Source organism: Hippopotamus amphibius, chromosome 13 (assembly GCF_030028045.1).
Source record: "Hippopotamus amphibius kiboko isolate mHipAmp2 chromosome 13, mHipAmp2.hap2, whole genome shotgun sequence".
Taxonomy (NCBI): Eukaryota; Metazoa; Chordata; class Mammalia; order Artiodactyla; family Hippopotamidae; genus Hippopotamus; species Hippopotamus amphibius.
The window spans coordinates 35,723,599-35,838,762 of NC_080198.1; the positions used below are offsets into that span (position 1 = coordinate 35,723,599).

At 50.8% G+C, this 115,164-nt stretch overlaps 5 protein-coding genes, 1 long non-coding RNA gene and 1 pseudogene across 27 annotated transcripts; 2 read left to right on the plus strand and 5 right to left on the minus strand.

The window, feature by feature from the left end:
- Positions 1 to 7,054: 7,054 nt before the first annotated feature.
- On the minus strand, positions 7,055 to 12,433 carry GLYCTK (glycerate kinase). 10 transcript variants are annotated; one of them, XM_057706893.1, is made up of 6 exons: positions 12,384 to 12,428; positions 10,541 to 10,904; positions 9,733 to 10,148; positions 9,352 to 9,503; positions 8,571 to 8,746; positions 7,055 to 8,308 (listed from the first exon to the last, which is right to left on the minus strand). In XM_057706893.1, exons 3-6 carry the CDS (start codon positions 10,107 to 10,109, stop codon positions 7,442 to 7,444), a joined length of 1,572 nt encoding a protein of 523 aa, XP_057562876.1. In that variant the 5' UTR covers positions 10,110 to 10,148; positions 10,541 to 10,904; positions 12,384 to 12,428; the 3' UTR covers positions 7,055 to 7,441. The 10 variants fall into 10 exon arrangements, with proteins under 10 accessions (XP_057562876.1, XP_057562877.1, XP_057562871.1 ...); XM_057706894.1 differs by lacking the exon at positions 12,384 to 12,428 and adding an exon at positions 12,044 to 12,122; XM_057706888.1 differs by lacking the exon at positions 12,384 to 12,428 and adding an exon at positions 11,830 to 12,120 and having other exon boundaries at positions 10,741 to 10,904.
- Positions 12,434 to 13,771: 1,338 nt separating this feature from the next.
- On the minus strand, positions 13,772 to 39,215 carry LOC130834570 (uncharacterized). Its single transcript, XR_009048690.1, has 3 exons — positions 38,893 to 39,215; positions 36,324 to 36,491; positions 13,772 to 13,968 (listed from the first exon to the last, which is right to left on the minus strand). It is a non-coding gene; the product is annotated as an uncharacterized LOC130834570 (long non-coding RNA).
- Positions 39,216 to 39,226: 11 nt separating this feature from the next.
- WDR82 (WD repeat domain 82) lies at positions 39,227 to 71,658 on the plus strand. Of its 7 annotated transcripts, XR_009048689.1 has the most exons (10): positions 39,227 to 39,653; positions 43,750 to 43,847; positions 46,504 to 46,570; positions 50,755 to 50,854; positions 51,272 to 51,388; positions 51,633 to 51,788; positions 52,653 to 52,722; positions 58,285 to 58,431; positions 70,171 to 70,247; positions 71,442 to 71,658. XR_009048689.1 is itself a non-coding variant. In XM_057704768.1 (9 exons), exons 1-9 carry the CDS (start codon positions 39,493 to 39,495, stop codon positions 70,219 to 70,221), a joined length of 1,182 nt encoding a protein of 393 aa, XP_057560751.1. In that variant the 5' UTR covers positions 39,227 to 39,492; the 3' UTR covers positions 70,222 to 70,247. The 7 variants fall into 7 exon arrangements, 6 of the variants coding, with proteins under 6 accessions (XP_057560751.1, XP_057560754.1, XP_057560752.1 ...); XM_057704768.1 differs by lacking the exon at positions 71,442 to 71,658 and having other exon boundaries at positions 69,956 to 70,247; XM_057704771.1 differs by lacking the exons at positions 70,171 to 70,247; positions 71,442 to 71,658 and adding an exon at positions 58,604 to 59,452.
- On the minus strand, positions 48,997 to 49,480 carry LOC130834569 (deoxyuridine 5'-triphosphate nucleotidohydrolase, mitochondrial-like; annotated as a pseudogene).
- On the minus strand, positions 59,512 to 66,442 carry PPM1M (protein phosphatase, Mg2+/Mn2+ dependent 1M). 5 transcript variants are annotated; one of them, XM_057704766.1, is made up of 11 exons: positions 66,167 to 66,442; positions 65,066 to 65,108; positions 63,185 to 63,302; positions 62,808 to 63,062; positions 62,245 to 62,357; positions 61,792 to 61,876; positions 61,584 to 61,702; positions 61,356 to 61,419; positions 61,013 to 61,120; positions 60,753 to 60,901; positions 59,512 to 60,402 (listed from the first exon to the last, which is right to left on the minus strand). In XM_057704766.1, the coding sequence occupies exons 4-11, from the start codon at positions 62,940 to 62,942 to the stop codon at positions 60,258 to 60,260; spliced, it is 918 nt and encodes a 305-aa protein (XP_057560749.1). In that variant the 5' UTR covers positions 62,943 to 63,062; positions 63,185 to 63,302; positions 65,066 to 65,108; positions 66,167 to 66,442; the 3' UTR covers positions 59,512 to 60,257. The 5 variants fall into 5 exon arrangements, with proteins under 5 accessions (XP_057560749.1, XP_057560747.1, XP_057560746.1 ...); XM_057704764.1 differs by lacking the exon at positions 65,066 to 65,108; XM_057704763.1 differs by lacking the exons at positions 65,066 to 65,108; positions 66,167 to 66,442 and adding an exon at positions 63,974 to 64,296 and having other exon boundaries at positions 61,792 to 61,858.
- A 20-nt stretch (positions 71,659 to 71,678) lies between the features above and the next one.
- LOC130834565 (twinfilin-2) lies at positions 71,679 to 88,952 on the plus strand. Of its 3 annotated transcripts, none has more exons than XM_057704760.1 (9): positions 71,679 to 72,162; positions 75,608 to 75,685; positions 77,958 to 78,136; positions 78,548 to 78,643; positions 78,883 to 78,987; positions 79,136 to 79,261; positions 79,973 to 80,123; positions 80,261 to 80,382; positions 85,718 to 88,952. In XM_057704760.1, the coding sequence occupies exons 1-9, from the start codon at positions 72,138 to 72,140 to the stop codon at positions 88,805 to 88,807; spliced, it is 3,972 nt and encodes a 1,323-aa protein (XP_057560743.1). In that variant the 5' UTR covers positions 71,679 to 72,137; the 3' UTR covers positions 88,808 to 88,952. The 3 variants fall into 3 exon arrangements, with proteins under 3 accessions (XP_057560743.1, XP_057560742.1, XP_057560741.1); XM_057704759.1 differs by lacking the exon at positions 85,718 to 88,952 and adding an exon at positions 80,806 to 81,418 and having other exon boundaries at positions 71,703 to 72,162; XM_057704758.1 differs by lacking the exons at positions 71,679 to 72,162; positions 75,608 to 75,685; positions 77,958 to 78,136; ... (3 more) ...; positions 79,973 to 80,123; positions 80,261 to 80,382 and adding an exon at positions 80,969 to 84,818.
- A 5,052-nt stretch (positions 88,953 to 94,004) lies between these two features.
- On the minus strand, positions 94,005 to 107,527 carry ALAS1 (5'-aminolevulinate synthase 1). The gene is made up of 11 exons (XM_057704761.1): positions 107,374 to 107,527; positions 106,209 to 106,427; positions 102,830 to 103,057; positions 101,910 to 102,059; positions 101,273 to 101,495; positions 99,602 to 99,786; positions 98,886 to 99,065; positions 98,376 to 98,540; positions 96,380 to 96,648; positions 95,522 to 95,684; positions 94,005 to 94,321 (listed from the first exon to the last, which is right to left on the minus strand). The coding sequence occupies exons 1-11, from the start codon at positions 107,525 to 107,527 to the stop codon at positions 94,161 to 94,163; spliced, it is 2,097 nt and encodes a 698-aa protein (XP_057560744.1). The 3' UTR covers positions 94,005 to 94,160.
- Between the last annotated feature and the right edge of the window lie 7,637 nt (positions 107,528 to 115,164).

A 115,164-nucleotide genomic window follows, 5' to 3' on the forward strand; every position in this document is an offset into this window, starting at 1 on the left:
TCAACAACAGTTGATATGGCTAGAGAGTATATGGATGTCTTACACTATTCTTATTCTGACAATTCTTCTGTAAGTTTGCATTTATTTCGAGATAAATAGTAGAAGGAAGGAAGGGAGGAAGGGAAGAAGGAAGGTCCTTTCCTTTTATGGGATTCCAGGCTACTAGAGGAGGCAGCTGGACCAGTGGCAGCCAGGTTGACGTGGAGCTCCTTAGTGGGGCCAGGAGGGCTTCCCTGAGGAGGTGGAGGGAATGGACTGGGCAGAGCCTGAGGGCACCTAGCTCTTACTCTTCCATACAGGGTGGGATGGAGGCTGACTCTCTCCCCCTCTCCCTGTCACAGCTTTAGGCAAGCCCACAGCTCCCTCCCCTTTCCTGATCTCCGAAGCATTATTTGGTGCATTGGACTTTCTATAAGGAGATTCCAGGGGACAAGAAAGGGAACTTCCCTTGGTCAGAGGCTTAGGAGGGCCTCCTATGCCTCTGAGCATGGAGAGAGACTGAACCAGCCCGGGGTGCTGTGCCCGGGACTAGAGAGGCTGGGACAGCTCTGTCGGGGCCGCCCTACCTCCCCTGCCCCTCACAGCACTAACACAGACTTGTGCCCCAGTGGCCCAAGCTGACTTCCCTGGTGCCCTTGCCTGTCACAGCAGCACTTGGCAGCAGGAGGGAGCAGCAGGAAGTGGTTCATTATTCCACCCTTCATTAGGTCTGCATTAGGCAGCCCAGGAATTGTGGGACGTGCAGAAGGAGGCCTCTGCTTTGGATGGGCCTGTTAAGGGGCTGCAGCTCTGGACCCGCCCCCTGCAGCCTCCTTCCCAACTCACCCCTCCCTATCCCCTGCGCTTCCCCACTCCCTTCATTCTTCCCCATCGTGCCTACCATCCTCCCCACCTTCCTTGGGGCCCCAAATGCTCTTCCCTAAAAGGGGACTTCCCCTGCCCGGTTCTCAGTCCAGGCTTTGGACCCCCTCAACCATCCCCTCCCCCAAAGAGACACTGACATGGGCATCCCGACTGTGGTCAGTCACAGCAGAATGAAGGGGACCCCTGCTCACTCTCCCAGCCCATCCCCTCTCCCCTTGACCTCAGGCTGCCACCGCAGAGCCTGGACCGCCCCAGAGTGGACCTGCCCTCCATTCAGGAGACTCTGTCCAGGACGCTCCAGACTGCGGCACCCAGAGGTCAGCAGGGGCCGGTTCCTCCATTTGGCCACCTTTGTTCTTCTCCCGCCTTTGTCCCTGGCCCGTCCTCCCAGCCAGCCCACAGCCCAGCGCCTTACCCCTCGCCGGTCGTCGGCTCGCCTCTCCCTCCCATTCCCCTTCGTGGCCTTTTGCCCACTCAAGTAGCAGAGCCTGGCACGGGACGGGGTGGGGCCCCTCTGCCCACCCTGCCCAGCCCCCAGCCCGCCCGCCCCCCGCAGCCCTCCTCTCCTGCCGCTCCCCCTCCCGCCCACGCCCCCCTCACTTGCCCCGCGTCCCGCCCCTCTGACAACCTCCCCGCTCTGCGTCTGGCCCCCTCACCTCCTCCGCCCCCTCCCCGTTTCCCCTTCCCTCTTTCCTTGGCCCTTCAGTCCCTGGAAGTCAGGCCGCCTCCCCTCCCCTCTCCTCTCTCATCCTCTCCCTCTCTCTTCCCCCTCCAGCCTCCACTCCTTCGCCTGCTCACTCACCCTCTCCCTCTCCCGCTGCCCCCCTCTCTCTCCCCCAGCTCTTTGTTTCAGCTGAGAACCGGCTCCTCGGGACAGTTCCCACACCGCAGTGCCTCTGGTGAGAAGACAGCGCCGCCGAGGTGAGCTGGGGGACTGGGCGCCGGCAGGCGCGGGCAGCCGGAGCTCCGGGGGCGGGAGGGTGGGGAGACGGGCAACCCAGCCTGCCGCCTCTCGGCCCGGGCCAGTGGGAGCAGCGGGCGGGGTGCCAGCTTCGGGTTCCCCGGCGGTCAGCGGGAGCCGAGAACAGAGGGGCGGCCCACTGACCACGGAGGGCAGAGCTGGTCAGGGGCTGGCAGGCTCTGTCCCTGCCCTGGTGCCTGCTTTCTGTGGGTGGCCCCGGGCGGAGGGAGACCCTCATGGGGACCCGCCTGGGTGGCCAGGACAGCCATCCCTGATGGTCTGAATGTATGCCCAGTCCTAGAGCTCAGGGCTCAGGACCCTGCCTCTGGCTGGGCTGCGGCTGCAAGGTTGCCAGGCGGCGGCAGCGGAGCTGTCCACGGGGCTGTGACCCCTACAAGTGCCTGTTCCTGGCGGGGGGGGGGGGGGGGTTGCTGGTCAGGTGTGTGCTGGACTGCTCCCATTGCTCAGCTGGGGGGTGTGGGCAGAGAAGGAGAGCTCTGCCCCATGCTACAGGCTGGCTGCTTTCACCCCAAGCTACTGACCGCCAGACCCAGAGAGCCGCGGGGAGAAGGGGCACTTCTCCCTGCCCTGTGGGTCTCTAACCAGCTCCCCCAAGATGAGGTCCCCAGGACAGCTTTACCCAGAGTTGCAATCAGTAGGGATTCAGGTCCAAGCTCAGATGTTCCCGCAGTCAGCTCCCTGGGGTGAACTGAACAGGACAGGGAGGAATGCCTTGATGGGGGTGCAGCTGGGAGGGAACAGGTGAAAACAGAGCCCTGGCTCTTCTGTGAGGCTACAAGTGTGAGTACTGGAGATGACCCAGGGCTACACAGAGATCCAGAGACCCTGACGCCCGGCAGGTGGGTGGGAGTGGATGGAAAGGGCGGAAGCCAGTGCCATGGGCCCCACCCCCTTCTCGGTGGAGCTGAGGATAGAGAGACAGGGCTGGATGGGGACAGAGGGTGCCTCTCACACTTCCCCAGAGAGGCGAGCAGGGAGGTTCTGCAGGCTGCCAGAGGAGGGGCAGGAAGGGCCAGGAGTGTGAGGAAGCGGCGGGGCGATTCCCACTGGAGTGTGTCTTGGGGGCCAGCCTGGCTATCTGGCTAGGGCAGGGCCAGACCCTACAGCTCCTTGAACCCCCAGGAGCCAGCAGTGGACGAGATCACGGTGGGTGGGGGTCCTGTGAGACGGAGCTGCTATGGGCACTTTTCCCCCTAGGACTGGGCAGGTGGGGCACTTGCTTCTGGGGGCCAACTCTCCCTGGCCAGAGCCTCATCTGAGCTGGCAACAGCCCCTCCCAGACTGAGCAACGTGTAAAGAGAGGGGGCATCAGAGCTGGGGGCCCAGAGCCCCCCCCACCCAGCCTCTCCAGACCAGAGAAGCCTGAGCCAGGGACGTGGGCCAGCAAAGCCTCAAGACTGGCTTCCTGGTTGCCCAGGGAGGGGTTGACCGTCAGACATCCCTGTCTCAGGGAGAAAGGCCAGCCCTCTTGGCCTGGGCAGAGCTCACCTGAGCTCTGTGGCCCTATCTCTCAAGTGGCAGTCTGCTTGGGCCACTGGCTTCCCCACCACTCAGGGCGTGTCAGTGTCCCCCCCCCCCCACACACACACAACCCCTGTCTTCCCCTAGCACACCGGATTTCTCTAACCCAGCTAGGGACTCCTGGCCTGGGGTCAAGCCAGGTCTCCCCAACCCAGCCTGGGCCTCATCAGGTCCCTCACACATGATCCAGATCCAGAGGGATCAGGCTGCCCCCCCTGTTTTTCCGAGCCCCGAAGAGCTCTCTCCCAGGCCGAGTCAGCTTACTCTAGCTCCAAATGACCCCCTCCACCGGCTCCGCTATCTCCCAGGGCACTGTGCACTCCGGCAGCCATTGAAGACTCAAACATCACACGCTGCCAGTGCCAGAGGGCAGTGGTCACTCGCTCGGCCTATCAGTGAGTACCGAGGCCGCGCCAGCTCAGCCCTGACCCTGCCTGGAAGAGGGGGGCCTCCCTGAGTGAGAACTCCCTGAGCTTCTCCTTGGAAGAGGCCGATACCTCTCCCTTCTCTCCCTCCACCCCTGACCCCCTTCAACAGAGCTTTCCTACCTACATCCATCTGCTGCCAACACCTCCCCAGAGAGGTGAGCAGGATGAGGACGTTGTCCCCATTAAACAGAGGGGAAAACCAAGGCCTGAAGAAAGGAAGGTGGCATGGCCAGGATAAGGACCTAGGACCCGACTCCCACTCCAGTGCGCCTTCTGAGTCTTTTAACTGCCACCCTGGTGAGAGCCTACGGGGCGGGGGGGGTGCCTATACTCACCAAAGTCCACCCACTGCCCAGCCTCTCTGCCCCCCAAATCCTCCTGCCCTGATGACATTCCCAGCAACAGAGGGGCTAGGTTACTCCCAGGGGTGTTTGAGCCAAGGCTTCCAACCTTGGTTCTAAAGTGGGCATCCAAAGGGTCACCTGGGCTGGCTGAAGGCTGCCTGGATGAGGCTGCAGGGGGCGGGGGTTCCCGGGCCTGACGATGCACCTCTCTCCCACCTGCTGCACCTCCTCCCCCCATCCCCCACTCCCATGGTAAGGGCGGCCTCAGCACTGAAGTCCTCACAGAGCCTCCAGGTATCACTCCTTGCCAAAAATCCTTGTGGGGCCTGCCGCCAGTCAGTGTAAAGCGCAACCCTTTCAGCCAGGCACACGAGGCCCTTTGCCAACTGGCCTCTGCAAGGAGCCTTTATGGCCGCCTTGCTGAACCTGCATCACCATATCCCCAAAATTCTAACCACACCAAACTGTGTGTGCCCCCCACCCCACTCAGAGCATGGCTCAGAGGCCCACTCAGCGACTGTGGGTTGAACTGGACACACACATGCCTACACACCTCCGAGCACACACACAGATTGCACACAGATGCAGACACACACCTCTGTGTAGAAGCCCACCACCCAACCGCGTGTGGTTTTCACCGAATCACACACACACAATGGAGCTGTGAAATCTAAGCCAAGAGGGACTGACCAATCTCTTCTAAGGACCCCTAAAGAGACCAAGCATGGTCATGTCACTAACCCCAAGCCCTTGGCAGGGCAGCAGGGAAGCAGGAGTGGATCCCTGGCTCTGGCTGAGCCCTTGCCAGGCCCCAGGGTCTCTGAGCCCCAGAGGGTGGGCAGAGGATAGTCAAGCAGGTCCCAACCAGGTTCTCACTCTGGTTCTGTGGCAGACTTGCTGTGCAGCCCCAGATAAGTCACATTCCCTCTCTGCTTTGCCAGCTTTAAAATAAAGGGATTTGGATTAGTAGACACCTAAAGGCTGGCCAGGCCCACTGCCCAGCTGCTCTCAGTTCATGGTAAGTGCAGAGAATGGAAGGGCCTGTGAGGCCAGCAGCCAGAAAAAGCTTCTGGGGATGGAGATGAGGTGGGTACGAGGGCAGCAGGAACTTGAGCGGGGACAGACAGAAGCCAAGAGCCAGGGGATGGGAGCAGTTATTATGACCCATAATTCACATTTATGGAGCCAATAACAAGTCCTACAGAACTCTCACCATGTAGGCTTTACCTCGTATTTACATCTAAATTGCAGCCAAATATATCCTCTTCTCACCTGGGGGTTACCAGATGGGCAAATCTAACGGATTAGGCCCAATCCAGCCTCTGGCCTCCCAGCCCCCACAAACACAGGCCCAGGGCAGGGGCCAAGGTGGCACAGAGGGGAGCCTCTGGCAAGACCCCACCCACACTCAACCCCTCAGCAGGCGTGTGAGCGGCCATGCACAGCCCGTGCGATCCCCATGTACACACACAGATGCATCCCCTCCTGCCATGCCAACACCACACCCACGTGCTCACATGCCCCGCCTCCCCACCCCCACCACCCCCCCCACCCCACCCCCGCACACACACGCTGGGAACACGGCAGACAGGTCCTCCGCCACAGCCCCAGCCCTCTTAACCTGCTGTTGCCAGGAACTTGCCCGCCAGTGCTAATACTCATGCCCCGAGGGCAAGGACTGAAGCAGGGACAGGGCCTATCTAGAGGTTGCCAGAGGGGCACCAGGGCACAGGCACAGCCGTGTGGGGGCAGTATTCCCTAAGACTATGACCCCCCCCATCCTGGCTGGAAGAAACCCCCTGCCAGGACAGAAGGAAGAGGAGCCCCTGAAATCACAGAGGGGTGCAAATTCCCTTCTCCCCTAAACCTCCCTGGCCCCCAGCACCCGGCTCCCTTGCTTACCTCCCTTCCCACCCCCAGCCCACCAGGAACCATCTGCAAGCTGCACTGTCTAGAGCCCAAGTGGAGAAGGGGGGCTCTTCCCAGGAGCAGGGCAAGCCAGCCCTGGCCCAGAGCCCCTCATGCCCTCAGAGAGGAGGGCACGGCTGGGGTGGAGGAGGGGTCAGCAGGAGCAGCCCCAGGCCTCGCTGTTCTCTATGGCTTTTTATTCCTATGTGATTCTACTGCTCACTCATATAGGGATTGGAGCCGTGGCGCACGGCGGGGGCAGCCAGCAGAGGGCTCGGACACCGAACAAGGGGGCCCAAGGACAGCCAGGACAGCAGCCCCGCCCTCTCCCAGTGCAGGCTGCCTGCCTGGCCAAGGGAACCCCTCCTCTGTTGCTTCCCTCCCCACTGGCCTCTTCCCGGCCAGCTGTAGCAGAGGAAGGGGAGAGGGGCTGCTGGACCCCAGCACGGCAGGCTGGCACCGGGAACTGGACTGTGTCCCCAGAGGAACAGCTGGATCCGGAAGAGTGGGGTTCAGCCTGGGAAAGTGGGCTTGGCACAAGGAAACAAGACGCAGTGTCCTGTGTGGCTGGAGCGAACCCCTGGATAAACAGGGGGCGGCTCAACCGTAGAAGGTACGGTCTGGCTAAGGGCGGACCAAAGACATAAGGGAGGAAAGTCCTTGGTGGCAGCCAATAAGCATGTGCCCAGCAAGGCACATGGCAGACGGTGGAGAGACCTCGGCAGGATGCCACAGGGAAAGTGACAGTTGAACGGGTGGCCAGTCCCTCCTGGACCCCACGGACTAAAGTCTTTAGGCCTGTCCTCCCTGGGCTCTCTGTTCATCCACCCACATCGAGCATGTTGGGAGCCAGGCTCGACCCTGCCAGGCTCCTGTTTAAGTGAAGCAAGTGCCCTGCGGAGATGGGTATGGGGAATTCCTGCAGGGCCTGACACAGGGGCTACCGCCTGACACCACTCCCCTTCCCGGCAGCTCCCTGTTAGTCTTTGCTCTGAGGAAAGACGCACTGAGAACCCACAGCGTGGTCCTTTTTATTTTCCGTCCCTCTTGCTTCACCCCACAGAAGAAACAGGCTCAGCAGCTGAGCAGAGGGGCTACCTCAGGGAGAACACTGGGAACGGCAAATTGGCCCAGGGGCTCGTCCTGGTCCTCAGGGATACCTGCTGCCATGGCTGAAAGTAGGGGTGGAACAGAGCCCCCACCTGCCTGTCTGGTTGTGGAATTGGACACAGAGCAGAGGCCCTGGTTGGGAGGTGTGAGGGCCAACCAAGTAGTACAGGGTCAAGGAGTGGAGAGGCCCTAAAGCCTGGTGAGGCCCTGGGGACCAAACCTGGTCTCATCCAGGCCGCTGCCCTGCAGGCCTCCTCTAGGTTCCCAAAACATGACCTCCGTCATCACCGCAGCTGCAAGAACAGGAGGTGGGCATCCATGACATTGGTACCGGTCAGCCCCGTGTGCAGCAGGTGCGCCCCACCCTGGAAACGGCAGAAGAAGGCATGTGAGTCATTGTGGGCTAAGAAGGTGGCCACGTCCAGACCCTCGGCAGCAGCCTGGCTGGTGAGCTCAGGGCTGATCCAGGCCCCGGCTGCTTCTGTGGGCCCGTCCTGCCCATCAGTGCCACCACTCAAAAACAGCACATCAGCAGGCCCCAACTGCCACCGTCCCAGCTCTGCTCCGACACGCAGGGCCAGTTCCTGGTTCCGGCCACCTTTGCCTGAGCCCTGCAGGTGCACTGTAGGCTCGCCACCAGCCAGCAAGCAGACCGGGCCCCGAGCGCCCACCACGGCCTCCAGAGCCTCCTTCAGCTGCAGGTCCGGGAGCTGGAGCTCAGCCGCCAGTTCATAGAGTTGTGCATCCTCCTCCACAGGAGCGCCAGCCCCAGGGGAAGTGAGGCAGGCTCCAGCCACTCGGGCCAGCAGCCCATAGAACTGGGCCACACTTTTCACATCGCCCTGTATGGCTGTGCTCAGCACCACAGCCCTGTATCCCAGCACCTCGGCCCGCTTCTGAGCCTCAGCCAGAGCCAGTGCATTGGAGCCAATGATCACGTTGAAGACGTGACCACAGGTGTGTGGCCCGTGGGGGTCAGAGTCCGCCCGAGCCAGCACAGTCTTCACAGAACGTGGCAGGGCAGCACGAAGGCCATAGCGATTGAGGATGTGCAGGCAATCCTGCACGCTGTGGACGCTGGCCACAGTGGGGCCGCTGGCAATCACCTCCACAGGGTCCCCTACCACATCTGACAGAATCAGGCTCACCACCTGGAGAGGGGTCACAGAGGCAAGGCTCAGTCCCACCTGGTCCTTGTCCCAGGGCTCGTGAGGACAAACTGCCTCCATCTGTCCACACGTCCTCACACCACCCAGTGTCCTTCCTCGCCCACTTCGAACACCTCTCAAGGGGGTGTGCAAAACACCTAGCCCTGTGGACTCCTGGACCAGGCCTCTACCCTTCATCTCCCTGGCACGTGTGGGCCTGGCTCCACCAGCCCAGGGCTGCCTGGGGAAGAAGGGACCCACACACCTGAGCAGGGTAGGCAGCCTGAGCCAGCCCCCCACCCTTGAGCTGGGACAGGGCCTTCCGGATGGTGTTCAGCTCCTGGATGGTGGCTCCATGGGCTGCCAGCAGCTTGGTTAGTGTCTGCTTCTCCTCCAGTGTGACAGGTGGGATGGGGGCAGGCAGCAGGGCCGAGCCCCCACCTGCAGAGACAGTGAAGACGTTGGACAGAGGGGAGGGATGGCAAAGGGACGTCCCCACCTGGGGAGCAGGCAGGCAGTGCTCACTGCTAGGGACGTGGAAGCTAAAAAGAGGGATTAGGGTGCCCCCGTGTGGACACATAGTGAATGTGTGCACAGTCACCACAGCCCAGTTAAACCCTGCCTAGGGGTAGCCCAGGTCCCAACAGACTGAAAGAACTATTCCTTAACAGCTTGGAAAAGGAAGCCAATCTGGAAGAGACAGCAAAGGATGAGGAAGGGGACCCTGAGGGAGCTGGAAACCAGAGTTCTAGCCCCATGTGACAATGGTACAGACAGCAGGAACAAAGAGTTTCCTTTCAAGGCCTGAGTGAGGTGCTCCCTGTGTGCCCTCTCACCCTTATGTGCCAAGGTCAGCAGAGGGGAGGACCCCACAGCTCAGGGGAGGGCACCAAGGAGTCAGCCATCCAGGCTCTTTACTGCTCCCTTGCTCTGTGACCTTGACAGCTCACACCAATGGTTTCTTGCAGACCTGATATTTGGACCCCACCCCCCCCCCGCCCACACACACACACACACACAGTCCTGAGCCAATCTAGCACCCACACCTGAGATAAGCACGAGCAGCAGGTCATCAGCTGTGAGGCCTTCAGCCAGCTGCTGGATGGCCAGAGCAGCCCGCAGGGCATCCCGGTCCGGCAGGTTGTTCTCCGCACCCTCAAACACCTGGACACGGCTATGTGGCTTCAGCAACATCTCCCTGAGGGGGGAGAGAACAGAGAGCAAGAGATGGGGTGGGCTCCTCTTCCCACCCTGATTTCCCAGATGTACAGGTGAAGGGGACATGAACAAGGATACCCACTGACACCCACCCTGGAGCCAGGGTAACAGAAGAAAATGGAAGTTGGTGAAGGAGGGAGGCCCCAATCCAGCCTGAGTCAGGGCCCAGGTTCCCCTCCAGATGGGAGCAGCACCCCACGGTTCCTTACTGCTTGCCAGCCCGCTCCATGGCAGCGCGGATCCCCTTGGGAACGCTGATCACACCCTGCACAAGATGCTGGCCCAGCAGCTCCTCAGCTGCAGCTGCCATGCCCAGCACAGCCTTGCCAAAGCCCACCAGGTAGAGGTTTTGCCGCAGCTGAAAGCTCCGGTCCCGCACCTTCAGCTGCCCACTGTCAGGGTCTAAGGACAGTGCCCGCTGCAGCATGGGGCCTGGCAGCACGGCACCCACAGCGCTCTCAAACAGCTGCCGCGCCTGCTCTGCCAGGGCCATGCTACTGGCCAGCCGGGCCAATGGGCCCCGCCAGAGGAATGGGCCCAAGGGGGCTCGGGCCAAGCGACGCAGGACCTGAAGGGATGCAGCCATGCCCCACTGCTCTCAGCACCACCTGGCATCCATGGCTGCCTAGGGGGAAGAAAGCACTAGTTAGACGGTTGTAAGGCCAGAGACAGGAGGCTCCCCACAGCCACAGCTCTAGGGGCTCAGGGCCAGTGGACCCCACAGCTGCTGCTGCAAGAATGGGCCATCTGCCAGTCTAAGATTTCCTAAGGCCCACAGCTGCCTGATCTCATTCCAGTCTTCTGAGCCCAGGCCTGCCACCCAACCATGTCCACCTCTTCTGCAGGCCACACACCAGCCCTCTGGACACTCTGCCCAGAGTCCAGAGGTCCTGTTAGCTGAGCCCTCCTCCTAGATCACCCCCTTTGGCTGAGAGTTAATCATTCACAGAAGAAGAAATTACTATCAGTGGGCTCCCAACCCACCCCCTTTCCACCCCCTGCACTTCTGAGCCTCACCCAGGGCAACGCCCCTTTCTGGCATCCTTCCTTGCCTCTTTACCACTTTTGCTGGTATGAAGCTGCTGGCTGTCCCACCAGCTGACCTCGAGCCCAGTGACCTCCAGCCTGCTCTATTTCATTAGCTCATGGGTCTGGGCTAAGAAGCCTGGAAAGGCTAGGTCTGCATAGGGAGGCTGTAGGTTTGCCAGGACACTGACAGGCAGGTCCAGGCACATCCACAGGGCACACAGCTGGAAGAATCCCAGCACTCCGGGCCAGTCGAGCAACAGGTTCAAATCAGAAGTGGCAGCAATATCTGGCTTAGCAGAACCTTGAAGAAGTCCTTAGACACCACATGACCCCATGTACCATGCGGTCCAATCTACAAAACAGAAAAGGAAGCCCTTTCACCTACATGGCCAGACCCACTGCTGCCAAGAACATGCCTTTTGGCTCTGACATAACAAGTCTTGGGTCATACCACCCACAGGGGTGAGAGTCGCGTGGCTGGAGCAGGCAAAGGGCACGCTTCCACAGCTGAGGCCAAATAGTTATTTTCCCCACTGGGCACGGTAAGGGCTAAAGAAGCCTTGAGGTGAAGGTCAAGAGGCTGTAGATGGGTTTAGGGACAATAAAGCCCCAAAGAGCTCATCCTTAAAAAGGCAATACTTTATTTATTCATTTATTTTTCAATTTTTTTGGCTGCTACACGCAGCACGCAGGATCTTAGTTCCCCAACCAGGGACTGAACCTGCGGCCCCTGCAGCGGAAGCACGGAATTTTAACCACTGGACCCAGGAATTCCCCATAAAAAAGGCATTGCTTTAACAAATGCCAGCCATACACGCTGCCAGCTGACTGCAGCAGCAAGTGTGGACAGAGCAGGAGAAAGAGGCTGGGAATCAGGCTCCAGCGCTACCACAGGGACAGCTCCATTCCTCTCCCTGGGTCTCACGTGCAAAATGAGAGGTGAGATGAGACTAATGCTCTCCCCTTGACCTCCCTGGACTCTCTGAAGCTGTCCATTGTTAACACTGAAAACCCGGACCCAAACACACTCAAAAAACCTGGCAACTTCTAGCCTTTGGCCACTTGGCCTGCATGCAGCACAGTTTTCTCACAAGAGAAGACAAACCGCGCCCGACTCCAGCTGTGAAAGGGAACACAGAGCGGCGCTGCCATGGGTCCTCAAAATGGGCCCAGCCGTTGCGGGGGGCCCCGGGGGGGGCTGGCCCATTGGGATCGGCTCTAAAACTGGCTTAGCGTGTAGCAACAGCTGATTTTGACAGTCGGGGCGAAATTCCTACCTGTTTCCCTGATGAATACGGGCCTAGAGGATCCCAACCTTGCCACTGGATATCAGAACCCAGGGTAGGGGGCGTCCCTGACTAAGGTAGCCAGATAAAATACAGGACGTCCAGTTATATTTGAACTTCAGATAAACTGGGAATTTTTAAAATGTCAATACGTTCCGTACAACATTTGGAACATACCGATACTAAAAAGTTATTTGTTGTTTACCTAAAATTCAAGTTTAACTGGATGCCCTACATTTTTATTTGCCAAATCCTGCAACTCTACTTGTGACACCGCCTCTCCGGAACTCCGCGGCGTTCTAGCGACAAGGCCGGAAACGCCGAGCGGACCCGCCTTGACCCCGCCCCGCCCCCAAGCCGGGTTGGAGCCCTTTCCGGCTTTCGCCTGCTCGCCCCGCCCCGGAAGTGACGTCACCCTTGGGCCCGGGCTTCAGGCTTTCGTGAGGGAAATGGCTGCCGCGTAATGTCCGGTGTAATGTCCGAGAAATAAAGGCCCGCTATCAACGGGCCCAGTGGTTCTGCGGGTCCTCACGGCGCGGACTTACCGCCTCCCCGCTCCGCTCCGCGGCTTCCAGCCCCAGGGACCGGAAGTGCTCTCGGGGGGCGGGGCAGAACCCGGAAGTGTGGGGTGGGTGAGACGGGGGTGGGGCGCGGATGGCGAGGGGCGGGGGAAGCGGGAGCCCACCAAGAGGCCTAGGTGGAGTCACTTTCAGGCCTCGGTGTGTTCGTCTCTACAATGGGATAGTAATCCCCGCCTCGCCAATTGCTGTATTTCGTCCCCTCTTTTATTTTGTACGATTTGATCAGCCGCAAATACATTCCGACCTCTTGTTAGGTGCCAGGCACTGGACTAAGCAAACGGGCTGAGAATCACACCCCTCTTGGAGCCAGACGAAGTCATCCCCGCCCCTCCTCACCGCTGTAATTCCACCACTCATTCGTGTTCCCCGCCTTCTCCCTTGGGCTACCAAATCACAGCTTTGACTCAGCAGGAGAGTTCTAGTCCGTGATTCCCGAACACACAAGGTGCGTGTAAACACGAATGACCCTGGGCCTCCCACACCGTCCCCTGCTCTCACCCTGGGCCCCGCTTAATACCTTACCACATTCAAAAAACAAGTCCTGACCAGACTCAAAGGCACAGAGGAGTGTATGGTTTTTACTGATGTTTTCTTGGGGAGATCACAAATAACACAACAGATTTTCTAAAAGTCTTAAGACATATTCCTCCCCACCCGCTCTTTTTAGTTGCTGCCAGATCTCTCCTTTGGTCTCCAAACCATGCTCTGCTCTTGTCAAGAACTCCTCCTCCCCTCTTCCTAGCTGTCTAGGCAACCTCAGGAGAATCTGCCCTCTTTAGGTGTAGGGAGATTGTAAACACTTAAAATTTAGTTTTTCCTTGCTTATAGTAAGCTGTCTTCATCCATCCATGCATTTATTCATTTCTCCAACATTTAACAGACATTTCCTGAATGCCTTCTATGTGGGCCAAATGCTCTAGCTGATGAGATGACTCAGCAGTAGTACTTTTAGTTGGGAAACTTACTCTGCTTTTGTAATTATATTCCCACACTTGGTAGGGGTGGGGAGTGTAAATTTGAGCACCTCTCATTATTTAGTCCCAGGGACCCATAAACAGATACCATTTGCTGTGCCAGTGCTGTTCTGTCAGACTGGTAGCAGGAGTCTGTTATATCCATTTTCTAAATCCCCATCCCACCCCACAGCTACTCACAAGATGCATTTAATGACAAGGTTTAGATGTCCACTGGAATGTGAGCTCCTGCAAAGTGGTAACTTGGTCTAATTAATATTTGTATTTCCACTGCGTTACATAGGACCAGGCACAAATACAAGCTGGAACTTTTTTTTTTTTTTTTAATGAATTAACAGTGGGAATTCCCTGGCCAGTCCAGTGGTTAGGACTGGGTGCTTTCACTTGGGAACTAGAATCCTGCAAGCCGTGTGGCAGGCCAAAGAAAAAAAATGAAAAAAGAAAGAATTAACAAGAAAACAATGAAATGCTCAGCTACAAAGTAGTGCTGACCCTCGGTGGAAAGAATTTCACAAAAGGAAAAGAGATGATGGTGAGTGGAAGTAGAAGACTTCATGAGGCAGTGGGATTTGGGTCTAAGAAAACAAGAGAAAAAAAAGAAAACAATTAGGCACATCAGAATGCTTAAACATATCTTGATAGCAGGCATGAATATGTCTACAGTCTTAAGTGCACTTGGCAATAAGTATCGATATCAAAACGACAGGCAATTTCAGTCCAAGGAAATAATTGGTTAGGCGGATAAAGATGGTATAGGGGAGGAAAAAACTTTTTCCTCTGTTCTCTTAGGTTCACTGACTGAGGCCCTACAAATTAAACTGACAAATGACAGATAAACAACACAATAAGGTTTATTTCATATGGATAGGAAGGGCCTCACAGAAATGATGTGAAAACCCCAAAGAAGCCATTAGGCATGAGAACTTATATGCCAATTTTAACAGAGTGATAATTTTTGGAGATGTGACAAGACAAAGGGGATTTGAGCTTCTCAGGGCAGTAAATTGTGCAAAAGTAAATATATGGGGGAAACTAATGGAAGATAAGGATTTTTGAAGTAATACTTGTTTGTGAAGATTCATCTCAACAATGAATCCCCATCTCCTAGTATGGGGAGGGTGTCTTTCTCATGAAATTGAGCCCTCCAAAAGTGAGTCCAAGTTTATAATTAATCTCTCTATGCAAAACTTTCTTCCCTTTCTTGTCCCCTCTGACATCAATCCCTTTCTTGTCCCCTTTGACCACAATCCTTTGCTAACTGAACACTAATCAACCAGAGCCAGCTGACTAAAATTACTCTTGTTAATAACATAGTTGATGTACTAAAATTGCTGTTGTAGATATCATCATTAACATACAAACTCAGGTTGTTTCTCCAGGCAAGATGAACTAACAGGCCCCTGAGCCATGAACCATCTGGCCAGAGAATCACAAACCGGAGACATCATGGCTCCCCAAATATGATTTAAAATGTCACCGAAATGTCCCAAGATGATGATTAACTCCAGCTTCTTTGTTCTTTCCCTTTAAAAAAAAAAAACCCAACTCAAAGACCAGGTTGGACTGGATCTGAGACTTGTCTCCCACTCCCTTGCTTGGCGCCCTGCAATAACACCTTACATAGCTGCAGATCCCCTCTGTCAGAGTTTGGCTTTCTGCGCCATGGGCACAGAAACCCTTGCTCCGTAATACTCACAAGAAATTTATGTCCTGCTTTTAGATAGAAAGGAGGACAGCAGGGAGCCCTTTCTGCATCTGCTGTTTCTCATATTCCTTCAGCTGCAAATAATTCTTCTGCCAAAGTGACGTATTTGGGGGTGGCATATTCTGATCCCCTTCAATGAACATAAAGAGATATTCAGCCCAGAGATTTCACGAGTATAAAGCAATCTAAACATCCATTGAAAAGAAAATTTATACAAATAAGTTATAGTACTTCTAAAGAGCCATTGAAAATAATATAAAATCTAGAAGAGAAGGGGTGATCCAAGAAAAAAGAGAAAAAATATAGTAAAAAAAGACATAATTACGATAATAATAGTAATAATAATTCTAACATCATTAAGGTTACATATGTACTACTTTTTGTAGCTTGACTATTTTATGACTAAAAAGACTGTTGAAAAGGCCATTTAAGTAGAATTTAAGCCCTCCTCATTATTTAGACAAGCTGAAGGAAAGAAGGCTCCGGACTGGGGTAAGTTACTCGTACCCCATTAGGGGAAGGTTTACTTAATTGATTCATTCAGGGTAAGCTTTAATTTTTTTTTAATGTATTTTTAAAATTTATTTTAAATATATTTTATTTATTTATTTATTTATTTATTTATTTACTTTTGGCTGCATTGGATCTTTGTTGCTGCCCATGGGCTTTCTCTAGTTGTGGCAAGTGGGGGCTACTCTTCGTTGCAGTACAAGGGCTTCTCAGTGCGGTGGCTTCTCTTGTTGCAGAGCATGGGCTCTAGGTATGCAGGCTTCAGTAGTTGCAGCGCATGGGCTCAGTAGTTGTGGTGCACAGGCTTAGTTGCAATGCAGCATGTGGGATCTTCCTGGACCAGGCATCAAACCCATGTCCCCTGCATTGGCAGGCAGATTCTTAACCACTGCACCACCAGCAAAGTCCAGGGTAAGTTTTAATTTAAAGGTTCCCTTTTAGAACAAAGGAGGAGATCATTCCTGGGTGATGTTGGGTAGTCAGTGACCAGGGAAAGGAGGTATGAAAGGAAAATATTGCCTCTCATATTAATAAACAGAGGATGTTGCAGCCATCAAGCCATCACATTACAGCCACCCCAACCTGAGCCCTGAGGGAACTCAGGATAGAAACATAATGGCCGTGATCAAGTCATCAGACACTGCAGCCCCCACCCCCATGGTACACCCTGAGGAAATTCAGGATGAGAAGACAGAGGATATGGCCCCAGATAGCTAAGGTGCATATCAAAGGAATAATTTCAGTGAGCCCAGACTCTTGCATCTTCCCATATATAGAAAACTGCTAAATTCCTTGAGATATCTGATTTTCTTAAATTAACAGTGATCCTTTAATGTTCCAACTACCTGGTCTTTGTTGCAAAAATTCATATATCCTGGCTCCCCGCTGCCTCTTCGGAGCAGTCTCTCAAAGTTATCTGAAATGTCCTGGGCTTAAGTCCTCAGTTTTGTCCACCAAATAAAACATAACACTCAGAACTTCACTGGTGGTCGAGTGGTTAAGACTTTGCACTCCCAGTGTAGGGGACCTGGGTTCAATCCCTGGTCAGGGAACTAGATCCTGCATGCAGCAATGAAGTTCCCACATGCAGCAACAAAGACCCAGAGCAGCCAAATAAATAAATATTAAAAATAAATAAATAAATAACACAACTTCAAATTGTAGGTTGTGTATTTTTTTTTCAGTCAGTGGTGACAATGGTGGCATCCATGCCTGCTAACAGTGCTGAATCTCAGGAATTCATCATCAATAAAGTACTTGGACCCTGTAAGTCTGAAATCTCCCCCTACCCCCAACACAAACTCAAGGAGGTCACTAGGGATAGTGAAGGGTGCAAATCTGGAAGAATGGTGCTCAATCTTGGGCTTTCTTTTTTATTTATTTATTTATTTATTTATTTATTTATTTATTTATTGGCTGCATTGGGTCTTCTTTGCTATATGCAGGCTTTCTCTAGTTGTGGCGAGTGGGGGCTACTCTTCGTTATGGTGCATGGGTTTCTCATTGCGGTAGCTTCTCTTGTTGCAGAGCACAGGCTCTAGGTGCACGAGCTTCTGTAGTTGCAGCACGCAGGCTCAGTAGTTGTGAGGCAGGTCAATAACAAAAACAGGAAAAGACAGGGAAAACACAAGAGAATGCAAGCCCCAGGGAATAAATAACTTATGGCCTCTTTTACAATATCCTGCTATAGGCAGAGCAAACATCTGGGTCAGCGAGATAAGGAAAAACTAACGTATGCACTATGGCTTCTGTACATTGCTTCTGCGTAGATAAACATAGCTATAGGCTCCCCAAAGTGCGGGAACTGGTCTATAAAAGGAGAACCTTTCCCTTGGTTTGGGGCTCAGTCTTTGGATATGAATCCACTGGGCCTCTACCAGTACAATAAACATTGCTTCCTGTATTATAAAGCCTCGGTATCCTGTCTGCCACTACTGATTCCTGTAACATCTCTGGGGGCTCGTCTGGGATCGGTAGACAGTATACAGAGATGGTGCTTTCACCTCCCTTGTCTCTGGGGTACGATCCCAGGACGCCAGGGGTGGTGACATCACCTGGCACCAGCAGACCGATTGATCCATGGGAGACTAGCCCTCCTGGCGTGTCAGGGTGAGACTTCCGAGAGCACAATGGAAGCTGGAGAGGCACAGGAACCAGTGTAGGAAGCACAGCCCAACAGATTGGTAAGAACCGGGGTTCATTCTGGTTTAATAGGCCTGTCCCTAAGTGACGGAAGGGGAGCCTGATCACCTCCCAAGAGTCGCCCAAATAACCTCCAAGGCCCACTCAAAGGAGAGGGAGAGGCAAAACCGTTACTGTAAGGTTAAAAGATTGGGCGGAGGGCTGGAGTTTGTTGAATGAATGTGAGTGGATGAGACGACCAATTAAGGTCCAAGCGAATGTTGAGTCCTGATCCGATTCCATGGCATTCCTCATCTGGCTTAGGGTGGTTCTCTTTGGAGAAGTCCTGACGGGGGTTTATTCCATCCCACCAATGCTAAGAGGTGCCTGAAAATCTCTGCGAAGGAAGCGGCCGGAGACAGACAAAGCGAATTCCTGAAACCCAATTTTCCCACTCCTACCCTCCTGCCTGGAGCCGTTCGGGGATTGCCTAAAGGCTTAGGCAAGGCCGAGCACTCCGGGAATGGCCTGCAAGGCGGGAATTCCGATGAAGGCATCTTCGGTTCGGGAGAGCTGCAAAGCAGGCATCTTGGAAGTACCGGAGTTCTCCAAGATTTAGTTTCACTATGAGTCTCCTTTGTGTACTTTTCTTTCTAGGAATGATGAGCTCTCTGGGTGAAGGGGCGCCTATGCTGCCTTCAAGAATGGTGGCTATACAGCCCCCCCCCCCCTGCTTTCTTGATGTTGTGGAAATTCTATGGGCCGCAAACAAATCACATTTAGACCCTTAGGGGGCCCGGGTAATGGAGGAATGTTTAAACTTATTGTCCCCACCCTTGGGCCATGCTGGCAATTCGGCCGTAATGGGCCATGCATTGTAATCAGGAATGCTGCCTCACCCAATCACAATTATACCAAACCTCTGAAGTGAGGGTCAGTCAAACCAAAGTTGCCTATAAAATATCCCATGCACTCTTCCCTTATAAGAACAGAATATTACGGGTATCTATGTTATGTCCATGTCCTGTATGTCTGCTGTCACGTAGCATAGAGAATGTAGCTCACTAATTAAGCTTAACCTGCTAACAATGTGTCTGTCACTTCAAGCCTGTGATGCCTGAGAGGCCTGCCCTTAGAGATTGTTATCCTGTGTTCCCCTCCCCCTTGTAACCACTGGAGGGTTAAAACAAGAATGGTAATGTTAAGCATGGGGAAAAAATGTTCGATTGTTTGTGGACAAGAACGTGAAGAACTGATGAGAACTGATGATTACATAGAAGACTCTTTCGTCACCTGACTAAGGACAGGCCCCCGGTGGAGTCATTGGGACATTTGGGGGAGGGATATGGGGCCCCTAATGGAAAAATCCACAAAACAAGATGTAAGATATATAAGACCCGAGCAAAAATTAAAGTCACTCTCACACTCTCACTCTCTCTCACTCTCACACTCACTCTCACTCTCTGTCTCCTCTTCTCTGCAACTCTCTGCCTCCTGTCTCTTTTTTTTCTCGCCGACTCTACCCCTCCCAAGGGACTCCCTGGATCCTGCCTGGGCTGGACCCCGGCACCCTCCCTTGTGTGTGGATGTGTCATCTGTTAGGGTGGGAGGAAATGGGTGGCAAGCAAAGTAAACCCAGCCTTTTAGAATGCATGATTAAGAACTTTAAAAAGGGATACTCAGGAGACTACGGAGTTGAATTGACCCCTAGAAAACTCCCTACCTTGTGCGAAATAGAGTGGCCATCATTCAGAGTAGGATGGCCCTCGGAGGGCTCCTTGCACAGGGGACTAATCAATAAGATGTATAAAGTAGTGACAGGGGACCCAGGATACCCAGACCAATTCCCATGTATAGAGTCATGGCAGGATGTAGTCCTGATAAAGCCACCCTGGCTTCAGTCATGCCTAGAGGAAAATTGTAAGATCCTGATGGCACAGGCAATAACCTCCTCTAGGTGCAAGCCTAAACCAAAGAAGCCGGTCCTAGTGGGAGGGCCAGAGGAAGTGCCCTCCCCCACCATATGTACCCTGATGCCCTCCCCTACCTGCTACTGACTCAATAAGGAATAGCAAGGCCTGTAGCTCATCTGAAGCCTCCTCACCCATTATGCCTCAGACATCAGACTCAGAACCACCTCCTAGGGGGAAGACTCTGAACCCTGGAGAACAGAAGGCAAAAGAGAGCAGCCCACCCCTTACTCGGGGCCGACAGGTGGCCCTAGAAATGTCATTGAGGGTAACACAGGGACCTCTCTACTATGATCAGGATGGACAGATATAGGGGGACAACGTACATATGTGTACCAGCCCTTCACTACAACAGACCTCCTAAACTGGAAAAACCATACCCCCCGTATACAGAAAAGCCCCAAGCTATGATTGATTTGATGGAGTCCATAATTCAGACGCATAAGCCCACTTGGGCGGACTGTTGCAGCTTTTATTGACCTTATTTAACACCGAAGAGCGCCATAGAGTCACACAAGCTGCCCTGCAGTGGCTAGAGGAACATCCACCAGAAGGCACTCTTAACACCCAGGCATACGCCCAACGCTATTTTCCTGAAGAAGACCCCCCAGTGGGACCCCAGTGAAATCCAAGGCCTGCAGAAGCTAGAATGATACCAGGAGGCCCTGTTACGTGGAATGAAAGATGGAGGGGAAAAGGCTATGAACATGAGTAAGACCACTGAGGTGCTCCAGGAGCCCGGGGAAAGCCCGAGCCAATACTATGAGAGACTGTGTGCGGCGTTCCACCTTTACACCCCATTTGATCCCAAAGCTGTAGAGAGCCAGAGAATGCTTAATGCACCCTTTGTGAGTCAAGCCCAGGGAGATATCCGGCGAAAATTACAGAAGCTTGAGGGTTTTGCTGGGATGACTATCAGCCAATTGCTGGAGGCAGCCACCAAGGTCTATATTAATTGAGACCAAGAAGCAAAGCAGGAGGCGGAAAGAAAATTAGAGAAAGGCAGATTTACTTGCGGCCGCTCTAGCAAAAAGAAAAGGGTACCCCCGAGGGAGGGACATACACGGTCGAGGTCGAGGCCGAGGCCATGGCAGAGGCCTGGAAGTGAGTTTAGAGGGGAAGCCAACCTATCCAAGATCCAGGCTGGAACTAAACCAATGTGCCCATTGCCGTAGGGAAGGACACTGGAAAAATGAATGTCCTCACCATTCAGAGGACCGTCCTCCAGGTCACAAAGGAGAAGAAAGGGGACGCGTACTCCAGGGACGATATCAGCCTGGGCGGCAGAGGCATGAGACCCCCTCCGACGACTCTGTGGGTCTAGCCGCCATGGGAGGATACGAGGAAGACTAGGACAGACCCGGCTGCACTTTACCAGGCCCCCAGGAGCCCAGGGTCCAAACGACTGTAGGGGGCCAACCCACAGACTTTATGGTAGACACGGGGGCAGAACACTCTGTAGTAATACAACTGGTGGGACCTATTTCGCAAAAACAAACCACAGGTGATCGAGTGCACTGTCCCTTTTTGTTACCTAGGCAATGCAGGCTAGGAGGCCGTGAGGTGGTTCATGAGTTCCTATATCTTCCTGATTGTCCCATAGCCCTAATGGGGCGTGACTTAGGAAAATTACAAGCCCAGATAAACTTTAAGTTACAAAGACACTCAGCTTTGACTTTGGGAAAGCCCAAGACTAGGATTTTGGCTCTTATTTTCCCCCAAGAAGTGGAATGGCACCTCTATAATGCCATGAAGGACCCACAAGAAGGACCCGAGCTCCCTTTCTGAATACCTGGGGTATGGGCAGAAGATAACCCCCCTGGACTAGCTCGAAACATTCCCCTGGTGTTGATAGAACTAAAACCCGGGGCCAGGCCAATCCGTCAAAGACAGTATTTCATTCCCCGAAAAGCTCAGATTGGAATTCAAAAGCATTTAGAGAGGCTCCTAAAGTATGGGATTCTATGGCCCTGTCAGTCAGCATGGAACACGCTTCTCCTGCTTGTACAGAAACCAGGCATAGAAGAATATCGACCAGTTCAAGATCTTCGAGCCGTGAGCCAGGCTACTGTCACCTTGCATCCAGTTGTCCCGAACCCCTACACACTACTGGGTCTTATTCCTGCTGAAGCAACATACTCTACTTGCTTAGACCTGAAGGATGCATTCTTCTGCATCTGCTTAGCTCCATGATGTCAGGAAATTTTTGCATTTCAATGGGAAAACCCTGTAAATGGAGATAAGGGCCAGTTGACTTGGACTAGGTTGCTGCCAAGTTTTAAGAACTCCCCAACCATCTTCTGAATGGCCCTAGCAACAGATTTAAAGGCTTATCCAGCCAACCAACTTGGACTGTACCTTGCTCCAGTATGTAGATGACCTTTTATTAGCCGGAAAAACCAAAGAAGGATGTATGGAGGGAACCCGGCGCCTCCTCACCCTCCTATGGGAAGCAGGCTATAAAGTATCTAAAAGAAAAGCCCAGATCTGCCGGGAGAACATGAAGTACCTCTGGTTCCACCTTTCACGGGGGCAACGACGGCTGGGCCAGAAAGAAAACAAGCCATCTGCTCAATCCCAGTCCCTACTACCGGACACCAGGTCTGAGAATTCCTTGGAGCGGCAGGCTTTTGTAGGATTTGAATACCCAACTTTTCCATAATGGCAAAACCCCCCTATGAAGCAATGAAAGGGGGGTAATAGGAACCATTAATATGGGAATAGGCACAACAGGAAGCATTTGAAAAGATCAAAAAGGCCCTCATTAATGTGCCCAGTCTAGGGCTCCCGGATGTCTCAAATCCTTTCTTTCCATATGTGCATGAACGTACTGGGATAGCGGTAAGAATGTTAACTCAAATTCTGGGCTCCTGGCACCCTCCTGTAGCATACTTGTCCAAACAATTGGATACAGTTGCTAGAGGATGTTTGCGAGCATTGGCAGCTATTGCTCTCCTGGTCGCTGAGGCTAACAAGCTCACTATGGAACAAGAATTGACTGTTCGGGTGCCACATGCGGTGCTAACTCTGATGGACGATAAGGGACAATATTGGCTGACCAATGCTCGGATGGTTAGATATCAGGGAATGTTATGTGAAAACCCCCGTGTCCACCTAGAAGTGGTAAAAACTCTCAATCCAGCTACGCTGCTGCCACCGGGACCAGGTCCGCCAGACCACGACTGCATTGAAGTCATGGATGAAGTATTCTCTAGCAGACCAGATTTAACAGATCAGGCCCTCAAAGACCCTGATGTAGAATACTTTACCGAAGGTAGCAGTTTTGTAAACGAGGGAGAGCGGTTGGCCGGATATGGAGTGGTGACATTAAATTCCACCATAGAAGCTAGGCCCTTGCCAAAGGGAACTTCGGCCCAAAAGGCAGAGTTGATTGCATTGATCAGGGCTCTTCAATTGGCAGCAGGTGTACAAGTAAATATCTATACTGACTCTAAATATGCCTTCACCACTCTCCATGCACACGGAGCCCTATACAAAAAAAAAGGTTAATTAATTCAGGAGGAAAAAGATATAAAATATGGAAGAGAAATTCTTGAACTTCTAGATGCAGTATGGGCCCCCAAGAAAGTGGCAGTTATGCATTGTCGGGGATGTCAGAAGGAAAACACAATAACCTCTAGGGGAAATCGTCAAGCCAGTCAAGAGGCAAGACTAGCAGTCTCTAGAGAACTTCAGGGAACCACAGTCTTAACTACTGCTTTGCTCCCCTGTCCCCTAATAGAATGGAACCCTTGGTACTCTAAAAATGAGGAAACGGCTTAAAACTGAGAAGGGAAAATATCTCCCAAGTGGATGGTGACAGTTTGAGGATGGTCACATAGCCATCCCAGAAGCCTTTGCTCCAGCCTTTGTCAAGTCATAATATCAAGGGACACATGGGGGTCGGACAGCCTCAGAGGTTACCCTGAGCTGACATTTCTATGTTCCTCGGCTCTCTAGTATCGCTCGGGCAATAAGCAAACAATGTGAACTGTGTGCCGAAAACAACCCATGCCAGGGGCCGGTAATGGCTCCTGGGTCACAGAGTATTGAAGGAACTCCATTTGAAAATATTGTAGTAGACTTCACTGAATGTCCCCGCATCTGGGGCTGTAAGTACCTGTTGGTATTTGTGTGCACATTCTCAGGGTGGGTAGAGGATTTCCCACCCATACGGAAAAGGCGCGAGAAGTGGCCCGGCTCCTTCTAAGAGAAATCATTCCCCGATTTGGAATTCTGATTACCATAGGGTCAGACAATGGGTCTGCATTTGTGGCAGAAATAGTACAGTTAATTGCCAAAGGGTTAAAGATCACTTGGAAATTGCATACGGCCCATCGCCCACAGAGTTCGGGGAACGTGGAGCAAATGAATAAAACTCTAAAACTACAGCTAAGTAAGCTATGTCAGGAGACTCATTTACACTGAGATCAACTGCTACCTAGTGTCCTATTGAGAATTAGGACAATCCCCACAAAACGGACTGGGTTTTCTCCATTTGAAATCCTCTACAGGCAACCACCCCTATAGTCAAAGACATAAAGAGAGATTTAAAAGAAATAGGGAGTATCACTCTAAGGCAACAAATGCAGGCTCTTGGCTCGACCCTAACCGATATACATCACTGGGTTGGGGAGCAACTGCCTGTGAGTCTAACCACTGACGTCCATTCCTTCAAACCCAGAGATACTGTGTGGGTGAAGGAATGGAATGTCCAGCCTTTGAAGCCCCTCTGGAGGGGACCATTCACTGTTATTCTATCCACTCCTACTGCAGTAAAGGTGGCTGAGGTCACAGCTTGGATTCACCACAGCAGAGGGAAGCCGGCCTCTCCAGACTGGGAGTGCATCCCTGATCCAACAGCCCTGGGTAAACTGACTATCCAAAAGAAACGAGTTGCAGTGCCCAGAACCCTGGAAGACAACAGCCCAGCTTCAGTCACTCCGGAGGCTGACTGATCTACGCACGGTGGAAGCCTGAGGAAGGATGCCCAGCAAAGGGACAGATAATACTATTATTACCTCCTCATGGACTGTGATCCCCTTTTCTTGATTCTAGCTGCACTTTTAGCACTAAATCTAGCTGTGGGATTAGCATCTACTGCTCCTGAAGATTGGACATGGGGGAGAAGGACTTTACTTGCACTGTTTTTCCTCGTGCTTGTAAGTTGCTTGCTTGCTATTGGATGTTTGGGATGATTGTTGCTATATAAAGTACCCAAAACCCCTACTACCCTATTAAGCTGACCATTAACGTGACTAGATCAGCCACTCCTTTTTCTGAAGTTTGACGCTTGCCAGGTCATACCCTGTGGAAACTTAAATGCACAGAGAGAACTCTCACAAATAGATAAGTATCTCTGTCCTGAGGCGGACAATTATCCAGGGCCCCCTTGTCCGCGTTGGGGAGATGTATGGTGGACCACTCAATATCAAGGATGGACAGCCTGAAAAGATTGGACCTGGGGAGGGAGAGAACATCAACACAGGTGGGAACACCTACAACCAAAATTACATATTTACAAAGGATCTACACCTCCCAACTGCCAGTCATTGCAATGTAATCCGATAGTCATTTCTATTAGTAATCCTGCTGAAATAAGCACCTATCCTGTAACAGCCCCTCAGACTTATGGACTAGGAGTTGATATTTCTGGGAAGGACCCCATAGGAAAGTTCAGAATAGTTTTGGTCAGTGGTTCAGCGTTTAAGCCTACTACCATAACACCTAACCGAGAAAAGGGGACATCAAAACCCCAGCCTGTAAATAATCCAAATCAAGTAAAGGTGATTGAAGTAAAAGATCTGAGACAGACCATAGAAATTGAAACAGGATATGGCGGGCCAAATGCCTGGATAGAATGGGTAAAATTCTCAGTGTTGGCCCTAAACAAAAGCGACTGTTACGTATGTGCAGCAGGGCAACCACAGGCACAGGTAGTCTCGTTCCCTATTAGATGGGACAATGATCCTTCCGGATTTGGTTGTATGATGGCACTCTAGCAAGACAAAAAGGCCTGGGGAAATGAGACATGTAGGAGTTTGGCCCTGCTCTACCTGGCGATCCGCAAGTCAGACCTGAGGGTGGCACCCTCCTTCTCGGTGGGAAGGGTGAACTACTCTTCGTGTCTCTCTAGACGGGGAGAAAAGTTCAATACTCCTATGGGAAATCTGTCAGACTGCGTGAAATCAAGAGATGTGTCACACGAACTAGGAGCCAATTACTCTAACTTGAATATTCCTCAGGCCAATGTCTGGTGGTACTGCGGGAACCAGACTCTCTTGGACAGACTGCCCACCGGATGGATGGGAACATGTGCCTTGGTTCAGTTGGTTATACCATTCATCCTGGTATTCCATCCCCCTGCCAGGGCCAAAAGATCTATACCAGCATCTTGCAACCCAAATGTATATCTAGACTCAATAGGAGTGCCCTGGGGAGACCCCAAAGAGTTCAAGGCCAGAAATCAGATAACGGTGGGATTTGAGTCGTTCTTTTCCCGGTGGGCAACAATTAACAAAAATGTAGATTGGATAAACCATATTTACTACCACCAGCAAAGATGTATTAATTACACTAGAGAGGCCCTAGAAAGAGTGGCTAGCCAGTAAGATGCCACTAGCCACATGACCTGGGAGAATAGAATTGCCTTAGATATGCTGATGGCAGAAAAAGGGGTAGTATGTGTTATGCTGGGAGGAAACTGCTGTACTTTTATCCCCAATAATACCACCCCGGATGGCACCATAACTAAGGCCCTCAAGGGATTATCATCATTGGCAAACCAACTGGCTAGAAATTCAGGAATTAGAAACCCTGTTACTGGCTGGCTGGAAGAGTGGTTCTCAACTTTAGGAGAATACAAGACTCTAATAATAAGTGTGCTCACAATATTGGAAGTTCTATTACTTCCTTGTTTTGTCACTTTGTTGCAGAAAAAAACCGATCCCACGAGAAACCAAGCACAACACTCGGAGAGTTGGAGAACTCAGGTTTATTAAGCCCGCGGACCCAGACAAGCTAACGCTCCAAAATTCTGGGGCCCCGTTTCAGGGGAGTCGTCCCCTTATATAGGTTAAAACATACAGCTATAATTGGTACAAACTGATTGGCTACAAATTACTATAGGTCAGGGGCAGTTACAGAGCATGGGAGTTGCCAGGGGTTACCCACATAGTAGGGGGTCCTAACAGGAACTTGTAGGAGCCAGACATCCCATTCCTATCAGGACTAAGGTCACAATTTGCATTCTCACATTGGTTGTGGGTTGAAGTTAATGGTCACTTAACAAGTCTATGTGCAAAGGGTCTCAAACAAAGGCTTGGGGTGGGTGCCTGAGAGGGAGACATTCTTCCCTTATCTGATCACTCTTAGTAATTCATTTTACTGTTTAACTGAGAGTGGCGAGCAGGCCTTTGCAAGATGGAGAGTAAGCAATTACAAGTATGGAAGTTTAAATTTCCTCATCAACTTTGATTGTAAGGGCGATTTCAAACTTCATTAAAAATTTAGTCAAAAGGAAAACGGGCACCCATGCAATGATGCTATGGAAATATTGACCTGTAAGTCAAAATGCAAATGATGCTATTAGACCTTAAGTCGGATCCAAGCATCAAAGGGGGGAATGAGGCAGGTCAATAACAAAAACAGGAAAAGACAGGGAAAACACAAGAGAATGCAAGCCCCAGGGAATAAATAACTTATGGCCTCTCACAATATCCTGGTATAGGCAGAGCAAACATCTGGGTCAGCGAGATAAGGAAAAACTAACGTATGCACTATGGCTTCTGTACATTGCTTCTGCGTAGATAAACATAGCTATAGGCTCCCCAAAGTGCGGGAACTGGTCTATAAAAGGAGAACCTTTCCCTTGGTTTGGGGCTCAGTCTTTGGATGTGAATCCACTGGGCCTGTACCGCTACAATAAACATTGCTTCCTGTATTATAAAGCCTCAGTGTCCTGTCTGCCACTCTAACAGTTGTGGCACACAGTACCTACAGCATGTGGGCTTCAGTAGTTGTGGCTCGCAGGCTCAGTAGTTGTGACGCACGGGCTTAGTTGCTCCTCGGCATGCGGGAGCTTCCCGGATCAGGGATCGAATCTGTGTCCCCTGCATTATCAGGCGAATTCTTAACCACTGCGCTGCCAGGGAAGTCCCAATCTTGGGCTTTCTGACCTGGAACTTTGCCATAAATAAATCCTGCTCATCGAGGAAGCTGATCACAGGTGATGTGCTGCCACTGAGGTTTCAGATGCCTGAAGAGGTCTGAGGTGTTAGTCCCTGTCGTCAGCACAGCAGAGCCAGCAGTCACACCCCTTAAGCACCAGCTTTTCTATCGACATTTGTCCTACTGTCCTCCAGCCTCAAACCATGATGATGGGTAATAGTGTGAACTAAGAATGCCGCCTATCATATCAGTAAACAAAGGTTGTTGCAGCCATCAAACCAGCACATGACAGCCACCCCCACTCCTGTACCCTGAGGAAACTCAGGATGAGAGGACAAAGGATACTGACCCAAGGTAACTGAGGTGCATATCAAAGGAATGATTTCAATGAGCCAGACTTTGCATCTTCCCATACACAGAAAAGCGCTAAATTCCTTAACTTGAGATGTCTGGTTTTCTTTAATTAACAGTAATATTTTGACATTCCCACTACCTGATCTTTGTTGCAAAAACTCCTGTAAGTCCTGGCTCCTCCCTTACCTCTTTGGAACAGTCCCTGAGAGCTGTCCCAGAGCCTGTCTCCCAGGCTTAAGTTCTCAGTGTGTCTGCTCAATAAAACATAACTCTAAACTTTTAGGTTGTGCATTTTTTTTTCAGTTGACAGGTATGTAACAACACTGAAGCGATCAAGAACATTTTGCTGTGTGTATTCACAAACTCAGGACAGTGTTGTGCACTAATCAATACCATGAAGCAAGAACAGGAAACAGAAAGCAGCTTCCACAAGGAGAAATTCTTTGCATCAGTCTTGGGTTTCTGTGGGGCAGATTTTTTTTTTTTTGGCTGTGTTGGGTCTTTGTTGCTGTCCATGGGCTTTCTCTAGTTGTGGCGAGCCGGGGCTACTCTTCACTGTGGTGCTCGGGCTTCTCAGTGCAGTGACTTCCTGCGGAGCACCAGGCTCTAGATGCACAGGCTTCAGTAGTTGCAGCACATGGGCTCAGTAGTTGTGGCACGTGGGCTCCAGAGCACAGGCTCAGTAGCAGTGACGCTCAGGCTTAGTTACTCTGGAGCATGTGGGATCTTCCCAGACCAGGGATTGAACACGTGTCCCCTGAATTGGCAGGTGGATTCTTAATCACTGTGCCACCAGGGAAGTCCCAATTTTTTTTTTAATGCAAAACCTAAGTCAGAGCGTGTCAGTCGTCAACTCCAAACTGGAGACAGAGCCTTCGGGGGGGGGAGGGGTCGGGGGGAACACTCCTGGTCTCCATGGCCTCCCTCCCCTTGCCCTTGACATCCTGGACCTTGGGATTCAGCTGCCTCTTCCTTACCATTCAGCCCCTGATGCCTCACATAGGAATGGAAGAGCTCCCTTGGGGGGCTGCCAGAGTCAGCACTGCAGTGAGCTTTTAGGAGCCCCCCTTCCACCTCCCCCTTCCCCCGCCCCACCTCTTTTTTTTTGTTTTTTGTTTTAATTGGTTGCCACCCATGCAAACTTAGTTGCAGCACTGTGGGATCTAGTTCCCTGACCAGGGATAGAGCCCAGGACCCCTACAGTGGGAGCATAGTCTTAACCACTGCACGACCAGGGAAGTGGCCCCCCCCCCCCCTTTGTCTGCAAGGCTGGACACTTTTCCAGGGCAGGCCCAAGGTGGGGTGCTCTGGGGGCAGGAAGGTGTTGCTGGAGGGTCGCTCAGTGGGAGGGAGAGGATCAGGCAGTCTGGAGGAGGGGTGGAGTGGAGCTGTCTTAGGTAAAGGCTTTGAAACACCCTAGAGCTATTTTTCTTGGGAGGAGGGGTTGGGGAGAATACAAACAAGCACCAGGAAGCCTCTCAGCTGTGACTGATGAGGGCTGCTAAAGCCATGGAGGTCAGATCCGCAGAAAGGGTGGGTTTTTAAGCCTTTTGAAACAGTTTATAGTATTAGAGGCAGTGGCTTTAGGCAGTTCTTCCTGCCTCTGGGCAGTTTAGGCTTATGGGGGAAGATCCCATCCCCTCCTTTCAGAACAAGAAGGCATTGTTTACCAACAATGGATTTTGTTACATGTGAAGATTATCTACCCTTTGCCCTGGAAACAGAGCTGGAGCTTTCCAGCTCAGAAGCAGAGTGTGAATCCAGCACTTACTGGCTGCCTGACCTTGGAAAAGTTACCTAACCTCTCAAAACCTCAGAGTCTTCATCATTAAAATGGGGTTAAGAGCATTAAATAAGTAATGTGTTTAAAGTGCACGTAGAGGGACTTCTCTGGCGGTCCAGTGGTTAAGGCTCCGCGCTTCCACTGTAGGGGACTCCAGTTCGATCCATGGTTGAGGAGCTAAGCTCAACTTAGCTAAGCAGGGTGGCCAAAAAAATTCAAAAATTCAATAAATAAATAAAATGCACGTAGAAAGCCTCCCAGTTGTGGCTGGGCCAGCTTCATGGGTGTGTGACCTGTGCAGTCACACAGGGAACCAGGGTCAGAAAGGATCTGCCCTTGACTGGATAGTCTGCTGTTGCTGTCTTGCAATTCTTAACAATTTGTTGAGGAGGGGTTCATATTTTTATTTTGTCTGCAAATTAGGTAGTCAGTCCTGCTACCAGGGAAAGGTATCCCCTGATCCTGGAGTCTCAGGACCTCTCTGAGAAATTCCAGACGTTAGGAGAGCCGTGCTACACCTTGGGAGGGGCAGAGGTGGCACTGTGGTTCCCGGGCAGGACTGAGGCTGTAATGAGAAAGTTTGAGCCCCATTCTATGACAGGCACGTCCTGGTCACCTGGCCCAGAAGAGCTCTTTAAACACGGGGCCTTGAAACCCTAGGCTTGACTCAGCATCTGAAGGCCACACTTTGTTGCAATATAAATAGAAGTGAGTTTTTTTTCCTTCTTCTGAAAGCAAGGAAAACAAAAGGGAACAGCCAACAGGCTAGAGAAGAAACATAACTTGACCTGAAAGAGTTAATCATTTCTTGTTTTATTTTAACTGCCTCTAATCTGTAGTGTCTGCAACTAATTTGTACTTCACAAAGCTAACCTCACTCCCTGACACTATGTAAATTACAGTGGGCACCTATCACCCCTAACTCTATGTAAGTTACATCCTGGGCCTCTCACTTCCTATCCTCCTTGCGGCTTGGCGCTTACATTCTCTATACCCCCTTGTAACAAATCACCCCCTGCAGCTTTTGCATTTCAGAAAGAAGGTCGCTGACCTGCCAATAAACCAGAGACAAACGGACCCAGTTGCCAGACTGCCGGACCCCAATTACCAGGCTGCCTGACGCCAGCTATGACTGTTTTGAAATAATGCAAAGGAAAAAGAAAGCAAGACCTTCACTACTTTGAGCCTCACCATATACCCAGAACTACGTGCCCCACATATAAAATCTTCTCCGATTCCCGAAGGAGGGGGGCACAGTTCCTGAGGCTAGACTGCTGTGTCTTCCCTTTGCCTGGCAAAAACAATAAAAAGCCTCTCAGTTTCTTATCCTCCAGATCTCTCTCTCCGTATTTCTATTAGGCATCAGTGCACTGAGTCCTCCATAGGGTAATTCTTTGGAGAAACTCAGCATAGTATGTAATTCAGGAGTGAAATTAGATGAAATCAGCCACAGGCTCCTTGCAAAAAAATAAAATAAAATAAAATGTTCTAATATTTTAAAATCCTTTTAAGCATATATTAATTCCATCATCAGAAGGAAAAAACCCAAAGCCAGAAAAAAAAAAGAAACCAACAAAAAATAGAAAATATATTTCAATGAATAAAACCATTGCTGAGGTTGCCTATAACTTCACAGAAGAGGTTTATAATTTCCATTTGATGTAAAATGTTACCTCCACTCACGGCCATCACAGAACATTTATTTCTCTTGGTGGTTAAGTGAAATGAATATATTTAGCAAATCAAGCACTTTGTCAGGTAAGAAGTGGGTATATGTGAACTGTGTATGACAGTTGAAACATGCTACTCAGAATTACAAAGGGTTGTAATTGTGTTCCAACATTCTGCTTTCCCACTTTGGCAATTAAGCTCACACACACAGCCTTCCCAAAGAAGAGAGTCACCTGACTCTATTTACCCTGAGGGCTTGTGTAAAAAGTTGAGGGAGTAGCAGAAAACTCCACCCCAAAATGTGCTACTTTCACAAGCCGATTGTTTTGAGTTGAAGGCAATTAAGACCCAGCAGACTCAGGAAATGCTTTTTACCTCTCCTTTAATTGCCTAAGAGAATTTAGATATGGAGCCTGTACCATAAAGAGAGCTATTCCCAGAGATAATTTTTTATATCAGAAACTTATCTGCATGGCATGACAAACGTTAACAAACATTTGCCCTTCTCATCTTCTTGTGAATTGTCTTCCTCCCCTTTGAAGCCCCAGACCACTACCCCCTTCTCCTTAGTTCAGGATGGTATATAAGCCTCAATTGCCTGGACTTCCCTGGTGGCTCAGTGGTTAAGGATCCTCCTGCCAATGCAGGAGACACGGGTTTGATCCCTGGTTCCGGAAGATCCCACATGCCTCAGAGCAACTAGCCCACGCGCCACAACTACTGAGCCAGCGTGCTGCAGCTACTGAAGCCCACACACCTAAAGCCTCTGTTCTGAAACGAGAGAAGCCATTGCACTGAGAAGCCCAAGCACCCCAACGAAGAGTAGCTCTTGCTTGCTACAACTAGAGAAAGCCCGCGTGCAGCAACAAAGACCCAATGCAGCCATAAATAAATAAATAGCCTCAATTGCCTGACTGCCTTTGAGTCTGTCTTTGTGGGGCTGCCGCACATGCTTATATAATTAAATTTGTTTTTCTCCTATTAACCTATCTTATGTCAATGTAATTATTAGACTAGCCGATGAACCTAGAAGGGAAAATTTTTCCTCCCAAACTTATTCAAGCTCCAGGGAAGCCCCACTGGGCATTCTAACTGAGACATTTATCTCAAAGAATTGGAATTCATAAGGAGTCCTCAGTTTTGGAAAGAAGATATATCATTTATGTCATTTTCCACTGCAGCATGAAATGTAGAAATTTAACAAATGGGCCAACCTCAATCCTATTATGATAATCATTTCACATTTGTATGTAAGTGTATCAAATCATCCTGTTGTACACCTTGAACTTGACACAATATGTCAATTATATCTCAATAAAGCTGGGAAAACGAAGAAACAAAAAAAAAAACCCTATCCAATTAGCTTAAACAATAAGGAAAAATTATTTTGCATAACAAGTGATCTCAAGGTAGAATGGCTGTAGGGTTAGCTGTATAGATCACAAGGACCCTGTGTTACTTTCTGAGGGCTGCCATAAGAAAGTCACACAAACTGGGTGGCTTAAAACAGCAGAATTTAATTGTCTCACAATTCTGGAGGATAGAGTCCAAAATCAAGTTGTCAGCAGGGCCATGCTACCTCTGAAACCTGTATGACAAACTCCAATCTCTGCTTTCATTGTTACATGGCCATCTTGTTTGTCTGTGTCTCTCTTCTCTTCTTATTAGGACACCAGTCATACGGTATCTAGGGACCACATCACTCTAGTACGACCTTAATTGATTGTATCTGCAACAACCCTATTTTCAAATATGGTCACATTCTGGGGTACTGGGGGTGAGGACTTTAATATATCAGGGGGTACACAATGCAACCCATAACATTCCTGTTCCATCTCTGCTCTGCCATTCTCAAACTGCTGCTACCTTTAGGCTGCTCTCTTCATGATCCAACCTGGCTACAGCACTTCCAGGCAATCACATCCAGTGCAACAGTGTCTATCAGATGAAGAGGGAGCATCTTTTCCTTTTATCTCTTTTAGAAGCAAAGAAACCTTTCCAAGACCCCTCCCCCAGCAGACTTCCTCTCATTTCTCATTAGCAAAAATTTCATCACATGTGCATGTCTAATACCATCACTGGGAAGAGGAACAAGACCACTCATCATGATTGACTTGGACCAGCAGTTCTGACTTGAACCTGTATCAGCATCACCTGGAGAGCTTGTTATAACAGATTGCTGGGCCCTGTCCTCAGAGCTTCTGGTTCTGTAGATCTACTGTGAGGTCTGAGAATTTGAAATTTTTTTTAATTTTATTTAATTATAGTTGATTTACAACGTTGTGTTAATTTCTGCTATACAGCGAAGTGATTCAGCAAACTTCTTTTTCATATTCTTTTCCATTATGGTGCACCACAGGATATTGAATATTGAGAATTTGAATTTTTGATGATTGGAACTCTTCAGTTGAGACTGATGCTACTGGTCCTGGGACCACACTTTGAGAACTAGTTTAGACTAGTCAGGTTTAGACTAGTCATGTTCTATCTCAGAGGTCTGGGCTTAGCTCTTAGGAAATGCATTGCCACTCAGAGAAGGGAGTATATCTGAACAAAATCAGGATTCATCAGAAAGAAACAGGAGAAAACTGTTGGTTAGGCAACCAGTAGTGTCTGCCACACAGTGGCCAAAGAACAGGCAGGAAGAGAGTAGGAGTGTGTCCAGACAGGTGGGAAGAAAGTCAGACTGTAATGGTGTCAAGGGAGTCACGGAGAAGAGATCCAAGGAGAGAATGGTTAAGACTTTTAATGACATAGATAGGGTCAGGAAAGAAAGCGCTGAAAAGTGACCACTGGATTGGACAACCAGAACATCTTTATTGATCTTTGCAAGGGCAATTTTATTTTGTAGACCACACATGGAAACAATTATACAAAATACCAAGTTATTTATATATCATTATCTGCCACTGATGCCAAGTGCTACAGCTAATTCCTAGCACTGGGACTGGTTTTCCTGGAATCCAGGTAACTAGGTGACTGGTGAGAGGAGGCAATGGGGTTTTGGTTTACTGCTGAAAAGTAAAATAAGTTTACTAAGACAGAACCCGGTGTTCTGAGCTCATGTTCAAAAACAGCCATATCCTGAGACCTAACTTACAGACAGACAAAAGGTCATGATTATGGGATGAAGGTTTCCACATCCTTGTCTATCTGCTTGTCTACACATGTCTCCACATATATTCAGGTATGCCTACTTACCCAATCAATTCCCACCTACTCCTCTCTATCTTGGCACATTTACCGTCTAGCTTTGTAAGCAACTGTCTGCAAGAAGCAGCTCTTCGTAGGAGACTTTTCATCTTGTCACTTTAGCAAAGATATGTTTTAACTAACCTTTACACCAGGTGCCCCCCTATGCTTAACTAACCTCCAGCCCAAACACACCTTTCAAGTCTTTTGATCACACAATGCCTTGCCTAACCTATTAACTCTTTTCTTAGATTAAAGAAGTAGAAATGAAGAATAATTAACAGATGACTAAATCTTTTCCCCAACCTTCCCTTCAGTAATCCTGCAAGCAAACTACACGAACAAGATAGCATCTAAAAGGGGACTTTCCTGGTGGCACAATGGTTGAGATTCCACGCTCACAATGCCAGGGACCCAGGTTAAATCCATGGTCAGGGAACTAGATCCCACACGCATGCCACAACTAAGGAGCCCACCTGCTGCAACTAAGAGCCAGCACAATCAAATAAATAAATACTTAAAAAAATAAAAGGGGACTTCACTGGCGGGCCAGTGGTTAAGATTCCACACTTCCACTGCAGGGGACACGGGTTTGATCCCTGGTCAGGGAATTAAGATCCCGCATGTTGCATGGTGCAGCCAAAATATATATATATATATGTGTGTGTGTGTAGCATCTAAAGGAAGATCATGAGGAGTCAGTAAGTCTGCACACAGTGGAAAGTGACAAAGAATCTGACTCCCTACTTCAATGATGAACTGAGATTATTTCCCCTTTTTCCCTTTAAAAACTCTCATGGCCTAGCAGAACCTTCGGAGTTGGTTCTGAGACACAAGTCCCCCTTCTCCTGAAGTTGCCAGCCTCCTGAATAAAGAAACCTTTCCCTTTCTAACCAACCCTAGTCTCTTGAGTATTGGGTTTTGAGCAGTGAGCAGCCAAACCTGAGTTTGGTAACAGTTTCAGATATATACATAGTTATCCATGGACAAGTCCAGGTTCTGCCACTTGCTGCTGGAATACCTGTCTTGGCCTCCATTTTTGCCTCTCATAGAGTCATTACGAGACTCAAGCGAGATCATGTATGTAAATAAAAATGTGTTATGTATGTAAGATAATTGTTCTTACAGCTAGACATCCTTTACGTTCTCCACACATAATGCTGCCGGCTAGCGACTGATTCCCAAGCGTGGTGATGAGTACAATTTTTAAGATATATTTATACTGTGTGATTCCAACTAGATGACATTCTGGAAAAGGGAAAACTATGGAGACAGTAAAAAGATCAGTGGTTGCCAGGGTTTGGGAGTAGGGGGATGAATACATAGAGCACAGAGGTTCTTTAGGGATGTGAAACTTCTCTGTTTACTATAATGGATACATGTCAGTCTATATTTGTCCAAACCCATAGAATGTATAAAAGCAATAGTGAACCATAAAGCAAACTATAAACTTACCGTGATTATGTGTCCATGTAGGTTCAGCCATTGTAACAAATGTACCAGGCTGGTGAGGAATGTTGATAACAGATGAGGCTGTGCACGTGTGGGGCCAGTGGGTATACAGAAGTCTTTGTACTTTCCTTTTCATTTTGCTGTGAACCTACAACTGCTCTAAAAAATTGCCTTTTTAAAAAGAGAGAAAACAAAAATAAATAAATGGGCCAATTAAATACCTTGAATCCTTTGGCTAAATTCATTTGTTCAACTAATATATATAGAGTCAGACCTTGGCTGGGCTCTGGGTAAAATGGGAAGCAAAATTACTTTCCAAACACATAATGGAATAGTAGACAGCCATTCAAAATGATTGTGTAGTTCTGTATTTATTGATCTAGAAGATGTTCATAGTATTCTATGAGAAGGGTAGGTTATAAATAATACATTATGAACCCATTAAAAATATATTTCGGGGGAAAAAGTCTGAAAAGTTCTACATCAAAACAAATGTAACAGTAGCTACTCCTAGACACTTGTTTTTTTCATTATTTATTTGTATTTTTTAGTTTTCTGCAATGGATGTACATTTGCTTGTGTGGAAACTAAGTATGTAAATAAATGAAATAATGATTAAAAGAAAAGGAAAAATAAAAATTTAAGTCTGATGCTCTTTAAGGCAATCTGATTCACTTCTGATTGCAGTTTTCTCCTCTGTCCATCCCCCACTGGAGCCAGTCTTTCTGGGTCACTTTTTAAAGTCCAGCCTATAAGGCACTGTTGGATTGGAAGCCAGGAGAGCCCCACTATAACAGGGCAGGGAGCCAGGCTAGGAATGTGAAACAGTGAGAATGTGAAACAGGCTGAGCCATTTCAGGGTGCTCTTAAAATATGAAAAAATGACTTTTTCAATTCCAAAAATAATTCAGGAAGTCAAGTCTTGGGAGGAAGCTTCAGTCTTAACAGTGAAATCTGGGAAAGGTACAGGAAGGACACAACTTGAAAGATATGTTACAAAGATTTCTTTTGCCTTACAACATTCAGCAGATGATGGCTGTTTCTGTTGTTATTTTTATAGATTAAGAGGGCCCCCAAAGTGGTATCTCACTGGGTATATTCACTTTGCAACAGTTCTAAGACATGGCACCAGATCTGTCTTTGTTGCCATCTAACCAAAGCCGACTCTACATTAGCCTTTCTAGCCTGTGAAATTAAAAAGCAGGAATTGCAGGGAAGTTTGTGCTCTGGGGGGCACAGAGGGCTTTTCTTTCACTGCTTTGCAGTTTGGAAAGTTGCCATCCATTCGGGTTCCACTCAAACAGGCTTTTTCCAGAACCCAAAACAAATTGTAGCCAGAAGCTCTGCTCTTTGTCAGGAGGCAATAGCAGCCCAGACTTAGCCAGGATCTTACCCTCTCCTTTCAGAGAATAAGTTCTCTTTTTGCGTAGGGATCCTGGCTCTTCTCTTACCTGGGGATGGGACACAGCCCCTGGTTCTTTCCAGAAAGCCCCCAACTGTCCCAGGGTTTCTGTTTTGTTTTCACCATTGTCCAGGTTATATCTGATCTCTGGATATCACATCTCCCTAGGATCAGTGATTGAAATGTTTCAGTCTTTCCTCTTCCCTTTTCCTCTTTAGCCACTGCAGTTATAGTGAAGCAAAATAAATAGGCCTCTGTCTCCATTGTTGGAGACCCAAGCAATTAACCTTTTGAGGGGCTGCACACAAGATAGAGATCTATGAACCCTCATAGGAAGTTAAAGCCAAGGTCCGTGGTACCTATTTTGTGATCAGATATTATTTTCCTTTGTTAGAGATCAACTTTCCTTCCTTTTAAGGCAAAGAATCCCTTACGCGAAAAAAGATTAAAAAAAAAAAATCGCTTATGCGAACCATCTCCACAATCCCATTGACTACAAAGAGGGTAATGCAACCGTTTTATATCTTGAATGTAGTGGTTGCATAACTGTATAGGGATTTCAAAACTCACAAAACTATCTATGAAAAAGGCCGATTTTTACTGTACGTAAATTATACCTCGATTGCGAACACCAACAACAATCTGGTTTAAGCAACCTAGAAAATTGTGTAAGATACATTGCTAAAGCAGGGAGAGAAATGGTTGCATCTACAGCTTGTGTTGATATACGAAAAAGGAGGAGGAGGATATCAGGAGAATTTAAAACTGTTTGGTTGAATAAGCAGATAATTTTTCCTTTTAAAAATTTGTCATTGATGCTATGAGTTTTTGGAGCTGTACATACGTTTTAAAACTTAAAATGTATGGGGCTGAACACGAAATTAGTTCGTTTTATGCACTTTATATTATATATCAATTACAAAGTTTTTAAAAAAGGCTTAAAGTTGCGGGTGGTGGTCACAAGAGTGTACATCCAAATGGAAAAAATTCATCCAAATTAAAAAGAACTCATCCACTTAAAATTTATGCAGTCTATCGTATAGTACACCTTAACAAAAAAAATACAGAAACTGAATCTTCCGGCTCTGTCGTGGCCAAGCAGTCAAAGCCCGCTAGCGGTGACTCACACCCAGAACAGGCCTCCTGGGGCGTGGCCCACCCCCGCGGTACCTGCTGCCGCTCAGCCTGCGGCCGGGGCGCCTGCAGGAGGCGCCCGAGTCTCTCAAGGGGGTTGCGATACCGCACAAAGACCCGCGGCTCCAGGACACCCGGGGCCTTGGGGCCCAAAGGGGAAGGACACGGGAGTCCCGGCCCCGGCCGCCCGGCAGCAGCTCGGGGAACCCCCTCCAACGGCCACTTAGCCACACCACTCCCCGGCGGCCGCGCTGACGTCACCGCCCCGCCTCCCCGCCTCGCGCTGCCGTTGCTGCCCCTCCCCTTTTCCCGGCTGGCGCCGCGGTGAGGCTCCTCGCCCTCGGCTTCTGCCTGTCGCCCCAAGATGGCGGACACAATGAGCCGGCGCTGCGCCGGTTGGCCCTGAGGCGACGGTGAGGAGGAACGGTCGGCGAGGCCCCGCAGTCCCGGTAGAAGAGTGTTGCACAGGCAAGAGGAGGAAAAGGGGGCGGCCCGACTGCCGGCCGCTCTCCCGCCCGCTCGCCGCCGGCGCGGCGCCGCGCCCGCCCCGCCTGGGTCGGCCCCTCGGCCGCCCGCCCGTTCGCCGGGCCCCGCCCCGGCCCTGCGCCGCCGCCGCCGCCTCCAGCAGCCGCCGCCATGAAGCTGACCGACAGCGTGCTGCGGAGCTTCCGTGTCGCCAAGGTGTTCCGCGAGAACTCGGACAAGATTAACTGCTTCGACTTCAGCCCCAACGGCGAGACGGTCATCTCGAGCAGCGACGACGACTCCATCGTGCTCTATGATTGCCAGGAGGGCAAGTGAGTGCCGCGGTGGCCTCGGGCCCGGGTCTGAGCCCCTCCCGCCCTGCCGGTCGTGGCCCTGCGCTCGCCCCGCGGCCCGCCTTCTACCCCGGGCCGGCCCGCGCGCGGCCTGTTGTGCACACGCCCCTGCCAGGGCCGCGTCCCCGCCGAAGCCATCCCGGAGGCCCTTTTTTTTTTTTTCTCTCTTTTTAAATAGCAGTGGCAATAGTAATCATCACATTTTAGTTGTGTCTGCCTTCGGTCTCCTCACAGAGCGCCTTTGCATCTCTAGCCAAACCCCACCTTGACCTTGACCTTTAAACGCCGGGTCCGCCCACCGCGGCCCCAGCTGGTAGCTTTTCCGCTCCTCGGACTCCGTCAAAGGTGCCAGTCGGCTGTGGCCGCGGCGCAGGACCGCAGAGGCGGCTCGCTGCCTCATTCAGCAGCGGCAGCTCGCTCTCTCTGCCCTCTGCCTGGTGACCTCGATTCAGCCCTGGCGCTCCGCCCGTCCCCTGCCCCTCGGCTTCCCGCCGCCTTTCTGCCGGAAGGCCGCGTGGGTTGCAGTTGTTAGCTGTCAGGATTTATTTGTCGTGCCTCTTTGGGTCCCCTATCTTTTTCCTTTTTGTTCCAAGTCATTCTCTTTAACTCCCGCAGCCCCGATGCCCACGTTTATAGTTAACTTTTTCACAGCATCCGAAACTTTTCCTTTTTGCTAGACACGGACGAACTTGGCTGTCCCATCCCAACCTGAATATGAACCTCCTAGTAGAACAAAGAAAGCATCGTCTAACAACTTCGTGTTTTTTTCTTACACTTTTTTTTAAATTACACGTTATAGTCCATTTGGACTTACCAATTTCGGAGTCTGATCATGACATTCTGAAGTTGTCCGAATTCCTTTGGAGACTCACCACACCTGTATCTCCAAAATTTAAAAAGCACAGCTTTTTGCCTTCTTTCCCGTGGGGACCTGTCAGCTTCCCCTCATCACCGCCCCCCTCCCCCCGCCCCCGACTTTGCTTTCTCCAAGTCCTTGCTAAATTGTGAGATCCTTTTTGAATCCTTGGGTTTTTCTTTACCTTCTCCAACTGTTGCTTTTGTCTGTTTTATTTTGTTTAAACCGATGCCTTCTATAAACTTTCTTTTGGAACTTGTCTCTTTATTTGTGAATTTGGTTATCTAAAGTAATGCTGTGTTGATCTGAACTATATTGTTCTCCCCAGTTTTTTCCCATTTGGACTGTGGAAAAAGTATTATGTAACTGGCTCTGGGTCTGTCAGCAGTGTGTGGAAGAGTGGCCTATAGTGGTGGTCCTGGGGGAAAAGAAAATTGTTAGGTGGACTGATGCTGAGTGATGTGAGTCAATGTTATTAATTTCATAGATGGGTTTCTGTCCAGGTCTGGTCTCTCGCATTAGCCTGGAATAGAGAATAAAACGTATAAAGCTAGGGTGGATATTGGGGTTATGGGGTCCTGGAGCTAGAAGTAATTTGAAGCTGACTTGCTTGAAATGTTTAGTGCTTATGCACAGATTGGAACCTTTCCCTGGAACCTGAAGATGGAGATGTATGTCCTCATTCAAAGAAAATGAAGGTTGTGGTAGCATTTCTTCACAGTTTATCTGCAAATATGGCATAATTTCCACTGGTTGGTAGGAATGACATTGACTTGAAGTTCTGTCTTGTTAAAAGTAAAATGTTATTTTGATAACATAAAGCAGTTTATTCATTCATGTAGCATTTTTACATAATTACAAACTTGCAGAAAAGTTACAGCATTGTTTCAGAGAACTCCCAGGATCCAATAATTGGTTACATTTTGCTCTGTTTACTTTGTCATTCTCTACCTAGATGTTTATATAGACACACATTTTTTTTCTGAACCCCTTAGAGAGTAATTTGGAGGTATCGAGCCCCTTTATCCTAAACACTTCAACATGGATTTCCTAAGCACAGGGACATTTTCTTAGGTAACCAGAGCACAGTTATCCAAATTAGGGAATTTCACATTGATTCAATAGTATACAGCACCCTCTTTAAAATACTCTTGTATGGATTGTAACCTTGTTTCATTGTGATCTGTGGTAAGAGAGTGACCTGATAGTTAGGAAACCTGCGTTCTAGTTTGGCCTTGTGACCAGGTATGTGACATTGGTCAGATCACTTCTCTGGCCTCTAGGAGTCTGTGATCCTAACTGGTAATGTGAAGAAAAAAATTTTCACTAGTGTAGGTCAAACCAACATTGGAAGAAAAGTAACATTTCCTTGGAAAGCACAGTATCTTTATTAGATGGTACTAATGTTGGGAGGTTGAAAATGGCTAAAACAAGATTCTTTATGCTTAGTATTTTCTATATTTACTGTTTATTTAAAATTCCTTTATAATGGAGTTCATCCATTGAGTGATGTTTTTATTTTAAGTTTTTATTTTTTGGCTTCACTGGGCAGCATGTGGGATCTTAGTTTCCTGACCAGGGATTGAACCTGTGTTCCCTACATTGAAAGTGCAGAGTCTTAACCACTGGACCACCAGGGAAGTCCTGGGTGATTTTTTGTTTTGTTTTTAAATTGGAAAGCATACAAAGGATATTATCTGTGGTAGGTGATGTGAATTATTCAAAGAGAAGGATTTAATATTTTTTATTCATACCTGATCAACAGAATCATACTTTGTACAAAGGAGCTTGCCACAATATTTGTGGAAAATATGTTGTGCATAAGATTTGTAAGATCCTCTGAAATGGATGCATTAGGATCTTGCTTTCAAACTAGGCAATGATATGAGGTAAAAGATTTATGTTATTAAGAACAAAACCTCGGGTTAGTATCATTGAGATATTTGAGACACAGGCATATGTAAGTGGAACTGAAAATTTTCCTTAGACCACACCTTTTTAACATTGGTTCTTCAGGCTCTGTCTTCATTATTGTAGGCTAAATACTGAGATAAATAAGCTTCACTTTCCATTGACAGAAGCAAAGTCAACTATCTTTTGAGGGCAAGCACATGCTCACATGCATGCTCACGCACTCACTGGTTACCACACAGTAACTGCATGGCAGAACCCAGGATGGTGGATTCAACAACGTAGCATTCGAGCTGACCTTTTTATTTTAGCTGATCTTTCAGTAAAGGTAAGAATGTGGAAAATTCAGTGCTTTTGGAGTGAGAGTCTTGTTTGTAAGTAGGTTTAATGTAGGCAAGCCCTTGACGTCATAAAAATTGAAAGTGCAAATGATTAACTTCTTAAAGTTTCCTGAGTTATCTGATGGTTTAAGCATCTAGGTTTCAAGAGGATTTTACATTGAGAGGGTGAACTTCTTTTTCATAAATTAAATTCTTGGTAAACGTTAGTATAGGATTTATGAAATCCTCCTATACCTAAATGTAGAATATTATGAAGTTTTTGGTTAAAAATTTTGCTGAGACCATTTTCAGTTTGATCTTCAAGGTTCTATAAAAGAAGATAACATTTAAGGAACTTCAACAATTGGACTGATAACCTCTAGCTTAGAAATATTTGATTTTACATTTAAAGAGAAAAGAACCGATGACTAGTTTTGATAGGGAGAATTACATTTGTCTTGTAAAAGGATCAGTACGTGCTTTGGACCTATAAGATAGACAGGATGGAAATATTAGGTTATATTAGGAAAGGCAGTTTTGCATCTGGTTTCAGTTTTGATAAATCGTGTCTTCTTGAAGAAAGAGCATCTTTCCAGGTGAATGGTTTAAGTTCTGACCTCATTGGTCTGACATATTCCCATTTTCCTTTCTTGTAAGTTATGACTTGTTTTGTGTGTCTTTCTTCCCAAATAGATGTACTTCTTTTCAAAGCTTATTTTTGAATATTGTAGTAAAGGCTGATTTGAGCCCTCGGATTTACTTCCACTAACTTTGGCTTTTGGTTTTCAGAGGTGAAAGGCTGTTGCACTTGATTGATTCTGTTTGTTTCCTCCCTTTTGGAAGAAATTCTGTTTCTTTTTAGTGTTAAAGCTTACCAAGAATCTTTACCCTTCTCACATCACTCAAGTGCTTCTCTTTATATGAAGACCCTAGATTTTGGTGATGGAGGATTTTGATGATTTTCTTTCTCTGTCCATTTCCTCGTCAGACCAAAGAGAACCCTGTACAGTAAGAAATATGGCGTGGACCTCATCAGATACACTCATGCAGCAAACACAGTCGTTTACAGCTCTAACAAAATAGACGGTAAGCAAGCCTTCTTTTTAGGAAGTTATGGTCATGGTGTCCTTTGTTAAATAATTCACGGAATCTTTGTGACTACTTCTGTTTGGTTATAGTTACTTTAAATTTTTCTATGATGTTAGCTGTGCTAACGTTATGACTGAAGGGATGCTGGAAGCAAACCGTTAGAACTTTTGAAGGACTTGAAACTGAGTATGAAAGGTCTCCAGTTTAGAGTGGAGAATGGAAATAGGAAGCCATGCGTTATATTTATGGTTTGAACTTCTTGAAACTTGAACGAATACTTTTAGAGGAAATAAAAGGAAAGAATACTTGACACACAGCAAGTGGTAAACAATGCTGCCTTCTCATTCAAATTATATGGATTTGAGAAAAGTTTTCACAGCTGCTTGAGCTATGGTTAGTTCAGCAGCCTTAGAAGAGCTTTTGGTGTGTGCCCAACCATTCATCGTCTGTGTTACAAAAGACAGTATACTGACCTTAGTTATCTTTGATTCCAGGGACACTTTTTGATTTGAATCTTATCCCTTTTTCCTTTTATTTAGTTATTCATTTTAATTTTTTGGCCACACTGCATGTGACATGTGAGATCTTAGTTCCGTAGCCAGGGATCAAACCAAATGAAGTTAATGTCTTTGAAGAATAGTTATTTTTAGAAATTAAACTTGTGAATTTCTTTCTCTAATAAAGGATCTCTGTTTTTATCTGCCTTTCCCCTGGGTTAAGTCATTCTCAGTTGACAGACTGTCTTGGAATTGAACTATAACACTTTTCATGTTAGGACTTTTTTTTTTTAATCTCACTGAATTATTGATTATTTCATTTTTAGCAGTAAGATTTTTCTAATTTCATTCAACAAAGATTATTTAGACTGCTATTTTGGTTATGCCTATCTCAGCAAATGGGTAGAAATCTTTTTTTTTTAAGAGACTTTTTTTCTGCCTGTACTTGAGTTTTAGTAAGTATATTGTTTATACTTTTCATGCCTCTATTTCAGAAGTGGTTTTCTAAGTAAGCGGTGCAATTGATGCTTTTGGACAAGAATATAAAACAGGATCTTGAGGAAATATATCTCTGTGATCATCTGAATGAATGATATATTTCTTCTGTTGGGGTGTTTTTCTGGGTGATTAAATGAGGATTCTCCAAATATGGTGCAAGAATAGGCAAATGTGTGGCACTTGCAGCTATGCTGCCAGGCCTCTGCTGTGAGGATGTTGCCTTTCCTGTCTCGAGTGCGTCCTGAAGAGTTCCTCCAACGCTCCGTATCCTTTTGCCTGATTCCAGGCTGAGGTAGTAGTTTGTACAGTTTGAGGGTCTATGATACCACCCGGTACAGGAGATAACTGTACAGGCCACTGCCTTGCCAGGAACAGCGCGCCAGCTACCGAGTGGGGTGGAGAGGATGGCGACGCCCTGCTCATCTCTGGGAAGACCAGGTAATGGGGAGGAAGTCTTTTTCTGCTTAGGGCAGGTGAGTATTTCCTAGCAATAGAACAACCAGGAATACTTTATAGTTGTCATTCGAGAACTTTGAAGATGTTTTCAAGGAAAACCATGTTTAGTTTTGAAACATACAAAGAATTCCTTTTTCCCTGTCCCAGGGTACATGCCCTCTTATTAGTACCCCTGTCAACCACTGAGATGACTTGGTGCTTTCAGCCTCTTTGTTCCTGTGTTCTGTTTGCCTCTAGAATGTTCTTTCTGTGTTTTCTGTTCTGTATTTTGGCTTCATTTCCTATTACCTTTTTCTCAACAGTTGTTTCTTACTCCTAGTCTTTTCAGGGGCATAGTACTTTGCAGTTCTGTTCTTTATGGCACTTCATTCCCTTCCCACCACCAATCATTTTTTGTTTTACTTTTTCAGAAGGAATCATTTGGTTTTTAAGAGTGTTTGTCTTATTTTCCCCAAGCACAAATCTCTGTGATTATTCCTTTCTTGGATATTGTCAGAATCTCACTGCTATGACTTGGTATATAGTTCATGACTAATTTTTAAATGTCTCGCAATCTTTTTAACCTAAATTTTCTCATTTATTCTTTTGGCCACTTTATAACTCACTTCTCTGCATAACGGACCATTGGATAGTTGGTTAATTAGGAAAGAAGTAGTAGAACATTACTTCTCTTTTCATTTTATTTAGTTTTAATGTAAATTGTGTATCTAGTTTACATTCAGATGAGGTGAGGATTGGGTTGACATGCTGTTGGAGAATGCTAGACAAAAGTATTTTGCTAGAGTCCAGCCTGATCCTCAGCTTAGCATGGCTGTTTAATTCTTTGAGCCTGTTTCCTCAGTAGCCATATGTTTTTCTTTAAGGTTTCCCATTCTGTGGGCACTAAAAATGTTGTGAGTTTTTTGGGGGCGGGGGGGTGCATATTTGCAGGACAAGTTTCATTGCAACTATGCAGAAGCCAAAGATTGGTAGCAACAGAGATTTTAAACATTGCTTTGTATGCTGTCAACTTGAGAACTGCTTTTGAATTATGTGAAATGTCTAGTGCCGTGGAAAGGAGTTATTCACTATTATTTATTCATACCTTGCTTGGGTTATGGAAAACAATGAATTCTTTGACCTTGTCTTTTCAAGATGAAAATGCAAAGTAAATTCCTTTAAAAATAGTAGGATATCATCATGCTTTATTTGTCTTCTTACAGATACTATTCGTTACCTGTCCTTGCATGACAACAAATACATCAGATACTTTCCTGGACATAGCAAAAGGTAAGATGCAAGTGTTAACAGAAGTAGATAGTTCTTTTATCCCTTAGGTTATCCAGAGCATAAAAGAGTGGAGAGATTTTATTAATGAACTGAAACTGGTTTTTCACTGCTGTTTGGCATACCTCTTAATCTTCTCTTATTAACCCTTCGTAAACAGTCAAATCTTGATTAATCGAGGTTGTGGAGGCAGGGGTAGGACTTCATAGATAAACCAAAACCTCAGTTAAAACATTAATAGGAAAAATGTGGATTAAAGATATTCAGTGGAAACCTATGTAGTAAAAATTACATTTGACATTTAGGAATCCCAAATATCAGACTTCCCTTAATTGAAAGGACATTTACATGTCTGAGGCCTTCCAGTATAGGTGGCCCCCATTTCAGCAGGCCCCTGTTCTACATAAACATGTTCCACCTGAAGATCTTAATGAGGATGCAAAAAATTTAATGAATAAAAATTGTCCTTTCTTTTTGAAAGTCAAGAAACTTATTTCCTTATTCTGGTTTATAATGCAGATTGCTTCTCTCTGTCTCTTATCCTAACTCCCCTGGTATTTTTCCTCCAATATTTCAAGATTGGGCTGAATGTTAAACACATTTTCCCTTGGATGATATTTTAATCACTGATGCTTTCCTTTGCAAACGTACAGTAACCCAGTACAGCTTGGAGTGGTTTAGGAACCCTGATAGAAGGTAGGCCGAGAGTACCCTGTTTTTAGCTGCACTTCTCACTGGGCAGGGCATTTTTGTGTTGCTGAAGATAACAGGTGGCAGCTGTTGGTAACTGTAGTTCAGACAAAGAATGGCCTGACAAGTAGATGTTTTCGCTTGTTTGTAGTCAAATTAATGTTCACAAATATATTGTCTGTAATTAAGAGTTGATTGCAGTTGTTTGGGCAACTGGGAAGATAGGAATTTCAGTCTTTAGACCTCCTGACCTCCTGATTTTTAATAGATGACTTTGTTCCTCCTTTTTTGAGAAAATCACGGCCATCCAAAACGAGTGCTTTTCAACTTCTATCTCTTCCACCTAAACTCCTCTCTTTCTTAGAACCCTTTCCCTGAGAAAGAAGTAGCTTTTTCTTCTTTGAGAAAACCAGCCCCTCTTTTTACTTACTTTCATCTCCTTACTGGACTTTGCTGCCTACAAACTTACTTGGTCTTCCTTATCTTAAATTTATTTCTTCAGCATGTCAACCACTTCTTTTCACTGTCAAACACTCATTCACTGTTTAACTCACTCATCCAAGCCAAGGGGTTTACTCCCCTTTCCCTGCTGTCTCTAGGTAAAATCCACTGCCTGGGGCTTTTTTTGGTGCTCAATCTCTCAGTGAAACTTTTTTTTTCTTTAGCTTCCCATCTTGGTTCTGTTACTGCTACTCTTGGCCTTTCTCCTTTTGACTCTAAAATAAACAGCGTTCTACCCTAGCTTTTTTCTCCTCTTCTTGGTATTTTCTCAATACCTCCATCACTGATTTCATTCATCTCAGATGGCTTCCCAAATCAGTATTTTCAGACCATGACTTCCAGACTCGACTTCCACCTACAAGTCTGGTACTCCATCCATCGTTAAATTCCTTGGCCCAGCTCCTCTGTCTGCCTTGTGTTTCTTCATCTCTGTCCCTTCCAGTACTCCCAACTCAAAGCCTCTGTTGTCTGTTCACTACTTTTTCCTTGCCTTCACATCCAGTGAGTTGTTAAATCCCGTTGATTCTACCTAGGTTTAACCTCATGTGTCACTGTGCTCCATACTCACTCCTTTGCATCTGTCCTAGCTCAGGTAAATTATTGTCAAATCCTGATCTCCCAATCCCTCAGCATCCTGCTTCTGCACCCTGTTTTTACAGTCTGACCGGTTCACAGCATGCCTCAAGAAGCCTTGGAGTCAGATTCTTTTCCCTCTGTCTGACCCATTTTCCCAGTGTTATTTCCCACCACTCCAGTTGAGATGAACTCTGGGCTGCTTCCTGAAATGCCTTCGTATTTGGCACCTTCCAGAAAGGCCACTCCCATTGAAACCCTGTTCACCACAGGTGCTGGTTTTTCCTGAAAGCCTTCTCTGACCCGCTCTTGGAGTTGTCTGAACTAGACAGTTAAACTTCTTTAGAGTTGATGTCTTGTTCCTCCTTGTATTCCCTCTACCTCTCATCATAAAGCCTTGTACCAAGGTAGACTTGCTCTGAGCTTTTGACCTGAATACTGCGATGTAAAATTACATGTCCACGTGCATTCTGTTTACTCTGTTTTATTACCACCTCAGCATTCCCAGGAAATTTTGGCTTATAGTATCTTTTACATTTTTAAGTTGATGATCTAGTGCAAATATTAATTTAGTTATAGTGGAAGATTTTTTTTTTTTTTTTGTCAAAAACCTTATTTTTAAGAAAAAAAGTACATTTTCTCATTTTCTATTCATGGCATACATTTTAATTCTTTCTAGTGGAACCAAAAGTTCCTGAATCCCTTTTAGTATCATCCAAAATTTGAACTTCCTCTATTTCTGCATTTAAAAAACCCATTCACAAATGAACTGTGCAATTTGATCACCTTTTTTTTACTTTTTTTTTTTTTTGGTCAAATGAAACAGTACACCACCACCATTTCCTCTATAATATTCACCTATGACACTAGCTTCTATGTCTGTGAAGTGTTTTTCAGCCAAGCCAGAATGTGGAACTACCCTTCCATAGCACCCAGAAGGAAGAGCCATCCGAGTGTCCATTTTCACAAGGGCTTCCTCCATAGGTACTGTAGACTCATAGGCACTGTATAGGTCAAAGCCCACGGACCTCATCTAGTTAGGGCCAGGGCATGCTCCAAGAGGCAGGTAAAATGGAGCCATGTACCATCCTTCTTTGCAGGTCGGGCCCAAATGCTGGGAAGATGGTGGGTATCTTCAGTGCAGAGCATGGCATAGCAAGAACATGAGCAGAGGGGATAAGAGAGCTCAGGATGAGGATTTTTTAAGAAGTGTTTTTCAGTGAGTGACTCTTAATGGTATAATCGTAAAAGGGGACCCATATCAGAAATATAGCATAGGCCTGTGGCTCTCTAAATGTGTCCAAATCACCAGTCTCACTGTCACCTAGGAGCTTGTTAGAAACACAGATTCTCAGAACTCACCCCAGACCTACTGGATTAGAAATTGTGGCAGTGGATCCCAGCAGTCTCTTTTAATCCACCTTCCTGATGATGCTGATGCCACCTAGGTTTGAGAACGTCAGTGTAGTCCACAAACCTCTAGTTAAGGAATCATGCTTTTTTTTTTTCAATTGAGATATAATTTAGTACCATAAATTCACCCTATTAAAGTGTACAGTTCTGTGGTTTTTAGTGTATTCACAAAGTTGGGCGACCATCACCACTATCTGATTTCAGAACATATTCATCACCTCAGTTAGAAACCCTGTATCCATTAATACTTCCCATTTCCCCTCTCCCCTGCCCCGGCAACCATTAATCTGCTTTCTGTCTCTATAACTTTGCCTATCCTGGGTATTTTGTATAAATGGAACCAGGTCATATGTGGTCTTTTGTGTCTGACTTCTTTCACTTCATACATGTTGTAATATGAATCAGTACTTCATTTCTTTTTATTGCCAAATAATATTCCTGTATGGCAGTAACATGTTTTATCTTTTCATTAGCTGATGGATATTTGGGTTGTTTCCACTTTTTAGCAATTATGAATACTGCTGTTGTGAACATGTATGGTGTTTTTTTGTTTTGTTTTGGACATATGTTTTCATTTTTCTTGGGTATATACCTAGGAGTGGAATATTTGGGTCATATAGCAACTCCTTTTGAGGAAGTGTAAAACTTTTTCAAAGTAACTACCATTTTACATTCCTACCAGCAGTGTATGAGGGTTCCAGTTTCTCCGTATCCTCATCAACATTTGTTATCTCTCTTTTTGATTATAGCTTTGCTAGTGGATATGAAGTGGTATCTCATTATGATTTGATTTGCATTGGAATCATATTTTTATGCTGTAGCTTTAAGTTGCTTTTTTAATTATACTAATTGCCTTTGATTGTTCCAGATTGCTTGTGTATGTGTGTTTCTTAAAATGGTGTTTTTAGGAGAACGTGTATATATGGGTAGGCAGGTAAAGTAGTTTAAAATTCATACCCAATTTTTGCAAATATTTTGCTTCAGCTCCTATTTATCTTGATGCATTGCAGGGTGGTGGCCTTGTCCATGTCACCTGTGGATGACACTTTCATTTCTGGGTCTCTTGATAAGACCATTCGGCTCTGGGATCTCCGGTCTCCTAACTGCCAGGTAATGTTACCTCACAGTTAACACTTTAAGCATTTTCTATGGGTAAGTATTATCATCAACTTTCCCTCTCAAGGAAGGGGGAAAGCAGTGATTCCTTTCTGGGATCCCAGAGTCTTTAAATTTTGGAGAAAATCTTCCTGGTAGGTAGCTGGTAATTAAGCTAATACCTAATCCAGTGCATATTTATTATGATTTGTGGCTTACTGCTTTAAAAGCAGTTTTCCTGGAGCGTTTGAGCTATAGATTTTAGACTTCAGGGATTTGTTTTTATTTGAATTTGCTATCTATAAAATTGTAGTTAGGGTTGATCTGAAATCAATTGCATGGAGACCTTTTTTTAAAAAACTTCATTTTAGTTTTATGTTTGCTTTTGGTAGGATCTTGGGTTCATTAACTTTAAAATTTATTTTTTCTTAGGGTCTCATGCATCTACAGGGCAAGCCAGTTTGTTCTTTTGATCCAGAAGGATTAATTTTTGCTGCAGGTGTCAATTCTGAAATGGTCAAACTTTATGATCTTCGCTCTTTTGATAAGGTAAATCTTTGAATCTTTGAACTGTCTTGATATTATGGACGTTTTGAAAGGTGAGATGGACATTTAAGAGCCTTTTTCTACAGTAGGCGAGGTATGTGGTAGATGTGAGAAAGCATCAGAGCAGTACTTCATCCTCTGCTTTCCCTAGTCAAAAAGGAATCTAAAGGGTAGAATGAGATTTGGCTCTGGCAGAAGGAATTATGATGTGCCTTGAGCCTAGGGCTGCTGTCTTTATCTTTTGCAGGGGCCATTTGCGACATTTAAAATGCAATATGATCGGACTTGTGAGTGGACAGGACTTAAGTTCAGCAATGATGGTAAACTCATCCTCATTTCCACCAATGGCAGCTTCATTCGTCTGATCGATGCATTCAAGGGAGTGGTGATGCATACGTTTGGGGTGAGCTGACAGCTTTTCTTTTTATCTTTAATTAATTTATTTTTTTGGCTGATTCTGGTCTTAGTTGCAGCATGCGGGATCTTCGTTGAGGCTTGCAGGATCTTTTCTTGCGGTTCGTGGGCTCTTTGTTGCAGTGCATGGGCTTCTCTCTGGTTGTGGCATGCGGGTTTTTCTCTTCTCTAGTTGTGGTGCACAGTCTCCAGAGTGCATGGGCTCTGTAACTGTGGCACACGGGTTCCAGAGCACATGGGCTCTGTAGTTTGAGGCATGCAGGTTCTCTAGTTGAGGCCTGCAAGCTCAGTAGTTGTGTTGCGCAGGCCTAGTTGTCCCATAGCATGTGGGATCTTAGTTCTCCGAGCAGGGATCAAACCCACGTCCCCTGCATTGGTAGGTGGATTCTTTACCACTGGACCATCAGGGAAGTCGCTCGAGCTGACAACTTTGAGCATGGTGTTTCCCATGCTCTACTTTTTTTCCATGGTCATCCCTTCTGAGAACTGTGTTAGCTAGTTGGTGGAGAGTTGTCCATGGCTCACTGGTTGAGGCATGGACTTGCATTTTCTTCCTGCACATGGCATTATTTCTCTTGAATTCTGAGACATTTACTTCTTACCCAGTGACTCAGGTTTGTTTAGATATATAATAATTCCTGGCCATAAACATTTTCTTTCCCCCTTGAATATGGAGTTGGGGGTAAGGGGTGAATTGTAAAGGCTGGTAGCCGAGTTTGGAATCTCAGTAGCACTGTGCATGAGGAGGGAAGGGTTGCACAGAAAGGAAGGCGATGTATGTGCTGGGTCAGTGTTTGCAGGCAGTTATTTTTTGTTAATGGTACTGTAATGAGAATTGTTCTGCTTTTTTTAGGGTTATGCCAACAGCAAAGCTGTCACACTAGAGGCCTCGTTTACTCCAGACTCACAGTTTATTATGATTGGTAAGCTTCCTTTATCCTCTTTGGAGGTTATTTCTCTGGTACTGTGCATTATGTTATTTTTGTTAGTTTTAACTAATTAAAATATTATTTATTGTCCTTTTGATAGAGATTCCCAGCTTTCCGTATAGCATGTTATGTCAAAGGTGCAGTGTCTTTAAACTGTCCTGACTTTGCTTTCTTTACTGGGAACAGGCGTTAATGTTGGTCATCCCTGGACCAGCATAGAGTTCAACTCTACAAGCACTGGTGTAACCCTGCATTCAGTCATCTTAGTGTAGATGTTTGTAGGGTGATCATATTCAGCCCCCTTTTTAAATGCGAAAGCTGAAGTTAGAGAGGAAGTGACTTTCCTAAGAACAAATAAGTGAGGTCTAGATCAATTCCCAGCATGTCTTTTTTTCTTCAGTGCATTTACTCCCTCTCCATTTCTGCTGATGGCTGGGTCCTGAAGCTTGGCCTCTCTCCATGTGTCATTCCATGTCTCTGTGCCACTGTCTTTGTATAGTGCCTTGAGCTATTGTTATATTCCTTGATCATTCGCTTCAGGTTCAGAGGATGGCAAGATCCATGTCTGGAATGGAGAGAGTGGTATAAAAGTAGCTGTGTTGGATGGCAAACACACAGGCCCCATTACCTGTTTGCAGTTCAACCCCAAGTTCATGACTTTTGCCAGCGCTTGTTCCAACATGGTATGTGAACAATGGGAGATGTCCTCCACCTAGGGGCCCTTTCCAGTTGGGGTGGTGGGCCCTTCAGTGAGCATAGTGAGCTGTGTTCTCAATAGGTATAATTACAAGCACCCAAGTTCATGTTTCTCAGCTGGTGGCTTCCCTATTTCACCTCTATTATCTGATCTCTGGTTGGGCTGGTCTTTCACTTTTACTCTTCTTCCATGATCTGGGATCACCTCTGAGCTTCTGGGAGACCTTAGGCCAATTTCTGCTCTGGCTCCTGGTTTTATGCCCAAACTACCTGGGACTATGCTGCACAGCTTTTTGGCTTCTTAAAATACTTTGAACAAGCCTTTTGTGGCTGCAGCTTTTCAGTTTTCCATTCCTCTCAGGTTATGCTGAGTTCATCAGAAATTCTTACAGTTGATCACAACTCACCACTTAGAATTTTCTCCTGGCCCCTGTCTCTTCCTAGACAGCGCTAGCAGAACAAAGCATCAGTGAGTCTCAGCATCCAGTTTCTTCTTGGCATATCCTAAACCTGCCTGGGTATTTGGATATGAGGCATTTCATTACTATCGTACCCAGAACACATTGCTTCATTTTTTTTTGTTTGTTTTGTTTTTTTTTAAACAAACAAAACAGTGTCAGAAGAAGAAAAAAAAAAAAAAGCAAAACCATCCAATCCAGTCCCTCTCATTTTTTTTTTTTTTTTACAGCTCATGAAGGAGAGAGACTCTCTGAAGTCACCTGGTAGATTAGCAGTGAGGCCATACACCCACCTCCCAGGCAGCACTTCTTTTCTTTACCACTAGACCACTATGGTGGAAGTTAGACAACGTTGGAGGGAAAAAGAACCAGTTTACTTTCTCGTAGATGGGGGCGGTGTTTCTCCATAGAGCGCCAGAGTCAGTTGGTCAGGAGGGAGGGCCACCAGCCATAACTCCTCCAACTTTGGGGTTGGGTGCCTTGATAGTGGGGCAGGGGTAAGAAAAACACTCAGCAGTGAGGAGAGAGGCTTGGCTTTTTAAAGTTGATTTATGTTCTCCTTCCATCCAGGCCTTCTGGTTGCCCACCATTGATGACTGACCTGCATGGTGCTTGGCTGTTTTCTGTACAGCAAGGGTGGCCAATAGGAAAAAACTCAGAGGGGACTAAAATAAGAGTGGGATTGGATCATTTGACTGGGCTGGAGAGCATCCTTCTACATGGCCTTCCCAAGGATGTGCTGTACATCTGCTCAAAAGAAATTACTTTGCCGAGCTTCTTCAAAAGGACTCTTGGTGCAGTAGATTCAGTCGGGACTCATTTTCCAGCTGTCACTGCACCGAGCTCCTCCAGAGGAGTGACCAGACTCGTGATTAGGGTATAGTGGGGCCCTTAAGACATCTTCAGTTTTGAATGTATTTGCTGCTGAGAAGTTGGTGAAGTTGTTAATTCTGCACATCCCTTCTCCCACCCCCATCAATGCATGGGAAGCCTCAGTTCTGGTTTTGAGATGCGAGGGCAGCTCAGTGCCCCCTGCCCTCACCCTGCATGTCTTCTTACTGGGTCTCCCTGTGTCACTGTGGCATTATCCACAACCATCATGTTACTTAGGTGCCAAACATTTACAGAAATAAGTCTCTGTATATCTTAAGGTCAGAAAGAGACAGATACAGAAGGACCTTGCTTGCCAGGAAGTCTTGCAAGTTAGTCATGTGAGGGAGGGTGATCTGGGTGTGCCTCAGGCTCTGGGTGTTGGGTGGGAAAAGGGCCGAGAGCCTGAAAGGGAGGGAGGAGGAGTAGCAGGCGAGTTCCTAGGACTGGGAGGTTTAGCAGCAGCTTGGTGTCGTGCCCTGTCATCAAAACAAACCTGCGGTCCTTCTGGGTGCCTGCCAAGTTTGGTTGTGTACAGAAGCAAGGTGGGCGTCTATTTTTGTACATGAGCTACATCACGCTTTCCTGTGGGCCAGTATTGTGGAGTGAGTCTGAGTTGTTTACACTGATGCCTTCCCTGCCCATCACAAGTTGTGTACATAGTCTCCAGATGATACCACCCCTTCCCCAGCTCCTAACCAAGAGCTGGCTCTAGGCCTGTGTTATATGTTATATTTAGCCTTTTTATATATGACTTGGGATTTCTGTTGTTTGTATTTTAGCACAGTGTGTGTACACCTTCATTTAAATATATCGTGTGTGTGCATACATATATACTTATATGTGTGTATGCATATATATATATATATATATTTAAAAGTATCAGAGTTCAGCTGAAGGAGATGGAGTCCGATACCCCAGGAGAAAGACTGCATCCTTGCTAATAGTGTTTGCCACAAGTGTTAGTCTTCCCTATTACCTTTTTCCCTTCGGGAGACTGAACAAAAGCAAAGCTTTTGAGTGTTTGCTGTCCCCATGGCAGCTAAGTGAGGGTCCTGGAATGACTCCCTTTTGTTCCTCAAGCCGCACTTTGGGGCCTTCTCTGCAGTATTAGCCCCCTTTTTGCCTAGTGATGCTCTGTCTGCGCCTCTATGTGTGTGACAGTCACTTTGCATGCCTTTTGTGTCTGGCTCCCAGCATTTGGGGACAGGATGCTGGAACCAGAGCATTTTCAGCTTGTCCAGGGCTTCTTTGCCAATTACAGGTCACTCCTGTTTACCTGCTATGTCTGCTTTCTTGCTTTTTTTCCTTGCCTTCTTTTGGGAGAGGGAGGATTCCTGATTGGGATTGAGATGAGTTTCAGGTAGCTCACTGCCTTTTCCCCTGCATGGCCTTCTTAGAACAGGACAAGTGGTATGTTATTTCACTAAGTTCCCAAACAGCTAAGCAAGTAACACATTTCCTGTAGATCCAGAAACAGGCTCAACAAGGTTATGTTTGACTTGCCCAAGTGTACCTGTTGGGGAAGGCAAGCCATTACTGCCTCTGTTGAACAGCAGGAATAGGCTGAGTTTCTAGCAATTACTGTTTTGTTTTGCTTTTTAGCAATTACTTTTTGGCTTGTTCCTTAACCTTAAGAGCAAAGGGCATACATCTTTCCCAGACATAGACTGGAATCTGCAGCTTCTGCAGTGCCCCACACTATAGCTCTGCATTCTCAGCATGGAGGGACTTTCAGAAACCAAGTGATCTGAGCTGTGACTGCCCACCTCTGGCTTTCCAGGGTAGAAAATTCATGGTAGGAATAACTGTTCAGAGAGTGTTTGGAACTGTAGGTTAACAAGAATGCCTGCTGCCTACCCAGAGCAGCCACCACACATGACTTGTCTATCAGCAGGAAGATGATTTGTATTGAGTTCCTGTGTGTCCAAAGCTGAGGCACCACATTCTTTGAAAATATGCACGGCACTGCTTCTATTTATGGGGACCTATGGCTGCAGAGCTGTCTCCTGAGTTGGGAAGAAAAGGGAAAGATGCAGCTGGAAGTGACCGAAGATGATGTGGTGGTGGGAATAAGGCAGCATTAAGGGAGAAGAGAGTCTGTGGGTCAGAGAGGCTGAGGAGCACCAGGGCTGCAAGGACAGGCTCAGTGGGAGCCAGAGGTGCTTAAGCTCTCCTGGGGGCGGGTGCACCATGCTCTCAAGAGTCAGGGCCAAAGCCTCTGATTTATACGTGACAGTGACATTGCACTGCTCAACCACCAGCCAGTGGGTTTTGTTTTTGTTTTTGTTTTTTTTAAAGAAAAAAAACTGTTGCAATCATAATGCTTATTAAGAAAAATATGGGAATTTTAAAAATAATGTTTGCCACCCAAATGTTACCACTGCTAATCTTTTGCTGTTAAGTGTTCCTCTAGACATTTCTGTGCATAGATTTTTGGCGTGTTTACATAGTTGTTATTCTACTGTATATACAATTTTATGTCCTTTTTGTACTTAACATATAAACGTTTTTTCCATGTTACCTGTCTTAAACAGAACTTTATGGCTGCAGCCTCTTCCATTGAGTTTTCATAGCATTGTTCGCCTTGTTCCTAGAGTTGGAGGGAGGGGGTGGGTTGTCTCCTGTTAGTCCTCCTGGCTTACACTGGGACTCACTGTAATGCTTTGTGGATGGGTTGTTGGGCTCCCTGACTGCCCCCGGTGACTAAGGCCTGTGGGCTGGTGGGAGGAACTCCTGGATCCAGCTCTCAATGCGTAGCAGCGTGGGTCTCCTCAACCCCAGGTTCTAATAAATTGGCAGCCATAGACTGCATCTGGCTGTGCTCAGGCTGCTTTTCATACCCTACTGTTACCTCAGCCTTTGATCAGATTGGCAGCCTCTCACTGGAATAAGGTTCATCCTCCTAGGCCCTGGCTTGTGGGGGGCAAGGATAGTGGGGTCTTTGAAGCTCCTCCACCAGTTCTGGCAGAAGGCCTGGCCAGTTGTTCAGTAACCCATTGCCTGGCTGGTGAATTAGTAATTCACTAGTAGCTCAGCATCCTCAGCTGCAACACCTTGGGCCTGCCACTTTGCCCATGGTCATTAGAGGTTGGCCAGGGGCTCTGGAGGCAGCAGAGGAACGTCCCAGCTTGTGAGTGGTAGGCCATGCACAGGCTCTCAACAGGACTGCCCAAGGAGGAAGAGGCCCCCTCGTGGCCTGGTGGGAGGGCTGCTGCACAGTTTGGCTCTGCTGAGAGACATGAACACACAGGTTGGTGTGGTTGCTCCTGCAGCGGTCACTCCTGTCAGTTTGGCTTGTTCGTAGTTGAGAGATCCACTATTGCCCACTCCCTGGGCTTCAGCCTTGTGTGAGGAGCAACAGCAGGCACTGGGCTGGGTTAGAAGCAAAGCAGACTGCGGGCAAGCTGGCTCAGCAGTTGGTGTGGGTGATTGGCAGGCACAGGATACGGCCTACACTTTGCTGGGGGCGGGGGTGAGTTGGGGGGTGGGGACTGCTGAGGAAAGAGGAAGTAAAACTGCATGTTGGTAGGGCACATTCTTGTTCTTGCCAGCTCCCTGACTAGAGTCCTAGAGAGGCTGCCCGGAGCTTCTGGGGCCAACCACAGTTTGTCAGGGCCCAGCTGTGGACAGATGGAGGCCCAGAAGTGCTGGGCTATGGAATATGACTACGTAAAAAGTGAGTAATTTTGTAGTTTTTCCTATCTCCTCCCTTGAGAACATATAGGAAATGGAGTCTAAAATGAGTTAATGGGCAGGAAAGGAGGTCTGAGAGCCTTGCCAGTATGTTAAATAAACAAGTCTGGGCTTCCTAGGTGGCGCAGTGGTTGAGAATCCACCTGTCATTGCAGGGGACACGAGTTCGATCCCTGCTCCAGGAGGATCCCACTTGCCACGGAGCAACTAAGCCCGTGCGCCACAACTATTGAGCCTGCACTTTAGAGCCCGTGAGCCACAACTGTTGAGCCCATGTGCTGCAACCACTGAAGCCTACATGCTTAGAGCCTGTGCTCCGAAACGAGAAGCCACGGCAATGAGGAGCCCGTGCACCACAACGAAGAGTAGCCCCCACTCACTGCAACTAAAAAGAAAGCCCACACACAGCAAAAAAGCCGATAAAATAAATAAATTTATAAACAAACAAGTTTAACCATCAGTTTTGGGGCCTACTGGCCCTTGTCCTTTCTGGCTGCAGTTTAGGGCTGTGAGTTGCCTGGTAAGAATTAATCTCAATTGTAGACTAAAGTAGGAGTAGATCAGGGAAGAGTCAGGGAAGGCTGAGGTCATAAAATTCAACAAACCCTTACTGAGCACCTGAGCCTTGGCAGTGCGGGATGGCAGAACCGTCTTATGAGGAACATAAGGAACTAGGCTCTGCATCAAACAACAGGCTCTGGAGTCCTGGCTGACTTGTCTCCAGTCAGTGAATCTAGCTTTATGATAAACTTACTATAAACTTCACACTAAAATTACTATAATTTGCATTAAAAAAACAAATTAATGGCATCCTTTCTGGTACCTCAAGTCCAGAGCTCACAGATGGTGGTGGAGACCACCTTTTTGTTCCCTGGGCAGCAGTTCTCTCACTGGGGCTCACCTCAAGCTGGGAACTAGGGAGGCCACAGAAAACACAGTGCTGTCTATAGGCAAACTTGTAAGGTGGAGCTAAGGCTAAGACTTAGAAGGGAACAAGAAAAAGCAAAAGGTGTACTGTAATGCCAAGCTATACAGCAATTCACGATTCACAAGGGTTCTTCTGCACACAAACATTTAATAGGAAGGTGATGGGGGGGCAACAAAACAGCATCAGCCTAGGGCAGGGCTGGGGCCAGAGAGGAGCAGTCAGGAGACCCGGCTGGAGGCAGGAGCAGTAATCAGGTCATTCACTACTCAGCCAGCTCTGGGGCTCTTTCTTACCCCTTAGGTTCTCCCCCAGCTTTAGCCCCTGGGCCTGTGCCTCTCCTCCAGCAGAGGGTGGCAGGGTAGGACCTGAGCTGGTCTCTCTCCAAGGGCTGCTTCAAGAGGGCTGTTAAGCAGTTATGAGGCTTCCCATAAGGTACTCTGCATGAGCTCTGAGGGTTGTTGAGTAGATAACCTGACATTCATGCATTAGAGACCTGGATCCAAACATAAGCTGTCTGCCCTTCCTGACATTGGCCAATGCCCTTACTCCAGCTGTCCCCATCTGGGAATAATATATTGGGCTGTTAAGGATCCTATCTGAGACTTATATGGATTCTTCAGTTGTAAAATGACTCTGCCAGACATTATTATTGACATTAGCACTCTTTCCCTGCCTGCCAAAGGGGGGACCTGGGGAGCTGGACTCCCTAAGTTCTTCCAGCTCTGACTGCCTTGTAGAAATGCTCCCCTTGAAATGGGTTGGGGTCAGAGCTGGGGCTGGGGCAGGTAGACCTGCGGCAGGCAGACCTGCTGTTGACCATGGTGGAGGGATGTCCACTGCATCTGGCCCCTAAGTGGTTTTGGGATGCGGTGTCTGAATCCTCAGTGGCTACTGCACCCCTGGCCCTGGTTGTGCAAGGGAATCACGAACACAGAGACGTCGTCGTAGGACACCTGCCCTTCCTGTGTGGGGCTGTCGTCCTTCCCCTGTGTGCTGTGTATCAGCATTTGGGCCAGCTCCGAGAACCTGTGGGGACCATACTGCAGATGTACTTCGGGGCGAGAGCAAAGAGGCAAGGTCAACCCTCAGGGAGAACTCGAGCACAGTGCTGGACACTGAGGACCCAAGCAATGCAGTCTGACTGTTGGGCCAAGCAAGCCACAAACATGGGAGGGCCACAGGTTGGACCATGGGAGTCTGAACCCAGAGATTTTTGGGACCCACAGTCACCCCCAGGAAGCTTGAGATAGCCCTAGTCCTGGCCAACTGTTCTTAGCGGGACTCATCTGCAGTGTTGTCTTCTCAGCTATAACTACTTCCTGGTGTTGCTGCTGGCACCAACGCAGGCCCAGGCAGATCCCCAGCAGCTACAGTACCTGTGTGGGTCTTCTCGGTTGCCAGGGAGGAAGCTCCACACCAGCCGTGCCACCTGCTCATTGGACAGGACGTCCCAGAGCCCGTCAGTCGCCATGACAACTACATCCTCCTCCTGTGGCTCCAGCTGGTTCATATCCAGCACAGTCACCTGCAAGTTAAGCCTAAGGTTTCCACACTGCTCCCTTCCCAGCTCCCGCCAGCCTCACGCTGTCTGCCTTTCTAGGCAGATAGAAGCTGGTTTAGGCTGTTACCCCCTCACCTGTGGGACAGAGAGCAAGAAGGGCTTGAGCAGAATATTTGTGTCCAGGACTCTGAGCTGATGGTCTCCTAGGCCCCGGGAGACGGCCAGTGTTCCCAGTAACCGAGCCTGGAGACAAGGGAGGTGTGAGGTGACAGCAAACAGCCCCAGCAAATACACAAGTAAGGCACACAGAGGTGGACTGTGGCCCATGGGTGCCTGGGCTGAGAGCGAAATATCCTGTGACCTCGGAGCAGCCCCTAGGACCCCAGCCAAAGCCCCCCCCTCCCCCCAAGGAACAAAGGAACTCCCACCTCTATAGGCGGCAATTTAAGAGAGGTTCTTGGAGGGGCCATTCACTGACCTGCCTACCCTGTCCATGAATCAGTGGGTACTTGAGATCCGACTTCTCCACGCACTTGTAGCTCCTGCCAGGAGCAGACCCAGCATCAACCCAGGCCCTATGTACCACCTCATCACCCCCAACACAGGGCCCACCCTGCCCAGGTGGAAGGGGACTGCCCCAGGCCTCACAGCTTAGCCTGAACCCCAGGGCTCTCCCCACCGTGTCCCCCAATCCCACCTCGCTCACCAGCCGCTCATGTGGTGATCCCTGAACAAAACCTTCTGCCCCAAGTCATCCCCCTTCAGTCGCCGAGGGAACTCTAGTCGGGTGAACTCACCAGCCAGAAGCTCAGGGTAGACAAAGGCCTGAAATATGGAGGCCATGCCCAGATCAGGCTCACTCTGGTAGCCCAGGAGTTGGGGCTCCACAGCCTCCTTCTGCCAAGGGCACCTACCAGCTGCTGGATCCGCTGCCGCTCAGTCTCTGGGGTGAACTCAGAGCTCAGGGGCCGTACCTCATCCCTGCGCACCAAGATGGCCCTGGGTGAAGTTTTAGAGGAGAGGGAGAGGTCTGTGGAGCAGCCTCCATCCTTACGCATGGCCTCCCTCCTGCCGGCCCTTCCTCCAACAGCTAGGGGCCAGTTCTGCCCAAGCCAATCCCTTGCTCAAAGCCCCCCATGGTTGCCTAAGGCCTGCAGGGTAAAGCCTCAGCCACTGGCCTGGCCCCTGAGGTCCCTGCCCTCCCCGCAACTGCTGTCCACCCTCACACTCGACACATGCCAGGTACACAAACAACTCAGCCAACCTTCCCCAATTGTCTCTCCACTTCCTGCCCCCTTTCACTATCCCAATTGCCTCTGCTGCCTGTCTGCTCACCTCACCCTGCCCACCCTCCAGGGCTCACTCACCTGCTATCCCCAGCATTGGCCACATACAGCTTTCCCTGCAGGGACACAGCCACCAGGGCTGTGCAGCCACCCACCTGGCCTGAGGCCTCCAGCTCTCGCCCGATCACCTCATCCTGGGGCAAACCAAGGCTACTTTAGCTGCTGTTTGTACTGCCACCATACCACTGTCCCCAACTCCCACCCTACAGTTTACTTCCCCACCAGCAAGCATGGCAGCCCCAGCCCAAAGTCTAGCTATGACTCCAGGATCCCTGTGGTCAGGAGATCTAGACATATTCCTTGGGAGGTAGGAAAGTGCTATTTAAAAACAGGAAGGGAAACCAAGGACCAACAGGGGGTGCAACAAGATGGTACAGGTAAAACACCTCGCATATAGTAGGCGCCGGATAAATGGGAGAAGTTATGATGACTGTTTAGTAACAAACCAACCAACCCAATCTTGTCCTCCCAATACAAAGATCCAGGGGGATCACCATCATGCGCAGGGACACCCCACAACCAAAAGTCCCTCAGGTCCCTGGGGGTAAACTTTCCCTCCTTCCCCAGCCAAAGGTCACACTCACACACTCCTGGAAGGCACTCTCCAGAGCCCCAATCACCAAGTCTTCCACCCTAATGCCCTTTTCCTCCACAAACTGGGGATCACTGGGGCAGACGCAGTGGCCGCTGAGGTGCATGGGGGGCTGAGTGGCCATCATGCCCTCTACCACGGCCTCCAGCTGCCGGCGCAGGCAGGAGTGCAGGGTGTTGGCAGCCAGGATAGCTGCAGCTGGACCGCCGTGCCCATCAAACAGTGCCCAGTAATGACCTGTCAGGAGCTGCACAGGAAGGGCTTGGCGTCAGGCTCTGCCTGGCCTCCCCAGTTGTCCCCTGGCTGAATGGAGGGCACTAGGGCAAGAACCTCAGTCTGTAAAAGGGGCTCAGGCCCAGTCGCACGCACCTCCTCTGGGCACAAGGTCAGCCATTCCTGGTCCTCTTGAAATTCACATCTCCGGATGCACAGCTTCCCACAGGCCGCCTGATCCTCATTGAATTCAGATTTCTCTGCATTGATGATCCTGAGGTCGGGAAGTGATCAGTGACCCTTTAGGGACACACCTATGCCCCCGTGGGCACAGAGAACAGAGTTGGAACACAGAGAGGAGCCCTCCCTCTGGAGCAACAGCCCGCATGCTGTCTCTGACACACACCTGAACAAACAAATGCTGGAAATGTGCTAATTGTTCAGTAACCTCACAGCTAAGGCAAAACTCAGGGCCCGGCCCCTCTGGAGCTTACCTGCTGCCCTGGGCTGGGAGGTAAGGGCAAGGCTGCCTGGGGAGGTGTGGGGCTTCCTTGCCTGTCCCCTGTCCCATCTCAGCCAGATTCCCCGTCCAATGCAGCACAGGCCATAACCCAGGGTGAGGGGTGTGTGTGTGTGTGTGTGTGTGTGTGTGTGTGTGTGTGTGTGTGTGAGGGATGGGGGGCACTCTACCCAGTGTCCCTACCTCTTTTGGAAGCCCCAGGGGGCAGGTCCTTGCCGACCTGAGGTGGGATAGGGGAGGTTGTCAAGAGTCCGGAAGTGCGGTCAAGAGGGACTTATCCACAAGGCTGGGGAGGCGGGATGCCTCACTCAGCCTGGCCTCCTTTCTCGGTCAGCACGGGGCCCCAGGCGTCAGGACTGGGAGGCGCCGGGAGCGGGAGGCGGGGGCGGGGTGGGGGTGGGGGGCGCTCGGGGCCGGGCACTTACTCGGCGTAGCCTGCGTTCCAGGGCAGTGCGCGCCCCCGCGCCGGGCTGCGCACGGGCCGAGCGTCCGGGCGGCGCGGGGCGTCGGCGGTGCCGGGGCTGGAGCCTGACCCGCGCAGGAAGCGGGGCCGCCGGTAGGGCACGGGGCTGGCGCGGGGCCGGGGCGGCCGCGGCGCGGGGAGAGGACTCCCCGGCAGGAAGCGGCGCCGGAACCAGTCGGCGGACATGGCGCGGCGGCCGGGGGCTGCCCGCGGGGCGCCGGGCGGGAGGCTGGGCCGACGACACCGCCCGCCGCCCCGGGAGGAGGAAGCGGGCCGCGGCGGGGCGGGGCCGGCTGGGCGGCGACGCCCCCAAACCCTAACCTCCCGCCGCCCCGGAGTCTGCGCGGCCAGGGTGCCATCCGGCTCCTCAAGCCTCCTCGTAAGCCAAGGCTGTGGTCAGCCCCACTTTACAGGAGAGAACGCTGAGGCCTAGAGAGACGAAGACGCTGGCCCGGCTCACACAGGAAGCTGGGCAGGCGGACGTTCACCCACACACTTATGGGGCACGAGCCTTTGGGAGGGGAAAGTCCCTCCTCCCTGCCCAGTGAGGCTGTAGGCATCGGCGCGAGCACACCTGGACCTCCAGGCTGGATCAGTGTCCATGGCAGAGGCTCAGGCCTCCTCTTGCTGGGCCCGGACCTTACACAAGGGCAAGATGGGAACAAGATGTCCTGGCAGGTGTCAGACTGACACCTTGAGTAAGAGTCTCAGAGCACAGTGTTCCCTCAGGTGACCTCCATGCCTCACCCACTCGGCCTGGCACCCTCCGCTCCCAGATGGGGCTTGGTGGTCACCCTGGCCTTCCTTATCCTGAGAAGCTGCTCCCACCCTCAAGGCCAAGTCTCCTTAAACGGCTTCCCCTTCAGTCGAGATGTCCTCTCTAGACAGACAGTAGGGGCCTCACCAGAGTGCAAGTGACTGATGGACAAAAGGAATCCATGGTCCCCAAAAGACTCCAGCTGGTCAGAGTTCAGACTTTCGATGAGGGGAAGTGAAAGAGTTTCACCTTGGCTGGAGGCAAGGTGTTGCAGGCTCTTAACTCCTGGCTACCTACCATCACGAGGTCAGCTGGTCAGCGGCTATGTCCTCCTTCACATCTGCATGTTAACAGAGTGCTTTGTCACCCTCTGTCACTGAAGCCCAACTCCCTATGCAGGATTGTTATTTCCATCTTGTAACGAGGACTCTGAGGCCCACAGAGGGGAAGTGTCCTGGCACCCAAGGCTGTGCTGTTTTCATTATGACAGTGAAGCTGACTCAGAACCCCCCCCCGCCCCCCCCGCAGGGGATTTCTCTTCCCCTTTCCTCCTCCAGGAAGGCAGGCTTGACAACTCAAAGCCCCTGAGGCCCCACAGCCCAGAGCCCCAGGGAGGACTACAAGAGGAGCCCCTACCTTTGCTTCTATGCCCAAGCCCAGCACATGTTCACTAGGCCATACCTCCTCAGGGAGGCCAGCCCTGCTCCATTGGAAGTTCCCCCCACCCAAGGAGGAAGCTTCCTGGGGCAGAGAGCTGTGCCCAAAAACCCCTCCCTCAAATGACCCAGTTCCAGGGTAGCCTGGGAGCTAATTTACTGACCCCACTGTGTGTGTCAGGCCCCAAGCACTGGGCACAGAGGACAGCACTAATGGAAATGAGCTCCTTTGCTGTGATGGTGGAAGTCCTGGTGCATTGAGCTTGATACAGCTAGAAAGGGGGAGGGTGTGAAGTCTGAGAAAGCTTTCCAAAGGACACCTGAGCTACAGCCTGTCATTCAGACAGAAATGGACCAAGCAAACCCAGTTCTATCAGTGGGGTAACCTCCTCATGCCACCAGTCAATGACTCAGAGGCTTTTTTCTTTTTTAATTGATTGATTGATTGATTGATTGGCTGAGTGGGTCTTCGTTGCTGCACGCGGGCTTTCTCTAGTTGCATGTGCGGGCTTCTCATTTCGGTGGCTTCTCTTGTTGTGGAGCACAGGCTTCCATAGTTGTGGCACACAGGTTTAGTTGCTCCGAGGCATGTGGGATCTTCCCGGACCTGGGCTCGAACCCGTGTCCCCTGCACTGGCAGGTGGATTCTTAACCACTGCACCACCAGGGAAGTCCCCTCAGAGGCTTTTAAAGTCTAGAACTAGAAGAAACAATGCAAACACAGTCTATTCCCCAAACTTACCATCTTGGACTCCCCTGGGTAGGTGAACATCCTGCGCTTTAGGTGTATTCAGAGAAGCTCCTGGCAGCCAGGTGTCACAGGTGGTTTGTTGCCCAGTTTAAATATTTTAAGTTTTCAGAGCCATGTGGAGTCCTATGGTAATCCCATCCGCCCTGTTCCAAAGTGGCCTGAGTGTTCCTCCGGTGCTACCAAGGCTCCTCTGGCTCCCTAGGCTCCTGTCTCTGAAGACAACCAATATTACTAGTTTCTTGTGGATCCTTCCAGAGATGTCAGGGATATTCTGCGCAAGTTCAGGCAAACAACAACAACAACGAAAAAAAACCAAAGAAACCAAACCCAAAAACATGTAAGACCAGAAAGAACAAGTGCTGGCAAGAATGTGGAGAAAAGGGAACTGTTGTGTCTTGTTGCTAGGGATGTAAGTTGGTGCAGCCGCTATGGAAAACAGTATGGAGATTCCTCAAACAATTAAAGCTAGAATTATCACATGATCCAGCAATTCCACTTCTTGATATTTATCTGAAGAAAACAAAATCACTACCTCGAAAAGATATCTGCCCCCACCGTGTTCTTTGCAGCATTATTTACAATAGCTAAGATGTGGAAACAACCTGTGTCCATCAATAAATGAATGGGTAAAGAAAATTTATATATACACACACACACACACACACACACACATATACATATATATACACACATATACATATATATATAAAGATATGTATATACATATATATATTTATTATATATATTCTATATTTTCAGCTGTAAAAAAGTAAATTCTGCCATTTGCAACAACGTGGATGGAGCTTGAAGGCATTATACCAAGTGAAATAGGTCAGACAGAGAAAGATAAATATTGCTTGATCTCACTTATATGTGGAATCTACAAAACCAAAACCAAAACTCATAGATACAGAGAATAGATTGGTGGTTGCCAGAGGTGAGGGGGGTGAGAGGTTGGGAGGTGGTGGAAGGTTGAGGTGAAATGAATGAAGGAGGGTCAAAAGGTACAAACTTCCAGTTTCAAGATAAATAAGCCCTGAAGATGTAGTGTACAGCATGATGACTATAGTTAATACAGTATTGTATATTTGAAAGTTGCTAAGAGTCGATCTTAAATGTTCTAATCACAAGAAAAAAACTTGTAACTCCGTGGTAATGGATGTTAACTAAACTTGTGGTAATCATTTCACAATACATACATATACATATACATATATCAGATCATGTTGTACACCTTGGACTCATACAATGTTATATGTCAATTATATCTCACTTTAAATAAATGGATAAATAAAAATTATACAGATACATAGTTAAGTCTTTCCTGTTCCCTGCTTTTTCTTTACCCAAATGATAGCATACACTACATTGTATCCTGTACCTGAAGTTTTCATATAAGATAACTCTAAACTATCTTTTTGTATCAGTCCAGAAAGAGCTGCTTTGTTTCTTGTGAGGGCTGCAGAGCAGTCTGTGCAAATATGCGAACTTTATGAAGCTAGCCCGGCAGTGATGAACTTTTACATTGTTTTCAATTTTTTGCTTTAAAATTTTTGTGTGTGGGCGTATTGGTAGGATCAGTTCCTAGTAATGCAATTGTTGTGTTAAAGGCATTCATTGTTCATAGCAACACTATTCATAGTAGCCAAAAGATGGAAACAACACAAATGTCCATCAACTGGATGAATGGATAAACTGTAGCATAGACACACAATGGAATACTATTCAGCCATAAAAAAGGAGTGAAATGCTGATACATGCTACAAGGTAGATGAACCTCCAAAACAGTGTATTAAGAAACTATACACATGGGCTTCCTAGGTGGTGCAGTGGTTAAGAATCTGCCTGCCAATGCAGAGGTCACGGGTTCGATCCCAGCTCCAGGAAGATCCCACATGCCGCGGAGCAACTAAGCCCGTGTGCCAAAAAAAAAAAAGAAGCTATACACAAAAGTTCACATATTTTATGCTTCCATTCATATTAAATATCCAAAATAAGTAAATCCATAGAAAAAGAAAGCAGCCTGGTGATTGCTAGGGGCTGAAGGTAGGGGAGAATTGGAAGTAACTGCTTAACGAATACAGAATATTTTTCTTTTTTTTTTTGACTGCACTGGGTCTTTGTTGCTGTGCACGGGCTTTCTCTAGTTGTGGTGCATGGGGGCTACTCTTTGTTGAGGGCTTCTCATTGCAGTGGCTTCTCTTGTTGTAGAGCACAGGCTCTACGCGCGCAGGCTTCAGTAGTTGTGGCCAATGGGCTTAGTTGCTCCGTGGCACATGGAATCTTAGTTCCCTGACCAGGGATTGAACCCACATCCCCTGCATTGGCAGGCAGATTCTAAGCCACTGTGCCACCAGGGAAGTCCCCAGAGTTCTATTTTGAAGTGATAAAAATGTTTTGGAACTAGACAGAGGTGGTGGTTGCAAACGGTGAGTGTACTGAATTGTTCACTTAAAAACTTTTTTATTTATTTATGGCTGTGCCAGGTCTCATTTGCAGCACGCGGGCTTCTCTCTAGTTGTGGCACCTGGGCTCCAGAGTGCGTGGACTCTGTAGTTGTGATGCATGGGCTTAGTTGCCCCACAGCATATGGGATCTTAGTTCTCTGACCAGGGATCGAACCTGCATCCCCTGCATTGGAAGGCAGATTCTTAACCACTGAACCACTGGGGAAGTCCTCTGAATTTTTCACTTTAAAATGGTTAATTTTATGTTATGTGAATTTTACCTCAATTTAAAATAAAAGAGAGGGGGAAGGAATACACATTAATAATTTTGTAGCTATTGTCCTACATGAAGGTTGCACCAATCAATCTATTTCCCCATCCTTTGACTACTGCAGTTTGTTATTAAAGTTTTTAATCTTTACCTATAAGTAAAAAATATGCAAGTCTAATTTGATTTCCATTTATCTTAATAGGAGAGGATAACCAACTTTTCACAGGTTTGAAAGACCATTATTTGTATTTCCTTTTCTGTAGATGGTCTTTTTGTATCCTGTGCCGTTTTCTACTGGGTCATTGGTCTTTTTCTTATTGATTTATAAGAGCTCTTTATATATAAGGGAAACCAGCTCTTTATTTTGAAATGACTTGCAAGTACACTGTTTGTAGCCAGTTACAGTTTTATGTTTGTGTTTTGGTTTTGATGGTGGGTTTTTCCATATAGACTTTTTATTTTTAATGTAAATGACGTTTTTGTTTTTTTCTCTTATGTTTTCTGGGTTTGGTGACATACTCATAAAGACTTCTCTACTCCAAGATTTTACAGTCTTCTCCCTTTGTTTCTTCAGTATTTTTACAGTTCACTTAAAAAAAAAACATTTAAATCTTTGATCCACCTGGAAAAAAAAAGTTCTAATAATTTCAATGGCTGATTCTTTGTGTTGAGAAACCTTGGCAAGGGAGGAGCAACCAGCCTGCTCCTGGACACTCTGATCATCCTTGGACTCATCTGAGGAGCTGCATGCAGCCTTCTCATCTTTCTCCCTGAAACCAGACCTCGGTCAGAGACGGAGTCTGTTTGGATACCCTTATGGTCTTTGGGCTCCTCGCTTGCATCCTAGTCTCTGAAACTGAGCAGGACTGGGCCCCAATCCCAGGCTCCCAGGAAGTTCCTTTCTCTGGTTAAAGCCTCATCACTCAGGTGTGAGACAGCGATGGAGGCAATGAGGACCACTGCCTCGCAGGATTTCTCAGCCCTTGACTGTTCCAGTTTCTTTTTTTTTAAATTAATTTATTATTTATTTTCTTTCTTTATTTTGGCTGCACTGGGTGTTAGCTGCGGCATGCGGGATCTTCGTTGCAGCATGCATGTGGGATCTAGTTCCTCAACCAGGGATTGAACCCAGGCCCCCTGCCCTGGGAGTGCGGAGTCTTACCCACTGGACCACCAGGGAAGTCCCTCCAATTTCTCGAGTAAAGGAAACTAAGGTTCTGGGGGACACTCACTACCTTGTGACTTTGATGGAAACTCTTTATCTCTCCAAACCTCAGATTCTTCATCTGCAAGGAGACAATGAGCCCTATCCTGCAGGGTTTTCATGAGGATGAAATAACTGTGCCCAGCCATAGTAAGTGCACAACACGAAGACCCATAGTTTATTCAGACATTTCTGTGGCAAATATTATTCAGCACCTACTAATCCTGGGCACTGTTCTAGGTGTTGAGGATACAGCAGACGCAAAAGCTTAATGACTGGTGGAGCGGGGGAAGAAAACAGACAATTAAATATATGTATCAGATAGTGATAAAAACAAAGAGAATGATGCAGGGTGGGGCCAACCAGGTAGCAGGGGAGACCTTGATGTTAAGGTAGCCACGTAGTTCATCCAGTGATGGACATTTTAATAGGGAACATAACCTTATTATTTTTCATTAATCTGTTTTCTTGCTTAATTCCCAAGAGGTTGAGGTTCTTATGGTTCAATGGAACTGCCAAGCATTCTCGTGAAGGTGGCCAGGTCTGCGAGTTGATGTAACGAGCTTCTCTGTGTTGCTGGCCTCATCTGAGCTCAGATCTCAGAGTTGGGGGCACTTGCCTATGAACCATTCTCCCAAGGGCTGGCTGCAGGGCCATACATGGTTTTCATGTTCCACTGTGAGTGCTGGGGTGGCCATGGTGAGCCCACTACACAGGGCCAGTCCTCAGGGTGTGCACAGGAAGATGAGCAAGAAAACCTTTCAATTTTGTGTGTGTTGGACTCTCAGGAGAAAAGAAACCCAGGGTCTGGGGCCCACAGAGGTGGGCTCAATGCTGCCTAGTTAGGGTGGGGTAAAGGGACAGGGAACAGGGCGCACAAGCTGGGGCCAGATACCAGGCAGGCCATAGAGTCCATCATCAACGCTCAGCAACCCCAGCCCCCAAAGCCTGCCTCCTTTCTAACCTTCCCAACCAAAGTCCCAGGACAGGCTCTGACTGGACAGACTGGGGTCATGTGCTCATGCTGACTCAATCTTCCAGTGGCCTGGAAGATACATTATGTTAGTAACAGCAGGCAAGGGCTGATGCCAGATTAGGCCAGGCTGCTGGGTATGGAGCCAGAAGTTGATTAGGGGTTGGCAAGTTCCTCAGACGTGCCCAGCCTTGACCCTCCTTCAACCTCTGGGCCTTTGCACATGCAATTCCCTCTTCTCAGAAAACTTCCCCCACTCACCCCAACCCCCCCCCCCCCCCCCCCCCCGCCCCGCCCCGCTCTACCAGGCTTTCCTCCAGGTCTCCATTCAAATTCCACCTCCTCCTACTGGTTCCTTACTCTCTGGACAGGATGCTCGCTGCCACAGACACTGTTCATTTGCTGACTGCCTGGTAGAAAGTCGGTCTGGGCTCCCACTGTTAGGGTAGGGCCTGCGGGCCGGGACGCCTCAAGGAGCCCAGGCCCCACAGCAGGTGCTAAAGAAGCGTCTCCGAGGAAAAGGATGCCACTCAAACACACGGGCGCCCATCCACGCACGGACCACACCCGCCCCTCGCCCGCCTCAAGGTCAGAAGCTGGGGTAGGCGCGGATCCCACCCACCTGCAAACCCACCTGGCCGGGACTCATGGACACGCCCCAGCCACAGATCGCTCAGATCAGGGTGGACAGACACACGCGCGTGCGCCCACACTCGCTCGGCCACACGCAGGCCCTGTTCTCGGCCACAAACAGGGCACGCGCAAGCGCGCGGACGAGCCCATCAACCCCCACCCCCACAGCCGTGGGCCCACCCGGAACCAGGCACCCCCTACGCGCACGCGCGGCCCCAAGTCCCCAAGTCCCCGCCCCCTCCGGGTCTCGCCCGTCAGGGGCGGGGCGCTCTGGGGGGCGGGTCCTGCGGCACCGCCCGGGAAGCTGCGTGAGGCTGGGCGGCCGCCACCACATCCTCCTCCTTCTTCTTCTCCTCCTCGGAGGCTAGGCGAGCCGACCCGGGCCGGGGCCAAGCCGAGGGCTCCGAGGGCGCGGGCGGAGCGGGCACGGAGTCATGGCGCACCAGACCGGCATCCACGGTGAGGGCGGATGGCGGATGGGCAGGGGGCCGAGGGTCTCTGCTCGCGGCTGCGCCCTCTCACTGGCTCTCGGCCCCTGTTTCCTCCCCGGCACTAGCCTGGGGAAGCTTCCTGTTCTCTTTTGCAGCCGCGGGTCGCCTGGGGGTGGGCATATCTTGGGGGGATGCGGACTTACTGTGCATAGTTGGGGGTGGGTGTACGTGCGCGCACACAGCTGGGGTGGAAGTATCTATATTCCCATCTGGGGGTGGATGTGCCTGTGTATGCCCATCTATGTATTTTTGTTCCTTTCTGGGAGTGGGTGTTCCCGGATGTGCACATCTGAGGGAGTGTGCACGCGTGTGCTCTTGTGTGTGCAACAGCCCTGTGTGTGCACATCTGGATCTGACTGCTTGTGTACATATAGTGCACATGCACTAATGGCTGATCGGACGCTGTCGCACGGAATCATCTTTAGACATCAGTGTTTCGTGACTGTGTGCACGTCTGTGGGTGTCTGTGTGCGTGTGCACAATTTGGGTGCCTTTCAGTGTTCCTTGTTGCCATGGGTGCATGTATTGGTTTGTGTCTGTGTGAGGAGGGGAGCCCTGACCTTTGGCTCCTCCCAGGACCCTCACAAACTAGGCTGGGAAAGGTTTTTTCCTAAGTGGGATGTGTAGAGTCACCAATCTGACCTTGACCTCTGATCTCCCTGCCATTTTCCACTCTGATCCCGAGTCTGCCCCAGCCACGGTTGGAAGTTCCCAGCTCCAGGCTGGAGGCAGGAAAGAGGGTCCTGACCCTAGAGATTCCAGGCCAGCTCCTCCCACCCCAAGCTTCTCGAGCCCAGAGCATCACCCCCTCCCACAAGGGCCCGGTTTCCTCCTTACACAGGATGGGGAAGAAGCAGTGGCCAGGAGCCAGGTGTCCTGACCCTACCTGGGCCTCAGTGTCCCCGTGTCACTGGCCTCGGAGGGCCGCCTGGCCTGTGGGGAAGGCCCAGGCTGCTTGCCCAGATAGACCAGTTGTTTGGCCGTTAGCCACTCCTGCCCCCATGCCAGAATCCCCTACCTGGGGCCATCACCATCGACCAGCCGACCAGCCTGACCGCCTGGATCTCTGCTTGCGGTTGTGGCTGCTTGGTGGCTGGCCCTGCGAGGGTTTCCCTGGCCATGCCTCACAGGACCAGAAAAAGGCAGGGGCCTGGGTCTGGGCCAGGCGCTCTCCAAGAGCTGGAGGGGCGGCCTCATGACTCAGCCCCACAGCAAGGAACAGCCCCTTGCTGGACCTGCCCCTTCCTTCCCCTTTGTCTGATCGTTGCTGCTGCCTCCAGCTGGGAGGGGATGCGAAGTTAGGGCTCCTCCTCCCCACTCTGGGCTGACCCGTCCTGTGGCCCGGGCCCTCTCTTACTCCCTCATTTCCCACATACTGAGATGGGCCTGTCTAGGAGAATCTGGGGGCTGAGCCCCGCTCCCAGCCCTCCTCCTGCCTGGGAGCAGCCCACTACTTCCTGTTTCTGGCCTGGGGAGGTGGCAGGAGAGATCACCCTGGATGCCCAGGTGCGGGCCCTGACCTGGCCATAGGTGTGGATCTGCTGCCTCAAAGCAGCACCTGGGAGGGACCTGTAACCTGAGGCTTACTGGGAGGGGGTGGGAGGCAAGGCAGCGGGGAAGGGGGTGGCGGGGAGCATGAATCTTTGATGATAGAGGCTCAGGTGTCCCAGGCCTGGCCTCTGGATTATTGATGGTGGCTGAGGTGTGGAGGGGGACGTCTCTTCCACTACTGGGGTGTCACTTTGTCCTGGTAACACTAGAAGGGGTGTGTCAGCCTCTCCCCTGGGGGAGGTCTGAGCAGGTGGAAGGGGCAGCTCAGCACAGCCTGCCCTGCCTTCATTACAATAATAAAAATTAATAATTGTTATTAGGAGAGGCTCTAACCATGTGGGGGGTAGTAGCTCCATGTTATAGATGAGTTTGAGGTTCAGTGAGGTCAGAGGTCACACACAGCTATGGGAAAGGTGGAGCCCCAGAGGGCCAGGCTCTTCATCAGGGACCTGCTTGGGGTCCACTGAGGGGCAGCTCTGTCCTGGCCCAGTGGTGCCGTGTCTCCATGCCGTGCTGCTCTCAGCCCCAAGGGCCTGCCGGGCTTAGCTGGGACCCTGCCCGCCCAGTGGCCTTGGAGGGTGGTACAGAGCACGAGGTCTCAGGCTCAGGGTCACCCTGTGTGATGGGCACCTGAGGACATGACTAGAGTTTGTTTTCCTAAAGGCCCCCCCCCACCCTGCGCTCCAGCTGCCCAGTCTGGGCCCTATAAATATTCTCTGACCTCAGCCCTCCAGCTGTGTTCCTGCAGAATTCTCTTGATCCCTGGGCAGCCTCAAGGTCATGCTGGCCTGGCCCTGTGCACCCAGGGACCCAAGTAGGTCGGTCCTTCCCAACTTGGACCTTGGCTTCCCCGTTGGCACCACCGGTGGATCTGTGACTTCCATGGTTCCCTGCCTCTGACCGTGATCGTCATCTCTTCCGCACTTGGGTCCTTGGTCACTGGCTGTCACCGTTCCGCTCTGTGGCTCTGGGACCAAGACAGGGTCTGTTCTGGGGAGACCCTGAGAGTCTCCTCTTCCGAGCTGCCTGGGGGTGGAGGCTTATTGCCCCCTGGCAGGGCTGTGCCAGGGTTGGCCTGGCTCCCCAGGGCCTCTCAGGGTTAGGCAGCCTGGCTGGCGGGCTGGGGCTGGTTGTGCATGCGTGTGTGGCAGTGTGTACCTCTGTATTTCTGTGCACAGTTTGTACAGCTGCTTGCCTGCATACACACATTAGCCACAGTCTGCATTTGCCTGTGTGTGACTTTATTAGCACATGAACATGTGTGTCCATTTATGTTTGAGCAGCTGAGTGGTGTGTTCATATACAAGGCTTGCTTGCATTCCTGTTCTCCGTCACATGGTATTTATGTGTTTTGTTCATACACGCTGGACTGAGTGTGTACCCATTGGCACATGCAACATGCAATGTGTGTCGTGTGTGTGTCGACAGACATAATGGTCAGTGCGCACTGGGGGCAGTTGTTCTTATGTTTCTGTCTGTGGATATGGTGGTGCTGGGAGTGTCCCAGGCCAGCTCTGTGCTGGGCCTTCTTGGGGAGCAGGGGACAGGTGGGGGCCGTTCACTCCGGCCAGCTTGGCCTGTCCCAGAGCCTGCCCCATTCTCGGGTGGGCTGTCCCATCCCCGTGTGACAGGGCTGTCAACAGGGCCATCCCAGCCAGCAGGCCGCCCGCCCGCCACCTCTGCTGGCTAAATTAGGGAGCTGTGCTCAGCGGCTCTCAGGTTCCCAGTCACGTGGGGGGCCGTATTTAACCCGGCTCCCAGCTCTGCCACCAGACCCCCGGGACAGAGCAGGCCCTGAGTGTGTCTCTGCCCGTCCTGCTCCCTCTGTCTGCTTATCCCCACCATGTTTCTTGTTCTTGTAGCCACCGAGGAGCTGAAGGAGTTCTTTGCCAAGGCGCGGGCTGGCTCTGTGCGGCTCATCAAAGTCGTCATTGAGGACGGTGAGTGCTCCCTACCGGTGAGGGTACAGGCTGGTGGCTGGACCCAGCTGCTTCTCCGGGAGGTGGGGGGACCGGAGTCTCCCGTCTGGCAGTGGGAGGGGACTTGTAGGAGAGTGTTGGAGGGGGGCATGGCCGTTATGCTTGTTACATAGAGCAGGAGGAAACGAAAGCTGGGGGGACAGCGGGGAGAGCCCTGCCCAGAGGCCCCACCCAGCCTCCCCAGAAGCCCCGTAGTCGTCCGCTGGCCTGGTCAGGGGTCTGGGCTGGGTTGGGCCGGGTGGCAGGGGGTGAGTAAGGCCAGGCACTGCCCCGTGTGGCGAGTGCCACTCTCCTCCCTGTGGGGTAGGCAGGCCTGGCCTCGCTGGGCCACTGGCCGGGGAGCATTCCTAGGGAGAAGCCAGGGCCCTGCCCTTGGGAAGTGCCCGCACGATGGGGAGAAGGGGCTCGTGTCAGCCTCTTCGAGAGCAAGACCAGGGGATTCCAGGCTTGGCTGGGCCTTGACCTGGACCCGGGGGACCTGGGCTCCTGCAGGGGGAGGTGCTGGGGGTATAGGGCTTGGGGGCCGGTGAGCTTGAGCTGAGGCCTGAGGTGGGAGGGGCTTTGAGGAGGCAGAGGACTAGACTGAGGTTTGGGGGGACTGGAGGGAGAGGACAGCTGAGGGGCTGTCCCTGGAGGTAAAGGGTATGGACTCCAGGACTGTGGGGGGGGGGCCAAGCCCCCACGAATCCTTCCAGCCCTTCTTGGTAGCCATGTGGTAGTGGGCCCTTCTGGGGGCTCCCCGAATGGGCTTGGTACCCAGCTGACTTTTCACACATTGGATTGGGTCAAAACGGGGTCTGCCCAGACCCAGAATTCACCCCGGGCTTTAGGGCCAGAGTTGTACTGGGCTTTTTCCAGGGTCCCCAAATTCAGATGCCCTCAGAGGCTGGGTCAGGGTCATTGGGATAGGTCAGCCCCCCAGACCTCTCCAAAGACGTAGACTCATGGACCCCAGTCCTCAGCTTTCCCTGTCGCCTCCCAGACAGGTTGTCCCTGCAGACCTTTAGCAGGAGTCTCTAGGGGGACCCTTATCTCCACTCTGCATTACAGCTGCTGGGGCACCTGGGAGTGCCCAGGAGGGTCCAGGTCTCCTGTCAGGCAGCCACTGCCCAGCTCCAGCCGAGTGTGGCTTGATCTCCTGATTTTTTCTAGAGAAGCCATGAATTCCACTTCTTACGTGTGAAACGTCCCAATTTGAAAAATGTCGGCAACAAGTCATACAACTTTGGCAGTGCTGCTGGGGCCCAGTTGGCCTGCGATGGCTGGTTTTCAGCCTTGATCCCATCTGAGTTCTGGGAGGATAGATGAGGCGGCCAAGACAAGAGGGAGGCGGCTGGGCTGGTGGGCCTGGCTTGTTGGGGCTTCTGGACAGCCGGGCCCCTTGCCCCCCTCAGGAGGGCCTGGTAGTCAGGTGTGGGTACCCCCTGGCCAGGCGGTGATTGTCCCCTTACCCCAGTTCTCCCTCCAGCCTGGACCTGTGCACACCTGGGCTGGTGTTTGGTGCCACACTAAGGCCCTGTGGGCTGATCGGTCAAGTGTATGTCCAACCTCAATATCCCATTCAGCCACTCTGCACCAGCCAGGGAGGTGGCGGGCCTGGTTGGCCCCAGGGATGAAGAGGTTGCCTGCTTTTGATTCCTTACTTTTGAGGAAGGGGGCTACAGCTGGTGGGGGCAGCAGGGTTCCTATTTATACAGTGTCTGGTAGGAGCCCTGTCTCCCTCTTTCCCACATGCCTTTGCGCCTGCAGACCCCTGTGGCCTGAGGCCGTGACCCCACTTCTCACAGCACGTTTGTTCCGAGAAGGGTGTGCTGGGGGGTCTGCTGGAGCCCCAGGCGGAGGGAGGAGAGGGCAGGAGGTGGCGCGGTGGGGCCATGGGCTGGGGTCTGAGTGTGTGGGTTTCCGTGAGGGGTCACGTTGGTGGCTGTGGGCACGTGGCTGCACGTCTTGGTGTGGTTGTCTGGGTTGGGTCCTCTGTGGGCATGTTCTCAAAGCCATTTCTGTGCCCGTGCGTGTGTGTGCGTGTGTAGAGGGAGTAACCTCAGGCTGGTGGCTGTGTGCCCACATTCATTCATGATTGAGTCACACAGACAGCCTTCAGGGACCTGGGGGCTCCAGGGGAAGGTGGGGTGGGTGGTCCGTGGGTCTGAGTCACTGCCTGAGGCCGAGGTCCCCGGTCAGGGGTGGGTGTGGGACATGGCCGCTCCTTGGCTCACCTGGCCTCTGCCCCCAGAGCAGCTTGTGCTGGGTGCCTCGAGGGAGCTGGTGGGCCGCTGGGACCAGGACTACAACGGGGCAGTGCTGCCGCTGCTGGACGCCCAGCAGCCTTGCTACCTGCTCTACCGCCTGGACACACAGAACGCCCAGGGCTTCGAGTGGCTCTTCCTCGCCTGGTCACCTGATAGTTCCCCCGTGAGTCCTAGGGACCCCTGCCCAGCCCCCAGATGGGAGGAGGAGGGAAGCTGTGTCTGATGGAGATAACACAGCCCTGCCCCAGGGAGTCTGAGTGGGGGAGACATCAGGTCCTGCTCTAGAGCGTACAAGCGAGGGACAGGGTCCTGCACTTGGAGCCTGTTGTCTCCCAGAGCTTCCCAGCCGGATCTGCCTGGCTCTGCGAGGCAGAGGTTGGGCCGGGCGATGGCTCCCCCTGCTGTCGCAGCCACCCTACTGCATCCTCGCCTCCTCTGCTGGGTGCTCTGCTGCGCCCTCTGCTGGGTGCGTTGGCACAATGCGATGACCAGGTCCCCACCCAGAGGCTCCTGCCCCCTCCTGGACGGGCAGCCCTGCCTGGAGGGTCTCACGGCTCAGGCTCCTGCCCTTCAGGTGCGGCTGAAGATGCTGTATGCAGCCACTCGGGCCACAGTGAAGAAGGAGTTTGGGGGCGGCCACATCAAGGATGAGCTGTTTGGGACTGTGAAGGTAGGCCCCCCTCTCCTGCCCATCCCACCCCCCCCAACCTCAAGGGTAGGACCACTGGGCTGGGGTCATGGACCCGCAGAGGGTGAGGTGTTATGCAGGGTCACAGAGCAGGTGGGTGCCAGGCTTGGGGATGAGTAGGGAGGGCTGGGAGAGGCCAAGGTCTGCAAGCTGGGGTGCTTAGTGGGCTTCTGCCAGCCCGCCCCAAGGTGCTCGTTTACACCTCTGCCTCCACCGGCCAGGATGACCTCTCCTTTGCTGGGTACCAGAAGCACCTGTCGTCCTGTGCAGCGCCCGCGCCGCTGACCTCGGCCGAGAGAGAACTTCAGCAGATCCGTATTAATGAGGTGGGCGTGCTGGACAGGGTGGGCAGAAGTCCCGGCCCGAGGCCCTCGAGGTCCCGTCAGGCCCTGCTGGCCAAGCCTGTGCTCCCCAGGTGGGCTGCACCCTGGTTTGGGCAGGTGAGGGCCTTGCTCACTGTTCACCTGTCCCCAGGTGAAGACAGAGATCAGTGTGGAGAGCAAACACCAGACCCTTCAGGGCCTGGCCTTCCCTCTGCAGCCTCAGGCCCAGCGGGCACTTCAGCAGCTCAGGCAGAAGACCGTCAACTACATCCAGCTGGTGGGTGCCCGTTCCCTGCCCCGGGCACACACTTGGGCCGTGCCGCACCCCCACCCTGCTCCTGCACACGTGCCTGAGTTCACTTCAGCTCACCCATGTACCGCTGGGAGCACCCTGCCCTCCATCCCTACCTGTTCCCTACGGTCGCCGTGTGTAGTGGCTGCACGCCGTTCCCCGGCCCTGCCCAGCCCAGGCTCACCCACAGGGGCGCCTGTGAGACTGTCTCTCATTCCGCCCTCAATGCTGTGTACATACATCACCCCTGGGTTCACCTTTCAGCCCTGAGCCCCTTCCTATCCCAGACTCCCTCTGCAGCACCCTGACCACCAGGGCACTGGGTCCCTGGGTCCCAGCCAGGGTCCCTCTGCCCCAGTGGTCCAGCCTGCCCCCTTTCAAGCAGAATGGTTCCTTGGCTCTGAGGATGGGCCAGCCCAAGGGTGTTGCCTTCCTGAGGTCAAGGCCTTCCCCAATGTCCTGTCCATCATCCTTGCTGGGAGTTCCTCCTCTAGCAGAGTGTTCAAAGGGGCAGAGTTGGGGCTGGGCCCAGAAGTGGCCTCTTCAGAGGGACCTGCACGGCGGGATGGGGGAGGGGAGGAGTCCCAGGAGAGGGAGATGACAGCACGTTCCCACCTCAAGGAAGTCTTGTTGGGGAGGGTGGGCCTGGGCCCTCCCCCTCACAGCGGCTTCACATCTCCTCCTGCCCCTTGGCAGAAGCTGGACCTGGAGCGGGAGACCATCGAGCTGGTGCACACAGAGCCCACGGATGTGGCCCAGCTGCCGTCACGGGTGCCCCGAGACGCCGCCCGCTACCACTTCTTCCTCTATAAGCACACCCACGAGGGTGACCCCCTGGAGTCTGTGGGTGAGTGGCCATAGCAGGACCCCAGGGAGCAGCGGGGGGAGGGAGCAGCCCTGGCCCACAGCTGGCGGGCCCCCTGCGGGGGCGTGGGGCAGCAGGAGTCCCAGGCCCGCCTCGGCTCACCTCCCTGTCTCACACAGTGTTCATCTACTCGATGCCCGGCTACAAGTGCAGCATCAAGGAGCGCATGCTCTACTCCAGCTGCAAGAGCCGTCTCCTCGACTCCGTGGAGCAGGACTTCCAGCTGGAGATCGCCAAGAAGGTGGGCGCCCATTCCCTAGGGCCTCGCCTCCCAGGGCCCTGTCACCCCAGCCTCCACTTGGGGCACCGGGGTCCCTTGACAACGGCAGAGCAGGGGGCATTGTTGCTCCGTTGGATGGACGGAAGCCCAAGGGGCAGTGTGCATAGCCCAGGTCGCCCAGCTAACTGAGGGCTTGGCCAGGTCCCAGCTGTGACACCCGCGTCTCTCCTTTCCCTGGGTCTGGAAGGCAGGTAGGAGTGACAAGGGCAGCAGGCCCCAGGCTCTGTGCTCCTGCAGGTGCGCTTCAGGTGGGGATCTGGGAGGTCACCCGAGGGCTGGAGTGTGAGAGGTCAAGGGGGTCTCCCAGGAGGGGGGTGACCAAGGGCGGTGTGTGTCAGGGCCCCCCACCCGTGGAGTGAGCAGCCACCGCCCCTCTCCACACAGATAGAGATTGGCGACGGGGCGGAGCTGACAGCCGACTTCCTCTATGACGAGGTGCACCCCAAGCAACACGCCTTCAAGCAGGCCTTCGCCAAGCCCAGGGGCCCTGGGGGCACGCGGGGCCACAAGCGCCTCATCCGTGGCCCCGGTGAGAATGGGGACGACAGCTAGGTGGCGGGACCTGAGCCCTGCTGGTGTGTGGAGCTGTGGGCCACCCCACCCCACGCCCGCCCCGTCTCCGCGGCCACCTCCCTCCTTCCCAGCCTGGGCTCTGGGCGGGGGTTGCCTCCCGTGGGCAGGAGGGCTGGTGACTGAACATCCTTGCAGCTTCCGAGGGCCGCTGGGCTGGCATTTTGTGACCCTCCCCCACCGCTCTCCCTGCCTCTCATCCATGTGCCTGGGGCATCTGGGGACCCTGCCCGGCTGGTTCAAGGGGCTGGGTCGGGGGAGCCTGGCATGAAGCTGGCCCCCAGGGGAACTGAGACTAGGGTTCCGGCACGGCCCAGAAGCCTTTGGCCGCAAGGGGTGAGGTCATTCAGGGCTGGGGCAGGGGGTCACTGCAGGACGAGATGGTTGAATGCTGTATTTTTTAAAGAATAAAATATTTTTAAATCAACAGCTGAGTCTGGCCCTGAGAGACCACCTCTGGCACTGGGAATGGGGAGGCCCTGAGCACTGTCCCCTCCCAACACAGAAGGGGCCTGTCAGCCTGCCAGTGGAGCCCCAGCCCTCCTGGCTGCAGATGTATGGGAGAACCTGTGTCTGTGTGTACGAGGGCACAGCATGGAGAGGCCCACTTGTTGGTGGGAGCTCCATCCAAGAGGCAGGCACGCCTTTGCTGTGATACAGGGGGTCTGGGTGGATTCATTTTCTATGGCTGCTGTAACAAAGTACCACAAACTTAGTGGCTTAAAACTACACATTTAGGGGACTTCCTAGGTGGCGCAGTGGTTAAGAATCTGCCTACCAATGCAGGGGACATGGGTTTGATCCCTGCTCCAGGAAGATCCCACATGCCATGGAGCACCTAAGCTCATGCACCGCAACTAGTGAGCCCGTGTGCCACAACTACTGAAGCCCACGTGCCTAGAGCCTGTGCTCCACAACAAGAGAAGCCACACTGCAATGAGGAGTAGCCCCTGCTCACTGCAACTAGAGAAAGCCTGTGTGCAGCAATGAAGACCCAACACAGCTAATAAATACATAAATTAATTAATTTTAAAAAAGACAAAAAAACCCCTACACATTTATTCTCTTGCAGTCCTTATTAAGTCTGACATGAGTCTTACAGGGCTCACACCACAGTTATGGCAGGGCTCTTTCCTTCCGGAGGCCTCGGGGGAGTCCGTTTCCTTACCTTTTCCAGCTTCTAGAGGCTGCCCGCGTTCCTCGGCTCGTGGCCCTTCCCTCCGTCTTCAAAGCCAGGGGTGCAGCATCTTCTCTCTGATTCCGGTTCCACGGTCACATGGCCATCAGTAGTCAAATCTCCTGCCTCTGTTTGATAAGGGCATTGTGATTATATTCAGAAAATCCAGAACACTCTCCCCATCTCAAGATCCTTAACTTAATCCCACCTGTGAAGTCTCTATCATGTAAGGGGACATAGTCACAGGTTCCGGGGGTTAGGACCTGGACCTCCTTGGGGGCCTGGCACTCTGGGTAAGCTCTGCCCACTAGGTTTCCCAGCTGCTGTGGGACTGAGGCCTGGCGGCTGTTTCTGGAGCTTGGTGTCTCCAGCCCGTGTGTGCATGTACAGACTTCGCTGTCAGCTCATCAGCCGTCTCTTGGGTACCTGCATCCCTGCCCCGAAGGGCCTGGGTTTCTAGTCCCAGGGAGTCTGGGAGAATCTCCCTCGGGCTTGGGATTCAGCAGGAGCCAGAACTTCCTTCTGTGCCTCTGAGCAGTGGGTGGAAGATCCCTCCCATCCCAGGTGGGAGGTGTGCGGGGGTGGGGGTGTGTGGGGCCAGGGATGGATGCAGGAGCTGGATGGGCACGGTCCTTTTTCTTGAGAGTGCACCGTGGGACACAGGGTAGTGTCCCATCCCTGCAGCCATTCTCAGCCCCTGTTGAAGGCCTTAGAATTGTAGGGAGGAGAGCTGGAACCCTAGCCAGGACCCAGAGAAGGAGGCCTGTCCTTTCCCACCCCAAACACGGGTTCTCAGGTGGGCAGGAAGACAATGCCATCGCCCCCATGCTGCTCAATCACCTGGGCCTGTGCGCCAGCTGGATGCCTGGCAGCTTGGAGCCTGCCTGCCCTGACACCCACCCAGAGGCGGGCGTGGAGAAGCAGGGGGGCACATGTCCAGCCGTGCCCCCTCCCAGCAGAAGCCCTATTTGTTCATTCATTCGCTCATTCGTTTAACCGTCAGGGCTGAGTGCTGGAGACCCATGGATTCAGCAAATACAGAGCATCTGCTCTGTGTCGGGTACTGTGCTGGGCTCTGGGGACACAGACAAAAGATCCTTGCCCTCAGATAGCTGACGTTCCAGCAGAGGAATAAGGTAATATACAAGAAACCATGAAAAATCAGTGATATGGTGTGTTAGCAGGTAAAAACTGTTAGCGACAAAGTACGTAAAAGAGCTTAGGAGTACCCGGTGTGGGGTAGGGGGTTTATAAGAAGGTCAGAGAAGAGGGTGATGTGTGAGCAGAGATGTAAAGGTGGTGAGGGAGGGGGCCATGTGAGTATCTGCAAAAAGGCTTCAAGGCAGAGGGAACAGGGACTTCCCTGGTGGTCCAGTGGTTAAGACTCCGCACTCCCAGTGCAGGGGGCCCAGGTTCAATCCCTGGTCAGGGAATTAGATTCTGCATCCTGCAACTAAGACCCAGTGCAGCCAAATAAATAAATAAATATTTAATTAAAAATAAAAAAAATAAGAGGGAATAGCACATTCAAAGTCCCTGGGACAGGAGAGTACATGAGTCTGTTCAAGCCACAGCAAGGAGACCAGTATGTCTGGAGACTGGTCAGGGAGGCAATGGGAGAGCAGATACCATAGGACCTTTCTGGCTATGATGTGGACTGTGGCTTTGACCCCAGAAGGGGCCATGGAGGTGTCTGATGAGTGGAGGGACCTAATGGGACTTAGGGGCCTAATGAGAGGAGAAGCAGGACAACCCTGAGGAGATGATGACTGCACTGGCCTAGGCGAGAGGTGATGGCGGCTCAGGCCAGGCTGGTGCATGTGCAGGTGGGAGGCGATGGGCAGATTCTGAACCTGGAGCCAGCAGGACTTGCTGAGGGTCCCGGGTCACCCTGAGGCTCTGGGCCTGAGTGATCTGTTACGATCACCTGGGTCAGGGGAGGCTGAGCCAGGAGGTCCCAGCTGGTGCAGCTGTGGGGTTTGTGCTCTGACGGTGCGTCAGGAATGCAGAGGAGGCCCTGCTCCTGGAGGAAGTGGCAGCTGCGGTGGGGGCAGGTGACCCTGGGCAAGGCCAGTGCTGCCCCCCAACCCTGTACACCAGGCCCGGCATGGCACACAGAGCTCTGGGGATGGGGCTGCAGGGCAGGAAAGGGCAGTGCGGGAGCTGCTGGCCTGAGAGTGCTGCCCGGGGGCAGGGGCTGAGTGGGCCCTGGCGTGGGTGTCAGCATGCCCACCCAGGTCTGGCACTGCCCCTAATTCCAATCTCTCACCGACCTTAGACGGCACCCTGGGCCCAGACTTCCCAGAGGACAGGTGCGAGGCCCACGTGGGATGCGGCGGAGTGTTAGGACAGGCTGTGGAGCAGGGGGTGGGGGGAGAGTGGAAAGAGGAAGGAGGGAAGGAGCCATCTGCCACCTGACGATGCAAATGGCCTCTGACTCATTACACCCCTCACCACCCCTGCACCCACCCCCTGCCATGGGCATGGCAGGGGGAGGAAGGGGGCTGCTAGGTTATTGCAGAATTCTCACTTCCTCTGTTCTCTGAGCTGTCACCACGGGAAGGGGCTGTGAGCGTGAAGCATCCTTCCCAGCAGCTGCTGCCCAGTCTGCCAGCCAGACCCTCTGGAGAAGCCCCCATTCCCTGTCATGGTAGGTCAGCAGCACTTAGCCCCCAGGGAAGGGGACAGTGGGAAGTGGTAGGGAGAAAGGTGGGCTTGGTGGCTGTCGGTAGAGGTGAGGCAGACAGTCACCCACGTGGCTCTGGGGAAACTCACTGAACCCTGAAGACATCAGAGCAGAAGCTCTCCTCTGAGCCATGAGACCAAAACCCATTGCTTGGGTGAGCAGCCTGGGGCCTCTGGCTGCGCTCTGTGTGGTGCTGGGCTGTAGGCAAGGGGGACGCCTGCGGCTGGACCCTGTCTGCCCTTTGCTGCCCAACCTCCCCTCCAATCTGTTCTGATCCACAGCAGGTTGAGTGCTTGGGCTGAGTGAGGTGGGCAAAGGGGGAAAGAGCTGGGCAGTGCCCACCCTGGCCACAGCCCTGGGTGGCAGCCAGCCTAAACCCCAGCAGGAGACCTTCATTCTCACCTCTTGGCCAAATGGAGAGGGAGAGGTGGGGGGGAGCCTGGTAAAGGGCAGAGGGAGGTTTTCGGGGGCGCTGGAGGGAAGCGTCCCTGCTCAGGAGGAAAAGGAAATGACCTCTGGGGAATGGAAGGGGATGGGGAGAGCCTGAGGGGCCTGTTGACCACCTACCAGGAGACCACCTGGCTCTCCTGTCCAGCTGGGGTTTGGTTATGAGTGAAAGCTCTAGATCATGAGTCTGGATTCCAGGTCTCAGAGCCAGTTCTGACTACCCATTCTGAGTCAAAGGCTGGGCCTCAGACCTGAGTCCAAGTTCCCTTTGGGCCTTGGCTGTGGGATAGGCACTGAGCAGAGAAACAGGAACCTCCCTGGGGGGCTGGGAACCCTGCCAGGAGACCTCGGGAGGTGCATTGAGGCAGGGGAGGTGGAGCTGGGGCTGTGCCCTCACACAGCGCCCCCCCCCGCAGGGCCCCTGCCGTGCCCTGCACCCCCTTTCTCTCCTGGTGCAGGCGGCAGTGCTGGCTGTGGCCCTGGCCCAGGGCACCCTGCCCGCCTTCCTGCCCTGTGAGTTCCAGCCCAAAGGCCTGGTGAATTGCAACTGGCTGTTCCTGAAGTCGGTGCCGCACTTCTCGGCCGCGGCGCCACGGGCCAACGTCACGAGCCTCTCCTTGCTCTCTAACCGCATCCACCACCTGCACGACTCTGACTTCGCCCACCTGTCCAGCCTGCGGATCCTCAACCTCAAGTGGAACTGCCCGCCGGCCGCCCTCAGCCCCATGCACTTCCCCTGCCACATGACCATCGAGCCCAACACCTTCCTGGCCGTACCCACCCTGGAGGAGCTGAACCTGAGCTACAACGGCATCACGACTGTGCCCGCCCTGCCCAGGTCCCTCGTGTCCCTGTCCCTGAGCCACACCAACATCCTGGTGCTAGACCCCACCCACTTTGCCAGCCTGCAGGCCCTGCGCTTTCTGTACATGGATGGCAACTGCTACTACAAGAACCCCTGCCAGTGGGCAGTGGAGGTGGCCCCGGGTGCGCTCCTTGGCCTGGGCAACCTCACACACCTGTCGCTCAAGTACAACAACCTCACGGAGGTGCCCCGCCGCCTGCCTCCCAGCCTGGAGACCCTGCTCTTGTCCTACAACCACATTGTCACCCTGGCGCCCGAGGACCTGGCCAATCTGACTGCCTTGCGTGTGCTCGACGTGGGTGGCAACTGCCGCCGCTGTGACCATGCCCGCAACCCCTGCAGGGAGTGCCCGAAGCACTTCCCCAAGCTGCACCCTGACACCTTCAGCCACCTGAGCCACCTCGAAGGCCTGGTGTTAAAGGACAGTTCTCTCTACAGCCTGGACAATAGATGGTTCCGTGGCCTGGACAGGCTCCAAGTGCTGGACCTGAGTGAGAACTTCCTCTATGACTGCATCACCAGGACCACAGCCTTCCAGAGCCTGGCCCGGCTGGAAAACCTCAACCTGTCCTTCAATTACCACAAGAAGGTGTCCTTCGCCCACCTGCACCTGGCGCCCTCCTTCAACGGCCTGCTCTCCCTGAAGGTGCTGGACATGCACGGCATCTTCTTCCGCTCGCTCAGCCAGACCACGCTCCAGCCGCTGACCCACCTGCCCAGGCTCCAGGTTCTGCGTCTGCAGATGAACTTCATCAACCAGGCCCAGCTCAGCATCTTCGGGACCTTCCCGGGCCTGCTCTACGTGGACCTGTCAGACAACCGCATCAGCGGAGCGGCGACGCCGGCAGACGACTTGAGGGAGGCGGATGGTGGGCCAGTGTTCTGGCTGCAGTCCAGGGACCTTGCTCCAGGCCCACTGGACACCCTCAGTTCAGAGGACTTCATGCCAAGCTGCAAGAAATCCAACTTCACCTTGGACCTATCACGGAACAACCTGGTGACGATCCAGCAAGAGATGTTCGCCCACCTCTCGCACCTCCAGTGCCTGCGCCTGAGCCACAACAGCATCTCGCAAGCGGTCAACGGCTCCCAGTTCGTGCCGCTGACCAGCCTGCAGGTGCTGGACCTGTCTTACAACAAGCTGGACCTGTACCACGGGAGCTCATTTACAGAGCTACCGCGACTGGAGGCGCTGGACCTCAGCTACAACAGCCAGCCTTTCAGCATGCAGGGAGTGGGCCACAATCTCAGCTTCGTGGCGCAGCTGCGCTCCCTGCGCTACCTCAGCCTGGCGCACAACGACATCCACAGCCGGGTGTCCCAGCAGCTCTGCAGCGCCTCGCTGAAGGCCCTGGACTTCAGCGGCAACGCCCTGAGCCAGATGTGGGCTGAGGGAGACCTCTATCTCCACTTCTTCCAAGGTCTGAGAAAACTGGTCCTACTGGACCTGTCCAAGAACCACCTGCACACCCTCCTGCCAAGCACCCTGGACAACCTCCCTAAGAGCCTGCAGCTGCTGCGTCTCCGGGACAATAACCTGGCCTTCTTCAACTGGAGCAGCCTGGTCCTCCTGCCCCAGCTGGAAATCCTGGACCTGGCGGGAAATCAGCTGAAGGCCCTGAGCAATGGCAGCCTGCCGTCTGGCACCCGGCTCCGGAGGCTGGACCTCAGCAGCAACAGCATCGGCTTCGTGACCCCTGGCTTCTTTGTTCTCGCCAAGCGGCTGGAAGAGCTCAACCTCAGCGCCAACGCCCTTAAGACGGTGGAGCCCTCCTGGTTTGGCTCCCTAGCGGGCACCCTGAAAATCCTAGACGTGAGTGCCAACCCGCTGCACTGTGCCTGTGGGGCAGCCTTCGTGGACTTCCTGCTGGAGGTGCAGGCTGCCGTGCCCGGGCTGCCCAGCCGAGTCAAGTGTGGCAGTCCAGGCCAGCTCCAGGGCCGCAGCATCTTCGCGCAGGACCTGCGCCTCTGCCTGGATGAGGCCCTCTCCTGGGACTGTTTTGGCCTCTCGTTGCTGGTGGTGGCCCTGGGCCTGGCTGTGCCCATGCTGCACCACCTCTGCGGCTGGGACCTCTGGTACTGCTTCCACCTATGCCTGGCCTGGCTGCCCCGGCGGGGGTGGCGGCGGGGCGCGGACACCCTGTTCTATGATGCCTTTGTGGTTTTTGACAAGACGCAGAGTGCAGTGGCCGACTGGGTGTACAACGAGCTGCGGGTGCAGCTGGAGGAGCGCCGTGGGCGGCGGGCACTCCGCTTGTGCCTGGAGGAGCGCGACTGGCTACCTGGCAAGACGCTCTTTGAGAACATATGGGCCTCGGTCTACAGCAGCCGCAAGACCCTGTTTGTGCTGGCCCACACGGACCGGGTCAGCGGCCTCTTGCGTGCCAGCTTCCTACTGGCCCAGCAGCGCCTGCTGGAGGACCGCAAGGACGTCGTGGTGCTGGTGATCCTGCGCCCCGACGCCTACCGCTCCCGCTATGTGCGGCTGCGCCAGCGCCTCTGCCGCCAGAGCGTCCTCCTCTGGCCCCACCAGCCCAGTGGCCAGGGCAGCTTCTGGGCCCAGCTGGGCACGGCCCTGACCAGGGACAACCGCCACTTCTATAACCAGAACTTCTGCCGGGGCCCCACGACAGCCGAATAACACAGAGCCTCGTGCCCCCTCCACTCGCCTCACTGCCTGGGGTGCCCCAACCTGCCTCGCTCTGCAACACCACTGCTCTGCCTCCCCTGCCCCCCAGCCCCCTGGCATGTAGCAGGCACTTAATAAATGCCACCAGGAGGGCCAACAGATAACCCTGAGCTCACTGGAGGTGTGAGTGGGAGGAAAAAGGGGAGAATTCTCTAGGTCTTCCTAAAATGAAGGGGGCAAGAGGTAATTTGGGGGTAGTTGCCATGGAGAAAAAGGGAGGGCCCCCAGGGCATGGGTCCGCAGGGGAGGGAAGCTGCTGAGGGCAATTGTGTTGCATCTTTTCAGGGGAGTCTGAGGAAGGTCACCAAGTGTGGTCTTGGTCCTTCCCAGAGAGCAGGCTGGGTCTCCTGCACCTGCAAACCCCTCCCCAAACGCCCAGTCCCTCTGAGCTCGGCATTCCTCTGTAATTGGTCTCAGGAGCTGCCTCCCTCACCAGCTAGGCTGAAGTTGCCTCAAAGGCAGAGAGCCTGCAGGCCCGTTTCATTTCTGACTGGCGCCAGATTCCTGGGAGATTGGCAGCCCTGGGGGAAAACGTTCATTCCTAAGCAGATGGGGAAGATTTGCGGCAGGCTCAGAGGGGGTGATTGCGCCCTCTGGTGGCCATGTCTGTGCTACAGCCAGGAGGCTGGTCCAGGCTGGGGAGAGGAAGGCCTGCTGGTGAATCCTGACAGCAGTGAGCTGAGAGCCAGGGAAGATTCTAGGGTGAGCTCACAATCCATCCTTTTCTGTTTCTGCCTAGAGTGCATGCTGAGTCTCTCTGTTCTGACATCAAAGGGACACCTAGGTGAGCTGCCACCTGGCTACACAGGTGGGGCCTCCTTTTCCCACCCCTGTCTCTCACAGCTGATTGCACTTAGGTGGGAGTTGCAGCCAGGATGGAGTATGTGTGTTTCTCGTTTTGATACTAGATTTCAGCGTAGATTTCGGGATACTGCCAGGAGCCTCGATGCCCAGATGCCCAGGGTTTGAAGACAGCCTAGCCTGTTCATGGTCTCCACAAGTGTGTGGGGACTCATGGGTCCTGTCAGACCCAGAGTCCTTGAGATGCTTTCCCAGGCTGGCTGCCTCACCATCCCCACAAGTAAACCTGCCCTTTGAGGAGCAGAGGAGGCACATGCAGCCTCTCAGTTGGAGCTGGAGCCTGGGGCGCTGGGAGAGTGGAACCAGCTGAGCTGGCCCAGGCCAGTTTGGGGCAGCTCAGGGGCTCAGGGCCTCTGGGCTGGAAGGCTGGAGCTCATGCAGACTTGCCTAATCTTGCAGCCTGATTGTGGGCAGCCCTGCTGGAGGTAGGAGGCTGCTTTTGACCTCCCTCCAGGCCACAGCTGGGAGAATATAGGCTTCCTTCTCCTTTCTGACCTGGGTATAGGGGCTCCTACAGGGGGCTGGAGTCCCCTGTTATCTGCCTGCCTGAAAGAAAGATAGAGGAGGGTCTCTGACCCATCTATCAAAAGCCCCACAAGGGCCCTGATCTGATATGGCTTCTGGAGGAGCAGGCTGAAGGTATAGCATGGTCCCATGCACTACCTTGGCCCGTGCCTGGTGAGAAAAGAAAACAAGAACCATCCTTCTCCCAGGCTGGAGTCTTGGGGGAGCCCGCGGGTGAGCGGCTCTGAGAGTGTTCTGGCCACATCCAGGAGCAGGAGCAGGAGGTGGGGCCCTGTTCAGAGCACCACATTTTGCATGTGGGAAGCATAATTTGTTTGTCTCAGACCAACAGAGTTGGCCCTGCGGTAGCTCCTAGCTAGAACCTCCGCATGCACAGCCGCTCACTCATCCTCCCAGCCCTGGCTCTTTTGGGGCTGCCAGTTCAGAAGAAGAGCATCCTGGAGATGAAGCCCGGGGGCTATGGTAGGAGCACTGTTGGGCTCCGCTTAAGTGAGTCTAGGGCTCCGTGGTGTTTGGTTCAACCTGGAGGGAAAGGCTCTGCTGCTGTCTGTGGTGTTTCTCAGGCCCTGCAGGGGGGCGCTAGGAGCTGGGCTCCGGTGGGGCTGGGTGGGAGACCCCCTGGTCAGGAAGGGTGCTTGTGGCTGGCTCCCAGCCCTCTCCTCCACACTTCTGGACATCCTCAACTGTTAACACTGCCCACAACGCAGCTCTGCAGGGCTGGGGAAGAGATGGGCCTCAGGTCAGATCACCTGGGGCGATCACAAGCTCTGCCATTTGGCTTATTCTGGGCAGGTGACCTCCCCTGTGGAGCCTGTTTGCTCCTTTGAAAGTGAGAGTGGCCAGGATTACTCTGCAGGATTTGTGGTAATGTGTGTAAAGTCTGGAAAACCTGCTGGGTCCTCAGTGGTCATTATTAGGTAAGGCATTTATGCTGAGGACAACCAGCTAATGTGGCTTCGAGATTTTCTCTCTCCACCAGAGATGGATCCTCCTGAATCAGGGCCCCCTCCCAGAGCACTGAACAGGGTTCAGAGGCAAACGTGGTCGAATCAGAGGCTCGTGAAGCTGGGAGCAGGACCAGGGTGACTGCAGGCACTGGTGTTTCCTTCTTGTGCTTCTTTGCCATTGAAGAGCAGTACGTGCTGGACAAGCAGAGGTCTGGGCATGAGACAGGACAACGTGACAGGAAGAAATGTAAATGTAAGGAAATTCTACCTGCTAAGTTTCTAAGCTACAGCTCTCCCTTTCCCCTCTAACACACTTTATTTAATGTCCTAGGCTACTAAATATTCTTGGAAAACTTCCATGACATCATACATTGTCACACTTGGATTCTTGTTAGAAGCCAAGCTTCTCCTGCATAAGCAGTTGATAAATCCGTCCAGTGCCTCCAGAATATTCCAACATCCTCCTTTGTTCTCATAACCACCAGCAGCAGGGAGAGGTTGAGCTAGTGACCTTGTTGACCCCGCTGGCTCCAAGCCTTAATGAGAAGGAAGGTGGGTCTTATTAAGCGTTTGGAGAGAAACGCGACCCAAGGTAGAGGGGAAACCACACTGGGCGGAAAGGAGGTGGAGGGAACTCCTGGGCGTGGGAATGTCGCGGACAATGGAAAGGCCCCGAAGCTTCTCTTGAGGGAACAGAGCTGGGAAAGCTGAGGCAGGCGCGTTTCCTGAGCAGAAAGGAACCGCGTGTTTATTCTGAAGGGGACGTGACTTCCATCGTGCCCGGCGGCCTGCCCACGTGTGGGGCTTTATCTGATGGGACCAGGACTCGGCGAGCTCTCGCAGTGCTCCGCCTGATTCGGGGCACGCGCCCACCTGCAGCCACCCCTGGACCCGAGAGAGGGCAGCGGGGCCAGGAGGCTCTCCGTGCTCTGGCTGCTGGGCTGCTCTTCAGCTGGTCTGTTCTCTCTGGTAAAGTAGGCTTGCGTGTTCTCACTGGTCCCTGTTACGGGCTGAATGTTTGTGTTCTCCCATGGGTTGAAGCCCTAACGCTCAGGTGGTGGCGTTTGGAGATGGGGCCTTTGGAAGGTAATTAGATTTAGATCAGGGCAGGAGGTGGGCCCCTCGTGGTGGGATTAGTGGTCTTATAAGAGGAAGAGGGAAAGGTTGTGTGCATTTACAGCGTGAAAGCAGCTGTCTGCAGGCCAGGAAGAGGGCTGTCACCAGGAACCGAATCTGCTGGCACCTTGACCCACAACTTCTAGTCTCCAGAACAGTGAGAAACAAATGTCTGTCATTTCAGCCCGGCAGTCTGTGGTGTTTTAGTTACAGCTGAGACAGTCCCCTTTTGTGTGACAACCTAGAATTTAATGAGTGCAGTTCGAAGACCCAGAAATGTTTTCTACAAGGGAAGAACAGGCTGTGATACATATAAGTGTACTTTTTTTTTTTTTTTGGCTGCACCACGCACCCTGTAGGATCCTAGTTCCCCAAGCAGGGATCAAACTTGGGCCCCATCTGTGTAAGCGCTGAGTCCCAACCACTAAACCGCCAGGGAAGTCCCTATAGTTTTTAAAAGCTCTCTCAGGCTGCTGTGTGGGGTAGAGGCTGGGGAGGATGCTAGGAAGATGGTGGCATGAGAAGGACGGTAGCTGTGGGGGTGACGGGAAGTGGCCTGGCTTGAGATGTATCTTTGAGGTAACACTTACTCGACTTGCTGACAGTGTCAGGTGTGGGAAAGACAGCTGTCTTCCACCCGAGAGTCCGGAGTAACTGGGTAGATGTGGGAAGATGAGGGGAAGGGCGGGTAGGGGAGGAGTGGGCAGACCCAGGGCCCCCTCAGGAGCTGCGTGGTTCAGGTGCTTGTTTGCTGGCCGTCAGCGACGTACAGCCGGAACGGAAAACTCGGGGCTGGGCGAGACCCTGTGCGGGGAGGGGAAGGGTTAACCCAGTGGGGGCTTGCGGTTCAGAGAAGCATCAGTTCAGGAAGGAGGAGGAGAATCAGGAGAGGTCAGTGGCACGGAAGCTTAGAGAAAGCTGTGAAAAGGCCACGGACAAACCGCCTCGAATACCACTGGGAGAGCCAATGAAAGGAAAACATGACCGACCCCTGGATTTGGCAAGAAAAAGCAAGACATGGCAAGAAAAGAGCAGCTTCCACAAGGAACAGGCTGAAGGACCAAGCGGGGAGGGCTAAGCAGAAAAGCAGCAGAAGAGGCGGCAGCTGGATGAGGGTCAAGACTGAGGGAGTGCCTGTCTTATTTTTAGGACGGGTGAGAGCCTGCTGCAGCCCCATGGGGAGAAGGCGAAAGATGGTTGCAGGAATGCACAAGAACCCACGGGACCCAGAGGACAGGGGGCACAGGAGTCAGGGGAAGGAGCACGAACACCTCCACTTCCACGGAGGGGCGTGCGCGCGCAGGCGCTGGAGGACCTGCTGGCCACAGACAAGCCTGACGGCCCGCCTTTCGCAGGGAAGTGTGAAGATGAGGCCGTGGCTGGGAGGGGAAAGAAGGAAGGGAGCAGCCGCCACAGTGCTGACTGTGCGGGAAGCGGGGTGGGGGAGAGGCTCAGAGTGTGGTGCTCTGTGGTGCCTGTTCTCAGACCTGCTTGGGCTGGGGCGCAGCTGGGCCACCGCCCAGCTCGCATTAAAGACGTGCTCACTTCCTGTCGGCTGGGAAGTCCTACCATCCCAGCAGGGTCTGGAGCTGCTAGCAGAGGGCCAGGATATTTTTATACACTTCATACATCTCAACAATACAGACCAAGTTTAAAGGAATGAATGATTTTTTGATTCACAAGCCAATAAAAAGAAGACCCATGATTTAGATAAGAATTTATTTTCAGGACTACGTGTTTACTATAGATTAAAATTTAATATAATTTAATTCACATACAAAGACAACTTCGGAGGACTGACTACCTGGATGCACTGTGGTCTGGGCTCAGGTGGAGTACCTGAGGACATGACCCCCTCAGGCCTGAGCAGACACCAACTTGCTCATACCAAAGAAATAGGACTTCTCTCTTTCGCTCATAACTTCAAAATGTAGTGGCCTCCTACAGAAATTGCACTCGGCTGAGGAATGTGGCTTGAGTTCCAGCCCAACGCGCTTCCACGTGGCCAGCAGATTCTCTGTGAGGAGAAACAGTTTTTTAAAAATTAAAGGCAGTACATACCCAAGACAAACAGAAACATATGCTCCCAACAAAAACTTGCACACAAATGTTCACAGCAGCACTGTTTCCATCATAGTCAAAAAATGGAAATAACGCCAACGTCTGTCAAGTGATGGATAAACAAAATTATTTGGTAATAAAAAGAAACAAAGCGCTGATTCGAGCTACAACATGGATGAACCTTGAAAACACTATGCTGTGAAAGAAGCCAGGCATAAAGGCCATAGACTGTGAGATTCCACTTCCATAAACTGTAACATATAGGCAGAAAGTGGAGCAGGGCTGATGGCTGACAGGGGCTGGCGCTGGGGAGTGACTGCTAAGGGGAGTGCGGTTTCTCTCTGAGGTGGTGAAAACGTTCTGGAATCAGAGAGTGGTGATGGTTGCACAATATTACCTAAAAATCACTGAATGACATACTTTGAAAGGGTGGAATTTGTGACATGGGAATTCTATCTTAATAGGCTATTAAAAAAAAAAAATAGAGAAACAAAACCCAACTCTGGCTTTGCTTTAATATGCCTTGAGGGGAGACGCTGCTCCCACTTGGCTCCACTGCGTGGAACTGAGCGTTCCTAGCAGGGCGGCCCTGAAGGCTCCAGGCAGGGGAACCACCTTGGGTGAGGGTGGGGGCTCAGGAGGGCAACACACCTTTGAGGCGGAGGCAACCACGAGCAGCCGGTTCCGTCTCTGCCTTTAGGTGGATGCGGGGAGGAAGGACTGGGTTTTACGGAACGAAGAGAACATAAGATGCTGAACGACGACTCTCATCAAAAGGGGTTAGGGGTGGAGTTGGTTCAGAGAAGAGAGGGGCGTGCAGAGCCGAGCTCTGGAGGCCCGAGGACACTCGGGCCTTCAGAGGCATCTCTCCTGCGGCAGCCGTGACCGGGCGTCCCTGAATCACAGGGACAGGGGCGTGGGACCAGTGCGTGGGTCAGCAGCCCCCCTCAGCGTGTCCCGAATGACGGCACCCTCCACACGTGAAAGCAAACAGCTAAATGTCTTTTACAGATTTGTACCATCTGAGAACATTCTTGACTACTTGGAAAAAGAAGAGACGAACCTGAATGCTTCTGAAAGGCTTCAGTTACAAACACTGCAAAGACAGCTTCAGGCCACCCTGCCACGAGGCGCCGGCGGCTCCCTGGCTACTCACCCAGGAAGTAGCTCATCATCTGTGGCGTGTGGTGGGGCGTGGGGGCGATGCGCAGCAGCTCCTCCCCCCGGGGCACCGTGGGGTAATTGATCGCTTGGACGTAGAGGTTATGTCTGCTCATCAGCATATCACAGACCTCCGTGTTTTTAGCAGCGTCTGCGACCTAAGTTTGGTGATAACAGAAGGTAAGGCCAGAACCGGACGGACTACCCCTCAGCAGAGACGAGTGACACGTGTGCCCACGTGGCTTGGGCTCGGGCTGCATATGCAGGCCTGGCAGGGAGGTAAAGTGCTGCCCAGACACCCGCAACTTAAAGGGTCCTGTGTCGTTCACTACAGATCAGAGACCTGAAACCACATTAGAAGTAAATTCACACCGATCTCCCACCCAGGCTCCAAATGGCGAAAGTGGGAGCCTCTGGGACCCTAGCATGATGGTCGTTGGACCTATGCACCCTGGGGATAAGGCAGCTTTGGTTATACCTGCTCCACTACTCAGACGAATTCAACTGTGACAGCAACAGGGCTACCCTTTGTAGCGGGCAGAGCAAGACCCATTTCAAAATTAAATGAATAGAAAGCCATACTTGAAAGCTAGCCAAGCTCAGGCTTCCAGAGCTTTCCAGATACAAGCTCTGTGTTTACCCTGTCAAGGCCAGTGCTCTGCTGGGTTCGAACACTTCCTTCTCACTGTGAAGTCAACCAAAGGCGGAAACACAGCCGAGGGCCACTGGCTACAGTCCCTCGCCCTGGCAGTCGCCCTGTCCCAGCCCAACTTCAGGAAGATGTGAACCACAGCATCTCCCATCAAGTGCGGAGGCCCCGCTCCCAGCGAGTCCAGTCACGACAGGTCATTACCCGGACAGGGATGATGTGACTGGGGCAGTGGACGACCGGGAGGCCGGCATCCATCAGCATCTGCCGCATGAGCTTGACGTTGCGCTGGTGCTGGCGGCGAAGCCCCCGGCCCTCTTCGCTCTTCAGGATCCGCACAGACTCCAGCGCTCCGGCCAGCAGCATGGGCGGCAGGGAGGTGGTGAAGATGAAGCCCGCCGCGTAGGACCGGATAGTGTCGATCAGGGAACTCGTGCTGGCGATGTACCCTCCAACACAGCCAAAGGCTTTGCCTGGGAGGAGACAGGCTCATTTACTACAGCAACTGCCCTACGCGTGCACGGCCAGGCGCTGCAGAGCCTCAGAGCACTCACTCTTCTCTTTCTCTTCTTTATCTGCCCTAAGACTCAAATCAAGGGACATACGCCCATTTCCGAATGGAAAAAGCTGAGAACGTCATGAAAGGATCTCGTCCAAAGTCACGTGGCCGAGCTGGTGTCTAACCAGAGTCAAAGCGCAGGTCTCCAGACCGGCGGCTGGTGCCTGAGCCCCAAGTGCCCCCTCCCCTCCCACCCAAGCCGGCCATATCCCCCTCCCCTGCGCCGCACCTGCTCCGGGACAGGGTCTGGGCAGGTGCTCCCTGTGAGCGCTACCCTTGAGGCCGGAAGGTCACCCAGCTAAGACAGTAACTGTTTTGGCAGGACTGGTACTGATTCCTACTTAAGTAATCACAAAACTCTGACAAACAGTGTTTGCTGGGTAAATATGAAAACTTAGATCCTGTTCGGGTTCACTCAGGGCCAGTATCCTTTTCCAGTTCATGTCAAGTTGCCTTGTGTAATTGGTATCTCAGGTTTCACGATTAGCAGCTCCAGAAGAGCCCTCCTCACTCTCAGCATACGCTCTGTAATGAACATTCCTGCTTGAACCCCACGCGTCGCTGGGTTGGTATAAGCTCTTACAGTGGAAAATTTCTCTTTTCCCTTTTCACCTCGCAGTGACCATACCTTCAAAGAGCCCATGTCATGAGAGCTCTTTACAAGAAAAGGGCTCCTGGGATGAGCACACGTGAACCAGCGCTTTCCTCTCGGCAGGGCTCTGCCCTGTGAGGCCTCAGGTTCTCCCGGTCTGCGTAACATTCTCATACCCCTCGACAGTGCTTGAAGGATGCTCTTTTCTGTCTGCTCTTCCTTTACCAAGTGCAGGCTGTAAAGTGGCATTTTACCTAACCACTACATGGTCTCCAACTGCCTTACTAACTTGTGAAATCCTCAAATTTGTACAGTTTACATTTTCACCTCACAGAGAGAATGTCTACAGTAATTGTTTGTATATAGTTCATTTCTCTTCAAACTGCGATGGCTTCTACTGTTATCTCCATCATACGGATGAGGAAACTGAGGCACAGAGAAGGCAACCATCACCCCAAGGTCACACAGCAGATGAGTTACGCAGGCAAGATTTGCACCCAGCAGGTAGCATGGCTATGGAGTCTGGAAGAGTCTGGAGTTGCTCCAAGAGACACTGCCTCTCAACTAGGAGGAGCAGAGGAAATACAAAGTAGCTGGGTGAACCGGAATGTTCCCACGCAGTAAGCACAGAGCTCAGCGCTTCACAACACAGTGCCTGAACCTGCAGCTCTAGGAGAACAGCACTAAAATTCTTTTCAATTTTTTTAATATAAGGGAACAATGTGACACACAGTGACACACAGAGACTAAAGGCTGTTGCCATGGCGTATATCTAGAGCCAAAACTATCTTGGAATGAGCTCAGATGGCAACAAATGGTACCTCTGTCATGTCAGCCTGTGAGATTTACTTTGATTCTGGGGGCCATGACTCAAGTGATTCTGCTAAGCTGTGCCACCACTCACTGGGAAAAACTCACACAAAAAAGTGACCCAGGTTTTAGATGCTATCAGATCATCTCCTCACCTGACCTGTTAGACCAGTAGTGCTTGGCGTTATTAGGAGAATGTAATTTTAGTGCAGATTATAGACTGTGCACAGTATACATACCAAGTGTTCCAGAAATGATGTCCATTTTTGGCATAACTCCATCCCGATCACCAATCCCTCCGCCTTGAGCCCCATACAGCCCCACTGCGTGGACCTCATCCACGAAAGTGATTGCTCCAAACTCATGCGCCACGTCACACAGCTCTTCCAGTGGGCACACTGCCCCTGAAGAGAGACCACAGACCACGCTGAAGCACTTGCTATTTCACGAATTTCTGTTTTGGTAAGAGTTAGAACAAAACAACTTACGTTCTAAGATATTTTTAATATGGGGGAACCGATTAACTTGCCCCAGTCTCTGGATTACCTTGGGGTTTGGAGCCTAGTAAAAGCCACAGTAGAATATCTACATTCACCCACATCTATACAGTGTCCCCCAGCTACAAAATCCTGGCAGAAAGTGAAGAAAAAAAAAAAAGAAACTACAAAAATGAAATAAACATCATGCTTTTAGGAAGTTCAGGCCTTGTTTTCATTTAAGATTTCAGATTGGCCTCTATCTAGACTTACCATCCATTGAGTGGACAGTTTCAAAGGCGACAATCTTAGGGACGGTGGGGTCAGACCTCTGCAGCAGTTCTCGGAGGTGGCTGATGTCATTGTGGCGGTAGACGTACTTTGGCACTCGGCTGTTCCGAATCCCCTGGATCATGGAGGCGTGGTTCCCGGCATCAGAGTAAATCTCACAGCCTAACAAGACAAAAATGCTACTTATTGCCATCTGCACCAAAGACACATTATTTCCTCAACAGCCAAGGACAACAGACTTTGACCTGAAAATGCTGCTTTGCCCAGTAGGAAAAAGACCCTGCATGCCAGTTTCTTCCTGGCAAAATAACCAGTGCTTCTCCTCTGAGAAGGCCCACAGCTGTAAACCCGGTGCCACACAATTAATCTGCTTTTAAATCTGGCTGTCTCAATCCAAGCTCAATCAAAAGATAACTACAGGTGATTAAGAGGACTCCCCAAAGGATCTTCTTAGAATACAAAGCACGCTGGAAGCAATTAGCTTAAGGACAAGACCTGCAAATCTGATTCTTCACTGTTATCATGTTCTACTGTAATTTATAATGTACAGTCAACACTTTACGTTCAATTCAAGAACAAATGCTCCCAGTTACTACCGTGACGCTTGAGTGGTTTTGGTAAGCCTTCGTTTTTGTCAATATTCCTGTTACCACTAAGAAACCCAGAAAACTCTAAGGTGCCCACCACAGGCTTCCTACCTGGCATCATCTTAGCCAGAGTGAAGAGGGTTGAGTCGTTGGCCACAAAGCACGAGGAAAACAAGAGTGCTGCATCTTTCCCATGGAGGTCAGCCAGCTCCTGCTCCAGGTCCACGTGGAATTTACTAGTTCCAGAAATATTTCTAGTACCCCCTGCTCCAGTGCCATGCTGTTTCAAAGTGTCTCTTTAAAAAAAAAACAAAAAAAAAACAAAATAAATCTCATGGTTCTGAACATGATGTGAACAATTCCTCCCTCCAGGATCCAGGAGACTAAAGCTGATGTTGATGTAGTTCCTCTCGCCCTGTGAACCCGGGGCCCGAAGTTTCAACCCCTTCCTCTCTAGCCTGGGCGGGAGAAGGCCTCAGCACCAGGGCGACGATGCCTCTAGGCAACATCAACAGCAAGTGTTCATTTAACAGACTTAGTTGAGTTTTAGTTAATTTACTGAGGCTGCTTTTCACTGACAAACATCTTTCTCTAATAACACGACCTCAGGCTCTAGAGGGACATCGTGGATGGTGGTTACTTAAACCCTCTGCAAACCAGTCCCATAACGTGAGGCTATCTCTTATTACCAAACCTTGAATTGGGCTCTCTCTAGCAAGCCTCCTTGGAGAGTTTGGCCAGTAACTCTCTCAAGTGTTCCTAGCCATGGAAAACCTCCTGAAGGACATGAACAACAGGCTCTACTATCCTTTTCTTTTTTAAAAAATATTTATTTGGTTGTGCCAGGTCTTAGTTGTGGCTCGAGGGCTCCTTAGTTGCGGCATGTGAACTCTTAGTTGTGGCATGCACGTGGGATCTAGTTCCCTGACCAGGGATTGAACCCGGGCCCCCTGCATTGCCTGTGGAATCTTAACCACTGTGCTACCAGGGAAGTCCCTCTACCATCCCTCTTAATGTCTTCTTTTTTTTTAATCTTTTTAAAATTTTATTTTTTATTTACTGGCTGTGGTTTATTGCTGTGCGCGGGCTTTCTGTAGTTGCGGAGAGCGGGGGCTACTCTTCATTGCAGTGCGCAGGCTTACTGTGGTGGCTTCTCTTGTTACGGAACATGGGCTCTAGGTGAGTGGGCTTCAGTAGTTGAGGCATGTGGGCTTCAGTAGTTACAGCACTTGGGCTCAGTAGTTGTGGCTTGCAGGCTCTAGAGTGCAGGCTCAGTAGTTGTGACACACAGGCTTAGTTGCTCCGCGGCATGTGGGATCTTCCCAGACCAGGGCTCAAACCCGTGTGCCCTGCATTGGCAGGCAGATTCTTAACCAAAGCACCACCAAAGAAGCCCAACTCTTAATGTCTTTTTGGAGTAGCTTTTTCTCCAGTGCTGCTCGATGTGTATTTCTCCATCCACAGCCACAAGTCAGAATGCTTCTATGCAAGACAGCGTGGTGTAAAAGGGGCCCTTGCTTGTGGAGCAGTAGTGAGTGGACATGCATAGTCAATGAGCCCATAAACTTAAATTATCCCTCACACACAAAGGGGCTCCACCAACTACTTACACATTAGAATTTCTCTAAAAGTAACCAGTACGTATTTTTAAAGGCAAAGAACATTTTGCTATGGTACACTTTCAGCTGCTGAATATTCCCTCCATAAAAGATCCAATTCCTATAAATCATCAATGTCTTGCTAAATCATGCCAGTGGTATCTGAAAACTGAAAGCTACTCACATGACAGCTCCACACACCCGTGGGTGGCGACTCATTCCTAGGTAGTCATTGCTACACCAGACGGACACCTGCTTTTTGGTGATGAGAGAGTCCGAATAGTCATCCGCCATGGGGAAGAACTGCGCCCTCCGGTTCACAGTTTTGAAAACTCGATAGGTATGGTCATTTTTTTTCTCATCAATTTTCTTCTCAAAGAAACGATCATACTGAAAAGTGGAAACAGCTAAAAACCAAAAAAAGATGGTACAGTCTGATGGTTAAAAAGCACATCTAGGCTTTGGTGTACACCTAGGTTACAATCCCAGCTTGGTCACTTGGGAGTGGGGAGATTCTGGGCAAACTAACAAAGTACTCATTTGGGCAAGTTCCTTGACGTCCTCCTCTTGAGACTGTGTATGTCTCAAATGACACTGTATGTTTCAAGAATTTAGCACAACCCCCATGAGCAGACAGCAGGTGTTAAGAGAGGAGGCAGGCTATCAATAGGATTGGCATTCACTGTAGCCAAGAGCACCTACTTGCATCAAGCAAGGGATGGGGCTTTTAATCCACACCTCACCATGCAACTGTACGTTTAATATGATGTATGTTTAAGTTATAAACTCTCCTGCATCAGGCAAATAATGAGGAGACTCACATTTTGGCAAGTTATCTTGAAGAAGGTGGGACACTCCTTCTGGTCGTTGCTTTCGCACGATATCCTGAAAGCTCTTCAGCAATCCACTCAGCTCGCCTCCGTCCGTCTTCACACTAATCACACCGGGATTCACTGAGGTTTGGGCAACCTCTGTAACAAAAGTAACAAGAGGCAAAGGGGACACATGTTCTATTCTGAGTCCACAATACCTTCCAGACATATTGTCAAAAATGGCTTACTGCCTAGTTCACAAAAATAGCCCATCATAACCAAAGTGAGTGTATGAAGCTTCTCTTCTTTAGTTACTGTTTGGTTTTGTTTTCAGATCTACCAGCCAGCTTTGAGTAACATTAAAGTCCAAAGCTTTTTTTGTTCCTGGCTGGTTGGCATGCCTTCCCTACCGCACTCCCCAACCCTAATTGAGACAACTTTCTTCACAGAAAACAATTCCAGCCATGTGTATCATTTCTGCTGGGGAGGATTTCTGGGGACCTTGTGTGTTCCATGGATACAGCCACAAATGGAATTAAGGTTGCCACCCAACGACCACCACTAAGACACACAACTGGGGAGTCCTAAGACCAGCACTTAAGGCAGTAACACTTCTTTACCTTTTATCCCACCAGATGGCGGGAAAGAAACAAAGGCTGACTGGTAACAGTTTATGCCTGCAGGGTATTTTTAGAAATTAAGGAATTTCTGTAAAAGCTGGCCACATCCTACACACCCCCCCAGAGAAGAAACTCCCGCATTTTGCCATATGGTCCTATGACTATCCTGATGACCTTCCTCCTTGGCCCTAAAAGAGGAAGGTGCTGACACAAATACTACCCTAATAGTCGTTCACATACAAATCTGAGGGTCCGAAAGAGCCAAAGGACTTCTTGGCTCTTCTGAGAAGGTTCATGTCATCCGTTTACCTTCCCTCACGGCATGTATTTCCTGCACATCCTCCTGGAGCTCTAGGCTGGCTTTGCGGAAGACACTGCTGCCTCCCTGGCTCATCTGGGCAGCCAGGAAAGGGCATTTGCTCGCACTGCCCTGGCTCGTGGCAAGGGAGGGGTGTCCAGACGGAAGCTGCGTGCCACCTGGAGTCTGCTGGGACGCATCGGGAGCCTGCTGCGCCGGGGCTTTGGCAGTTTTGTCCTCTGAGGGGGGGAAACGGAAAAACTGAAGTGTCAGATCTGGCTGCACGGTCCACAGAAGCCCACTTGTTTCTTTCTCTTGTTGCCTCAAAGACAAACTTTATACTTACTCCACCCCATGTTCCAAACTGGTTTATTCTTATTAGGTTCTGCTAAATCAGCTGTGAATGTTCCTGTGAAGAGTTAACTGGCACAGTTCATGTACCTCTCGAACTCACAGTGCTTCTCACTTATAAATCCCCAAAGTAGTATGTTCTAGTTCTAAACACCCCAGAATTCTTGAGTTGGATTATTTGCAGTAAATCTACCCCAAGTACATGCAGCATATTTCATGACAGAACACACTCGTGAAGGTAACCGGAAGAGGTCATACAGTTTTTTCTCTGCTAATATTGTATAAACAGATTCTTGACAAAAAAAGCTTGCTGTTGCTTAGCATATAAACTATCGGTTTTCTCTAAATGCCTCCAAGAAGTTCATGACAATGCAGCAGGCTGGTAATTAAGCTTCCAGACTTCCTTTCCCCTTGAGCAAATGCATTCATCTTCCTTCTAGAGAAGTCTTTCTTCATCATTCTGGAATACTCCTGTGAGTCATAGGCTAGGCTCTCCTACAACTTGGGTAGTGTCTCAATACAGTCTGTATTAAAATCATCTATAAAGGAAAATAAAAAAATTGCTTTTGGGAATTCCCCAGCAGTCCAGTGGTTAGAACTCTGCCCTTACATTGCAGGGGGGATGGGTTCAATCCTTGGTCAGGGAACTAAGATCCCACATGCCGGGTGGCAAAAAAATAACATTAAAAAAAATTGCTTTTAAGTTCATTTCATTCACTATAAAAGTCAGTAAATACATATTCATTGTAGGAAGTCTAGAAAAATAAAGAGTTCTATTATTCAAAACATAATCACTGCAGACAACTTGGTATCTTTCTTTTCCCGCAGGTTTAGAAAGCGTTTTACTTATTCTGTATGCGCTTGTCTATTCTGCCCTGTTCATTATAAGGATCTAGGTAAGCTGGTAAATAGCTTGTGAATATGATTTGTGATGGACGCATGGCAGTCTATCAAGTGGACAAGTCACATTTTACTCAACCAGGAATAGAAGAGGAATCTACTGCTAAGGACAGAAGAGTAAGAAGATTTTGATTGTCCAGTAAAAAAAACATAACTAACTCCTGAACAATGGTAAAAAGGAAAAGAAATCCTAGAAAGGATTAAATCCTTTCTACTAAAAGAAAAAAACATTCTTTTCTTACAAATCCCCATTCAGAGAACACACCTAACAGAGCCTATAAGGTAAATTATTCCCTAGAATTAAGTGGAATCTGAAAAGCCTTATTCTCTCCTGGCAAAAACAGACCAAAACTAAATCTCTGATCTCTTTATTAAAAGCAACATTTAAAAATTCACATACAAAATAAAGATACATTTATTAAGGGAATTCCCTGGTGGTCCAGTGATTAGGACTCAGCACTTCCACTGCAGGGGGCCCGGGCTGGATCCCTAGTTGGGTAACTAAGATCCCTCAAGCCGGGCAAAAAAAAAAAAAAAAAAAAAAAAAGGATACATGTGTTAAAAAAATCCCTACTTTAACAAATTCTGTATGATTCCATTTGCCTGAGGTTTCTAGAGTAGTCAAATTCATAGAAAGTAGAATAATGTGAATAATGTTTGCCAGGGTCTGGGGGAGGAGGCTGAGGAGTTAGGATTTAGTTGGCACAGAGTTTCAGTTTGGGACAATGAAGAGTTCTGGACATTGGATGGTGGTGATGGCTGCAGAGCAATATGAATGTACTTAATACCACTGCACACTTAAAAACGGTTGAGATGGTTTTATGTTATGCATTTTGCCACAGTAAAAAAATAATTTAAAAAAGAGAAAGAAACCATCCTTGCATTTAGTTGGAGTTGTGTGACTAGTTCTGGCCAACAGATGTTGTGTGTTGCTTCCTGGCTAAAATACCCAAGAGCTGGTGGGGCCGAGTATTTGATGATACTAGCAAATTGCATCATTTTTTGGGTGTGTAAACGGTAATGTGATGGTACTTTTTAGACAGAACTCTTAAGGACTTCCCTGGCGGTTAAGACTTGATGCTTCCACTGCAGGGGGTGTGGGTTTGCTCTCTGGGTAGGGAACTAGGATCCCGCATGCGGTGATGCAGCGCGCCCCTCGCCACCACCACCACCAAAAAGAAAGAAAGAACTCATATCTTTTAAAAGTACATACTGATATTTACAGAGGAAATTTCTGGAATCAGTTTCAAGTTAGTCCAGTGGGAGCAGACAGGGTGAATGAGGACACAAGCAAAGCAAAATTGGCCCTGGATTGATTATTGTTCACAATTGAAATTTACTATTATGAGTTACTTTGAGACCCTCTCACTTTCCCCTTACGCAACAGTGACCCAAAAGCCACCTATTTCAGAGGTAAAGCTGTAGGACAGCAGAGTGTGGAGCCCAGGCCACTGCTCAGAAGAGAACTGCCCTGATGATCCAAAGTGGACCCTGTGTGAACAAGACAGAAATCTTTATGTGTTAAGCCCTGAGATTTGGGAGTTGCTTGATACCTCAGTGTACCCTAACCTAACTGAAAAATACACAGGTAGAGTTGACTTTAAAGATGGTTTAGCCTGGAATAGCCTATATGGTCTGGAGCCAGACAGAGAGATAAGGTATAAGATAAATGACTGCATAAGAAATTCGCAGGAATTTAGGAAGGCATAGCACAGAGAAAGCAACTGAGGGCAAAAGGCACAGGTCAGGCAACATAGCAAAGGCAAGGGAAAAAAAAGTCACAACTTTAAAAGCTACAAGCTTCTACATTCCAACTTTATGTAACTTTACGTAAAGATTCCAACTTTACGTTTACATGAATGAGGCACTGACAACAAACTTCAACACTGACATGCAATCCACAAGGTGGAATGCTGGCCACTGTTTCACCTTTAAAGATGTAAAAACTGAAAGTGCCTACTTTGTGGGATTAGGATGACAATTCCATGAGAGAATCTATGCAAAGAACTGAGCCTGGCACACAGTAACCCCCTCGGATAGCGTGACCCTCATCAGCACTGTGCATGAGAAAACCGCGTCCAGGATCTTGTAACGAATGCAAACATCACCACCCTCTACTGCATTACTAAGGACACTTACTCTCGTTGGCCGGAGGGGTTTCTTTGACCTGCTGGCAGAGTACTGCTGAAGTGGACAGGGCCCGAGGGGCTGGCTTGGCCCCAACTTCCATCATCTTAGGACAGTTTTGGGCATAGAACAATAGAGATTTGCCTGCCTTCTGCAGAAAGGCCTGAGGCACACGGGATAAGAATGGGCAGCGGCGAACAACAGTCTCCATGTCCCGGAGGTACACTGATCCTGTACAAAGATGAGAAGTGACACCAACACTTGTTAATAATCACACAAATACCACTCCCAGGTCCCTGGGTTCAGGTGTCACCTGAAGTTTACAGCAAGGGGACCCTGGGATACTAACGAGTCTCACTCAAAAATGCCTAAGGACAGCGCTGATGAGGGATTCAACTAAGAAGTGGTGACCACACTCTACCCAGATCACCACCTTCTTCATTCCCCAGCTCTGTACAAAGGCACCTGCAAAGCAACTTTACCAAATACAGTAAATACTGACGATTAATAACCTAGGGGGTGGGTCATGAGGGACAAGTCAGGAGCAGGTTTGGGAGGTCAGAGGCTCCTTGAGGAAGATACGCAGGGCAGAGAAGACACCTTGGCAGGTGAAGAAGTGAGGCCACGGAAGAAGCCACTGTCATCCAGCCAGGTAGAGAGGGCTCTTAGGGATCCCGATCTTTTCCGGGTTCCCACACTCCCAAACCCCAAGAAGGCATCCAGTCCGGCCACGGGTTCCTGAGGACAGGACTTCCCCCGAGGTCATGCCCCTACAGCTCCGGGAACTGGGCATAACTGAGAACGCAGAGGGCATAAAGAAGGCCAGGGATACGAGGGGAAGCGCCGCCGGGGCTAAGTGGGAAGAGGCAAGGGCTAAAATATGAGGGCCTTGGCGGTGCTCCTGCGCAGGGGAGGTCAGAGGCTACCCGCGGGGTCGAGGGCTCGAGAATAGCGGGAGGTGTCTAAGCAGGGAATTCGAAAACCGTCAGTTAACCGGGGAATGGCGGGAGGAGACCGATAAGGCAGAAGATCGGGCATGTGAAAGCTGACCCCGCGGCGGCGGGTGGTTGGGGCGGTGGGGGATGGGGTCCCAACGGCCGGGGCAGCGGGGCGCAGGCCGGCAGGACACGCGGGGGTTGTCCCGGGCCGCGCCGCATCCAGAGCGCGGAGCCCTCACCTGCGCGGGCAACTCGGCGGAGGTGGCGGCGGCGGCGGCGGCGGCGGGTACCCAAGCAGAAGGGTCGAGACAAACCGTTGCCCTCGTCCGCACGAGAATCCTCAGGCCGCGAACCCCGTCGTCCTAATATACACCGAAATAGACAGCTGCGCATGCGCCATGGGCACGGGCTGCCTCCGCGCAGGCGCGCCTCGGAGCGCTCCGGTAGTCTGAAGGGCAGGGCGGGGCATAGAGGCCCGTCTCCTCGGGCTGTGCTGGTGGGCGGGACCACGGCTTACGGGGACTGCCTGCTGGGAGGCCGAAGTACACGGCTGTGGACGCATGACTTAATCCTGCATCGTCTTGCCGATTCCCCTAACTACCCCTATGCTTCAGCAACCTTTGTGGGGGCATAAAAGGGCAGAGTCGGAGGGGAAGCTCCACCAGGGCAACTAGGGGGTTATAGGGCTGTAAAAACGGGTGCCTTGGATATAGAGGAGGGAGGGGAAACGAGGGGTCCCGGACCAGAAGCAGCATCTGACCCACCCGGGGCTTGTTTTCGTGGCGGGGGTCTTCCCGGAGGAGGTTGGGCAGGATTGACCAAGGATGGAGTGGTCCTGGGGGTGATGTCCAGGGGGCTGGAGGGAGGGATCCGTAGTGAGGAGGGGGAGCAGAAGCGGAAGGAGACCCAGCTGTGGCACTTCCTGGTCCGAGATAAAGGGATTTAACCTGATACAGAGAAGGAGCACAAGGAACAGGGCTGGATGGAACCCACACAATACACACTGGGGGGGAGGGGGGGAGGGGGCGGTGGAAGCATAGGGCAGGACACATTGTTGGGGTTTGACACATATTATTCTTTTTATTTTCCATTGAGGGCTGCCCAAAGTCCCTTGCTGGCCACCCGGGCTAGGCACCAGCTGGTTGACTCAGGACTCTCTGAAAGTTCAGAGTTGGCCTTACCTCTTTTGAGTCTCCCCCAGACCACACCTGTGAGATACAGCTTGGCAAACCCCTCTCAGGAACACCAGCCTAGCCTCCTTGCTCCACACCCTTCCCAGCTTAACTTGGGCTTGGTTGAGCTGGGCCCATGCCAGGCTCAGAGTTGTCCTCCTCCACTCCTGAGGAAAGGGCCGCCCAGGTTTCTCCTTCCTCAGCTGGGCATTAATAAGAGGGACAAAGTCTAGGATGATGGTGACTAAGGCGTTAATGAGAGAGACAAAGTCTAGAATGATTGGTGACTTCCCAGTTCCCCCTCTCTGAGTCTGCAGCCAGCTGCAAGGCAGGTGAGGGGAGTCTCCACCTGTAGAGGAGGCACCTAGGTCCGGAGTGGCACTGGAACCAATCCAGGATGAGGGCTTTGCCTGGGAATCCAGGGCTCAGCTCTGCGCTATCCTGCTGAGAGGCCCTGGGCAGTGCTCAACAGCTGAAGAGATGGTAAGGGGAAAGGTCAGACCCAAGTGCAGCCAGAACAAGGTAAAGATAGTATTGAGTGACTGCTTTGCCCATCTCTGGGCCTCACTTTCCTTATCTGAGCAATGGGATCATAATTCCTGTTCTGCCTGCCTCGCAGGGCTATTTGAGTGACCAGAGGCAAAGCAGAAGCAGAAAGAACTGGACGTTGGAGCCGGACATGGGTTCTAACCCCAGCTCAATCTTATCTGGTCTTAGGTAGGACACAAGCTCTCTAAGGCTCCATTTCCTCATCATAAAGCTCCTGCAGCCCTGCCACTTATGGTTGGCAGAGGCTCAGGTGAAGTCATGGATTTCAGAGGCTTATTGTTTAAACCAACAAGTTTCTAGCTCTCTGGGAGTTTCCTGTTTAACAGAGGGAAAGGTTGGGAAACAAAGCAGATCTGCACGAAAAGTGAAATAGTATGTTGTAAATAATTCCAGATGGAGGAGGAGGCTATTGGGTTGGCCCAAAAGTTCATTCAGGTTTTTTGTAAGATGTTATGGAAAAACCCAAATGAACTTTTGGGCCAACCCAATATTGCTCCAACAGGTGTTGAAGAAGAGGGGAATCCCAGCCATGAGGAAGGCTCCTAGAAGAGAGGTACTGGCTGGAAGGGTGGGTCTGTATGGGACTGGGAGACTGGTGGGTGAGGCATTGAGTGGGAAAGGCCCAGTTCTGTCCTGGAGGGCAGTGTGAGTCAGCTTGAATAGCTGGGCTGCAGGGGTGTAGCTAGGATGTAGGGCTAGGAAATCAGACCAGAAAGGCCATAAAAGAGCCACAGAGCTTCCCAGTGTTAGGGCTCAAAGAACCACCACCAGGGCACTAGTCAAAATGCATATTCCTGGGCCATCCCCCTTTGATTCTGACCCAGGAATCTGCATTTTAAGCAGGCCTCCTTCCTGGTAATGCAGAGGTAGGGTATATTACCTCCTGTCTTGCCTCCCTCCTCAGAGCTGTGGTATAAACTCATCTTATCACCCTGGCCCTGGGCAGGGAGCCCAAGCCTATGGAGTTGAGGCCAGGTCTGCTCCATTCTGGGGATGACACTGGGATCTGGCCTCCCTGACTTTCTTCCTCCTCCCCACCCCCTGCCCAGTCCGCGTCATCTTCACCATCAGGGGCTGCTGCACATAGCACCTGCCCAGTGGTCAAGGCCAAAGAAAAATGTTCACCCTAGCCCCAGCATTCATCCTTTTCCACTCTGGGTCCTAGGAGCTGTTTTTAGCAGTGCTCCTCTCTAAGGATCCCACAGCCCAGGGACCTTGATCAAGCTTACAGCTTTCTTCTGGGCCTCATTTTCTACATCTGCCAGCCAGGTGAGAAATCTTGCCAGCCTTCCCCTCGAGGAGACTCGAATGAACATGGGACAGTTTTGAAGACGGACTAAACCTCCAGCCTGTGCTGCTGATGCTCAGTGTGGCCTTGGCCTTGGGCCAGCAGTGCTCCTTGGGGTGTCAGTGCCTATCTGAATAGTGGCAGGTGAGGGGCTAGCCTTGCAGAGTGGCTAGAGGTTCTGGAAACAGCTTAGCTCTGCCCTGGAGGGTTGGAAACATGATCTCCAGGGTTTACAGTGATAGGGCCCAGGAGTTATGATAGGAATTTGGGGCAAGAGGGTTCTGAGGCCCCCACACCTTGTACTGCTCCTGCCTATGGAACCCTCTGAGGCTCTGACCTACCGGGGCAGGCCTGGGCCTGGGTTTGTGAAGCCATCTGTGGGGCAAGGCGTGGGCTCTGACTGACTAGCAGGGAAAGGGGCTGGAGTGGAGCAAAGCCATCAAATGCTCCAGGAGGCAGGGCTGGGGTGGTACATAAGGAACAGCACCCCACCCTCTTGCTAAAAGAGAGCAGGAAATGCCCTAAAAGCAAACACTATCCTTCCAGAGAGCTCCAGAGGCCCCCAGAACCTAGCCTTCCAGCCTAGTACCCACAAACTGTGGCCCAGACATGTTCTGTTTGACCCACATGGTGCTTTTGTTTTTTTAAGTATTTATTTATTTGGTTGCAGCTCACTGGTTCCTTAGTTGTGGCAGGCAGGCTCCTTAGTTGTGGCATATGAACTCTTAGTTGCGGCGTGCATGTGAGATCTAGTTCCCTGACTGGGTCCCCTGCATTGGGAGTGTGGAGTCTTATCCACTGCCTCACCAAGGAGGTTCCCACATGGTGCTTTTAAAAATGTGAATTAGGGCTTCCCTGGTGGCACAGTGGTTAAGAATCCACCTGCCAATGCAGGGGACATGGGTGGGAGCCCTGGTCTGGAAAGATCCCACATGCCGCGGAGCAACTAAGCCCATGTGCCACAACTACTGAGCCCGTATGCCACAACTACTAAAGCCTGTGTGCTTAGAGCATATACTCTAGAAGAGAAGCCCCTGCAATGAGAAGCCTGCACATCGCTACAAAGAGTAGCCCCCACTCATCACAACTGAAGAAAGCCCACGCGCAGCAACAAAGACCCAACACAGCCAAAAATAAAATAAATAAATAAATACATTTATCGTAAAAATGTGAATTAGTTGTCAAGAGTTAGCAATCAGGAGGTTGTTACATTGAAACTCAGATTTCCAGCTCCTCTTGAGGACTCAGCAGGCCAGGAGCCCCTGGGCTAGCCCAGGCAGGACGTGCTCTCTGTATTTCTCCACCAGCGCTCCCTTCAGTTGGTCCTCAACCCTGGGGACATGTGATATCCAAGCCGTGACAACCATCTGACCTTGCAGACCATCTGAGTGTGTGTCTGTAGCCCTAACCTATTTTAGAGCCAGGGTGACTAAGACCCAGAGAGGGGAGAGGACTTGCTCAAGGCCGCACAGCAAGTGAGGTTTGTGCTGCAAAGAGACCCAGGTGTCCTCTTTCTAGCCCACACACTGGACTCTTTTGCCCTGAGCCTCTGGAGGGGGGTCTGGGGTTGGGGGGCTAGGGGAAGGAGCAGGCTGGCCCAGAGGCGGGTTCCCCAGTGCTTGTCCTCAGGCCTCAGCCCCTGCCTGCAGGGCAGGCCGGGGCAGGCCCCCTGAGGTGATGGAGTGGTGATGGGGTGGAGTGAAGGGAGCAGGCTGAGCCTGCCTCCTCCAGCTGGTTCTGGGTGCGCAGTGTGAAGGAGCCTCGCTCTCTGCCCTGAACTGCTGGGGAGACACGCCAGGAAAGGAACCATTACAGGCTGTGACCATTGTGGGCGAGTGTGCTGGGACAGACAACAGCGGGGAGGGAGGACCCACGTCCGAATTGGGACTTGGCGTCAAGGAGATCCAGCCTTTGATGCAGCAGCCAGGCTGAGGGGCCCTCAGGGAAGGCTAGAGGAGCCTGGTAGGGAGGAGGGACTTAGGGTGCCAGGGAGGCTGGAGGCAAGAAGGAGAGGGAGGAGGTATGTGGTGGAGGGGAGGGTCGGGGTCAGAGTGCCAGAATCCCTCTGTTATCAACACTGTGACTATCAACCAAGGCAAGAGCCTTCATTTCTCTCTGGCCCTGGAGGCATTTAAAGGCCTTCCCAGCATGCACTGGGACCAGACAGGGGGGCTGGAACAGCGGAGGGAGGAGGGGGCAGAGAGTGACTGAGGCTCAGAGGAGTCGTGCTGGGTGAACAGGGCCCACAAGAAGGCCGGTGGGGACGAGACTACCCTGAACAGGCATGGCGACACGTGACGGCTCTATTCAGATGTGTGGCCTGGTCCCCGTGAAGCAGCCCTCTGGTTCAGCAAGATGATTAGCCACGTACATTGGACAGAAGTTAAAAATGGCTCAGTAACTTGCCCAAGGTCATACAGCCAGCAGGCGGAGAACGTGGCTGGCCTGCTGGCTTTCTGCCTCTGGTCTGGTGTTCCACCCTGCGGAGATGAAGGAAGCTGGGAGGAATGAGGCTGGGGCTGTGTCTAAGGGTTTCAGGTCTCAGGGGAAGCTTTTCTCTGCTTCTGGGTGTTGCTCCAATTACGGTGGCTGATGGGAGTGCCCAGCCAAGGGGCCAGCCAGCCTGACTCTTAGGGGAAATCACCCACTTCCAGGAAGCCCTGGGCAACACAGCCTCAGGAGGCAAGGCTTCTTTCTGACCCCATGCACTGATAATACTGTGCTCCCTCTCTGTCCCCTGCTCCTGGGTCAGAGGCTCTGGGTTTGGTTGCCTGGCATAAGGGCTCACAGCCTGCTGGAGGCCACCTTCTGCCCCCCTATCCTCTCTCCTTGGGGGCCCCAGGGGCTGTAGGTTCTCTGCCCTCCACTCCAGAACCCATCTCAGGGGAACACACACGCTCCTCTCTGCCTTGTCTCCACGTTCCAGCCTTTCTCACTACTAACAGTAATTCCCTAATACCAACCACTGCCCTATTGAATTTTGTCCCTAGCATAGGCACGGTCCCAGGCACTTCTGGGCATTTTCCTATCTAATTCTCACACGCGCCCTGGGGAGTATCTACCCACAGCCCCGTTCTCAGAGTGGAGGCAGACTCTTGCTTGTGTTCAACTCCCAGCTCCATCCCTGTGTGCTCCTTAGCCTTAAGCAGTTGGCACAGCCTCTCTGAGCTTCGATTTCCTCATTCACAAAAGGAAATAATACGTTCTGTGGTGGTTAAATGTTATACATCAACTTGGCTAGGCAATGTTGCCTATTGTTTGTTTAAACACTGGCCTAGATGTGGCTGTGAAGATATTTTGTACATGTGATTAACATCTGTATCAGTTGACTTTAAGTAAGGGAGGTTATGCTTGATAATGTAGGTGGGCCTCATACAGTCAGCTGAAGGGCTTGAGAGCAAAACCTGAGGTTTCCTGGAGCAGGACTTCTGCTACAAGCTATAACATAGAACTTCTGCCTGTTTCCAGCCTCCCAGCCTGTCCTGCAAATTTCAAATTTGCCAGCCCCCACAATCATGTGAGCCAATTCCTTAAAATGAAATAAATCTCTCCCTCTCCGTATATGCTGACTGTATTTCTTATTGGTCCCGTCTTTCTGGAGACCTCTGGCTAGTATAGTTTCTATGGACAAATTTGACGTGAGGACTCCCTGAGACCCTGCCTCCGTGCTCAGGGGAGGGACCAGCCCCCGGAAACAGCATGCAGTTGGTATTAGCAGATGGCTGCAGACGAGGGAACTGAGGCTTGGAGAAGTGACTTGTCCAAAGTTTCAGAGCTGGAGTCAGGATTCAAGCCAGGCCTGCCTTCCTGCATTCCTGCCTCTCTCAATGTGTCCTTGCCCTGTCACCCACCTCCTTGCCCACGGGGCTGCTGGTGCCTCCCTCTCTCCAGGGGTTCTCTTTGGGTTTAATTAAAACCCTCAAGCCTGGTGGAGGGTGAGACCAAAGGCACTGTTGGGGCCTGGCTGGCCCTGAGTTAACTGATTCTTGTGCAAGACTAGCAGGCTCGTGACATGTCAACATTCACCAGCCCTAAAACAGTGGTGACCCTGCTGTGGCTTTTAGAGTCGTTGTGAGTGAAATCAGCCAGGAGTAATGGCTAGATAACCACCCCTTCACCTTAGGGAAGCCTTCTCAGCCCCACGGCACACCCTGCAGAACTTGCAAGCTCATCTCTTTGCAGCACAGACCCGGGGGCAGCAGCACAGAGGCCCACAGGGGCCGGATGGGGTGGGGCAGTGCATGCCCTGCACCCCTTGGGCTGAGGGGCAGCCCCAACTCAGCTCCGGCCATTGTCATCTCAAGGAACACAGCCCCGTGTGGCCAGGCCTTCCTCCCATTTTTTGAGAAAAGCCTCACATCCAGATATTTATGTGAGCACTCTAATTCTTACTGTTTTTTTCTGTTTTTATAACCTCCATCAGGCTTCATTTGGGTTAATATGCATCTCTTTTATTTTTATTTTATTTATTTATTTATTTATTTATTTAATCTATTTACTTATTTTTAAGCCTGGCTTTTTAAGAAATTAATTAATTAATTAATTTATTGGCTGCATTGGGTCTTACACAGGCTTTCTCTAGTTGCGGAGAGCGGGGACTACTCTTCATTGTGGTGCGCAGGCTCCTCATTGCTGTGTCTTCTCTTGCTGCGGAGCACGGGCTCTAGAGCGCCGACTCAATAGTTGTGGCGCATGGGCTTAGTTGCTCCGTGGCATGTGGGGTCCTCCTGGAGCAGGGATCGAACCTGTGTCCCCTGCATTGGCAGGCGGATTCTCAACCACTGTGTCACCTAGGCAGTCCCAAAATTCTTATTGTTTTTTAATAGCAAAAACTTATTTATTTAAATAGATAATATTTGTATATGCTAAAAATGCAAATAGTAGGACAGGGGAAACAAAGAAATTCCTCTCATCCAGGTCTTTCCCCAGACACTACCACTGCTCCTAAGTTCTGATGGGTCCTTCCAGAAAGATCCCACTCATTTATTCAACATTTATTCATTGCTGCATTTAAGAAACAT

What these genes read in the sequence shown, in the direction of transcription:
- ALAS1 (XM_057704761.1), bottom strand. Translation starts at nt 107,527, where the DNA reads ATGCGCAGCTGTCTATTTCGGTGTATATTAGGACGACGGGGTTCGCGG. An exon ending in AACCCCTCCGGCCAACGAGA is followed by an intron (nt 103,058 to 106,208) that starts GTAAGTGTCCTT and finishes TCCCCCCCTCAG; the next exon opens with AGGACAAAACTGCCAAAGCC. An exon ending in CGGGTGTGTGGAGCTGTCAT is followed by an intron (nt 99,787 to 101,272) that starts GTGAGTAGCTTT and finishes TTTTTTTTAAAG; the next exon opens with AGACACTTTGAAACAGCATG.
- LOC130834565 (XM_057704760.1), top strand. Translation starts at nt 72,138, where the DNA reads ATGGCGCACCAGACCGGCATCCACG. An exon ending in AGCTGTTTGGGACTGTGAAG is followed by an intron (nt 78,644 to 78,882) that starts GTAGGCCCCCCT and finishes TCCACCGGCCAG; the next exon opens with GATGACCTCTCCTTTGCTGG. An exon ending in AGCAGATCCGTATTAATGAG is followed by an intron (nt 78,988 to 79,135) that starts GTGGGCGTGCTG and finishes ACCTGTCCCCAG; the next exon opens with GTGAAGACAGAGATCAGTGT.
- GLYCTK (XM_057706896.1), bottom strand. Translation starts at nt 10,109, where the DNA reads ATGGCTGCATCCCTTCAGGTCCTGCGTCGCTTGGCCCGAGCCCCCTTG. An exon ending in ATGGAGCGGGCTGGCAAGCA is followed by an intron (nt 9,504 to 9,732) that starts GTAAGGAACCGT and finishes CTCCCCCCTCAG; the next exon opens with GGAGATGTTGCTGAAGCCAC. An exon ending in AGGCTGCCTACCCTGCTCAG is followed by an intron (nt 8,309 to 8,570) that starts GTGTGTGGGTCC and finishes ACCCCTCTCCAG; the next exon opens with GTGGTGAGCCTGATTCTGTC.
- PPM1M (XM_057704762.1), bottom strand. Translation starts at nt 64,197, where the DNA reads ATGTCCGCCGACTGGTTCCGGCGCCGCTTCCTGCCGGGGAGTCCTCTC. An exon ending in GCCAATGCTGGGGATAGCAG is followed by an intron (nt 61,877 to 62,244) that starts GTGAGTGAGCCC and finishes AACTTCACCCAG; the next exon opens with GGCCATCTTGGTGCGCAGGG. An exon ending in AACCGAGAAGACCCACACAG is followed by an intron (nt 60,403 to 60,752) that starts GTACTGTAGCTG and finishes TGGTCCCCACAG; the next exon opens with GTTCTCGGAGCTGGCCCAAA.
- WDR82 (XM_057704768.1), top strand. Translation starts at nt 39,493, where the DNA reads ATGAAGCTGACCGACAGCGTGCTGCGGAGCTTCCGTGTCGCCAAGGTG. An exon ending in CAGCTCTAACAAAATAGACG is followed by an intron (nt 43,848 to 46,503) that starts GTAAGCAAGCCT and finishes GTCTTCTTACAG; the next exon opens with ATACTATTCGTTACCTGTCC. An exon ending in TCCGGTCTCCTAACTGCCAG is followed by an intron (nt 50,855 to 51,271) that starts GTAATGTTACCT and finishes ATTTTTTCTTAG; the next exon opens with GGTCTCATGCATCTACAGGG.